We start from the raw sequence: 125,495 nt of genomic DNA on the forward strand, positions 1-125,495 counted from the left end.
CCGGTGTGGGGGGGGCAGGGGCCAAGGGGACAGCAGAACCCCCAGCCCGGCCTGGAGGCCAGGAGAGCCGCGGGGCACACGGTGTTCACCGGGGCCCTCGCCCGAGCGTCCTCCCGCCTGAGGACCCGATCTCGGCCCGGAGTTGCCCCCCTGCCCTGCAGTGCTGGGGGCCGGGGACAGCCTGGACGCCCGAGGCAAGGCGGGGGACGAGGGGACACAAGACACGGGAGGGGCTAGTTGGTTTTTTCTTTTTATGAGTTTTTTTTTCTTTGTTTTTTTTAATATGAAAATTACTTGAAAAGACCAGGGGCCAACCCCACCAGGCAGCTCGGCCGGCCGCTGGCCATGCCGATCCTAACATTCCAGATGTAAGTTACAGAGCTTAAGTTCATCTACAAAAAAAGTAATAAAAATAAAATTTAAAATGGCACCTTCAACAGAACACAACAGAACGGCCGGCCCGCGAGGCCCGCAGCGCGGTGCGGGCTCCGGGCGGCTCCTCGGCTCCGCTCCGGCCAGAAAGTAAACACAAAAGCTAAAAACGACTCCTGGGCCTCCTGGGACTCGGCGCGCCTCTTCCCGACGGCCGGAGGAGCAGTTTCTGTGCGGTGGGGCGGGAGGGGGACGCTACCAAAACCGGGCGGGCGCGGGCGGGCGGCGGGCGGGGGCGCGGGCTGTGGGCGGCGGCGGCGCGGCGCGGGCGCTAGTCCTCGATGACGATGGGCTCGTCGTTGACGGGCGCCGGCGGGGGCGGCCGCAGCGGCAGGGCCTGGCTCTGGCGCAGGGCGATGGGCTTGTAGGGCCGGCGCGCGGCTCGCTTGGTCTCCGAGGACGATAGCAGCTTGCGGATCTTCCTGCGAACAGAGCGGCGCGGGGTGCCGGGGGACCGGGGGGGCCAGGGAGCCGGGGGGCCGGGGGGACCGGGGGGCCAGGGTGCCGGGGGTGCCGGGGAGCCGGGGGGCCCGGGGGGCCAGGGTGCCAGGGGAGCCGGGGGGCCGAGGGTGCCGGGGGGCCAGGGTGTCGGGGGTGCCAGGGGTGCCGGGGAGCCGGGGTGCCGGGGGGGCCGGGGGGCCGGGGGGGCCGGGGAGCCGGGGGGCTGGGGGGGCAGGGGAACCCGGGGAGCCGCCCGCCCGCGCCGCCCGCCCGGGGGAGGCCCCCACCTGGTCTCCTCGGTGGCCATGTAAAACACATCATCGGGGGCGTCGATCCAGTTCATCCTCCGCCGCTTGACGGGGGGCAGGGAGCCCCCCCGAATCAGGCGCACTTTGGTGGGGTAGGACTTCCCGTTGAGCAGGAGGTTCCGGCTTGGTCCCTGCGGCAAGGGGCGGCCTGAGGGGGACGCCCGCACCCCCCACCCCCCGGCCCTGCGCCGCCCCGCGGCCGGCTCGACCTCTTACCATGTGCCTGGTCTGTCCGTGGTTCGCCAGACCTGACAAGAGGGGGAACAGGGCGTGAGGCCTGCAGCTGAGGGCGGGGGCTGCGTCCCCCCCAAGCTGCGGCCTAGCACACGCGCCGGGCGAGCCTGAGGCCACGGGAGCCCCCCCAGCTCCTGGGGCTCCAGGCAGAAGGCAGGCGTCCCGGCGTGACGGCCCGCTCCCTGGCACGCAGACCGCCTGCCGGCTGGGCCGCCACAGACGAGGCCGGGTTTACACGGTAGCCAGGCAACGCCTCGCCCGGCTATCAACACGGTGGTACCAGAACCCCGCGGGGGGCCGCCCCTCCTCGGGCAGCGCTGCGCCTCTTCCCCAGGGACTCCAAGCATCCCTGGCTGACCCCGGGGCTAGCTGCCCCGGAGGAGCACATGGAAGCTTCTAGGAGAGGCCAGGGCACAGGTGCGGCCACCCTACCGGCTCAAGAGGGCACCCTCCCAGGCCGTGGTCCACACGCCCCCAGGCCCCGGCCACGGGCACCCGGGCAGAGAAGCCAGCTGACCCCCGATGACCCCACTGCCCCCCCCCCGGCTCCGCCTGCGCCAGTGAGCGTGCCCGCGAGCACACGGTACGGCCCGTGGGAGCACGAGAGCCTGTCCTGCCAGCGGCCTTCCAGAACTAGCCCTTCCCGAGCACGCTCCTTGGCGGAGGTCTGTCGCCTGCGTGCAGCTGTCCAGCCCTCCCACCGCACACCTCCTAGCCTGGGGCGCCCCTGGGCAGGGCGGAGGGACGGGCCACCGCCGCCGCCGCAGCCCCCAGGCCCGGCGCTACTTACCCAGGTAAGTGCCTATCAGAGCGGCGGGTGCGGAGGGAAGGAAACACACGGTTAGTGTTAGGCAGGGAGCACGTGCACTGCCGCGGCCGGGGAGGGCGGGTGCGGAGCAGATGCGCCTGCAGGGGCTGGGTTAGTGGGTTAAGGCCCCAAGGTGCCAGGGTCCGGGCCGGCCCAGAGCTCAGCTCCTGCCCGCGGGCTCCCGGGGGCGCCTCAGGAGGCCGGCTGCGGCTGCTTGCTGGGCTTGTGGGTGGCGCCAGGGCTCCTGGGGGAGGCGCCCAGCAACGGCGCCCTTGGGACCCTCATGCTTGGACCCGAGGAGATGCGCAAACACGCCAATTTGGACAAACCGATAGAAGCAAATTAACTTTATCCACCTCGCTTGTTAATGGCTTTTTGCAAAAAAAGCCCCAAAGCGCAGCAAAGATACCTGCTAACTAGCACCGGGGCCTGCGGCAGGCCCCGTGGGGGGGCTGACCGTGGGGGGCTGACCATGGGGGGCTGGTGGCCAGGAGGCAGGAGCCCCCACGGAGGGGCTCACGAAGAGAGACAGCCGGGCACCGGGGGCCTAGGGCAGGGCAGGGGGCAGGGCCCAGGGCAAGGCGAGGCCAGATGGCCACTGCCTGCTGCCCCTCGCAGGCCCCCGTGCCTGGACCACCCCTCGGCAGCAGCTCCCCAGCCCCGTGTGAGCAGGGAACTCTGGGCACGTCCGTGCTCGCTGGCCCGCACCATGACCCCGAGCCTCCGTCAGCAGGGCCTCTGACCTGCTTCCCCTGTCCCTGCCTCCCTTCCACACGGATCCCGCCGCGGGCGGACGCTGGGGGGCCAGAGCCTCCGGGGCCCACAGGCCCCTCGCTGCCACCACGGCCACCCCTCTTAGCACCTCACTGTGACGCGGTCTCAGAGCCCGTGGATGCCCCTCGCCCAGCTGAGGGGGCAAAGCAAGGCCCTGAGCCCCTGGGGCAGTGACTGTGCACCGGCCTGGACGATCAGGAGGCCCGCTCCCGAAGCGCCAACCACCTGGGCACTGGGTGGCAGCAGGGTCCCACGGCCCCTGCTCCCCCCCGCCAGCCTCCCCCCTTCCCCTGGGCGTCCGGTCCCACTCGGAGCGTGCTGCCTCCGCTCTGGGACACCTGGCCCTGGCGTGCCTCCCCGTCAGGCCCTGGCCTGGACGTCCCCTTGGGCCTTGCGTGCCTCCCCCAGCCCTGCCGGCCAGGCCCACAGCTCAGTCCTATCTGCCCCCACCAGAGAGGCCGGGGTCCCGAAGCCCCCCCCCACCACAGCAGGGCGCACAGGAGGGTCATAGGCACAGTGCGGGCAGCCGCGGGAGCAGAGGCTGACGGCATGCGGGCGGTCACAGCGCGACGGCAGACAGTACAGGCAGGCGGCGGGGGCACCAGGGCTACACGAGCGAGGACAGTCCACTGACCGGGCACTGGGCCGGGAAGGAGGGGACACCCCACGAGCCAGAGGCCCCGGGGAAGGAGACGGCGTTCGGGTGCGTCCGATGGGGGGGCCCGTGAGGCCGCACTTGGCTCTCTGCCCAGCGACAGGGGAACCGGGGGAGCGCGGGAAAGCAGGGTGCGGCCCGGCCCGCGTGGACTGGCCCCTGGGCGAGCCCTGAGCCGCCCGCCGTGCACCATGCACGCGAGGGTACAGCACATACAGGCAGCGCACGGGGGCTCGCGCAGCAACCCTGCCAGCGGCCGCCGCAGGCCTTACCCCTACTGGGCATCAAGAGGCGCTTCTTCATGTTGCCTGCCAGCGCCCGACGGCGGGAGAGAGAGGGAGAGAGAACACCATCAGCGGGCGCGGGCGAGACTGCGACAGGGCCGGCCGGGCACCCCCAGGCCAGCAGGCCGTGCCGGCCCAGAGAGGAGGCCCCGCCTGGCCGCCCCGCCGGAGACTCACCGTCCACCCCGTTGTGCTGCTCATAGCTCCTCTTGCCCAGGATGGTGGGGGAGCCGTTGTTGATGACGGGGGCCGACTTGGCCGGGGTCAGGCCTCCGAGCACGCCAGACACGCTCTTCACAGGGTCGGGCTTGGGGGGGCGGGGGTGGGTCTCTGTTGGGAGCAACAGCAGGGGCTCACTGTGGCTAGGGAATGGCTCGAGCAGCCCCCGGGGCCCATCCAGATGAGGTCGACCATGGGGCCGGCCGGGGGAGCACACCGCCTGCCCTGCCCATCAGGGTGTCCCAGGAGCGGGGAGAGCGAGGCGGGCCTGGGCCCCACAGATCACTGGGCGACTGCCAGCAGCTTCCAGGCTCCAGACACAGGCCCATAAACAAGCAGCCCATCAGAGGTGTCTAGGTCCGGGCCACCGGAGCTGATGGCAGCGGGCTGGCCGCCGGCCAGGTGATGAATTAACTGCCAGGCTGGCCCAGCCAAGGCCACGCTCCCTTCAGCGCCGGCTGGCCGCAGGCTCAAGCTTGAACCTGCCAAGCAACCCCCGCCCGGGCCCCGGTAGCTCTCAAGATGGGGCAAGGCCCAGCCCCCCTACCCAGAACCTAGACATCTGATGACGCCAAATCCACTTGAGTCCACGTGGAACACGATTAGGTCATGGTTCTGGAATGTCCTTCACAGAAGGTCAGCCACCTCCACGCTGGAGGGACTGACTCACAATCCCGCCCTGAGCCCAGCACAGGGGCCAGCTCCCTCCTGCCCCCAAGCGCCCTGGTGAGCCCCCAGGACAAGCCGCCCATGGCTGGCTGAGCGGTGGGCAAAGCCGAGCCCAGGGGTGCCAGCCGAGGGCCCCCGTGGGCTGCAGACTAGGCGTGTGTGCTGCTCACGCAGCAATGGGCCGTCCGCTTGGGCTGGGGGCAAAGAACCATCCTGCAGGTGTCTGCAGTGGATGCCCGAAGCCCGTCCTGAGTCCGTGTGGCCAAACCCTGGACGCCCCCAGGCCCCCCTAGACGCCCCCAGGCCCCCCTGGTCCCCCCCCCAAGCCCCCACGTGCTGCAGCAATACAAGGGCAGAAGCGTGGGGGGCCGGGGGCCACAGCAGCTCAGGCCCCAAGGGCCCCTCCAGGCCTGGCTCGGTGGCAGCACGGAGGCCGGCCCCCTCCCTTGCAGGCGCCCGCTGCCAGGCCGCCCACGCGGGGCTGGGGCGGGGCAGGCTTACCTAGGTACCGGAGCACAGCTTCCAGGGGCTTCCGCACGGCCTGCTTCAGCACCAGTGGGCTCTGGGAGGCTTCGGGCAGCCGGGCCGTGCCTGTGGGGGCCCGGCACACAGAAGGGAGCCCGGGGTCAGAACCCCCATACCCGCCGGCCGCCCCACGTGCTGTGAGCCCCTCCTCCGAGGACCGAGCCCGGGGCTGGGGGGGCGGCACTCACACTCCGCCTTGATGGCCGCGCTGTTGATGGGCATGTAGGGGTGCCGGGCAGCGTGCCACGGGCGCAGGATCTCTCGGCACAGGCGCCGGGCGATGCGGGTGAGCTTGGTGGTGTGCAGATAGAAGGCCTGTCTCGTCTTCATGGCAAACTTGGGACTCCCGCTGCTCCGGGCTGGGATGCCGTGGGGGCTCTGCGGAAGGGGGCGCGCCGCCCCGACACAGCGCCATGACCGCGGGCCGGGCGCCCGGCCACGCGTGGGGGCGGGGAGGGGTGCCCACTTACCATGTTACTGCGGTTTGGTCCTGGCCTCTCTCCATCTAACCGGGTTGGCATTTTCAAGCCACCATATTTCTTCCAATATGTCCAGCAAGATGCGCAGAGGCGACACTGCATGTTAGGGGGACCCCAAGAATACCACTGGTAAGACTGGGCGGCTACGGACAACAAAGTTGGAAATAGACGGGTCCTTAAGCAGAACCAGTGACGGCAGAGAGCATTACACAGTGTCGCCCGCCCGCCCGCTGAGCCACCCCGCCGCGGGCCCAGGCCCCCCGCACACCCGTGAGGAGGGTTTCCCGGGAGGGGTGGCCCCCGCCCCCCGGCCAGGACCCCGGGACGGAGCAGGGCGCCCAGCGCTGCGGGTGGGCCCCGATGCCGGGCGGCAGGCACTTACTGTAACAGCTCTCGCAGGCTCGGCCAGCCCCAGGGCTCTGGCCTGGCGCCCCTGCGCCATTCACCACGCCTGCCTTGACGTTATTGACGCTGATCTGGTTCGGGTTGGGCTTGTTACTTAGGGCAAGGGAGAGAGGCAGCACGTCACGGGAGCGCCTCGCAGCCACGCCAGGAGGCGCCGGCTTCCTCCCCGCCAGTCCTGGAAGCGGCTGCGGAGAACTTCGAGCCCCCGTCTACACCCCAGCTCTGGCCGCCAGAGCTGTGCTGGGCTCAGAGTGGAACCCTGGGCCAGGTGGGCTCGAGTCCTGGAGCCTGTGCCTCAAGAGCCACTCCCCACCCGCCCGGCGGCCAGAGGTCCGAGGACCCCGGCCCACCCAGCCCACGGTCCCCAGGGGCGGCGAGGACACGCACGACGCACTTACTAGTTGGGAATATACACTTGCTTTAACTTGCTCTCCGCTTCAGCCGCTTTCAAGCGTTTCTGGAAACGTGGAACTGATGTCAAGGACGGTGGGAAGGGTAGGGCTGCCCCTTGGGGTGCCAGAGGGGGAAGGGCTGCCCCTTGGGGTGCGGGAGGGGGAAGGGCCGCCCGTGGGGTGCGGGGTCCCCGTGGGGGCGCTCACCTGTTGCACGTATCTGTCTGTGGTCTTCCACATGTAGTAGTACTCGATGATGCTGGTGAGGGACTTCCAGGGCAGCTGCACGACAGGGGGTGGCACGTGTATGTGGGGTCCTCCCCAGCCAAGCACGCCTCCCTCGCATGCCCGTGACTCAGAAACCCGCCTGGTGGTGTCCCGGATTCAGACCCTGTCTACACCTCGACTGCTCAGCGGTGGCAGAGGGGCCAGAGTGTCTCAGTCGGGGTCCCAGCCCCGTGGCCTCCGCCAGCGTCTGGCTATGCAAGTCGGCCCAAGGGTTCCCAGCAGCCCCATCTTCTGGCTGTCATTTTTTTTTTTAAGATTTTATTTATTCATGAGAGAGGCAGAGACACAGGCGGGAGGAGAAGCAGGCTCCCTGCAGGGAGCCTGACGTGGGACTCGATCCCAGGACCCTGGGGTCATGAGCTGGGCTGAAGGCAGACGCTCAACCGCTGAGCCACCGGGCGCCCTTCGCTGTCGTTCTCGGGGAAGCTCTCAGCGAACTAATCCTACGTCAGACTCTGAGCGAGTCAGACTCTGCTCTCCGCTCTGCCCCTTGGGGGCCTCAGCAGGCTTCTCTATCCTGAACGGGTCCCTTCCGCCTTCCCGAGGCTTATCAAGATTCCCACCTCGGGCGGGGGCCGCTCCTAAGCAGATGCCCGCCGGCCTGCGGGGGCCCCCGACCCCCCCACCTGGGACAGACACGCTCGCCTCTCACGTGACTGCACGTGTTCAGCTGAGCATAGGGGCTGGGGGGTCCCGGAGAGCACAGGCCCTGCCCGCGCTGTGAATCCCAAGGGCTCCCTGGGGGACACTCTCAAGGGACAGGAGACAAGGACGCACAAGGAGAAGCCCTGTGGGTCAACAACCGACAAACTCAAGGCGGCACAGGTGTTGGCGCCAGGAGGACACTGCGGGCCAGCACGGGCCCCCGGCCTGCGGCAGGAGCAGCTCTCCCGGGAGCCGCACACTTGGGGTGCGGGGGGCGCACAGCAGTGCCGGGAGGGGCCCCGAGCCCACCCGGGGACACTCACGAAGTCTTGCTGAATGTCCGTGAAGTCCTTCCCGTACTTCTCCAGAGCCTCCTCGAAAAGGCTGGCCTCGGAGGCCGACCACTCCTCCATCTCGTCCCTGCAGAGCACGGGCCCGCCCTGCGGCACCAGCGCCGAGATGGCCTTGGCGACGTCGTACACGCTCTTGTGCAGTGTGTCCATGGCATGGAACTGGCAGGACACACAGGTGTCACCCAGGCCCACCACCAGAGAGGAGAAACGACAGTCCCAGGGGCAGCTGCAGGCCCGGGAGTACCGGGGCCTCCGAGGGGCTCGCTCCCAGGACGAGCTGCTGGGCTCTCCTGGAGGGCATGGACGGCTCGCCCAGCCTGCCCTGGCTGGCGTGGAGACCCCAGGGGGATACGTGGCCCGGACACAGCAGGCCCCAGCAGGGCCCCAGCAGCACCTGTGTGCAGATCCCCGCACCCGGCCCACTCACCAAGGTGATGTCCCGGGAGGCGGCCGCGGCGCTCATGTGCAGGCTGGGCTGCCGGACGGAGCTGCTACAGTCCAGGGCTCGCGCAAAGGTGCCGACGGAGCTGGCGGCGGTGGGGGCACAGTGACCACTGGAGCCCGACACAGAGGTGCCCCAGCCAAACCCCCAGCACAGCGATACAGGAAGACGCTGCCGGGAGGCCCCAGGGACAGAGCGGGGACACCCGCGGACAGAGCTCTGACTCAGCCGCCGCCCGGGGCTCCCCTTCCACAGGCTCGGGTCCAGCTGAGATCCACGGGCGCCCCGGGCATGTGGCTCCCGCACCCACACAGGGACTCCCCTCCTGCTGGCCCGGGCTCGGGGCTCCACTGGGGGCCTGCCGGAGGGAACGCCGCTCCTCGGAGCACTGCCTCCCTCGTGGCCTGAAGGCCCTGGGTCGTAGGAGCCACGTCCCTTGGCCACCTCCCCACGGTCTGCAGGGCAACATCCCACAGCCCATCCAGAGATGGGAGCATCCCCGTCCAGCCCACAGCCCTGCCTGTGTCCGGCCTGCTCTGGCCCTGCAGGTGGGGGGCCCCGGGTGATGCAGGTGCGCAGGCCCCGCCCCCAAAGCCAGGAGCTGCCCCGCCCCGGTGCCCGGGTCCAGGCGGTACCCTGGCTGCCCCCAGTGCCCAGAACTCACCGAGCCACCACCAGGAACTGGTCGATCTGCTTGTCTATGAGCGGGTTGTGCGCCTCCCACACCTTGGTCTCCAGTCTGGACTGGTCTCGGCCGTCCTCCTCACCTGTAGGAAACACGACACGGTGACGCCAACGTGACCCTGAGGCCCTCCCCCGCTGCTTACGGCCAGGCCTCTTGGAGCGAGGGCTCTGCAGGCCTCCGGGGTCCTGGGGTGGGCCCGAGGGCCACTCGCTGCGCTAAGCGGTGAGCCCAGGGGAGGCGGCAGCAGGCGTGCACGCAGTTCCAGGCACGCTCGGCTCACAGCGGATTTTCACCTCTGCCAACACAGCAGCCCCCTCTTCCCCCCGCCGCGCCGGCCCGCCTGCTGGGGGCTGGCGGAGTCTGATGACCAGCTTGGGGGCCGGGGGAGGCCTGGGACGGCTTGGCCTGCCGTGGGCCCAAGCGGCCAGGTGTGACAACGGGGGTGCCGGAGGCCGGCTCTGGCTTGGATCAGGCTCCTGAGGCAGAGGCAGCCCGGCAGCGGCAGTGCGCTCAGCGACCAGGACATGGGACAATGGCTGCGTCCGGCGTGGGCATCTGCCAGCCAGGGCCCCTTGCAGTGCCAAAGAGGCCACAGTTCAGTTTATCCTCTTCCAGGAGGGCCGCCACCCCCGGCCGCTCTTCAGCCTGCAGACGCCAGAGTCGGGGCTCGTTTGGGGGGCTGTGTCCTGCACGGCTGGGGGCAGAGCTGCACAATCCGGCAGGCACGACGGCTTCTGATGAAGCAAGCTTGCTCCCAGAGGACAGGGCGGCCGGCCAGGGGACACCTGGGGAGAGCCCGCGCCCAGGGCAGCCAGCCAGCGTGTGCAGGACGCCCACGGCCACGCTGGCCAGCCCCCCGGGCCAAGGGCACGTCCTCAGGCAGCCCAGGCCCGCAGGCTGCACAGCCGCAGGAGATCTGCTCAGCTCCTGTGCTGCGGTGACAGCACGCTCCAGGCCAAGGGCGGGGACCCACATGGCGTGTCCCACCGGTCAGTGCCCAGCAGGCCGGCCAGGGAGCCTGTGCAAGCAGGTGGCTTGAGTGGGGCCAGTCGCCAGAGACACGTGTGCTCCCTCGCCTCGGGGGAGGTCGGGCCTCGCGGGCCCACCTGGGGTCACGGCAGGAGGACCCCACACCACAGGGGCGTGACGGTTATCCCTCCCGGTCGCCCCTGGAGGCTGGGCCTGCCGCGTGGCTCAGGCTGACTGCGGTGGGACATTCCTGGTCGTAGCCGGTGTCCCTCCTGGGGGGCCTCTGTCCTGAGGCCCCTCACCAGGCGTCCAACCCCTCCCGGCCTCTGGAGTCTGAGGCCCAGCACCAGCCACCGCCGGCCCGCGGCACGTCTGTCCCACCAGCCCAAGGGAACCTGCAGGCCGCCACGCTGCACCCACTTCAGAGTCCCCAGCGTATGAGTGGTGGGGGCACAGTCCGTTCCCTGGGAGGGTCCCGGGCTCCAGGGGCCACCCTGTGCCCGCCCCGCTGCAGGTTCGCTCGACCAGGCCCGGGCCCCACACCCTGTGGCAGCCCTCTCCCTGGCACCAGGTCACTGCCCGGGAAACCAAGGCCCTCTGACTCTGGGTCCTCCTCTGGCCGTCACCAGACCCGTCACCCTCAGCCACACAGGGAAGGCGGCCTGGCACCCGCCGCGGACCTGCCACTGTCGGATGGGCCAGCCGAGCCCCGAAGGACGCCTGGTCCCTGGCACCAACCACGCCCACAGCAAGGGGATGGGCCTTGCTTGCTCCTCAGAGGCCGCCATGGGGGCCGGCGTGGACAGGCAGGAGGAGCAGGTGCATTTGGGGACCCCGTGGGAGGAGAAGAGCCAGAAGGGGGACGCAGGGCAGAGGGCCAGCGGGCCGGGAGGGCAGCCTCGCCACACGGGACAGAGGGAACCTGCGTGCCTCCGGCGTGGCTCCTGCCCCGTCCTCATCTCCCACCGGCGGGACCACAAAGAGCCAACAAGCCAGCGTGTGAGCACATCAGCATGATGGTGCACACGTGTGTGTGCATGCAGTGGTCACGCGGGCACGGACAGGACAGGGTGGGGGGGGCACACGAGCCGACACCAGACCGGCCTCAGGGAGATGGGGCATCACGCCCAGGGAGACGCGGAGGCCACAGAAAAGGGAACCCGGGCGCTCAGGAACCGTCCTCGGATTAAAGCCGGGACCACAGACATCGGGAGGGAGGCTGGAGCCCGGGGCGCTCGCGGGGCTGGACCACGCGCTCTGTCACCGCGGCCCCGAGGCCCCGGGCTGGGCTGGCGGCCGGGGAGACTCCATGGGAGCAGCTCAACGAGCAAAGACCTCAAGATCACCAGGGCCAGTGGGCCTACGTCGGGGCGATGAGGGCGGTCTCAGCAGCGGGGCGGCAGGGGCGGCACCTGCACGCGGCCACGCCCGGGAGGCCCACAGGCTGCGCAGGGCCACGGGCGCCCCGAGCCATGTTCAGGCTCCAGCTCCCGGGACCCAGCCCCAGGTCCAGCCCTAGCCCCAGCCCCAGCAGGTGGCTCCGGCCGGAGGCAGGACGCACGGCCCCTCCGACCACGGCCACGGCGGCCTGTGCGGGGTGGCCCACAGCACCGCCCGGCGGCGGAAGTTGGCAGCACGGGCAGAGGCTCCTTCAACAAGTTTCTTTGGAGAAAAAGCTCAGCAGGGCGCCCGGAGGCCGCGGGGCCGCCTACCTTCCTTCAGCAGGTCAGTGATGTCCGCCTGGTAGCGGTTTCCCACGCGGATCTCCCCCTTATCGGCCAGCAGGGTCTTCTGCTGGGGGTCGTAGACTAGAGAATAGAAGAAGAAATCCTGAAAGACAGCACAGGACGGCGTCAGCAGGGCGCCCGCGGCCTCACTGAGCCCGCCGCAGGGACCTGGGCCCGGCCAGCCTGACCATGCGGGGGGGGGGGGGGGGGGGGGCGCTCGGCAGCGACAAAAACGCTCCAGCACGGCTCCGAGCGGCTGTCACGGGAGACGCCCACGCGGGGCCGCAGAACGTTCTGGGCTCGATGCCCCGGGCTGCGATGCAGCAGCCACCCCGCGTTTCTCGCCCGGGCCGCCGTCCTGGGGGCACACCCGGCCCTCCTGACCCCGGCCCCGCGCGGAGCTCTTAGAATCTGCGTTGAGCGGGTTGGGCTGTTCTCCCACGGCTGCGGGTCCAGGTCACGAGCGGAGCGTCCCGCTCCCGCCTCGACCCTCCCGCCCCCCAGAGGCGGGCGTCCACAGGAGCCACAGCAGTCGCTGGGTCGGTGGCCTCCCTCACTCGCAAGAACCACGTGCGTCCGAAGCAGGTGTGGACGCAGGCAGGGCCCCCGGGACACACACGTGCGGCCGCTGAAGCCTCACGAGTCACAGCAGACCATCTTGCTCAGTGACGTGTCTCTGCGCCATGTCCTGTGAGGCTCCACCGCCACGGGGTCCCTCGGAAGGCCGGGTGGCACCCCCACCACGCTCCCGCCCGCCCGTCGGCTTCCAGCGCCTCCTCCAAACGCGCCTGGCGACTCCGTCCGCCCTGCGGGATGGACTGTGGGCTCGTCCCCTCCCAGCGGCTGCTCCAGCTCCCGACCCCGCGTCAGGCCATCGCGTGACCGCACCACCGGCTCTCCCCGCGGCCACGCCGCTCGCTTCTGCACCCCGTTCCCCGGCCACAAGCCAGGCTCCGCGCGGTGGGAGGGGACTGTGGCTGAGAACGAGGCCGCCCCTCAGGCCTCCAGCCCCTGCAGGCCCCACCTGGCCCCCAAGGCCCGTGTCCCCGCGTCCCAAGTGCAGGCTCCGCCCGGGCCATGCAGCTCCCCAGGGACACACGCGCTGTCTGGAGACATTTTCGGCTGTCACAACTGGGGGCGGCATCGGTGGGTCGCGTCCTACAAACGCATGAGGTCCCTGCTCCTGTGTGTGGGACGAGAAGGCTGGTTCCACGGCCCTGAGCCCCTGACAACTCGTGTTTTTGGTTTTAGGCTCAGAAACCCTTCCCGCCGCCTGGGCGTCATGGCTCCGGCCCCATACGGTGAGGGTCCGAGGTGCTGGCCTGCAGCGGGCCGCGAGGCTCTGGCCCAGAGAGGGGCAGGGGTGGGGACGGCCCCAGGGACGCCGCGGCTGGCCTCACCTCCCGCTCCAGGTAGGACTTGAGTGACTCCGTCTCGTTGAGCAGGGTGACGCTGCACTTCCCTCTGCAACAGGAGGGCGCAGCGTCAGGGGGGCAGGGCGGACCCCCGGCACCCTCCGGGCCGCTGGGTACCTGATGTGAGTGGCGGGCAGCGACTCCAGCTGCCGGGACAGGAACAGCTCCCGGTGCCGTAGCTGGTGCTTGAGCTTCTCGGGCAGGTCCACCATCTCGGGGTTCTCCATCTCCTCCTCGATCTCCCCTGCAGGGTCCAGGGCTTCCTGTGAGTCGGCTGAGAGGTGCCTGCCCAGCCGCGCCCACTCGCCCCCGGCACTGCCGGGGGAACAGGGGACGGCAGCTCCCGCCAGCCAGCCCAGAGGGTCCTCCGCAGCGAGTGGCGCTTACCTTCCTCGCCGTTGTCGGCCCCTGGTCCAGTTTTATAGCAGACAGACAGGGCTGAACGACAAACAGACAGAGCCCAGACGGCAGGTTAGCGCCGGAGCACCGGCCACCCACCGGCTGCCCGCAGGCTGTGTGTGTGGGGGGGGGGGGCAAGGGGGACATAGGGCCCGAGGGCAGGGAGGGGCCCAGGTCAGGTCAGCAGAGCACTGACCATCCCGAGCACGGACCAGGGGCCTCGGCCACACCTCCAGGGCTAGGACACTGATGCCCGCAGGGAGCGCCCCAGGCTCCTGCGTGAGCACGCACACCTGTCGGGCACCTACCAGGAGGCACAGTGGAGGTCTGGGGGACCTGGGGGGCCTGGGGGCCATGCCAGGCCAGGGCACGCGGAGGCCGGCCACCCCACGAGGCTGCTGCACCTGGGCAGCACCTGGGCAGCACCTGGGGACCCGGGTCTCTATCCCAGGGCCCTCCGCAGCCCTCTGCTGCCCCCCAGTGGTGACAGAGAGGCCAGGGCCTGGGCTGCAGGGGGACGGGGTCCTGTGCCTGCTTCAGGCAGGTGGGCCCAGAGCCTGGGCGTCCACACTGCTGGCCTTGCCACCTCCCTGCCCACTCCTGCAGACCCCACCAGCACGCTGCGGCCCAGCTGGGGACGTCACCAGCGTCCAAACAGCCACCAGCCGGCCCACCTGACGGGCACGCCTGTCGTGTGACGGCTCCCAGGCCAGGGCAGCGTGGTCAGGAGCGGGGCCGGAGAGTCACCAGGCCCCTCCCCAGCAAGACACAAACCCGCAGTGACTCCGAGATCCCCACCCCTCAGCCGCCACGGGCAGTGGTGAGGAGCCCCGAACGGGCCTTCCAGGCACGTGCATGACCCGGGAGCCACACTCGCCAGCAGCCCCAGGAGCTTCCCACAGCCCCGCGCCCCCCACCCCAGCCTCCAAGCGTCCTGCAGGCCTGGTGGACCCGAGTGTGTGTGGTGCTCGGGCTGCAGGAAGTCAGCGAGTGGTGGCTGGGGGAGGCCGTCTCTGGCACAGAAAACCCTGCCTCCGGGACCCGTGCGTCCTGGTCCTGGGCCCGGTCTGGGGCTCACCCCCCAAGGCACAGGCAGGACCCGTGCTCCCACCCCAGCCAGCTCTGACACGCACCCCGGGAACCCCCGCAGCCTGCTCTGGGGGCGTCTGGGGGGGGTGTCTCCTGCACCTGCCGCTCCCCAGGACAGGGTCCTGCTCAGACCGGCCGTGTTGCACGTGTGTGTGCAGGCCCAGGGCAGCAGGCTGTGGCCGTGTCTGCTGTGGCTTGAGGGAGCTGTTCTGGTTCCCTACAAGGGGTCGGGGCTGAGCAGAGCGTGGCTGGAAGATGCCTGGAGGACCTCCCTGCTGCGGGGACACCCACGTGGCCTGGGTGCGTCTGGCCCATGCTGGGAGCTGGAAGCCTGGCAGCGGGCTCCCTGGCTTCCCCGTGCGCCAGAAGGGGCCCCACAGGTCTTCACACCTGCCCTGACACCGGGCTTGGGCCTGGGCCAAAGGGTGGACTGGTGTCACCCTGGCCACACCCGCCAAGGTGGCCCCATAGAATGAGGTTCCTGCCCCAGATGGCCACGCCAGCGGCTTTGGCGGACCTTGTCACCCACCTCGCTGCGGTGCCCTGGGGAGCCTCGGGGGCACTGGCCATCCCATCAGCCCCAGCGTGGTCCTTCCGGCCACACAGCCCCCACCCCCCAGCTCCCCTCACGTGATTCCAGCCAAGCTCCCACCTGGCCCCTCCTGGCCACCAGCTCACTGACCTCCACGGTGCCCGACAGCGGGAGAGCCCGGCCCCAGGGCCACCGTGTACCACCGTGCGGCAGGGGGGTAAGGACTGCGGTCCCGCTGGGCCAGGCAGGGGACCCAGGGCAGGCGGCCCGTAAGCATCAGCACCCAGGTCAACAGTGACCCCTGTGGGACATCCTGGTTCCCGCTGCGGCTGGGGGGCAGCTTCAGCACCCACGACCAGACACAGCCACGTGCAGCACGAGCGCAGCGGCCGATGCAACCAGAGTGGCACAGAACGCCACAGCCCAGGCCCCAGCCACCCACCCACCCGGGAGGCCGGACCGGGCCAGCCAAGGACCAGCGGCTGCTGCCCTCCCCCGCCCAGTGTAGGGGCCGTCCTGGGGCACCCGCTCAGCCGGGGCCCTAACGCACCTGGCTGCTCCCCTCCCTCATCCCCGGGGCCTGGGAAGACCCAGTCCCGGACCACCCCCGACCCCTCCAGGACCCAGGGAGGAGGCCGGTCTGCCCGGGCGTCCAGCCCCTCACACCACCGTGCTGGGGGCTCCCCCGGGTCCCCCCAGAGGCCCACAGGTGGGGCCCGTGCCCACCCAAGGAGGACGCCTGATGAGCTGATGGACCCATGAGAACGGCGCGTGTCCCCAGGCTGGATGGCCGTGCAGAAGGCAGCTGGGGCCCAGGGGCAGCCCCCACGGAGGCCAGAACCTCAGCCCGGGCGCAGGCAGGTCCCACCCTGAGGACGGGGGCTCTGGAGCGGCCCGGGCCCTGGAGCACACGCCCCCACCTGTGGAAGCAGGTCCAGGCCAGTCCCTGGGGCGGCGCCGCTGGCCGCTGACCAGGAGCAACATCCCGGGGCTCGAGCTACGCCGCCGCGAGTCCCTCCGGCCCCAGGCTTCCCAGACTCAGGACAAACTACAAACAGGGACTTTGCTTCTGAAAACGCTACACCCGACGTCAGGAAACCTTCGGAGCCGCAGAGGCCTCGCCCCTGCCCCCCCCAGGGAAAAGCCGAGACTCACTGGCGTGCTTGTCGGCCAGGGCGATGAGGGTGCTGGAGATGTCCCGCCTCCGGTAGAAGCACACCACCTTGGCCTCCACGTTGCCGTTGGCCGTCTGCAAGAGCGAGGCAGGGTCTGAGCAGCGCACCGGGGGCCGGCAGGTCGCGGGAGGAGCCAAGCCCAGGGAGCCTCGACGCCGAGTGGGCCAGGGCATGTCTGACCGGGGAGGGGCGCTCGGCGGACCTGAGCGAGCCCAGTCTGCGCCCCCGCCCTCCAGCGGTGCACCCTCCTCCCGGCCCGCCAGCCGGGTCCCCCTGTTGACCTGCGTCCCTCCCCCAGGCCTTGCTCGCTCAGGACCAGAACCTGGCGGACGTCTGGACGCTGCAAAGGCCAGAGCCCCTGGGCCCCCTCCTTCCAGCACCCCCGGGGTGGATCAAGGCCTCCACTCCCCATCAGAACTGGAAGCAGCCACGGGGGCACCTGGTCAGGCGGCCGCCTCTCGATTTCAGCCCAGGTCGTGACCTCAGGGTCACGGGGCCGCGCCCCACGGGCTCCCTTCTCAGTGAGGGGTCTGCGCGGGGCTCCCCGCTGGCGCCCTCCTTGGCACTCAGGGCCTGGAGCAAGCAGTCGGCGCCCCTGCCCTGCCGGCCCCTGGGGAGGCCGCCAGCGCCCAGACGCCTTCCAGGACCTCCGAAGAGCTCGGCAGACGCGAGACGGGGTGGGGGGGGGGGCGCGGGTGACCAGCCGGGGGCTCAGGGGCCACGGCCAGCTGCTGCCCCCGCCCTGCGCCAGAGCCGCGCCCAGACGAGCCCTGGACTTCCCGGGACTTGACCCTCGGGGCCGTTTCTCCTGTGCCCAAGGGGCCCTGGGGGCCGGGGGACTCCGGGCAGGGTGGCCCCAGCAGGGGAGGGCCCACAAACCGAGCTCCCAGCGGCCCCAGCTGGGACCAAGACCCGGGTCCCCGGGCAGCAGGGGGGGTCCCCGGGCAGCAGGGGAGGCGGGCTGCGGGGGCCAGAGGGTCCCTCCCGCCCCACCCCGGTACTGAAGGGGCCGCAGGCTCACACGCAGACGCCCACCGACCCCACCCCGAGCACTCCGACGGCGGGCTGTGGCCGCTGCCGTGCAGGCCCGTCACCCGCTGGCTGCCACAGGCGGCGCCACCTGCCCTCTCCACGTCACGACCAAAGCGAGGGGCAGGGGCTGTGCTGGCCCCACCCGAGACCCACCACCCGCGGCCAGCCCAGCAGTGGGCCCCCGGCTCCCCCGGCCACACTCCCCACCGCTCACTGCAGTCGCGGGCCCGTCCCCATGTGTCCCCGAGCCAATGCCCACCCCGTGCCCTGCTGGCCCTGCTGCTCGGGCGGGCCTTGGGCAGCTTCCCCCAGCAAGCGCCCGCGGGAGGTGGCCCCACAGCGTCCTGGCCACTGCCCCGGCCCTGCCGCGTCCAGAACCAGCCCAGCCTCCCAGGAGCTGCCAGGCTGCTCGGACCAGCCCCACACGCTGTGTGCAGCGGAGGCCTGGGGGTACCCCCCCCCCGGGGCAGATGCTGCGCAGAAGTCTCGGGAACAGGGGCACTGGGGTTGGGGCTCGGCTGCCACCAGTCTGCTCCGTGGAGCACCAGCACCCCGACCTCCACCACCAGCCCGCGGGTCCCAAGGATGCCCAGCCACGCTGCCGTGCTCGGGGTCCAGGAGAGCAGCCCTTGAGCGCTGGCCTCACAGAGCACAGCCAGTCGGGGACAACAGGTGCTCCGGGGCCAGGGACTCCGCGGCCGCGGGGACACTCCTGCCTCTCCCCAGTGCTGCCGGGGGCACCTCGGAGCGGGAGGCCGGCAGGAGGGGGGGCGGCTGCGATGGCCCAGAGCAGGGCGGCAGGGACCTGAGTGAGCCGGGAAGAGGCAGAGGCAGCAGGTGGGCGGGGAGCCCCCGGCCAGGGGGACCCCACAGGGCACCCCTGTCCCACAGAGCACACCGGCCACAGGGACCCCACGGAGAGCTCTCCAAGGAGAAGGACCCAGGTGTAGGTGTGCGGCCCGGGAACAAAGCCACCGAAGGGTCTGGGGCCAGCCCTGAAGCCCCGGGCCGCACCCCAGCCCCCCCGCCCCCCCCCCCACACACGTACCTTGTTGAGCTCCTCGATCCTGCGAATCAGGTACGGGTTGCTGGAGGAGTTCTCAAAATAGACGTAGTCTGCAAACAGGAACAGAGTGCGTCACCCCACAGCACTGAGCCTGGGGACCAGGGGAGCCCCGACCCCCCTCACGCCCGCACCCAGTTCTAGGGGCCAGGAACAGGAGGGAACAAAGGACACGGTGCCCCCGCCACCTCGGTGGGGAGACAGGTACCCAGACATGTTAGTGGGTGCCGGGCACAGGTCCTAGAGGACGGAGGGGGCTGCCCTGGGCAGAGGGTCCACCCCCCACCCCCCACCCCCTGCACAGACGCTGTGGGAGCCGGACTGCAGCTTCCCCCGGGACAGCTTCCGAGGGGCTGCCGGGCGCCTGCACCTCACCCCCCCACGCGCCCCGGGCAGGGAACGGAGGAGGCCGGGGCTCCCTGGGCAGAGGGAGGGCTCTCGGGGGTGCGGACGGGGTCAGGTGCCAGAGGAACACGGTCCCACCGCCGCCTGCCAGGTCCCCAGCACACCATGTGGGCACCAGCTCGCCTCCGGCTCTGCAGCGGCCCGGGCTCGGTCCCCAGGAGGCTGGCAGGCACACGGGATTTCCCAAGAGGCCCACGGGGGCGGCTGGCCGGCTCCCACAGAGCCCAGGCCAGCCGGGAGGCCACCCAGCTGCCAGCCTGGCCGCCTGGCCGACGCCGTGATGTAGCAGGTAACTCGGGGCAGCTGCGGGTGACTCGGTGCCAGGACGAGGCCAGGCTGCAGTCCCCAGCAGGGGTGCCCCGCGCTGTCCCCCGTGCCCCAGGGAAGGCCTGCAGGAGGCCCGTGTCAGCCGGGACACAGCCAAAGGGCCACTCGGAGCACACATGCTACCCCAGGACCCAGGCCAGCTCCGTCCCCACAAGAGGTCCTACCGCTCCACCGTGTGGAGAGGCCCCAGCATCTGGCACCTGCTGTTGCTGTGTACCTGCTGCAGGCACCTGAGGGGGCTCACCTGTGCTGCAGAGGAGAGCTCACCTATGCTGTGGGGAGAGGGGGGCGCTCACCTATGCTGCTGCGGGAGGCTCACCTGTGCTGCAGGAGGGGCTCACTATGCTGGGGGGGGGCTCACCTATACTGTAGGAGGGAGCGCACCTGTGCTGCTGGGGGGGGGGGCTCACCTGTGCTGCCCGAGGCCACAGCCAGATGGGACGCGGCCAAGGGCACCCACAGAGCTCCACGGAACGAAAGGGCAACAGCCCAGAGGGAACAGGGCTGCCGGGCTCAGAGGGCCACGCTCGCGGGCTGGGGGGGAAGAGAGGTCTACGGGAGGGGACCATGGACGGGCTCGAGGTCGGCCTGACGGCGGTGGAAACTCTGAACACAGGCCGCGGCAACGCCCTCCGCCTCGTGAACAGGTCAATTCCATCACACGTGGATTGTCGCTCAAAAGAGCAGTTTTAACACAAAGTCCTAGCACTCTTAAAGCTTTCATCCAAAAAACTGAAAAAGCAATTAAATCAAAGCCGTTGGGGATCCCCGGGTGGCCCAGTGGTTTAGCGCCGCCTTTGGCCCCGGGAGTGGTCCTGGAGTCCGGGGATCGAGTCCTGCATCGGGCTCCCTGCGTGGAGCCTGCTTCTCCCTCTGTGTCTCCGTCCCTCTCTGTGTCTCTCATGAATAAATAAATGAAAATCTATTTAAAAAAAAATAAGTAAATAAACCAAAGCTGTTATTCACGTGCAGTCTACACAGGACACGACCCAGGAGGAGCACCACCGGCCCCACATGCGGCTCTGAGGATCCCTGCTCAGGTGGCGGGCAGGGGGCTGGGGGGCACGGGGCTGCGTCCCAGCCGCCAGTCGCACCCCTGCGTGTGCTCCCCACAATTCAGACCTGCACGCCTGAGACGGTGGGTTACGCTTTGGTAGATGGGAAAACACGCAAAGCAAAAAGATGGTAGATGATGAGCAAAAACCAGCATAATGAGGGAAAACGAGCTCGTGTGAACAGCCAGTAAGGGGGTCAACCTCAGGCCAGGCTGACAAAGGAAAGACCCGGAGGGTGAGCGAGCGAGAGCTGGGCGGGAGGGGGCTCCCGGCGCCGCTGCCTGAGGCTCAGGTGACTTGGGGCCCGCGCTGGGCGGACGCAGACCCCCGAGCTCCCCGCGGACAAAGAGGCAACCCTGCGCCCTAAAGAAATCAGGCTCGGGCAGCCCGGGGGGGCTCAGCGGCTTGGCGCCGCCTTCAGCCCAGGGCGTGATCCTGGAGTCCCGGGATCGAGTCCCACGTGGGGCTCCCTGCATGGAGCCTGCTTCTCTCTCTGCCTGTGTCTCTGCCTCTTTCTCTGTCTCTCATGAATAAATAAATAAAATCTTAAAAAAAAAAAAAAAAAAAAAACAGGCTCAGGGGCACGGTGGTGGGCTGAGAGTCTGCCTTTGGCTCAGGTCACGATCCCGGGGCCCCGGGGTCAAGCCCCACGTCAGGGTCCACGCTCAGCCTGGAGCCTGCTTCTGCTTCTCTCTCCCTTTCCCTCTCCCTGTGTCCTCTCTCTCTTTAAAGTAAATAAGATTCAAAAAATAAAAAATAAAAAAGAAAGAAAAGAAAACCCTTTCAATTGCAAGCAAGAAAATAAAAATCAACAAAGGAAAGAAAGAGGCAACCCTCCAGACCCAGACGGGCCCTGCTGAACCCAGCCAACACCCAGGGGGGACCTGACGCCAGCCCACGCCGTTCACCCTGAGAGCGGACGCGGGGACCAGGCGGGAACCCCACAGACGCGAGGGAAGCGGTGAGACGCCGCAGCCGCTGGGACCCGAGGACACAAGGTCGGCTCGACGGGGAGGATCGCAGCGGCGGAGCGAAGGCAGGCCAGGCCGTGGCCGTCGGAGCAGAAGCAGGAGGGCCACGCCGTCCCGACAGTCTCCGGCAAGCCGGGAGCGCGTCCGCCCTGCAGCAGGTGCTCGTGGAACCCACCGCCCACGGCAGGACGACGGCCTCTCCCCGCCGCGCTCACAGCCGGGGCCCACCAGGGAGATCATCAGCCACACGGGGCCCGGCCTATGCGCCCGGGAGATGCCACAGTCGACGGGGAAGTGACGAGCGAGCGAGCATCACACAAGCGCCGCGGACAGGAGCTCCGAGGACCGTCACGTACCCAAGGGTCCCTTTAGTAAAAGACCCACAGACGCTTAAAGGTGCAAAGTCCAGTGCGGGAGCCGAGGGCAGAGCTGCACACGCGGGTCGGGACGCGGGTCAGGACCCAGGAGCCTCCGCCCAGGGCACCACGCGGCCCGAGCGGACGTCCCCACTCGCCTGTCGTCGACGGCTCAACTGGCCGAGGAGCACGGGACGCCAGCTCCACCGCGACCGTCTGCCCAGGAGCACTGAGCGGCTTCCGGGCAAGACCTCTGGCTCCGCCGGGGTCCACGGTCAGGGCCGCGCCATCCAGAGCGACCGCGACGCCCGTCCGCGGGGACTGTGGGGCAGCCTGCGCGTCTCGCCCTGTCCGACGGGGAACCACAGGGCGCGTGGAGGGCATCACGACCGCGTGGCTGCCTCGGGCGAGCAGCCTCGGGTCCGCGTGGCGGCCGGAGAACCCGTGGTCCCCGGGAGAGGCCGTGAGCCTGGGCGCCGCCCGGGTGCCCTCGACATCACTGCCCTGGCTGCAGCGCTCTTGTGACCAGCCACCGCGAGGCGTGAGGGCCTCGCGCGTCCTGGGCCCGCAGTGCAGGGGGACCGAGAGCCCAGGGCCTCCCGACGCACGGGGCCCCCCAGCCCTCGATGGGGCCCACATCCTGCCAATGCGACCGGGGCCGAGCTCTGCCTCCCGCTGTCGCCGTGACGCTTGGACACCACACGGGGCCGTCTGAGCCGCCCACCACCTCCGCTGTCCCCAACACGGCTTCCCCAGGTGGGACAGTGGCCGGGGGCAGGGCTGCAGTTTGCCGCGGCCTCAGAAGCACCGTTGCCGGGGATGCGGCGCCACGTGTCTCCACAGGCACGCGGGGAAGCAGCGGGCGGCCGTGGGCCTCCTGCCCCAGCGTCCGCCTCTGCCCGGAATGTAAGAAACCGCAGTAACGTTTAACCCCTGCGGCGCCGCGGGGCTGCTGCACGGCAGGGTGAGGGCAGCGGGACGCTCGGCCTCCACCGAGGACAGTGGAGTCCCCGGGGTCAGGGAAGGTCGTGCTGACCCACGGCTGCACCAGGTGACAGAGACTCAAACATCCTGCACGAAGGCACCGGCCAGCAGGACAGCGGCCCCGGGCAGTCGCGCTCCGTCCCCTCCGTCGCCGTCCCACGTGCCGCCTGCGCCAGCTGAGCCCCCAGGTGTCCCCTCTGCCCAAGGACGAGGGTCTCCGGCTGTGGCCCAGGAACACGGTCCGAGCGGGCTGGCCGCCCCGAGCCGCAGGCCCCACGTCCGCCTGCACTGGGCCGTCTCCTGCCGACTCGTCCCAAACCACGCTGGGTTGCAGGTGTCCCCGCTCACCCCTCGGAGCCCACGCCCAGGGGACGCCGCCCTGCCCCGGAGGCCAGCTGCCCCCTGCAAACACCGTTGGGGCGCGTCACCATCTGTCGGCGGCCTCCCGATGGCTGACGGATGAGGTGCCGGGACGCGGGGACTGCGGCACCTCACTCGGCTCCGTGGACACGCTCAGCTGTGACGAGATGCTCTGGTTCACGTCTTCCACCTTTTGCGACAGTGACCAGCTCACGAGCTGTGAGACGGGGTGATGCCCACACGCCCTGTGCTGCCCTAGCGGCCGCGCCACCTGAGCCAAGGACGCAGGGACGCCCACGCCGCTGGGTTCACAGTACACGCCTTCCTGCGATGCGATGTCACAGCAGGGACGCCACGTGGCGCTTGAGCACGGCCGAGATGGGACGGTGTCCACGGGAGCAGCGAGGGGACCCCCGCCACGGCGCTCAGGCCACTGCTGCGGCTCACAAGTCGCCGGAGGGGACGCGGGAATGCACCTGCAGGGCTGCATCTGGGGAGAATTTGCTGCAGCGCTGAGGCGGGGGAACCTTCCAGAATTTTGGCGTCCGGGACACGACGGCAGGTGCAGGTGTCTCCCCCGCACGGACCTTCCCGCCAGCCCGACACCACCCCAGCGGGGCCCCACCGCTCTTCTGCGGACCAGCCAAGCTCCGCGTCACCGGGGTCCAGGCCGTGGCCGCGGGCCAGACAGGGGGGGCACAGCACCCGCCCGACAGCCTGCGCCCCGACCTCAGGGCTTCCCAGGAGGCGTGGACACTGCGCCCGAGCACCGGGGACAGGAACCCGACCCGTGGCGAGACGTGACAGAGGGGCCGGCAGGACCGGTGAGCGAGGACGGTGCGACTGCAGCCAGTGGTGATGGAGCCGGAGGAGGTTTGTGAACAGACGCACGGGTGAGAGCCCAGGGCCCCGGGGGCGCAGCGGTGGAGCCGCCTTCCGCCCAGGGCGTGAGCTGTCCCGGATCGAGTCCCACCTGGGGCTCCCTGCAGGGAGCCTGCTTCTGTCTCTGCCTCTCTCTCGTGAATAAATACAATATTTAGAAAAAAAAAAGCAAAACCGAGAGCCTCCGAGTGCACCCCACACGAGGGGGAACCCAACAGCAAACCCCTGGGGCGCCTGGGTGGGCCGGTCGGATCTCAGCTCCGGTCGTGACCCCGGGCCTGGGACCCAGGGCGCCCGGTCCATCGCACCGTGTCCATCGGGTTAGGGCGGCACCCACGGGAGCCTGCCCCGCCCCCGCCCGCGCATGCGCTCTCCCCCCCACAAATAAAGAATCTACAAAAAAAAAAAAGTAAAGCCCCAAACTACAAAAATTCCACAAGAAAACAGAAAGAAATCTGTGAGCTTAGATGAGGCGGGTTTCGTAAGCGTGGAAGAGCTGCGGGGCCCGTGCGTGAAGGCCGGGAGGACACGCGCTCCCACAGCCCGGCGGGGGGACGGCGACCCCGCGGGTGGGGGCCTGGGCCGCACCATCCTCACCGCCATCCTCACCCGAGAAGGCCCTGCCCAGGGTTCAGCGCCGCCGTCCGCCGTCCACCCCGGCTCCACGTGCAACTCCGCGCCGACCCAGGTCACGGCCCAGGACACGCACGAGCGGCGGCACCGGCGGGCGAGGCCACTGCGCAAGGCGCCTCCACACTCCCTGCACGCGTCACGCGGCGCCTGCAGCCCTGGTCCCCACTGAGCCCGCTGGCCCCCGCCGGACGGCCGACGCCTGACCCGGTGCCACCCCACCCAGGGTGCTCGGCGTGCGCCCAGCCTCCCTCACCCGCAGTCCGCACCCCACGCAGCTGGTAGGGGGCCGAGCGCGAGCGTTGGTTCCGGTCGTGGTCCCGGCCGGGATCCAGCCCCGCCTCGGGCGCCCTGCTCCTCCCGCACCCTCGGCCCGTCCCGTCCCCGCTTGTGCTCGCGCACGGGCTCGCTCTCCAGTAAGTAAATAAAATCTCCAAAAAAGGAATAAAATAAACAGAAGGTGAAAGACAAAAATGTGGAAAACGCATCACGGGACAGGCCCAGGGAGGACCCCTGCCCCCGCCCACGGGGTGGAATGAAACCAGGAGGCAGGACGTGGGCTCCATGGGCCCGGGCTGGGGGCCTGCTCCTGGGGGCCGCGGTCTCAGGGCTCTCGGGCTCTGCGCAGCGGCCACAGCACGACCCGGGTCACAGGTCAGGTGGGCGCAGGTGGAGGCAGGGGTGTGGGACCCGCGGGAGCACCGGGGATGGTGCCCGGGGATGGTGCCGGCGAGGAGATGCCACAGGAGGTGCCACAAGAACCGGGGAGCTGGGCCGCCCCACACCACCCAGCACACCGCGGGCGGCCCTGGTGCCCACCGCCCACCCGCGTGTCAGAACCCGCCCACCAGCTCCGCGGGGGCCGGGAACCCTCCAGCCCCAGGCTCCCTCCTTGCTCCTGCAGCGCGGGGACACCTGCAAGCCCCGCATTCTTCTTTTCAAATCTGGGGACGGAATCGAGAGAAACCCAAGCAGTGGCCAGGACCTCAGGCTGACCACGGGCAGAGCCAGGGCTCGGCACACAGCCCTCGAGCACGGGACACGGAGGGAAACCTGACTCATGCCTCTACAGGACTATCCCCCAAATACCGCACGGGGGTCCCCATGCCTCCACCACCCAGACCGGGGCCGTCCTGTGAGCGGAGGGCCTCGCCACCCACACACCCACGGGGCTGGGGCCCAGGGCACCCCAGAGGGCCCCTGAGAACCCAGCGACGGCCCTAAGGGCAGCCAGCAGCGTGGGGCCATGTCACCGTCCCCACTGAAGTCTGGGGACCAGAGGCTGACGTCTACTTCGGGCAGGTGCTCCGAGGGTCAAGGGCTCCAGACACTGGGCCTGAGTGGGGCCGGGTCTCCCATGCTCTCGGGACACGTGCTGGGGCAGGGTCTCAAGTGTCGCCACCCTCCTCTGCCGCCGGAGGGAAGGGTGAGTGGAGGCAGACGCAGGGCTGCAGAGGGCGGGGGCCCAGCAGGGGGGGCCTGTGGCCGGGGTGACGGGACGGTCGCTGCGCGGGGGACCCCCGCTCCTCGGAAGCCGCTAAGCAGTCTTAAGCGGCGAGAGAGAAGCTTAGCAGGATCATCTCCTACGGCAGGTCCCAGACCTGGAGCAGGGCCAGCCTGGGGGCCACCAGGCAACTGAGGGCCCGGGAGGGGCCATGGGGCCCCAAGAACCTGCACCCTGGGTGGGGGGCACCCTCACAGCCTGGCGCAGGCCTCCGGGGCTAGCTGTGCAGAGCCCTCGGGAGCCCCAGGAAAGCTGCACCCCAGGTCTGTTAACAGGCGGGTGGGGGGTCAGAGAGAGAAGCCGTAGCCCCGGGCAACCCGCACATCAAATTCTGGGGAGCCCGCGGGCAGGGGCAGGAAAGATGCTCCCCCGGGGGCAGAGGCCGCGGCCGAGCCAAGGGCAGCCCCGCATCCTCGCCCCGCCGCCGAGGTCCTGCTGCGAGCCAGCAGCCACCCCGTGGGCTCCCGGAGGGACGCGTCCGCCTCTTAGGACCGTCTACTCCATCCTCGGGTTGTTTCTTATTAATCCAGGGGTTACTGGCCGAATTCTTCTCTCGAAAGGGACAAGGGGAGCCAAAGCCACGTGGGCAGGCCGCTGCGGGCCCCCCGAGGGACAGGACGAGGGCCGCAGACGCAGCCGGGGGCCCCTGGGCGCCCCACCCCTGCCCCCGGCACCGGCCTTGACAAGTTTGGGATTTTCACGTGTGTGACCTTGTCACCTGGTCAAAAGTTTAAATGACACAAAAGGCAACAGGATGGTGTGGCAGCAAGACAGGGCGTGAGGGCACAGAAGCCGCGCGGCCCAGGTGAACCCCGGCCAGCGGCCAGGAGCCTTGGGGTGCTCCCGTCACCTTTCTAAAGCACGTTTTCGAGAAGCAAACTACCACCCCAAAGAACGGGGGTTAACTTATAGCAAGGAAAGGAGAAAGGGGGAACCACGGTGGCTGGTTAGAGGCTGTCGCTTAAAAAGAGACACCCCAGTCGGCGGCCGCGCTGTCAGGGGGCTCGCGGGCTCCGGAGCCCTCAACGGCCCCGCAGGACACGTGCAGAGGGAAGAGCCACCCCGCGGCGCCCGCCGGGCCCAGAAGCTGGCCCAGCCTCGGGGAGACGGACCCCAGAGGGGCAGAGTCACGAACCCCGAGCCCGCACCCGCAGCCGGGCCCCGCCTTGCCACGCTCAGAGCCGCCAACAGAAGGCCTCTGTCGGCAGCCAGGTCACTTCCCTGGGAAGAACCGGGCCGCGTCCCCTCCCAGGCTGACCCACTCCACCCAGCTGGTCAGCTGGCACAAAGCCGCCTCCGGCCTCCGCCCCGCCCAGACATCCTGGCAGCGCCCCGGAGCAGCCTGCCAGGTAAAATGCAGGACACCCAGATAACTCCGGGTCCCTGCGAAGGATTTTCTCGCGTGACTACGTCCTCTGCAGTATCGGGGACATGGTTATGCTCACAAACTGCTTCTGTGACGTTCACGTCTAGCCGGTGGCCTCCACTTTCCTCGCTGAACCTGGCACCTTTGCAAAAGGCTCTTTTCTGAGGGTCCTGAGCGGAGATGAGAAGGGGGGGGGTCCCCTTCTCAGAATGGCCCCGCGGCCCTGCCCCAGACCGCACTGCCCGGGTGGGGCCACCCCCGGCCACCATCGGCTCAGAGAGGGCACCCATGCGCGAGGCGCCCCTTCGCTAAGCGAGTACTGGGGGACACAGTGCCAGCAGCCTGGCCAGGACCCGGGGCGGCACCGCAGGGTCCCCCTCCACAAAGCACGAGCCAACCCCGCTTCGTCTACAGGGACCCTGTGGTCACACCTGCGGAGCTCAGAGGGGACCAACAGATGTGGGGCGGCCAGGCCTGTCCTGGAGGATGAGCCGAAACCGAGCCCCTGGTCCACTGTGTGCAGCTGAGGCCGGGAAGGCGGGGGGCGGGGGGTCAGGGTCCCACCACGTTCACGGTCCGACCTCAAAGCCCAGCAGCTCGGCCCACACGGCCAGGGGGCCTGAGGCCTGGGGGGGGGGGTTCTGTAAAGCCCACGAGCCCTCGGAGCAGCCGCTGGCGGAGGGCCGCCGGCCGGGGTGGATGCGCCCAGGGCCCACGGCCTCCCTGCCACCGCCTTGTCCCCTCTCTGTCTCCGGCCGGGAGCCGGTGCCGCGGTTCTCGCCATCAGGCCTTCGTTTGTTCAACGGACCTGCTGGCCCAGACAGCACGTGGGAGCCACGGGGCCTCACACCTGGAAGGGGGTGTCTGCGCTGCTGCGGAGAGGTGGTCCCCAACGGGGTGGTGGGGGCGGGGCGGGCAAGCCAGGGAGATGGGGGGAGCCCTGAGCTGCAGCCGGGGGCACAGCTGAGGAGGGGCTGGGGACGGGGACAGGGGGCGATGAACAGTGCCTGGTGGCACCTACGTCCGCCAGGAGCCTGCGGCCAGGTGGGCTGTGGGCCTCCCTCTGCGGGCGGCCCCTGCGCCAGGGCGGGTGGGGGCCTGCTGGCCAGGCCGGGCCTGGGGACCCGCACACGGGGAGGCCGAGCCCAAGGTCACAGGCCGGCCTGGCCGGCTGGAGCCCGAGTCCCAGGCCCTCGGCGGGCAGCCGGGGACACCCCGACACAGTCGGCCCGGGGAGGCCCGGGGAGGCCCGGGGAGGCCGTAGGCGCCGAGGAGGGGGCGAGGGGCCGGCCCAGGACGCGGCGGAGGACCCAGGCCCGGCCCGGCCCCCCTCCCGGCCCCCCGCCCCCTCCCGGCCGCGCTCGCGGCTCCCGGTCCCCACGGCCGGGCCGGCCCGAGCTCCCCGCGGGGGCAGCCGGCGGCCCCGGGCCATGTGCTCGGCGGCGGGGGCGGCGCTCAGGCCGGGCCCAGGGATGCTCCGGGTCCGCGGCCCCAACAGGTGGGCGCCCCCCGCGGGCCGGGCCCAGGGGCCGTCGGGGCTGCGGCCGCGCGCAGGGCCGGGGCGGCGGCGGCGGCGGCGGCGGCGGCGGCGGAGGAGGAGGAGGAGGAGGAGGAGGAGGAGGAGGAGGAGGAGCCGGAGCCGGAGCCGGGCAGGAGCAGGCCGCGCGGCGGGGATGGAGGCGCGGGCGGGGGCGCGGGCGGGGGCGCGGGAGGGTCGCGCTGGGCGGGCCCGCGGGGAGGGGGAGGGGAGGGGAGGGGGGAGGGGCGCAGAGGTGCAGCGGGGGGAGCGGGGAGCCGGCGCGGGGGAGGGGCGGGTGGGGGAGGGGCGGGCGGCGGCCCGGGGCGGGGGCGGGGGCGGGGGCGGGGGGGCGGGGGGGGGGGGGGGCGGGGGGCCCGGGCGCATAAAGGCGGCGGCGGCGGGCGCGGCGGGCGCGGCGGGAGCGGGCGCGGGCGGCCTTACCTCCGACCCTGTACATGTTGGCGGCCATGTCCGGGCGGGCGCGGGGCCGGGCGCGGGGCCGGGGCGCGGGGCGCGGGCGGAGGCGGGGGCCGGGCGCGGGGCGCGGGGCGCGGGCGGGGGGCGGGCGGTTTAAAGGGGCCGCCGCCGCCGCCGCCGCCGAGGCCGCCGAGGCCGCGCAGGGACCGAGGGCCGCGGCGCGGGCGGGAGAGGAAGAGGAGGAGCGGCCGCGGGCAGGGGAGGGGCCTCGGGCGCCGCCGCCCACCGCGCGGCCGTTACCCGCCGGCCCTCCCCGCGCCGCCGCGCGCCCCGTGCGCCCCGACCCCCGCGCCCCCCCGCGCGCCCCCCGCGCGCCCCCCGTGCGCCCCTCCGCATGCGGCGCCCCCCGTGAGCCCTTCCCCGCGCCCCCGCGCGTCCCTCCCCACGCGCCCCCCCGGGCCCCCTCCCCCCCGCGCCCTTCCCCGCGCCGCCCCCCCCCCCCCGCCCCCGGGCACCCTTCCCCGTGCGCCCCCGCGGGCTGCCTCCCCAGGCCCCGCACCTCCCTGCAGACTCAGCGCGTCCGCCTGCCCCCCCGGGTCCCTGCCCCCCCGGGTCCCTGCGCCCACCGGGTCCCTGCCCTGGGTCCCTGCCCCCGCCGTCCACGCTGCCGCCGCCCGACCCGGCCCTACCGAAGGACCCGAAGGTCGGGAGGTGGCCTCGCAGCCGACGCTCTGTAGGCCCAGTCTGACACCCATGAGGTTGGGGAGGACGCAGGTGACCCACCCCACAAGCGGGTGCTGGCAGGGCTACCTGGCGGCACAGCACCCGCCTGTCCTCCCCCCGGGGCGGTCAGGGCCCATGACCGTGTGCACCCACTTGAGGTCCCGCTCCTGGACAATCCGGTGACCACATGGCACACACAAGACTGCAGGCCCCAGGCAGGAAGAGCCGGAGGGGCCCAGAAGCAGGTGTCCCAGCCAAAGTTTGCAGCCAGGGTGGACGTTGTGCTGGGAGCAATATAAAGGGAGTGTCCTGGCTCCCAGGTTGCTGGTCTGAGCAGTGCGGTGGGTCCCTGCCCGTCACAACGAGGGGACAGGCCTGTGGCTGGAGGGGCTGATGTCTAGTTGAGGAGCATCCCTGTGGGGCCTGGAGGGACGCTCCACAGAGGCCCCCGGCTGAGCATAGGATCCAGGGTGGTGGGGGAGGGACAGAGCACACACGAACCCCCCACAGGGGACAAGGCAGGTGGCGGGAGCCCCAGGCAGGGGCTGGGGTAGAAGGCAGGCAGAGTTCCAAGAAGGGCCGTGGGCCGCACACCACAGGCTGTCCAGCAGCCCAGAAATCCCGAAAAGGAAATGCCCATAGCAGGCCACCAACTCTGAGGAGGGGCAGCCGCGGGCCGGGGGATTGGTGGTAACTCGAAGGGGAGGCAGTGGAGGAGTCTGGGCACAGGACGAGGGACAGACGTGTCCAGGAGGTTCCCCAGAGGGCAGTGGGGAGGCAGTGGTGCACCCATGTCTCTCCCGCCCCATAGGCCCCTTTGCTAATGCCCGGGCTGAGCCTCCTCATCTGGGCAGTGAAGCTGCATCATAAAATTTTCCAATACTGAACAAATTGACCAAAGAGTTACAGCTACCAAGAAGGGACAGCTGGGTGGCTCGTTGGTTGCGCATCTGCCTTTGGCTCTGGGCATGATCCTGGAGCCCCAGATCTTGTCCCACATCGGGCTCCCTGCATGGAGCCTCCTTCTCCCTCTGCCTCTCTCTGCGCCTCTCATGAATAAATAAACTCTTAAAAAAAAAAAAAACTACCAAGAAATGCCCAGGCGGCTGTTGGGCCTGGAGCGAGCCCAAACCTCCGCGCCTTGTGAGGTGCCTCGTCTGCCTCCATCCCAGGAGCGGGGTGGGCTTCATCCTGAGCAGTGCGGCACCGGCCCAGCCGGGGCGGGACACCGACCGCGAGGGGAGGGGGAGGCTGACTTCCTCCCTGCCGTGTGGACACAGGAGGAGCACCCCCGCCAGCCGGCGTGTGGGCAGCAAGGGCGTGGGCCCCAGCGTCTCAGTGGAGACATCCAGACCCCGAGCTTCCCCTCGAAGGGCAAAGGATGCGCCCGTCACAAAGCAGAGTGACATTTAAGGAGCCCTGGGTCACCGCAGCGCCCTGCTTCCCCCGGCTTTCCCCTTCCCAACCAACAAGAGAGGGGACGGTGCCTGCGGTGCCCTGTCCTGCTCCAAGCCAGTCAACAGATCTGGGGGGGGGCGCTGAGTAGCCGTAGGAGTCCATTCGTCGGCGGTGCAGGTGCATGTTCAGGAGATGCTCCTCGGCTGGCACCCAGCGTCCGAGAAACTGGGGGGGCGGGGCGCCGGGGGAAGCCCCAAGGGAACACTCGGGAGGCCGGGAAGCCGAGCCCTCAGGAGCACCCCGGGGCGTGAGGAGAAGGGGGGCGGATGAGGATGAGGGGACAGCACGCCCCCCCCCCCCCCCCCCGCCGTTGCCCGTTGCATCAGCGAGGAGCCGCAAGGGGTCATTTGGGGGCGAGACAAAGCAATTAAAGCGATAATTTATTCATTCAGCTATGACTTAAGCACCTAATTCACGCTGCTGTTTAGACGAGGTGGCGGGGGGGGGGGGGGGGGGGGGGGAGGTGTGAGGAGACCACCGGGTCCCTGCCCCCCGGAGAGGCCGGCTGGGGGGGAGGAGGGCGCAGGTAAGGAATCCTCTACGGTGATGGCACAGGACGAGAGTAAGGGGACGGAGGGTCACAGCGAGGGCCACGGCTGACACTGGTGAAGGAGGGAGCACGGCCCCGTACAGGTGCGGCGCCCCGTGGGGCCCGTGGGGCTGTGGCTCTGCCACTGGAGGGCCCCGAGCCACCTCAGTGGCTCTGCGGGGTGCCAGAGGCCAAGCGCTAGAGCTTTCGGAGATCCTCTTGCAGGAAAGTCGGGGTGACGGCCCCCCGGGTCGCGGCCGGGCGTCTGGAGCCCAGAAGAGCCCAGAAGGAACCCAAGTTCCTCAACCGCAGAGGAGCCGACCTTCCAGCGAGGCCGGAATCACAACAAAGGCTGAGCGGCCACGTGGGGGTGGCGAGTGGGCCACGCGGGCGGGGCGGGGGTGTCGCCTGAGCGCGGTGCCAGCGCCGCCGGGAGGGACGGTGGCGGGGGTGGGCGGGGGCCCAGCGCCAGCTCCTCAGCGGCTGAGGCCGGACGTCAGCCAACGCTGTCTGGGGGGAGCGCGCTGCCAGAGCCACGTGACACCGTCTCTTGATTTTTGCAATTTCTAAAAATAATCTTGGAGGCTTTGAAACTTGGGGTGAAGACGCATTCATCTAATCCAGCGATCGTGTTTGCCCTTAAATTTTTGGAAATTTGCAGGGAGCAGCTCCGTGCTTTCACTCTGCGTCTCCACGCGCTCTGCCCCGCCTCGGCTCTGGACACACCCGGGTGACCCTCACCGGAGCCCACAGCCTTATGTCGGTGAACTTGGGGGCGAGATTTCTAAGACTTCGTCGTTGGATTGCTGGACAGCGAGCGCGTTCCTGCAAAGCCGGCGAGGCTGGGTTTTTTCAGCTGGGGCAGTGCTGGCCCTGGGAGGACACGAAGGACACGTCCCTTGCTACTTGGGGTGTCTCAGCAGCGTCGCTCCCTGCTCCCAGCCGGCCTGGCTCGGAGCTCGAGGGACAGTGTGCGGCCAGCCCCGGCGAGCCTGCCTGTGAGGCACCGTCCCCCCAAATGGCCCAGCATCCCCACCGGGGAGGCCCCCCCGGGAGCTTGGAGAGACACCCCCACCCGGCTGAAAGGAAGGGAACGGGCAGTTAAGAGTGGACGCTGGGGGCAGCCCCGGTGGCTCAGCGGTTTAGCGCCGCCTTCAGCCCAGGGCCTGATCCTGGGGTCCCGGGATCGAGTCCTGTGTCGGGCTCCCTGCAGGGAGCTGCTTCTGCCTCTGCCTCTCTCGTCTCTCATAAATAAATAAATAAAATCTTAAAAAAAAAAAAAAAAGTGGACACTGGGGTTAAGCATCTGACTCTTGATTTCAGCTCAGGTTGTGGGGTCGGGCTCTGGGCTCAGCAGGGAGTCTGCTTGGAACTCTCTCCCCCTCTGCCCTGGCCCCTGCTAGCGCACATAGGGTGGGGGCAGCGCAGTGGCCGCGGTCACGGGTGGCCCCAGGAGACGTCCTCACCAGGCAGGTGCTGCCCCATGACTCTCCCTGCTTGTCCTACCGATGCCCGCTCTGCTGGGCAGACCCCGTTCTCTCAGGGACTCCCAGCCGGGGTGCTGTTCACATTTGGGGCCCGATCACTCTCCGTGTTAGGGGCAGTCCTGTGTTCTGTGGGATGTGAAGCAGCACCCCCAGTTCTACCTGTTCCACACCAGGAGCCCCTGTGCAAGGCACGGTGCCCCCCCCCAAAGATGTCCATGCCTTCAGCGCAAACCCGCAAATGTGCTGGTCCGCACAGCGGGGCCTAGCAGCAGCCCGCGCCACCCGGGGGCCCACGGAAGAGGCAGGCGGGTGCCACGTGCTGGCTTTGGAGGCCGCGGAAGGGGCCTCGCGCCAAGAGGTGCCGACCGCTTCTAGAGGCTGCAGCAGCCAGGAACACACTCTCCCCAAGAGCCTCCAGGAGGGAGGGAGCCCGCCCACACCCTGATCTTGGCCTCGTGAGACCCGTCTTGGACGCCTCAGCAAAGTGCTTGGGGACGTGAGGTCTGGGGTGGTGAGCTCTTGGGGCAGCAGGTCCGTCTCCAGGTGGTGGGTGAGCGACCTGTCCTGGCTCCACGCTCGACTGGAGAAGGCCACAGGCTCTGTGCTGTCCCCAACCCGCCCACGCGGGGCCGGCCCTGCGGCCTCCCTAACCATGGTGACCGTGAAGTGGCACAGGGTGCTGCACCTCTGGAGGCCCCTCCGCTCTGCCCACTGTGGTGGGTGCTGGGGGCTGGTCCACCCGGCAGCCGGCTCCCAGCCCGGGAGAGACCCCGAGACCCCGGGAAAGGCAGAGGACTGGTCATCAGCGTCCCGGACTCCCCGCCGTCTGCAGCCTCTCGACACGCCCCCGGTGACACCAGGACCGGTAGGGTCAGCCCACTGGACCCCCAGATCTCTAGGACACCATGCAGTCCTGTAAAGCCATTCGGTGACGAAGACCTCCGAGGCACCTGTCCCCGCTGCCCTGTTGACGCTGTAGCTCCCACCTGGCCCGTGAGCGCCCACAGCAGGTTCTGGCCCCACATCCTCAGAGGAGGGGGAGGCGCCCTGAGGGCCGCAGGCCCTGCCCCAACCTCACCCCCCACCAGGACACCTCCCCTCGCCTGGCCCCACCCACAGCCCCACCTGCTGAGGGGACGGGTGGAGCGAGGCAGGAGCCCGCCGGTGCCGGGTGCTGCACAGGCCTGGGGCTGACGGCCTCGCCCTGCCCCAAGTCCCGTCCCCCGAGCTGCCCCCCCACAGCCCCCGTCAGCCCCCCGCCGCCTTCCCACTTGCGGGCCTCTCCACCGTGATCTCCCCCGATGCAGCCCTGCCCCGTGACCCGCCTCAGAACCTTCCGCCTACCCTCAACCTCAAAGGCGGACACCGCGGGGGGCCCGGGCCAGCCCCTCACAGCCCCCCTCCCTGCCCTGCCACCCCAGGACTACATGTGCCCTCGGGGCCTCCCGCAGGCAGGGCCCACCAGGAGACCTGGGCCCGCACGCTGGGTGGACCTGGGTGCCCAGCAGGTCCTGGAGCCCACACTCCACCCTGCCCCCCTCCAGCCCTCGGGTGGGGCACCCGCTGGAGCCCAGGAAGGTGCCGCGGCCTCTCTAGGCAGCAGAGGGCGATCCTGGAAGGCCCCGCCGCCCTGCCCCCCAGCGCCCCTAGGGCCTCCCCGCGCCCCCAGCGCCCACGGCCTCCCGGAGGCTGGGCTGGGCCAGGGCCCCCTCCCCAAGGTGCCCTCCAGGGCCCGGGGCTGGTGAGGAAGGCGCAGCTCCCCCCGGACCTGGGACCTGTTTCCTCGTCCCTGGGCTCCCAGGCCCCGCGGGAGGTCAGGAGGCCTCAGCCGCCGACCCCAGGACCCCCAGGAAAGCGCTGGAAGCCAGACACAGGCTGAGTGGCTCTTAGGAGGGCGGGGACCTCGAGACCTGCGCGGCCCAGGTCACCCTCTGCCAGAAAGGCGCGCTCCGGGCCAGGAAGGCGTGGAAGGCGAGGGCGGCCTCGGAGGACCTCAGCGGGTGGGGGAGGAGCACGTCCCTGTCCACGTCCTCGGACACCAGCCGGGCCACGAGCTGCCTGATGTCCTGAGGGCGACCGCGGGGTCAGGGCCGGGAGGGGGGGCGGGCGCTGGGAAGGGGGGGTCTCTGCCTGAGGCTGCCCCCCCCCCCCCCCCCCGCCCCAGGCACACCCTGCAGGGGAGGGGCCGGCCTCTCCGCAGCCCCTCCCCTGGCCCTCATCCCCCCCCCCCCCGCCCCTGCCACCACCCCCCTGCAGTGGGTGGGGGTCCCCACAGTGCCCACCCCTCCCCCCGGCCGCCCCATCCCCCCACACACACACCCGTCTGTGGGTGGGGGTCCCCGCGGTGCCGGGCTCCTCCCAGCCGCCCTGCACGGCCAGCTGCCTGCGCTCCTCGATGCTGAGGCTCCAGTGGCGGGTCGGGCGCTTGCTCTCCGGAGGCTCGCACACCTGCGGGGACAGGGAGTCTTGGCCGTGGCCACCTGCGCGCCTGCCTCCTGCGCCCACCGACCCACTGCGCCCTGCACGCAAGGGGAGGCGCGGGGGCTTTCCGAGGCGCCCTCCACTCGCTCCTCCCCAGATCCAGCTCGCCCCCAGGCCTTTGCACGGCTCTGTGCCGGATGCTGCGGCTGCACCACCTGCCCACTTTCCTGTGCCGAGTGGGCCCTTGACGGGGGAGTCCTGGCCGCGGTGGCCCTGCCCTTCCCACCCGGGGTCGGGGTCAGGAGGTGGCCTGCGAGAGCCTCAGAAGGCGGAGACCCAGAGGTGGGCCAACGCCCCCCAGGGCTCCTTACGGACATAAGGAGGCGTGAAAGGGAAAGAAGCCGCAGGAACCGGGAGGACATGAAGAGGTGGCAAGGGGCCCGTGGGGGAGGGTGGCCAGCACGGGCAGGAGGCTGCAGGGAGGCCACCGTGGGAGAGGCCGGAAGCAGCCGCCGTCCCACCAGCTCCCGCGGGCTCCCGGCCCCCAGATGGAACCTCCCAGGGGGCTGCATGGGAAAGACCCTCAGAGCGCGCCCAGGCCCCCTGCTACCGCCTGGGGGTACGGCAGCCGGTCACTGTCCCCGGGAGGCGTGTCCAAAATACACAGTGAAGACAAACGCAGATTAACCTCCGCAAATTCCTCCAGAAATTAAAAATAGAAGTCCCGCCGGGCTAGCAGTCCCGCTTCTGGGGCTTTACGCAGGGAACTGAAAGCAGGTCTCAAAGAGATGCCGCACGCCCGGGTCATGGCAGCGTGACTCGCAACACACTCGAGAGGCGGAAACACCCGACCGTCCATCGCTGGGCGGCTACATAAGCCCAGTGGGAGGATCCCCTCCGTGGAATATTATTCAGCCCTAAGAAGGAACAAACACCGATGGACCTTGAGGACACGGTGCCAAGTGACATAAGCCCATCACCAAAGGACAGGCCATGGGTGCTTCCACTCACAGGAGGTCCCTGGGAGAGTCAGGTTCACGGGGACAGGAAGCCGACGGGCCACGGGCTGGGCGGGTGAGCGTTAAATGACGACGGCGTCAATTTTGCAAAACATAAAAGTTCCGGAGATCCATCGCCCAAAGACGTATCGGGGCATCTGGGGGGCTCAGCGTCTTGGGCTCAGGGTGAGATTCCAGGGTCCTGGGATCGAGTCCCTCATCGGGCTCCCTGCAGGGAGCCTCTCTGTGTGTCTCTCGGGAATAAATAAATAAAATCTTAAAAAAAAAAAAAAAGACGTGAGTCTCCTTAACGCTGCTGGACCATCCGTGTGAAGGTAACGAGCAACAGCAGGACCAGAGACGCACACAGAAGGACGGGGTGTGAGGGGCACGGAGGGAACGGGGCCGTCTACAAGCCAGGGAGGAAGGGGACACATCCTGGCCACGCGGCCTGGAAAAGGAAGCGGCCCCGTGACACTCGGATTTGGAGCTTCCAGCCTCGACTCCGAGCAGCACGTTTCTGTGGCGTAAGCCCCCCGCCCCCCACAGAGAAGTCCCCAGCCCCTCTGCTCACTCTGCCACTCTGCACAAGAGCCGTGGGGCTGGCTGCGCTCCCCCTCCTCCCAGGGGGAAGGGGTCCTTTCTGGGGGAAGCGACCAGCCCCGACCCCCGAGGGTGGGGCGCCCAGCGCAGAGCCACCAGCAACCTGCCCCCCGCCCGCGCCTGCAGCGAGCATCTGAGCGCTGGCACGGCAGCACCGTGCAACTCTTTTTTTTTTTTAAATTTTATCTATTCATTAATGAGAGAGAGAGGGAGAGGCAGGCTCCATGCAAGGAGCCCAACGCGGGACTCGATCCCGGGACCCTGGGGTCACGCCCTGAGCCGAAGCCCGCGCTAAACTGCTGAGCCACCCGGGCTGCCCCGCCCCCCCGCGCCCACTCTTCAGCACCGACCAAGAGCCGGTGCCGGAACCCGATCCCCGTGTCCTAGGCACATGCGCCCCTGACCGGGAAGAGGGCGGTTCGGGAAGGGCCAGTGGGGCCGCAAGCCGGAGCTCTGGAGACGCGCGGTGGCGTCAGCGTGGAAGGCTGGGTGCTGGCGGTCCCTCCGTCGGGGTTCCCCGTCAGCAGCGGGCTCCCAGAGCACCCGCTCTAGCAGGCCCGTGTGCCCCACGCCCGCCTCTCAGGTCTCCCCGCCCGCCGTGGGTGCGGCGTCCCCGGGGGGACCTCTGCAGAGGACACGCAGATCCTGCTGGCCCCAGGCCCCTGAGCAGAGCGCAAAGCGCGTGGTTGTGCATCAAGGAAATCGCTAGAGCATCGTTACAGTGAATGCTCCCTGACCGTGCGAGGACTGGAGAAGCACCGACGACGAGGATACGGTGAACGGGTAACAATTCAGAGAAAACTGGAAAATCAGGGACGCCTGGGTGGCTGAGCGGCTGGGTGTCTGCCTTCAGCCCAGGGCGTGATCCTGGGGTCCTGGGATCGAGTCCTTAGTTGGGCTCCCTGCGTGGAGCCTGCTTCTCCCTCTGCCTGTGTCTCTGCCCCTCTCTCTGGGTCTCATGAATAAATAAATAAAATCTTTAAAACAACCAAACCAAGATCCTTTCATAGTAAGGAAAATCTCCAAGTAAATTTTCCAAAAAAATCTTTATTCCTTCAAACAACTTCCTTACGATGCAGGCACACAGGCCTGCTTTTGAACCCTGGATAAAGGAAGCCACAGTACACACACGTCGTGCCGCTGGCTTCCTGCACCCACGCGCACGTCCACCGGGTCGCCTGCTGCAGCGTGGAGGGGCACCCACGCACTCCAACTCCAGACCCAAAGCGTGGCAGGAACGGCGGGGAGGCTGTTCGAGGGAGGTCTCCGTCCCACGCGTTGGGCCAGTCCCATGTTCGCCCCATGCACACGTGCGTATCGACGGACTGGGTGGGTTTGAACCCGCGCTGCCGGGGGCTGCGTCGTAAGCGGGGCGCCGGGTCTGTGCATCTGCTGACGCGACTGCCATCGGGGTCACGCCTGCTGCGGGATCTTGGGCTCCGTCTTGCTGGGTCCACGCCTCTTTCTTGGACCCGTCCTCTCTTCCCCTCCGCTTGTTCAAGGTGCCTCTCTCTCCCCGGTCTCCTGGCGTAATCACCGCGTGTGCCAACGACTCACCAAAGTCTGTTAACAACTGTGCCACGGCCTTCGTGCCACCGGAGGGGATGGTGAACACTTAGCTCCGCGTCCAGAGCCCGTCCCGACACTCGCGCCCCCGTGGGTGTGCGTGTTGGTCCACGTGCATTCGTTTCCATTTGCCCACACTCTTCCTGCTGTGGCCCCTCCTGTCTGCGAGCACCTTCCGGGGTGAGCTCCGTCTTCACGACGAGGGGGAGGTCCTGCTGGGGCAAAGCTTCGTTCTGTTTTGTTGTGGTGCATCGTTTTCTTGACTTTTCCCTCTTCTTTTGGAAGATTATTTATTTATTTGAGAGGCCGAGCACGAGCGGCAGGGGGGCAGGGGGGCAGAGGGAGAGGGAGATGCAGGCTCCATCCCAGGACCCCGGGATCATGCCCCGAGCCCGAGGCCGAGGCCTCACAGACGGAGGAGCCACCCCACCGGGCGCCCCTATATTTCCGTCTCCTTAAAAGATTGTTTTTGCTGGGTGTGGAAGTCCAGGGGGACGGTTGTGCCGCCGCATGGGGGTCCTGTCGTAGTCAGGCTCTCTGCCGCTCCTCTCAGGCCTCGGTCTTCCCTCTTGGCCTCTGCTGTCCTGCAGCGTCGCTGGGATGGTTCTGGGGACACGTTCCTCCCGCTGCTCCGGCTCTGGGCCTGCCGGGCCTGCGGCTGCGGGGACATCCAGGGACTCGTGCCTCCTGGTGCCCTCCCCTCCCACGTCACAAGCGCTGACCCTCGGAACTAACGGGGAGGTGCGGGAATGAGGGAGTGGGAGGGAGTCCAAGGCTGTCCTCGGACACTGCGGCCCCCTCCTGCCGCGTCCCCGAGCGCTGGCTCGGGGGGAAGTCAGCGGCAGGACCGGAGGACTCCCAGCCCCGCGGGGGGAGCGAGGCCCCTGCCCACGCCCGGCACCGACATGCCAGCCATGCGAGTGCGCCGCAGGGAACGCGGGTTCTCCGGCCCCGTTGGCCTCGCCGAGGACTGCGGCTCTGACGTCGGGACTGTAACCCCGCAGACCCTGAGCCACAGCCACGCAGCTAAGCAGCTCCCACATTCCTGACCTACAGACGCCGGGACAAGCATATTTATCATTGTTTTAAGCTGCTAAGTCTCGGGGACATGTGTCACGTGGCGACAGATATGCCAGCGGAGACGTTACGTACATTTAGGATAAAATTTTCAACGTTAATGAAAAATTTAAAATAAATTGGTGTTGCACTGATTAAGATACTTTGGGGGGAAATCTGGCCGGTTTAAAACATTAAATCTTCCCATCAAATATGATATAGCTTCGGGCGCCGGGGGGCTCAGAAGGTGAAGCGTCTGCCTTCGGCTCAGGTTGTGACCCAGGGCCCTGGGATCGAGCCCCACGTGGGCTCCCTGCTCCGCGGGGAGTCTGCTCCTCCTCCCTCTCCCCTCCCGCCCGTGCGTGCTCTCTCTCTCTCTCAAATAAATAAACTTAAAAAAAAAAAAAAGAAAGATGGTGTAGCTTTCCATTAGGTGTCGTCTGTGGTCCCCGGTCGCATGTCACAGTGCTCTTCACAGGGACACTCATTCTTAAGGACTTTGCAGTTTCCGGTGTCAAAGGGAATAGATCCCAAAAAGGAAAGAATAAATAAAAATAAAGGAAACCAGACCCTTTCCTCCCACTACGTTTTCCGATTGGTTTCCAGTGTATGGAGAAACTATTTAGTTTTGTTTTATTTCATTTTATTTATTTTTTGTTTTTTTGTTTTTTGTTTTGTTTTTATTCAGAGAGAGAGAGGCAGTGTTTTATTTCATTTTAAAGATTTTATTTATTCATTCAGGAGAGACACAGAGAGAGGCAGAGACGCGGGCAGAGGGAGAAGCAGGCTCGACGCAGGACTCGATCCCAGGACCCAGGGTCACACCCTGAGCAGAAGGCAGGTGCTCAATCGCTGAGCTGCCCGGGCGCCCCCCGACTATTAGTGTTAAAGGGAGGTCATCAGCCGCAGCCTTCCTCTGGACCAGCGGTCCTCTTCCTCACCTGGCCCGCGTGGGGTTTCCAGGCAGACAATGGGTTAGCTGCAAATAGTGACCGTTTCAGGCCTTCTTTGCAGGTATTTATAGCTCATTTCATCCTCCCCGACGACCGCAGGGCCTCGGTGTCCGGTGCTCATCGTCATGGCGACATGTGACCTGCCAGCAGCTCCCGCGGAGGCCCGGAGGCCCGGTGTGGCTCTGGGTCCTCCCTTGACCGGGTCACAGAAACGCCCATCACTCCCCGCCTTACTCAGAATCAACGGGTTTCCACTGGGTTAATTCTGCTTCAAGTAAAAAAAAAAAAAGAAAAATAATCCATAGGCTTTTGTGTTTAAGGAAGGACACCAGAATTTATTAACGGTATTTTTCAATATCTGTGGAGATAATCACGTGGTCTTCCTCCTTTGTTAACACAGAGAATTTTATTAAATGGATTTCTTTTTAATTTTTTATATATTTTTTGGATTTCTAAATTCCTTTGTCCTTGGGGTACGGTTTTTCTCACATACACGCACTTCCTCACCCCCGTATCTTCACCGCGCCCCCGACGTGCCAGGCACCGCCGCCGACCCTGGGAGCGGAGCTGAGGAGGGCTGGAGTCCCTGCCCTCCGGGGTCCCGGGGACAGTCTAGCCGTACGCACTGCTCACGCCCTCGGGAACCCGCAGTCTGTGCCACACTTGGCCTGGCACAGCGCTTCCCCCTCCTCCTGTCCCGGCACCGCTGTCAGGGCGAACTGGAGGACTCGGGTCCTCATCGCTGGGCAGTGCCCGCCCCAAGTTCTTCACTTGCGGGCTTCTGGGACCACTGAGGAGAAGTTTCCGTCCTTGTCATCCATGTCTTCAGGTTTTTAAGTTAATTTGGGGGGTGGCTGCTGGCTCAGTCAAGTGGCCCTCTGACCCTTGTTGTGACCTCAGGGTCATGAGCCGGAGCCCCGGTCGGCTCGGGGCCGGGCGTGGCGCCTGCTTGGGGTGCTCTCTCCCTCGCCCTCTGCCCCTCCCACAGTTTCTTTCTTTCTCTCTCTACAATAAAATGAAATCTTCTTTATTTCTTTTTAAAACATTTTATTTATTCACGAGAGACACACAGAGAGAGACAGAGACCCAGGCAGAGGGAAAGGCAGGCTCCATGCAGGGAGCCCGGCGCGGGACTCGATCCCGGGACCCCAGGATCGTGCCCTGGGCCGAAGGTGGCGCTAAACCGCTGAGCCCCCCAGGGATCCCCACGAAATCTTCTTAAAAAAAATAATTCTAGTGATACAGATTCAGACGGTCGCCGTTCACCCGCTTAGTGAGCCCGTGACATCTCACGGCTGCCGCTGCCCGGGCCCCGCGGGCCTCCGCACAGCTCGTTTCCGTCTCTTCTCCCGCTTCCCCCCCTTTCTCTTCCATTTCTCCGGCGGTTCCGCAGCTGCAGACTCGAGCCCTCCTACCGGGCGTCGCGATCCTGCCCCGACCGTTAACAGCTCTTCGTGATTCTCTGAACGTTTCCGTGTACAAACCAGAATCCTTCCCAAGTGACGGGGAGGCACGTGTTCCCCCATTTCCTGGGGTTTGCGGTGATGCTCCGGAGGCCTCCTGCTCCCCGCGCCCGCCCTCCGAGTCCCTGCTCCGTTCCGCGGGGTGCCAGGGTGCCAGCCGTTGCTCCAGCGCCAGCTCCCGGGCGGGGCAGGCCTGCTGGAGGCGGTGTCAGCGGAGGGGCGGCTGCGACCGTCACCACCGGCCCCTGCTGTCCCCCGCTTTCCTCCTGGGCTGCTCCCGCCTCTCTGGGGCTCGGTCCCAGGGCGTCTGCGTCTCAGATCCTGCTCTTGCCAAGTTCCGGGGCTTCGGGAGCCACGATGGAAAGAAAAGGCGATTCTCCGCTCGCTGCGCTCAACGTTCGGGGCCCGTAAGTCAGACGTGTTAACTGTGCTCCTCAAACCCGCTATTTTTCTTCTTCACTTTGTCACTTGGTTGTTTTCTTCTGAGAAAAGCACGTAAACGCTCCGGGATCGGGCGTCTGGTTCACATGGCATCACGGGGACTTTGCGCCTCAGGTATCTGCATCGTCGCCGCGGCCCCGGGCCTCCAGGCTCCGCGTCCGGGGGTGTCCCTGCAGCCCGTGCCGCGGGGCCGCCAGTGGCAGGAGGGCCCCCAGCCTTCCGGCTCCGCGGGGGTGAGCGGTTCCACAGGGTGTGCGGCGGTCCTGCACTTGCTTCTCACGCGCACACTTCCCAGCGGGTCCAGGTGCTCCAGCAGGGGTCACGCTGTCGCTGCCCTGCCACCAGCAGCCACCGCCGGGGGCGCCGGCCAAGCTTCATGTCACGGACACCGCGGGCACCAAACTCTGCATGGCCAGCTGAGCTCCCCGACGACCGTGGCTTCGCCGGTGTGTCCCCGCACGACCCCCCGCGGCTCTCTGCCCCCATCGCTGGTGCCTGTCAGGTGCTGGGTGTCAAGGCAGGGAGAGGCTGGCTGGGGACAGCTCACGGTGCCCTCCGTTGTCAGTGCGACCGGCTGGCCTGCGAGCCCAGGGGGTCCAGTTCAGACTGGCCCGAGCCCGGCGGGTCCGCTGCTGGGGCTCCGGGACCTGCAGCCGCTTGGCTGTCTCCCTCCCGAGCTTCCAGAACTTGTAGGAGGCACGTGTCCCCCTCTGTGCCCTGTGCTTGGCGTTCACGCGCGCCTGCTCCGTACGGACATCCCGGAGCTGTGTCCCCAGCTGATCCGTCGCGACCCGACAGCACCTTCTGGGGCAGGCAGCAGCTCCGCCCTGTTCCCCACAGGAATGTCCCCAAGTGAGGTCTCCCCTTCTCTTCTCCTCTCTTTTTTACACTTTCACATGCGCCAAATTGCACATAAATCTCACCATCTTAAGGCGTACGGTTCAGTGCCGTTAAGCACACTGGGCAGCTGCCGGCACCGTCCGTCTCCAGATTGTCCTCGTCTTCCCAAATGGAAACGCTGTCCTCGTTAAACCCCAAGTCCCCACCCCCTCCTCAGCCCCTGCCCCCGTTGTACGTTCTGCCCACGGGAGTCTGAGCACCCTGGGGACCTCGCGTGGGGCGCCTTACAGTGTGCGCCCTTCTGCGACCCGCTGACCTCACTGAGCATCACACACCGAAGGTCCATCCAGTCGTAACCTGTCGGAACTTCCTTTTCTCGGCCTAAGCCCGGCTCTGGCGGGGCACACACCACACTCATCCCTCGCGGGGCCCCGGCTGCTTGCCCTGCGGGCGCTGCGCACAACGCTGCTGCTCACACGGGCGTGCGCCCACCTGCTTGAGCCCCTGCACGAGAGGAGAGCTCGCACGCGCCCAGACGTGGAATCGCCGACCGCCCGGTGATTCCACAGGGTAGTGTTTTCCGCAACTCCGTGCCGTTCCCCACAATCACTGCCCCACGTTGCACGGCCGCCAGCGCTGCACGGGTTCTGATCTCTCCACATCCCCGCCAGTCCTTTTTTTCTTTTTTTTTGTCAGTGGCTACCCCAACGGGGGTAATCCCTTACCAGGTACATGACGTGCAAACGTTGTCTGTCAGTCCGCGGGTTGGCTTTTCACTCTGTGGACTTGGCGAACCCTAATTTACCTATTTCTACTTTTGTCGCTGGGGCTGTTGGGTATCACCCACGAAATCACTGCGAGTCCAGTGACATGAAGCTTTCCATGGGTTTTCTTGCAGGAATTTTGCAGTCTTCTTTTTTTTAATTTATTTATTCATTCATGACACAGGTCGAGAGAGAGAGAGGCAGAGACGCAGGAAGAGGGAGAAGCAGGCTCCATGCAGGGAGCCCGACGTGGGACTCGATCCCGGGTCTCCAGGATCATGCCCTGGGCCGAAGACGGCGCTAAACTGCTGGGCCACCCGGGCTGCCCGTTTGGTCTTTGATCCACTTTGAGTTAACTTATATATGTGGCACTAGGAGTTCAACTTCATCCTTTTGCACGTGCAAACCCAGTGTTCCCAGCAAGCGCAGACGGACGGCGCCCCCACCCGCCCGGAGCGTCTTGGTGCCTGGTCAGCTCTCTCTAACCCTGCGAGTGGTGTGTATTTTGCCTCCCTAAAAGTTTTGTTGGTTTTCCACACGTGGTTGCACGTAACCGTCTCTTCTTTCATGGCTTCTGGACTGAGGCTAGGTCACAAAGGCTGCCCCAGGCATCTGGAGTTCGTCCTGGTGTTCAATGAGCCGCTCGGCTTCCAGACAGCTACACCGCCGCCCAGCACGGTTTACCAGAAACTCCACCTTCCCCACTGGTCTGAGATGCCAGCTGCATCCTACACCCGGTGTCTGTCTGGGTCAACTTCCGGACTGGCTCTTCAGTCCCGATATCCACGCATCACACGCCAGGGCTCCGTCGCTTTGCTCACTGGAGCTCTGTGCCATGAATTCACACCTCTCAGGACTGTACCTATGTTTTTGTTTTGCCAGTTCGCCTCACTGACAGAGAAAAACATTTACCATCTTTTAAAGCTTACTGAATATTTAGCATTTTTATCGTTGATGGCACTGAATCGTGAAACGCTTGAGGAGGACCCTCTGGGCTGGTGTCTCTTCCTGTCCTCAAGTCATATTGTCAAAGCTTCTGTCAAGTAGGTTGCTTGTTTCCTGACAAGCTTACTCCCGTTTCCAAGCTGGTCTTTCTCGTTTCTCTCCTGGAGTCTGTTTACAGTCACGCAGGCCACTGCTTTGCACGCAGTTGTGTGCAGCGTCTTCACCAAAACCCTCCGCTGTGGATGCCTCCTAGAGCTTTCTCCTGCGCGGAGCAGGAGCAATCGCACGTCACCGGTGGTGCTGCTGTCACCCTGTGCACATCCCTGTTGTTTAGCTGCTTGGGACAATTCTTCCAAGATGGCAGAGGTCCCGTGAGGATGGTGACACCCGCAGCTCCGCCTTGTTCTGCCTGGGACTGCTGTGGCTCTGATTCCTTTTGTTTCCCTCGCTGTTTTGCTCTCCTTCATGATAGAGCTTTTCTTCAAAGGTGCGTGTGGCACCCTTAGCTGTAGGCTAGCGTGCAGCGGGGCACCAAGACCACTGGCAACACGCGTGGCTTGGGGCTCGGGGCTCGGGGGCTCAGGGGCTCCAGCGGCTCAGGGCCTCGAGCGGCAACCGGCTCCTGCTGCCTCCCACACGCAGCTGAGAGGGCCCGGCTCTGCCCACTGAAGTCACCCGGTAGAACCGACGGCCAACCCTCCACCCTCCGCTCCGTGGGTTCTTGCCTTCTCCAGAACCTTCCGTGGTCATGGCGGTGAGAGGCCCAGAAGGAGACGCGCACATGCTTGCCCAGCCGCTGGCCGGGGGCTGCGTGTCTGCAGATGCTCCTGGGGGAGGTCTCCTTACACCCTGGCCTCGGCCTGAGGTCGCTGCCCTTGGGTGAGCACCTGTCCCCACTAGGGGTGACGGCCCAAGTGAAGGCTGCTCGTGGACGCAGCTCGAGCGGGCGCGGGATGGGGCTCGGTGACGGGCGGTGGGGGTCACTCGGGCAGGCTGGAGGGTCCCTGGGGGGCGATGCCCGACGGGGCGGCTGTGGGACATGCGCCCCAAGGAGCAGAGGAGGGACAGCAGGCCAGACAGACGGGGGCGGGCCGGGGAGCCCCTCCAGGCCCCCGGGAGCAGGGGCAGGCGCGGGCGAGCACGGCAGGGAGTCGGGGCCCCCCAAACCCCTCCCCGCCCGCCGCCCCGGAAGCTGGGCTGGGGCTCGCCGGCCCGGGGCCCTCCGTGGGCAGCGGGCACCTGCCCCCCTCCCCGGCAGCGGGTCCGCGCCGCCCCGCGCAGCCCCACACGCGCGTGTCTGAGCGCCCGAGGCCGGCCTGCTCCGGCCTTCCCCGCCCTGGCTCCGGGCCTTCCCCGCGGGCGCCACCCGAGTCCTGGGCTCCCGCCTCCCGAGGCACCCCCGGGGCTGTCCGCGCCCTCGCTCCGGGGGCCCGTGGCCGGGGGGGGGGGCGAGCGCAGCCCCGGGGGTGGCCGCGACAGCTCCGCCGCGGGTCCGGGACGTGGCCGAGGGCGAGCTCCCCCCGCCCCGCACGGGCTCCCCCCGCCCCGCCCCGCCCCGCCCGCCGCGGCGCAGGCGCAGGGGAGACCGAGGCGGCCCCTGGGAGGCGCCGGCACGGGGCGGAGGGATGCTCCGGGGCCGCCCAGCCTGAGGCCTCCCGCCCCGCCCCGGCTTACCCAGTCCTGCGTCTGCGGCCGCCGCCCTGCGCTCCGGGCCCGGGACCCCGCGGGGCTCCGACGGCGGCGCTGCCCGGGCTCCCGCCGCGGCGCCGGCTCCTCCCCCGGGGGCGCGTCCGGCCACGGCTCTCGGCCGCCCATGTCCTCCCGGGCCCGGGGCAGCGGGACCCGCCGGCAGCCGGCGCCCCTCCCCCCCCGCCCCCGCCCCGGCTCCAGGCCCCGGGCGCCCCCCGCCCCTGTGACCTCAGCCGCGCCGCGCGGACCACGCCCCACGGGCCTCGCCGCCGCCCCCCGGCCCTCGGGGTCCGCTCGCAGGGATCCGGGGACGGGGCGGAAGGCGGGCGGGGGCAGCCCGGGGGCCGCGGGGCGGGGCGGGGCGGGGCCCACAGCGCTTCGGGAGCCCCAGGGGGCGGGCCCCAGCCCGGCGGAAGTTCCGCCACGGCCCGCCCCGCCCCGCCGCTTCCGCTTCCGGCCCGCTCTGCGCCTGCGCCGCGCGCGGCCCCTCCCCCTCCCGCCGCCCGGGGCGTGGCCTGCGCCCCAGGCCCGCGGGGATTGTGAGCCGGCGCCGCCCTCGGGGCTGCCCTCGCGGGGCCTCGCCGCTCCGGCTCCCGTCTCCCGGGGTGCGGGCTCCGCGCTCTCCTTCGCCTCCCGCCGCCCCCCCGCCGCGCCCCCGCCCTCCCCCCGCCCAGCTGCCCCCCAGCCCCGACGCTGTCCCCGGGAGGCCGCGGGGGCGCGGGGCGGGCGCCCGGAGGAACGACACGGCGGCGGGCGGCGGGCCTGGGCGCGGCCCCGTTTATTAGCGTCGCGCCAGCACCTTGAGCAGGTCCGCGTGGCCACACGTGACATCAGACCCCGCCGACCCCCCCTTCTCCGCCCCCAGGCCGAAGCCCCGACGACACGCGCGTCCCGGAGACTGCAGGACGCGGGAGCGGGGCCGGGGCGTCCCGCGGGGGGAGGGCGCGCAGCACCGCCCCGGAGCCCGGGCCGCGGGTGCCCCCGAGCCGCCCCGACCCCGGCCCCGGCCCCGGCCCCGGCCCCGGCGGGGAGCCTGCCCCGGACACGGGCGGCCGACGGGAGCCCAGTCCTCCCGCCTGGGGCTTGGACGGCGCAGCAGGGCCATCCTGGGCCACGCCCCGAGCTGCGCCCCGAGCTGCCGAGACACTGGCCCCAGGACACTGGCCCCGGGACACCGGCCCGCACACCCCCAGGAGGCCCTGGCCCAGGGGACGACGTGGGAGGCGGCGGGGCCCGGCGCGGTGGTGACGGTGGCACCTGCGAGCCCTAGTGCATCGGGTCCAGGGGTCCAGCGGGCTGGGGACGCTTGCTCCCAGGGGCGGCTTCCCCCAAGGACCCTCAGGCCCCCCCACGTGCTGGTGGCTGGTGGCGGCACCGGCTCAGCCCAGATGGCTTTCACGTCGGCGTCATCTTCCTCGGGGGGACAAAGTGCTTTAACGTGGATCCTCAGAACAGTCCCATGAGGTAGGCAGGGGATGCGTGACTGTCCCTGCTTAGCCATTGGGGAAGCGGAGGCACAGGGGTGAGCGCAGCCCAGGTCTGAGGCCATGTGCACGAGCTCCTGGGCCTGGGACGCTGTGGCGGGTGGGCCCCGTGGCACTTGGGAACAGGACAGACTGCAGCTGGGCTCCGGCGGCCCCGGGGCCAGGTGGAGGTGCTGTGAGTCCCCCCGCAGGTAGGAGGATGTGGCCACGGAAGTGGACCCAGGAGCACGCGGCCCCCGGCAGGTGGACGCAGCTGCTGCCCCCTTGGTCCCTTCCGTAGTCAGTCCTGTGGCTGGAAACCGGACTCAGGAGCCTCCCCTGTCCCTCCTCCCCGCTGAGTATGACTCTTTGGGAAGAAACCCTGAGGAGCAGCAGGGACAGGGCCGGGAGGCTCGGGGTCCCAGGGCCTGCTTCAGAGGGCGGCTGCGGGTGGACACCACACGGGCTCCTGCACGTGGGGCTCAGCCGCCTTGTCCCGACCCCGTCCTTCCAAGCCAGGTTCTGACCCAGCTGCTGTCAGGGGAGGAGTCCAGACCCTCATGGGGAAGGGCCTCTGCCCACCGGCATCCCTGAGGCAGGGCCATACACGAGGTCAGGCCCGGGTCTTCCTGTTCCCCGACCAGCCCAGGGCCACCGGCCAGGACCCTCCGACCCTGAACCACCTTGGGGATGGAAGTAGGCAGGTGGGTCACAGGTGGGTCACAGGTGAGAAAGCAGGTCACCTCTCACTGCCCCGGGGTCAGACCTGTCCTCTGGAAGAACGGGAGCGGCCGCAGCCTGCCCTGCACTGGGCACGGTGCTCTGAGCACAGCCTGGGTGGCCCCCTGGGAGGGCTTCGGGGCCCGGGGCCACACCTGCCAAAGTATGGGAACTTACTGTGGGCTCTTTCTGTGCAGAGTGGGGGCACATGCTTGTGGGGGGAGCAGCAGGACTGGGCTGGACTGTCTCCTGCTGCAAGGCGGGGGTGACGCTGCCACCCAGGGTGGGATCCACACCCAAAGCCTCGCTCTAGGGAGCTTGGGCCCAAGAGGTGAGAGCTCCCTGCCTCTTCAGGGTCCCTCGGCGCCTGGCGCCTGCGGTCGGGCTGCCCAGGCATCAGGTGGACAGCTGAGGCCGAGTGCGCTGGGCCGGCTGCGGGCCGCTGTGCTTGCTAAGTCTGGGGCGGGGACAACTGGCGGAGGAAGCGTAGTGTGGGCTCAGGAGCAGCGGAGGACGGGCGGCACGGGGTGAGGGGGTGGAGGGCCGGGGCGCGGGGGCAGCGCTGGCTGGCTCTCCCCAGCCCCGGGGGGTCGCTGGGACGTCAGAAGAGCAGTGTCTGTTTGGCAGCTACATTATAACATGTATTTAAAAGCATTAAAAATCTCTGCTACTATAAAACCTCCGCTGCCCCGCGAGGCTGGAGTTTATTGGGAACCACGAGTGGGCGGTGCTGGGGCATCTCCCGGCTGGTGGGCGGCTGGGCCCAGCCTGGCTGCCGGACCAGGGCTGCTCGGGGCGCCCCCACCAGGAGGCCGGCCCCCAGCCTCCGGCAGCCCGTGGATCTGTGCGGACCCCGCCTGACCCCAGCTCCCTGAGGACGCAGAGTCCTGGCTTTCAGGAAGGACAGGACGCGAAGGTGAGGACCCTTCTTGCTGGGGGGCTCGGGAGGTCCTGAGAGGCCAAAACACACCTTTCGTGATCCTCAGAGCTCAGCACTGTCCGCCTGACCTCCCACCCCGCCGGCACGTCTGGTTAATGAGCAGAGCAGTTAGCGGGCTCCGAGGGCGGGAGCCTCCCCAGGAGTTTCCAGGTCGCGAGCACATTCATACTTAAGACTGTTTCTCTTTGTTTGTAAGGGTCTCTGGTAAACTGAAATGTTAACAGAAAAGCAGCTGGGCCCTCCTGGCGCTCGCCGTCCAGGGCTTCGGGGCAGGGCTAGCAGGTGGACTTGGAGTGTCCGAAGATGCAGATGGGGAAGTGCTTGACGTGGGAGGACCACTGGGCTGCCAGCTGGAAGAACTTGACGTCGTTCCACTCCACGCCGTCGATGAGGACTGTGAGGACAAGACCGCCTGACCCGCCTGCCCACCAGGCCCCAGCACGGGGCTGGAGGAGCCCAGCACCCCCCGGGGCCCCGGGCTCCTGGGAGACACCCGGTGGCAGTCCACCGGTGCCGGCCGGCTTCTCCTGGCCTCCGGGGACCTGCTCGTCCACAGCCCCTCCACCCCAGCAGGGGCCTGGCGACTGTGTTCAGACACCCTCCACGTAAACCAGAAAAACAACAGAGGAAGGTGGAGCGGTTCTTGACTGCAGAGGTCACCAGGCTCAAACTCACAAAGACAGGTGTTTGGGGCTCCATGTTCTGAATTAATTGGTTGTAAAATATCTTCTATAAAAAAACCTGAGATACACAAATCAATCTTAAAAGAATGGAAAAGAGGGACGCCTGGGTGGCTCAGCGGTTGAACGCCTGCCTTTGGCTTGGTGTGATCCTGGGGTCCCGGGTTCGAGTCCCACATCGGGCTCCCCGCAGAGAGCCTGCTTCTCCCTCTGCCTGTGTCTCTGCCTCTCTCTGTGTGTGTCTCTCATGAATAAATAAAATCTTAAAAAAAAAGAATGAGAAAGACTGAGAAATCATTTCTCAGAAATTAAAAAGCTGTCCCTCTGGTACGAGTGGTTTACCCACACAGGTTCGGAGCTTCGACTACATATGTGCATTTTGTAGCAAAGCAAAAGTGTTCCCAGAGGGGAATTCTGAAAAGCACCCCAGCTTCCTCTGGTTTCCTTTCGTACTCTAGACAGAAGCACCGGGGACAGGTCAGGGACCCAGCTCCCCACGGCCCCCCGCTGAAGGAAGCACATCTGGACAGGTGACCTCCCAGGAGTCCCGGGAGCCCCCCCGAGGTGCTCACCCCTCAGCATGTTCTGCTGGTGCTTGGCTGTGCAGATGAGGCGGCTGATGCCCTCGATGCACTGGCTCTTGGACTCCACGTCCTTGTCCTTGGTTTTCTTGGGCAGAAACATCACTGGGAAGGAAAGGGCTGCAGGGCTCAGCCACGGCCCTCACAGCCCTGCCGTCCTGAGCCCTCCCCCACCGTGACCACGGCCACCAGCCCTCCCGCCGACCCAGGCGGCCTCTGCTCACTGCCCGTGGCCACGCTCAGGAGCGGGGCCCTGACCCGTGGTGACCTCGGGGCCCGTGTGGCCACCGTTCCCGTTACCCCGACAGCCAGCCCACCGCCCCCACCTCACCCTTCTTGTTCTTCTCCTTCGTGACCACTGTCATGGACATGGTGGGCGTGGCCGCGGCCTCGCCACTGCTGGGCAGCCTGCTGACCTGGAGAGACCGGAAGGTGCACTTGAGCGTGTTTTTGGTGGCAGGCAGGTCCTTCTTCTCCACCTCTCTCTTCCTGTCTGCAGGCGGGGCTGCCGTCCAGTAATCCACCTGCAGCCCCATCAGCTCAGCGCCGACGCCCTGGCTGCGAAAGCAGAGGGGGCCTCACTCCTCTGTCCTCGCTCGGGAGCTGGCATGGCGGGAGAAGGTGCCAGCTGGCGCCCGTGCTGCTCAACGCCGGGGAACCGCCTGCGGCAGCTGACCAGCACACGGGAGCCCCGGCCTCCGGGGACAGCCCAGTCTGTGCCTGTGGGTGGGCACGGTCGCGATGCTGAGAGCGCCCGGGACTGCCCCCTGCCTGCTCCCTCAAGCCACCCCTTGGAGCCTGGGGGGCCAAGGTCAACCAGCCCCGTCTGAGGTGTGGTCCCCACGGGACTCAGGGGCAGCCCCATGAGCCCGCGCCCTGCCGACCACCCCACCTCCGGCTCCTGCCGCTTCCCCCTATGCCCCATCTGTGTGCAGAGCACCCCCAGCTTTACTCCTGTGTGGTTTCGTCCCTAGTGCCACCAGGGCCGGGGGGCCGAGGGGGCCACACCCGGCCAGGACCTCACCCTCTCCCAAGTCTCCCAAGCCAGCAGGGCCCATGCCACCCCCACCCAGGGGGCACCTCGTCCCAGCAAGCCCGTGTCTTCCCCAAGGCCATTCTGAGCCCCCTCCGGCCAGGCTCTGGGCTTGCTGGCGTCGGGGAGGTGCGGCTCGCGGCCGTGGACTCTCCGCGTCCTCTAACCCGGGGCCCTGATGCGTCGGGAGGGGGTGGGGCGCCTGCCTTGCGGGGCCACCTTTACCTGGGGGAGGACAGGCCCCCGCTCACTGACGGGGAGGAAGGCGGGGTGGGTGAGGCCTCCTTGGCCGCGGGAGACGTGGACGGTGGGGTGGATGAGAGCATGCTGGAGCCCGACGGGGCCGCGTCGTCAGAGTCACCTTTGGGAGGGAGTTGAGCAGGGCTGAGCTCCGCAGGCCTCTGTCCGCAGAGCAGCCCGGGGGGCTGGGGAGGAGTTGCCAGGGCCCCCCCCCCCCCGAGGGCAGGGAGAACCGGGTTACCTGACGTGGCTGAGGACGGTTCCACTATTCCAACCTTCACCACCTGGAAGGCAACAGGACGCTGGCTGGCAGCGTGGCCCTGGCCAGCGCTGCCCCCGAGTGCCGGGACCCCACAGGCCGGGTGCGGTCCTCCCACCGTGGGCCACCTGGCTCGCCCCACCCTCCCAGGGAGCTCGGGACGCTGCAGCACCGTCCCAGTTCTTCCTGTCGTCGGAGCGGAGCTGAGCCCCCGCTGGCTACCGCCTGCACTGTCGGCCACGGCATGGACCGTGCCACAGGACCTTCCCGCTGCCGTGGCCGTGCTGGTGACCCTGAGGAGCTGCGGCACCCTCCCTGGTCATCCTGCACACCTGGGCCGGGGCGCAAGGCCCACACTCCAGCCCTCAACAAACCATGAGCCCGTGGCTGGCCTGGCCCAGATGTCGGTGGGGTCAGGGCACTGGTGTGAGGGACCCCTGCCCAGTGAGATGCCTGCTGCTCCAGACCCCATGGGGGCTGACCTGCATGGGGACTAGGTGAAATTAAGGCTAATTAAGTGATTGTCAGCCTCAGTCACGTGACAGGGTTTGGGGCCTCTGCATCTAATGGATCAGGACCCTCCCGTCGTTATAGAAGATTCCCCGAGATGGGCTGCCCCGGACTACCTGGTTCCCAGGAGGGCCACTAGCTGCCCTGACGCCTGGCCAGGGTAAACGGCTGCGTGGACGTCCTGCTCTGCCCGCTGGCCCCCTCTGCCAGACTGCCCACGGCTCCGCAGCAGGTGCCGCGGCTGGAGGCCCCGCAGGGAGGGACCCGGCTGTGAACACCTGCGGCCGTGGCCCGGCCCGGCCCGGAGCTGCTGCTGATCCCGGGCAGTGGGAGACACACAAACCTCCCGATTTACAAAGCCCCCTCCCTGCTGAGCAGGCTGGCGGGGTGGAGGGGGTGCGGAGCTCCTCGCGGACAGAAGCAGCCCTCTGTGACCTGTCCTGGGACCCTGCTGGCCCAGGCGCCCACCCACAGCCGAGTCTGGCCCAGGATGAGCTGAGCACGGAGCACCGAGCCCTCGCCTGCAGGGGAGCGGAGCTGGGGGCAGTGACGTCCTCGGGCCCAGCCCTCAACGCGGGAAGGAAATGAGATTTCGGATGGGGGAGATTTAAGGAGTCCTCAGCTCACACTGGTGAAGGAGCTTCTAGGACACATCAGGTTAATGCAAAGCCAGGCAGTATGAGACAGTTTGGCAGGAGCCCCACCCAGGAAGTACTCACCCCTACGAACGGGATGAACTTTTGAGAGGATTCTTCGTCAGGGCTGAGAACAAGAGACAGAGTTACCTCTCCCCGCCCGAGGCAGGCAGCTCCAGGGCCCGCTCTGCCCCTGCCAGGCCCACGCCCGACCCCGCAGTGCCTGGCCCAGGCCTCTGACCCTCGGTCAGCTCTCAGCCCTGCAGGAGCCCAGCTTCTTGGGGGGATCTGCTTCTCCATCCCAAGCGCCTGACGTCTGGGCCCGACTGCCCTTCTGCTAACTCTGCAGGCCCATGCTTCTGCTTGCCACGTGTGCCCCAGGACCCCCCCGGGGACAGTCTGGCCTTCCTCCACCAACTGGGAGCGGCCAAAAGCCAGGGTGTAGAGGCTTTCTCCCAGTCTAGGTAAAGTCCGTGCCAACTAGACAGGGTGGGCAATTCCCGGGGCTCTGGCCTCAGGGATGGGGTGCACACGCCGCGCTCAGACACGGTGCCCTCCCAGAGCAGCCTGGAGCAGAGACCGAGGCTTTGGGGCCGTGCCGCTGTAGGAGGCCAGGCTGCAGTGCAGGTGCTGTCTGGACTTGGCGCCGCACGTCTTCGGGCAGGGCCCCGGCCTCCCCGGGGCCGCTGATCACCACCCATCCACGGTGGGGGCACCCCGGGCAGAGGGCCGTCGGGGAGCGGGGGACGTGGCAGCAGTGGTCCAGGCCAGGGCCAGTCCTGCAGCTCACCTCTGCAGCTGGCTGTACAATGACTGGTCTCCACCTCGGGCCCAGGCTGTGGCCTGAGTGGCTCCCCCGGGGTGGGGTGGGCCCGGGCACCACAGTGTCTCCGGGCCCTGGGAAATTCCCCAGGGCAGGGCCAGTCCTGGGCCTCCTGTGACCTCAGAGAATGGAGGAGGCACCTCCATCCTCCTAGCTCTGCTTCTTCTGTCTCACGCGCCCGAATATCAGAGCTCGGCATCGGAGAGCAAATCTTCCGCAGGTGGCTATGCAACGTGCTGGCTGGAACGGTCCCCCGGGCATGGGCCCTTTGGGGAGAAGCCTCAGCAGCACCCCCGGCCCCGCCCTTGTGGGCACAGAGGCCAGCGCCACCCATGAAGTGTGTGCAGAGGCCAGCCCGGAACGCACACCCAGCCCAAGGCTGGTCCCAGCGGGAGGTGCTGCCCTCGCCCCGCGGCACCACCCATGGCCTCTCCTGGGCACTGCCCATCACACCTCTAAAGACCTGGCGAGTGTCTTTGGATAAAAGAACCTATAGATCTGGGCTGTCCCACTGAACGGGACCACATCCCCAGGCTCTGACCTGAGGGAACAGAGTTTATCCACAGATAACACAGAATTCAAACCCTGTGCCCGGGCCAGCTTTTGCATGCGAGGTCCTCATGGGGTCCCCAGCCCAGCACACAGGAGGCTCCAAGCCCGGGGGTCCCGGGACCCTCCCACGAGCAGCACGCAGAGAGACAGACGAAGGCCTGGAGGGTCGCCAGGACGCGCCATCACACAGGGACGTTGCTGGACTCTGAGAAGCCAAGCTGAGCCTCTGAGCCATGCAGACAGCATTCAGCACTCGACACGCGCCCAGCGTGACAGGGGTGACACCGGCTCGCCACTGAGACCTCTCCACCTGCCCCCGGGACGCAGAGGGAACATGCGTGTTCTGGGCGGGACAGAGGCCGGCACTCCTAGGCTCCAATGCGTGGCTCCGAGGGGGCCCTGGGTCTGGCTCAGGAGACCACGCGGGGGCAGGGACACTGGGAGCGTGGAGCTGAGCAGCGCCGGGGGCGTCGCGCCCCAAGGCTGCTGTCGGGTTGTACACAGCAGGTGGGTCTGAGGTCCCGCCGGGAGCTGGGTGCTCCACGGGGGCAGGAGGCCGTGGGGCCCCGAGGGCCATGTCCACTGCCCACCCTGTCCCGGGTCTCCCAACCCCTCTGTTTTCCGTCACATCAAAGGCTACCCGCTGACCTCCTGGTCCTGGGCTCTAGGGTGGCCAGCACGCTGGGCGTCCATGGGGCTCCACCCAGCGTGTCCGGAGCCCTCACTGCAGGTGCCGGTGTCACCACTGTGATGCAGAGGAAGGGCCAGGGCCCCCTGAAGCCCGGGCCTGAGGCCGAGGAGCCAGCCATGGGAGAGACGAGAGGCCGTGGCCAGGCAGCGAAGCAGGCTGCGGGCTTCTGCAGGTCCCGGGCAGCTCGAGCAGTGGGCGGGCACACCTCGGCTGGTCTTTCTCTAGCTCACAGAGGCTTGTTTAGCAGGACAACAGAGAACTCAGACCCTCCCGCCCGCCCTGTCTGTCCCAGGGTCCAGCAAGGAGGCTGCCCGGGGCCCAGGGACCCTGCCGTGGATGCACTCCCCTGGACGGAGAAGCCCAAGAGCCAGGGTGCCCAGTGGGCAGGACCCAGGATGGGAAAGGGGACCCCGACTGAAGGGGCAGCTCTGGGGGTGCCCCGGACTATGGCTCCCAACACCCAGGCTTTCAGGGGTAAAGCTGCCCTGGGGGTGAAAAGCCCTTCACTGCACGTGGGGGTCTTAGCGGTCTGGCCGTGTGTCCAGTTGAGCCGCAAAGCCGGGAAACCCTCTGTGCCGCTCTGTCCTCTCTGCAGCCCCGGGCGCGAGGCCCGGAGCCAGGCTGTGAGTGTGTGCCATCCGGGCGGGCTCCCCACCCTTCTGCCTACCCACCCCCACGCGTAGAACCAGCACCCACGCTGTCCTTGAGTCGGTCAGCAAATACCACGAGCTGGGACAAAAGCCCACACACGGCCAGGGTGGCATCGGTGGTCAGAGGCGCGTGAGGAGACCCCAAGCGCCTGCTTCTGCTGTAAGAGGTGGTGGTGCCCAGGGCTTTGGAAACAGGCACTCACGGAGAGGCTAACGTGCCACCTGTTCACCTCAACCTCTGGACTGGCACGGACGGAGGACCGCCTGCCCGCTCTGATGTCCAGGCCACGGCGCTTTGCGCTCCTTCCAGCTGGGTGGGGGGCAGAGAGCAAAGTCCTGGCTGGGGGGGGGCCTGCCTGACGGGCGCCACCCCTGCTGAGCCCACGAGGGGCAGGCGGCCCGGAGAGTGATGCACCCCACCTGCCCGCACTGCTAAACAGCCCTAAAGACCAGCCTGGGGACAGGGGCGCAGACCCACGGACAGCGGTACCTGAGGGTAAAGTCAAAATGAAAGTTCTTTTTCCTTTTCAGAAAGCCACCAAAAGAGAAAACACAGACACGTTACTAAGCGCTGAGGAGCAGGACGCAGCTCCAGGCGTGGGATGGGCCGCCACAGCCCTCACTCCGGACAGCCCGACGCGGTGAGCTGGGGCTTCAACCGCACTCCCTGTCTCCCACCCCGGGGCAGCCTCGGAGCGTGCCGCGGGCGGGGGCCGAGACGCGTGGCCTCGTCTGACGGGCTGCAGAGCCGGCCTGTCGCCCCTTGGCCACCCCCCCCACGCCCCCGGGGCCGGCCTGGCAGCCAGACCTCTGCCCGGCCTCGGCTGTCCTGCCCGCGGCGGGGCGCGAGCTTGTCCCCGAGCCGGGAAGCCCAGGTGTTGAAGGAGCCGGGGCCTGCGCTCGCGTGAGCAGGTCACGGCGAGGACGGGGCCGTGTGACAGCTGTTCTTTTGACCTTTATAACGGGGAATCCCGACATACGAGATAGAGGAAACCTGACCAGCTCCTTCTAATTCCTCTTCTGCTAATTCACGAGGACCTGGGGCTGCCGGGCCCGCTCAGGGCGTTCCCCCCAGCCCAGCTTGGGCCCCGTCCCCCGGCCAGCCAGGTCTGTCCCTGACGCCGTCCCGAGGAGCCGCCACCATGCTGCCTGCGTCTGTGCCACGGAGCTGGGGCCCCCTCCTTCCCCCACGCCCTGCTCTGCCCAGCACCCGAGGAGGTACCTCTTCTGCTTGTAGGTCAGCATGGCCTCTGCGATGGGCAGCTGGTGGGCACAGTTGGCACCTGCGATGTACTGTGTGATCCTCGACACGATGTCCGGCGTGTCCTGCACTGCAGGAGAAGGCCGGGCAGGGTCCGTGGGGTGCAAACGCTGCCCCCAGGCCACCCAGTACCCAGCCCAGGAGCAGCGGCACTGCCGGGGGCCCCCTGCCCTCTATCCTCAGGGGGTCCCAGGTACAAGCAGCAAAGCTTCTCCAAATCCCTGGGAGCCCTCGCCCGGGCCCACTGGCCAGCCAGCTCCGAGGCCCATGCGGCCCGAGGGGAGCACCCGGCTGAGGCCCTGCTGCTCCTCGGGGAGGCGTGGCGGCACGGATGCCAGGGCAGCCCCACCCGGCCGGCCGTCCTCAGGCCTCACCGGCGCTCTGGGCCTCCAGCTTGTTGAACAGGTCTCTCCAGGCCAGGTCTTGGAAAAAGTTGTTGTAGCGGTAGTCCACGGAGCCCAGGTACCTGGCCACGGGGTGGGAGCCTGCGAGCCGAGGGGGGCGCGTCAGGTGGCAGGCTCGCCCTGCGCCCCCTCTGAGCCCCTCCCCGCTCCTGGTGGACGAGGGCGCCTCGGGGCCCAGGTGCGTTCTGCAGGCCACAGTCGGAGCCTGGGGGCCGGTGAGCCCCCCGGGGCCTCCGCACTTCCCGAGATGGCCGTTTACCAATTTCATAATAGAACCAATTCTGTAAGCCAACGAACGAAGGGTCGTGTCCCACGGGGCTGGGGAACGCACAGCCACCCCGCTCTGTTCCCGACAGCGGCACCGAGTCAGCCTGACAACGGAGCGCAGGCCGGCGCGTCCTGTCCGAGCCCCTCACCCAGCGGGATGATGAGGAAGCGCATGTAGCCCAGCCAGTCGGGGGTCTTGTGGGACAGCTGTTCCACGAAGAGCCGCAGGACGGCGCTGAGGTAATGCTGAGCTCCCGCCACGGCGATCTTCACGGGGGTCGGGGGCTGGGAGTTGCAGTTGCAGCTGTCCAAGGGCGGACAGAGAGGGACAGGTGCGTCAGGGAGCCGTCCTTGCTGCCAGGACCCCCCGCCAGCCCGAGCAGGCCCTGCGGCCATGGGCACTGTGCTGGGACGAGGCGAGCGCTGTGCCCCCAGCGCCACACTCGGGCAGCAGCTGCTGCAGCCGCTCACGACCCCAAGAGGGCCGCCAACGCCCGGGTCCTCCACCCCAGACAGCGGGAGCCCTGGGGGGCGCCGGGCCTCACCCAGCGAGGCCCCCTCGCTGCAGAAGTCCCGCCACTGCCCAGATCTGGACAGAAGACCGGGCTGTGGGGAGCCTGTCGGCGGGCACAGAGCCGCAGGCAAGGCCGGGGTGTAGGGCCCCGACGGACGCTGTGGGCCGCTGGACTCACTATCTCTGTATCCTCGAGACAATGGTGCTGAAGGCCGCCTGGACGTCAGCTGCGGAGCACGTGCACACCACGGGGAGGGTGTGCCTCTGCAGGACTTCCGACAGGAACTGCGAGCGAGCGAGGGCGCAGCAGCCTCAGGGCTCCACCCAGCCCCGCGAGGCCCGGCGCTCCCCGCTCCCCCCAGCCAGTGCGGAGGATGCCCGCCACCTCCCCGCTGCGGGGGGACACCTGGCCCCTGCCCACCTGCCCCTGCCAGTCGGAGGTGTTGACGAGAATGATGTTTTCAGGGAGCTGGTCGTCAGAGATGAGGATGTGGTTCAGCTGGTCATACACGGTCTTCCTGGGGATCTGCAGACACAGGGCCCATCCACCCTGGAGGGGGGCCTGCCGCAGCCCCTCACCCGCCCGCCGACCCCCCCGCACCCCAGCGGCCGCCCGGGAGCGCTGGCTCGGGAACTCAGCTTTGCTTCAGGCAGTGGTCGCTGGGCTGAAGGCCGAGGGGCCGTCCCAGCCACGAGGCGCCAGGCCCAGCACCGGGCTGGTCCTGGGCCACCGCGGCCTGCGCCCACACACTCTCCTGGGGCGCGCACCTGCAGCTGGCTCCTCGTGTCCGGGCAGCGCTCATTGTCCAGACTGTTGGCCCGCTCGTTCTGCGGCCGCGCTGGCTGCCGCTCCTTCAGGGACGTGCTCCGGCCGCGGCGGCCAGCCTGCTTCCCCTCGGACCTGTGAGGCGCAGGACAGGCTGGGACAGCCGCTCGGGCCCCCTGCCCCACACACGCGGTGGTGGGGCAGGTAGCAGGCAGCGTGGGCGCCTCTGGGGGGCCGAGGGCTGAGCTTGGGTGACGCCCACCCTCGGCGCACGCGCGTATGGCCCGATAAAACACGTGAGGGCCAGCTGCTGGAACCACAGCTCCAGAGAGAGGGCGCGCAGCCGCAGCAGCTCCACTGTCCCTCCGGGGCCCGGCCCCCCTGCAGAAGCCCGACAGGGCTCGGGCAGGAACGGACGTCCTGGCTGCAGTGGCAGCACGTGGCCCACCGTGGCAGGGAGGGGTGGCCCGCACGGCGGCACGGGGCTGCCTGGGAGTGCGGCCAGGTGCCCAAAGGAGGTGAAGAAGAGCCGGCCAGGGAGCAAACCCGGGAGGGGCTCAGGTGACCCCAGACCGAGCAAGACGCAGTGGGGTGGGACAGAGACCCCGCGGATGTCCTCCCTGGGAGGCTGCCTGGGTCACTGCAACTCAGACCCCCACCCCTTGGATGAGCGCGTGGGGGGCAGGGGCCTGGCCCCACAGAGCCCGTGTCGGACCCAGCACCACCGCCTGGGCCCTGCTGCGCTCGACCACACCGGTCCCCGGAGCCACCCCGTGGGCTCCACGAACGGCGACAGGTCCCGGGACGTGTGGGATGACAGCAGCGGCCACACCTCGGCCCTAGAAGGCCTGCTGGCGGCTGGCTACAAACAGGGGTGGGGGTCCCGGGGGACCTCCGGGGTGAGCCCAGAAATCTTCGAGCTTCTAGGTGTTTCTGCTCAGACGGGGCCATGGCCCCCACACTGGCCGACAGCCTCCCCAGGGCATCCTGTCACCTGGTGGATGGGATGACGAGGGACTCCGTCTTGGTGATCCGCCCGCTGGGCGGCAGCTTCTCGGTGAACACATCCAGAGCGGAGGTCTCCACCTCGGGGCTCTCCTCAGGCTGTGCGGGCTGCTCCCCGGGGGCGGGCGTGCTCTGAGAGGCAGAGAAGGGGGCCCGCTGGGGGTGCGCAGCCCGCAGGCTCCTCCCCAGGCCACAGCCCCTGCCCGAGGAGCCCTGGTTTGGGGGTGTTCAGGTGCTGTGGCCGACAGCTCTGCGGGTGGCACCAAGCTGACTCCACCTCCTACCACAGGGCTGCAGGCCTTGCTGCCACGGGAGCCCAGCACCAAACTGCCCCGAATCTCCCCAAAACCTGCCCTGTGGTCCCCACGAGGGCAACAGGAGCCAATCAGTGTTCATAGGGCCGGACAGCAAAGCAGGGGGATGCCCACCATCCTCCCAGAGCTCGGGTGAGCCCAGGGGGGCCCTGACCTTCTCTCAGGGTGGGGATGAGCCCAGGGGGGCCCTGACTGTCCCTCGGGGTGGGGGTGAGCCCAGGGGGGCCCTGACCGTCCCTCGGGGTGGGGGTGAGCCCAGGGGGGCCCTGACCGTCCCTCGGGGTGGGGGTGAGCCCAGGGGGGCCCTGACCGTCCCTCGGGGTGGGGGTGAGCCCAGGGGGGCCCTGATTGTGGTTCTTGCTCAGATCCTGGGAGGTGTGAGCTAAGGACCCACACGTCAAGGCCTGCCCCCCAAGGCACCGTGTAAGTGTGCTCTGTGCTTGAACAAATGAATGTGTGCCTCGTGCTCACGTGGGTCACCGTGTCAGAGACGCTGTCACTTGGCTGCCTGCCTCCCAGGGCCCGAGTCTTCTCGGGCACGTCGGCCTGTGTGGACAAGGCGGGAATCAGGATGTGTTCGGTGGTGGGCAGCTGGCTCACCTGGGGCAGGGGATCTGGGCTTGGGGGCAGCCTGGGAAGATGGGTCGGGCTTTCTCAGACCGGGGGCTCAGGGTCAGCCTGCGACAGCTTTGGACCTGGGTCACGGAGCGTGTGCTCAGCAGCACCTGAGCGACCCAGAGAGACGGGCAGACCACCCCTTGCCTGAGGTTCCAGGGGAGGGCGGCTGCGGGGTCCGGTCTGCTTACCGGACTCGGAGGCTCCTTGTGGCTCCGGACGCTGTGGATGCTCCCAATCTCCGTCTGCGAGCTGGAGTGTGACAGCCCCTCGAAGTAGGGCCTGGGTTGGGGACGGAGAGACGTCACTCTCCAGAGCCTCCCCGCAGCGAAGGCCGGGCCACAGTGCTCGTGGGTGCCGGCGGCCACGCGGAGCTGGGGAGAGGCAGCCCCGGGGGGCCACGAGCACCGAGCAAAAAGCAGCCCTTCTCAGCTCTCAGCTCCAGCCCACTGGAGAGGACCCGTATCCTGAAAGCCACCTGCTCCTGGCCCTCGCCCTGCACAGGGCAGCGGCGGCACAGGGTGGCAGCTCTACCCAGCGGTCCCACAGGAGGACATGTGGTCAGGGAACCTCGGGACCCAAGGCCAGCTCCGGGAACACGGGAGCACACTCAACAGGGCAACAGGGCACATCGGCCGGACCCAGTGAACCCAGGCCAGCCTGGCCGGATGCCCCGTCCCCAGCAGACAACGGGCAGAGGTGGAGGGACGGAGCCTCACAGAGAGGGTGGGCAGGGCTCATGCGGTCTGACAAGGCCACTCAGGGACGTGCGAGGGCAGAAGGACCACGGCCTGAGACAGCCACGCTCACCCGCAGGGCTGTGGGCACCAGCTGGCCAGGAGCCTGCTCTGCAGGTGCGGCCAGCAGCAAGGGCCACACGCGGGAGGTGGCCTGCGACAGCCGTTCGGGGGAAGGCGGCAAAGCCCCATGCGCCTGGACGGCCTCGCTGGCCCTGCCGGTGGCTGACAGCTAGAGCACAGCCCACGGACACCACCCACCTGTCCACCACGGCGGCGGCCCCAACCACCGGTGCGGCTCAGGCTGGAGGCTCAGCAACCACAGAGAGCCCACCTCCCACGTGTGCGTCATCTCGCTGACTTATGTCAGAAAGTTAAAGGGGGCCTGGGTCGCCCAGTGGGTGAAGAATCTGCCTGCAGCTCAGGTCACGATCCCGGGGTCCTGGGACCGAGCCCCATGGGCTCCTCGCTCCACGGGGAGTCGGCTTCTTCCCCTCTCTCTGCCCCTCCCCCTGCTCGTGAGTGCGCTCTCTTTCTCTTTCTCAAATAAGTAAATAACATCTTTAAAAAAAACACATGAAAAACAGAACTAGAACACCAAGGATCTTCTGGACTCCAAATGGCCCCCACTTGGAAACCAGAGGTGGGCCAAGCGTCCCCTCACCCCACCGGGGCTCCCCCAAAACTGGGGCCTCCCGCTTGTCCTGGGCTGGGGTCACATGCGCTCCTGTGCTCTCCTGCCGCTCCTCAGGGACGGGTGCCAGCACTGCACGCACGCTCCTCCCAGTGTGCGACAGGGATGCCCGCGGTTCCCAGCACCCCGTCTCCCCGGGAAGACCCCGGACCACCGTCCCTGGCCGGAGCTCTCGCCCCTCCATCTCGGACACCACGGCCCCTTGCAGGGATGACCCCGATGCCTCCTAACTGGTCTCCTGTCATCATGCTCCCAGTGGATTCCAGAGAGATCTTTCCAGAATGCAGGTGTGACCCTGTCACTTTGCTACATCTCTCCCTCTACAAACACCGCGGACCCGGGCAGCCTGCTAGGATGCGTGCCTCCCTGCCCTCCCTGAGCCAGAGCCCATGTCCCCACAGCAGGCTCCGCTGTGACCCCATGTCCCCAAGTGCACACTCCGCTGTGGCCCCCTGCAACGCGTCGAATGGCCAAGGGCTTGCCTGCTGGGGCCTGGGGCCGGGTGGCAGACGGAGGCGGCAGGTGTGCTTACCTGAGCTTTGGCTTGGGGGTGCTGAGGACACTGTCATCGTCCTCCAAGTCAGGGCCACTGTCGCTGGGGTTCTCCATGTCCAGTGTGTCATACAAAAGGTCCAGATCCTCCTCTGCCTCCGGGACATGCTCTGCAGGGTCCTGCTCTGAATCCAGGACCTATAGTGAGGTCAGACGTGTGAGGACTGCCCTGTTGGGGTCCCCCTGGCAGGACAGACGGGAGGGGCACACGGAGCCCCCAAGCACGTGCCACCAGTCCAGTTCTGCTAGACGCTGGGGTGACCCTGGGGACCTCTGGTCACCAGGCACTGGGCACGGCACGGCCATCCTTCCCCTCGTGGCTTGTGCTTCAACAGAGAAACGCACAGCAGCAGTGCAGGGCAGTGAGCGCCACCTGGGACAGGCCACCACTGCCAGCACGGCTCGAAATGCCTCCCTCTGCAGGGCGTCCCCAGCCCTCTCGCTGTCCCCTCCCACCCACTGCACCGCCTTCCGCCCCCCTGCGCTGGCCGCCTCCAGAACATCACAGAAAGGGAGTCACACAGCGGGCGGCCCTCGGTGAAGGGCTCCTCCCACCGCGACGTGCGGTGTGCCCCAGCACCGTCCCCGCACAGCCCGCTCGGCCGCCCTGAACGTGGCCCAGGCCTTGCCCCTGCCTGGACGGGGGCTTTGGGCCGTGGACGAAGCTCCTGTGCCCGTTTGTCCCTGAGTCTTGGAGCGACACCTTGGACCTTGCCCAGGACTGCTGTAACCGCTGGGCGGGCGCAGTTAACGCTGCGAGGAGCGGCCAGGCCGGCCTCCAAGTTTCCTCCGGCCAACAGCTCGAGCTCTGACCGGCCCCCCCATCGGCGCCCTCCTGCCCTGTGGGGTCACGGCTACGCTTCTGGGTCTCGTGAGCTTGCCCGTATCTTCCAGGGTCTTGGGGCCATCCAGGCTCTTTTTCAGAGAAAATGTCTAGTGAGAGCCTTTGACCAACTGCTGAGCGGGACGACTGATTTCTCATCGGGGTCGTCTCTCTACGGGGTTGTGAGCGTGCCTCCCGTCGTGTGGGCGCTGGTCCCTCACCGGGAGCCACAAGCGCAAACGCCTTCTGCCCGACGGTCACTTCCTCTTCCTGGCTGTGGTTCGGAGCATGGAAGTTTCTATGTTTTCATGTTTCCAGCTCACCGGTTCTCGCTCGGGCCGCCTGTGCTTCCGGTGTCTGATCGAAGCCACACGGAGGGCCGCGTCACCCTCCTGAGAGCCCCATAAGGTAAGCGCTTACGCTGGGGCTTCGATCCACTTGGAGCTGATTCTGGTACAAGGGGCGAGGCAGGGGCCCGCCTGCACCCTGTGGCGTGTGAGGTCTGGCTGTGCCGTCACCGTTCGCCGGAGAGCCTGCCCTCCCCCGGTGCACGGTGCTGACGTCCCTGCTGGTAACGGGCCACGTAGAGGGGTTTCGTTCTGCCCTACGGCCTTACTGACTGGACGTCCTCGAGAGCGCCTGAGCTGGGGAGCGGCGGTCTTTCTACTTCGTTCTTTTTCAAGACCGTTGTGTTTCCTGCAGGTCCCCTGCTTTTCTACGCGGGCTTGAGGACTGGCTGGCGTGCAGGAGGCAGCTGGGGATCTGCCGGGCCCGCGGAACAACCTGCAGACCGAGCTGGGGAAACCGAGGCTCAGACGGGCCTGACGGTGGTGCGGGCGTCCGAGGAGGGCGGCCCACCTGCTGCTGCTCCCGAGAGACAGCCCCGTGCCCGAGGGCATGAGCGTGAGGACGAGTGGCCGCCACAACCGCATGCGGCGGGGACACTCGGACGCTTACACGCCGCCTCTCCCGGGGGGCAGAACCCGCACAGTATTCTCCTCTGCCCGCGTTGGAAGGAAAACCAAGGCATTTTTCTTCAGGTTATAAAAGGTCTGCGGGGCAGCCCGGGTGGCTCGGCGGTTTAGCGCCTGCCTTCAGCCAGGGCGTCATCCTGGGGACCCGGGATCGAGTCCTGCGTCGGGCTCCCTGCATGGGGCCTGCTTCTCTCTCTGCCTGTGTCTCTGCCTCTCTGTCTCTCTCTCTCTGTGTCTCTCATGAATAAATAAGTAAAATCTTTAAAAAAAAAAATAAAAAATATAAAATAAAATAAAAATAAAAGGTCTACAGACCCATCAAAGCAAATCTGGAGGGGAGACAACAGCTCAGGGCAGGAGCCCCCCTGACGCAGGTGCCGACGGCGGAGGCCGTGCGTGGGGCGATGGGCACGCAGAGGCGCCTGTCTGCCAGGAGCCGAACGCTGCCCTACGGGGCCATGGACCGAGAACCCACACGAAACACGGAACTCGTGGTCACACCGCCGAACGACATCCAGCCTCCCCCCCCCCGGTCTGTTGGCGGGGTCGTGATTTGAGAGACACGCAGGTGGCTCCGCTCGGCCCGTGGGGCACCTGGGGACGGCCACCACCCGCCTGCTCTGGCGGACAAGGACAGTGGGGACCGGGGCCGCGGCGGAGCAGCAGAGCCAGGACGCCACCCATATGCCGCCACACCGCGGGCTCAGGGTCACTGCAGGCCTGGGGTCCAGGCGGGGTCACTCACCTCGTCGGACACTTTGAACCTCCGCAGCAACGCCACGACCTTCTGCTTGAAGTTTTGTTGCTGGAGACAAGCAGGACAGAATCAGAACCCCAGGGGGGCGGCTTCCCCAGGAGGTCGCGGCGGTGGACGGGCGGGGGGGGGGGGGGGGCGGGCACGGCATCAGGGCGCGCGTGAGCCCGGCTCTCAGCAGCCGGCAGCGCTGACCTCAACCGGCGCTGGGCTTGGGGACAGGCCCAGGGCGGAGCACAGTCCCAGAGCCAGCCAAGGGGACCCGGGGGGCGGCCGGCCCTTCCCGAGGCACCCCTCACCCCAGCGGGACTCCGGGTGGGCAGGGCGGGGGCGGGGGCGGCAAGGGCTCCGCAGAGAGCCCGAGCTCTGTCCGCGCCCCGTGCCGCCTGGGCCTCCAAGGCTGAGCTCTGGCCCCTGAGGGAGGCAGCCGCCCTCAGCCACCCTCGGCAGGGTGTGTGTGTCCGTGAGACCCCACGGGAGTCCTACGCTCCCCCCCGCAGGCGTCGGGCCCTGGAACCGAGGCTGCCGCAGGCGCTGCCACGTTCCACCTGCTGTATCGGGACCAGGCCTCGGCCTCCCAGCTCTGCCAGGGCAGCTGCCAGGGGTTCCTGGGGCTGGGCTTGTGCCCCACGCCCCCCCCCCACCACGGCGCAGGCCGGGAGCCCAGTGGTGGCCGTCCTGTGACGGGCTAAGGCCTCTGCCTGGAGCTCTCCTGGAGGAGGAACCCGATAGCCCTGCCAAACCCAGGGGCCCGTGCCGGGTGAGCCAGACGCTGACCGGACACGAGGGCCTGGCCTTGCACAGGGCTCGTCTGGCACAGGCGGGAGTGGGACAGCCTGCCCAGCTCTGCGCGTGGAGCTGCCCTCGGGGACGAGCACGGGGACCCCCCAGGGAAGCTCCCACTGACCGTGGCCAGCGCCTCGCAGCCCGCCTGCCTCTGCGCCCCATCTAAGAGGCAGGGCCTCAGGGAAGCCAGCAGAGCCGGGCCCTAGGGGCCCTGGGACGGCTGCCCCATTCCCGACACCTAGTCTTGGGACACCCAGTGCCCGCCCCCCCGGCCCAGGGCCCTGGCCCCCCACCTCCACCCTTCCCCAGTGTTAGTAAAACCAGTTTCCACCGACCCTGGTCATGGACGCCGTTCTTACTATCGATCGCCGCTGCTTCTTGGGCTTCCCCACATCGAAATCCTCCTCGTCCAAGTCCTGGGGAGACAAGCCACAGAAGCTGGCGGACGGCACCCCCAGAGCACCTAGGGCGCACAGCAGGGCCCCGGGGCCGGGAGGAGTCTGCCCACACGCGTTCGGGGGCCGAGCTCCCAGCCCCCACCTCCCCGCCCGGGTACCCCGCTCCTGCCGGCAGCTCAGGAGGGTCCCCGGCCGTCCGCTGGGGGCTGCGCAGCTGCCGGGAGCCCCGAGGGCGGCATCTCCCACCTGGCCGCGCGGTCCTGCGCGCCAGACCCCAGGTTACCTGCCCTTGTACGGCATCATCACTGGCCTCCTGCTCAGAGGAGAAGCTCTCGTACTCCTCCTCGGAGTAGTTATCTATGGAATGAGCAAACGGAAGGGGGAGTACCGCGAGGTTCCGACTGGTGTTCTAGCAACCAGGCAGTGGCCAGAGGACAGGCCCCGGGGCACGCAGGGAGCTGTGCGCAGCCCCGGCAGGCCGAGGTCAGGGCGGCGGCAGGGCTGCGCTTCTGCACTCCCACGGTGCCCGATGGACCCCAGATGCTTCTGCCTGGATCTCACGTCCAACTGGGTCCCCTGCGTGCCCTCCCACACTCCAGGGGGACAGGGGCCCCCCACGTGACGGTGGCAACAGTCATGCCAGGACCTGTGCCCAGACCTTGGAAGGCACTGCAACCGACCCGTGACCTGCTGCCTACGGCTGAGCTCGCACACCCGCAGCCCAGACTCCCAGGGCACGCACGAGGCTGCCTGTGAGCTTGGAGCCCAGAGGGAAACCCGTGAGCCCTCTCAGCCGCTCGCCAGCTCCTCAAACCCAGCAGGATGGGGGCCAGGAGGTAGCGAGAGGCAGCTAAGCAGAGGCCACGAGCAGCGGCACCCACCTGTGGACTTGGCCTTGGGCCCCGCCTGCATGGCGCTGTCCTCGTGGTCTATGGGCTGGCTGGATAGGGAGAAGATCCAGATCTCGGCCACCTTGACCGAGGCCTCCTTGATGCTGCTGCAGAGGCTCAGCACCTGGCCGCCCTCAGAGGGGTGCTGCATCACCTGCGGGCAGGCCTCAGCTCTAGAAGGTGCCCTGGCACGGGACCAGCCCCCAGCAGGGGCACATGGCGGGCGGGAGACCTGGCCGTGGGGCAGGAGGATGACAGGGGGACAAGAGGACAAGACTCTGGGGGTCGGCACCAGGCTCAGCCACCAGGGACTGAAGGTTGTCAAAGACGGGAGGGTCCGAGCCCACCTGTCCAGAGGCTGCGGCAGGAGCACGGTGTGTGAGGCCGTGCCTATGGGCCACCAAACCCTGGGATCCGCATCCAGGGACCTCTGTCCGTGGGGCACCAAGGAGGACTGGCCACCAGCACGGGCTGGGGGTCTCATGTGGCAGAGCCAACACCCACCCGGCCGGCCCCCGCGCACCCCCATGCACCGACGATGTCCCTGCAGGCTGGAGTCTCTGGGCTCATGTGAGCAAGTACAGATGTTGGGATTTCATGGACCAGATTGTTTTTAATTTCAGGTGCCAACTCTTCAATGGAGCACAAAAATAAAATTTTTGAGAAAGCTAGTGACACCCGCTAAGATGGTAATACCCTCTTAGAAGCCAGACAGGGAAGGTGCGCCAGCGTCCAGATGCACCCCTGGGCCCGTGCGTGTGTGGAGGTGGAGGGACGGGGACGCTGCCACGGTCTCCGTCCCAGCACCCTGCACACCTGTGCCACCTTCCTGAGGGGACGCTGGTCCAGGGGCAGGTAGGGTCTGAGGGGAAACAGGAGGCCTGCAGGCTGGAGCAGGTGCTGTGGGCCTGGGGGTCCCGGGAGCAGGGCTGAGAGGCGCGGGGGGCACCCTGGCTCCACATCCGCTGCCCTGCGCCCAGTGAGCACCAGCGTGGCTCCGTGTCCCTGGACGGCCCTGAACCCAGCCCCATGACGGTGAAGCCCCCGAAGCACAAAGCACACCGATGGCCTTGGCCGCCCTTCCGCCCAGGCCCACCCTACGCTCCCAAAGGCCCTGTCAGGGCTCCTCCTCCCCAGCCCCACGCCACCCACACGTCAGGATGCCAGGTCCTCGGCGGTTCCGTCTTCATGAGCTGCCCTCGTCTCCTCACCAGGGAGCGTCCACTCCACCCCCGACCCACGGCTAGCATGTGCTGCCCACCCAGACCACCCCCTTGCCAGGGTCAGCGCCCACGGAAGGGGATGTGGACGTCCCGGAGGGACCAGCCGGGGGCAGAGGCACCTGCAGGACACCCTCCAGACCCACCCCGGGCCAGGGGGCACCATCGCAGAGCCCGGCCACACCGGCCATCGGGCCAGGGTGTGATGGGGGGTCTGCTCACCTCGGCCATGTTGATGGAGCCGGCCGCCAGCGTTTTGTAGCCCAAGATCGTTCGGTTTTTGTACCGCTTCCTCCGCTGCAGCATGATCTGGAGCTTGTTGCCTTCTCTCTTCAAGAAGTGAGGGTACTGCAGAGAAGGGGGGTGACGGCTGCCACCTGTGCCAGTGGCCTCGCCAGCCCAGCCCCAACGAGCCCCAGACGCTCACTCCTCGCTGTGTCACTGTGTGCCTTAGTCTGGGCAGATGTGAGCAGCTGGCCAAGGCCTCCGGGTCATCGGTGGGGGCCGTGGTCAGCCAGCACATCTGCCCACGAGGCGGACTGCAGAGGGTGCGACCCTACGAGTGGCGCTGGTCCACGTGGCCCGCGCAGAGCACGACAGGGGCTCCTGCGAGAGCAGGGCTCGTGTGCACGAAGTGGAGGCTCGCTAATTCACTTCTCCAAGTTCACACACTACACCCCTGCGCATGGCTGCCGAGCCCCGCCGAGCCCCGCACTTACAGAGGGAGCTGCACGTTTTGCAAACGACACTCTGATAAACGGATCCCTCGGAAGAAGACTTCCAAACCCAGCAGCTCCCGTGGTGGCACCAGAGCGGAGTTGTGTGCCCCTGCTCCGGGCACAGCCAGGCCGGCGTGGGAGGAGATGGGAGCTGGCAAAGCTGTCGCAGAGTCCACTAAACCACAGCCCTGCCTCACACACTCACAAGGAGAGACGGTTTTGAACAGGTCTGAGGTGAGCTGACACAAGTAGTGTTCGTGGGACGCCCGGGTGGCTCAGCGGCTGAGCGTCTGCCTCGGGCTCAGGGTGTGATCCCGGGATTCAGGATCGAGTCCCCCATCGGGCTCCTGCGTGGAGCCTGCCTCTCCCTCTGCCTGCGTCTCTGCCTCTCTCTGTGTTTCCCGTGAATACATACATAGAATATTAAAAAAAAAGTTCAGCATTCATCTCTACAGCAGTGCGTCACGCAGACGCAAGCACGCCTGCCGAGTCTAAGCAGCACCTCCTTAAAACTACTGTGCCAAGAGGAGCGGGATGCGTGCCACGCGGGTCAGCGGGGGCTGGTCTGCCCCACCCCCACCCCCACTCCTGGGCTCAGAGGGCCGGGGAGGAAGTCCTGGCCCACGCTGGGAGGGGGGTGCCCAGGGCACTGAGCCCCTGTTCATCGCCAGCATGCCCGGTGTCCTTCCAAGGGGTCTGAACTCAAAACTGAGGTCCCATATATTCCCCCCACCCCCCCACCTTCTAAACACTGGAATGAAATGGTCTTTTTTTTTTAAGTTTATTTAGATTATTTATTTATTTAAGTCATCTCTACACCCAACGTGGGGCTCGAAGTCATGACCCTGGGATCGTGTGTCACATGCTCTGAGCCAGCCAGGTGCCCCCAAATGGCCTCTGGAGAGTGCGTTTGGGGCTCACCACACCCTTCAGCGCGGGACGGTAGGGAAATCTGGAGCTCACAAGGCTGCCCCATCTCTAGCCCTCAGGAGTAAAGCAGGACCCGGGGGGACACCCGCGCAAGGCGGCTGCTGCCCCCGCCCCCCGCGTGCCAGACCCACCTGCAGCGAGAAGGTCAGCGCCAGGTCGGTCTCCACTTGTCCACTGGGGGGCAGCACAATCTCATGCGACCGCAGGATCCGCTTGGAGCCCTGGGACAGAAGGAGACCTTCGGTTCTCAGGGGGGCACCTTGCGGGGAAACCCGCTCCCCTAAAACTCACAGGTGCAGCCGCACATCAGGGGGTGGGAGGAGGAAGCTCACGGATCCCCAAAGGCACCGCTGGGGAGATATGTCAAGAGCCTGAAAATGTCCTCGTCCCGTGACCCTCCAAGTCCTTCCCCTGGATGATCAAGACTGGTCACTGCTACATTTAATGTAACCACCGAATATGCAGCAGTGGGGTGGGGGTCACGGGACAGGGCTGGGGTGGGGGAGCCCTAATGCCTGGAAGAACCGGCATGCGAGACGCCAAGCGTGTCTGAGAATGTGGACGGGTGGAGGCAGCTGCCTCCCCGGGGAGCAAAGGTGGCCAGAGGTGTGATGATGACAGGGTGGCTGCTGAGTCGCGGGCCGGAGACGAGGCCCTAGAAACGCGCCCGAGGACACTCAGATGCATATATGACACACGTGCTGTGGCACGACGAGCCCGCAGGTGCCCAGGAGGGGCGACGCCCTGAGCAGCCCGGGTGCGTGGGTGGCCACCGGGGATAAACGTGCAGCTCCCCACCTCTAATCCTCCACCAAAATAACCCCCAACAGGTCGAAGACGCTCCCCACGGGCCTGTTTCACAGACGCTGTCCCACGTGCCCAGACAGCACGAGGCCCCTTGCGTGGGGGGCGCCGACCTCCATCGGATTCAGAGCAGCTTCCAAGGCGCCGGTGGGGGGCTTCTGCAGGCCTGACCCACATGAGGGAGCAGAGCTGCGGGGCCAGAGCGGGGTGCGGGGCCGGGGGTCGCAGACCCATGCCAACGGCCGGCAGGGTCCCGGGCACAGGGATGGGGCGCCTCCCCTGGGCCTCACGCTGTGGGCTGCTCCCAGCCCGTGTGGCACCACGCAGTGCCCCGTGTGGGGTCCTGGGCTCTCCCAGGCCCTCTGGCCGCGTCCCCCCGACCTCGTCCACACCAGGTCCCGTCGTGGAGTGCTTGCCTCGGAGGACCCGCGGGCAGGCGGCAAAGGTGAGGTGGGACCCCGAGCCTGCGTCCCAGAGATGGCGGGGTCGGGGGCCGTCGAGGATGGGGCCCGAGTGCGGATGGGCCGCTCATGCGTGAGGTCAGGGGCGGCCCAGCTGCACCTGCCCCAGAGCCCGGGGAGGCCCGGGCCCCTCCCTGCCAGGAGGCCCAGAGCCGGCGCGAGCTACAGGTGGCCTCGGGCATGCTGGGTCCCCGTGGGGCGGGTGCCGTGGCCCCGGCACGCAGCCTGCACACCTGGCTTTAAGGAGAAGTTACGACAGCATCTTCCATGAGGAAAAGGATCTTTGGGTCTTTACATGAAAGATGCTGGCGACTGACAGGGTCACTAACAGCGGGGCTCACGCCTCCCTGAGCTCTCCTGGGGGGGGGGGGGAGCCCAGGCCGGCGCAGAGGTCAGGCTGCTCCTGGAGGCCCGCCACAGGCCCTGTGACCCTGCACTCGGGGCCCCGGGCAGCCCCGCAGTCCGGGAACGTGGGCTCCAGAGCCTGGGACTGAGGGCGAGGCAGGAGTCTGTCCTGTGGGGTGGACGGTCTGGGGACCTGAGGCCCGGCCCCTCCTGTGGCTCAGCTGTGGGGGCCACACCAGGGGCAGCCAGCGCCCGTGACGCAGCACTGGGGGAGAGGCCTGCCGACTGCATCCCAAACCTGTGGGGGAGCCCTTGAGCACAGGGCCACAGGCGGCACCCCACGAGCAGCCAAGGGCTGGGAGCCACCTCCTGATGGCGGAGCAGACCTGGATCTGGTGGCCCTGAGAAGGTCGAGGAAGCACACGGCCAGCAGGAGCCCTCCCCACGGTGGCGGGGTGCTGGGCAAAGGCCGTGCGGGGGGCCGGGGCGGCTGTGAGTCAGGTCCCCCCGGACACACTGCTATCTGTGCCGAGGCAGGAACCTGTGAGGACCAGGGAGGGGAGCGGAGCGGGGCTGGGCCGGGCCTGGGTCAGAGGCTGGTGGCAAAGGGCCAGCGTCCAGTCCACTGCATGCACCGGGGGTGGCCGGGCAGGCCCGCGCCTCAGTTCTGCCCCAGGAAGGCCCGTCTGCAGGCGACCTACACACACTCCGTTCCCTCCACGCTCCTGAACACGGGGCTGCCTGCCCTTGACGGGGGCAGGACCGCGCCCTGGGTCTGGGCCAGTCCAGCCCCGCCAGAGCACAGCAGAGGCGGGAGCCCTGGCTCCTTGCACGGTAAGGCTGGCGGCGCAGCTGTGCCCGTGCCCACTCCCACTCCGAGGCAGCACGGGCGCCCGGCATGTCAGCCCCTGGGACGGTGGCAGGGGGACCCTCACCTGCATCTTGACGGCAATCACCACCGAGATGAGCTCCTTCTCCAGCTCCTTGAAGACCACCAGCTTCTTCAGGGTCAGGCTGCACAACCTGCAAAGGGCAAAGGCCTGCTTAGCAGGGACGGCTCCCTCCCACACCTGGAGCCCTAGGAAGGCCCTGCCCTCGGGAGCTCCCGCCTCAGATGTGGCCATCACACCTCCCAGCGACCCTTGGCAAGCACTAGGGCCACGCTGCAGGAGGCGGGTCTACACAGGCCTATGGGCAACAAGAGAAGGGCACACAGACCAGGCGCCCCCAGGGACCAGGCACCCCCGGGACCAAATATCCCGAAGGACCAGGTGCCCCCAGAGATGAGGAGCCCCCAGGGACCAGGAGAACCCAGAAACCAGGAGCATCCAGGGACCAGGAGCCCCCAGGGACCAGGACCACCCAGAGGCCAGGACCACCCAGGGACCAGGAGCACCCAGAGGCCAGGACCACCCAGGGACCAGGAGCACCCAGAGGCCAGGACCCCACAGGGACCAGGAGCACTCAGGGACCAAGAGCACCCAGGGACCAGGACCCCACAGGGACCAGCAGCACCCAGAGACCAAATGCCCTGAGGGACCAGGTGCCAGCCTCGGAGCCTCACCTCAGCTTCCAGAGCACAGGCCTCTGCCAGCCCCGCCCCAGGCCCGACCCACTCACCTCCACCCTGTCCCCACACGGGTGCCTGGGTCTCAGGTCCATGGCCCCCACCTGCCCTGCCCGCCGCCCCGCAGGGCCCCTGGAGACACCACCACCACCTCCCTCAGCCCTGTGCACACCCCTGCCCCCAGCGCCCGAGTTCCCACCCTGGGGAGCTTCCCCTGGGCCCTCACACTGCCGGGTCACCACTCTGAGTGGAGGGTGGAGGCGGGGCGTGTGGGCCCTGCCGGGGGAAGGCCTGGGGACATGCCCACACTGTGTCCCCCGAGCTCCGTGGGGCACCTTCCCCTTCGCTGTGGCTGCAGCGCCTGCCTTGCAAACGCAGCACACAGGACCTCAGCTGCACGAAGGCTCCTTCCTGGGGGCAGCAGAGCCGTGGCAGCCCCCAGAGGAGCCCACCTAGAGCCCAGGCGGGGCAGCTCGGGGCATGTGGGGTGTAACACGGCCCCTGGAAGCCCGGCTCGCTTTCCCACTCCGGTGCCAGCCTGCTGCTCACAGGCCCGGGGCCACGCACCACCCACACGTGCACTGACGCCCGCACAGCTTCAAGTCGCCATACACCTGTCCTGTCTGGGAAACCCAGACTCTCCATGCCCACCTGGGCTGTCAGTCCCCAAAGTATGCATCTGAACCCCAAGCAGCAGGACAGATGCTGACATGGCCAGGACGGGGGTGGCCCATCCACTGACATCAGGACTCCCCACTCGGTCTGCCTCAGAGGAGGCATGGGGTCACGTGCACCAGAAGGAAGGCCCGGGCCCATCACCTCACATGTCTGCATCCAGGCGGCAGGGAGTGACGGGGTGAGGCCAGGGAGCTCAGGTCTCGATACGTCTGGTCAGCTGTATGGCCTTGGAACGTTTCACGGGCTCCCTGAGCACTTGCCAGCCACCCATGGAGCAGAGACACCCGGCACCATCCTACACTTTCTGTGGAGACCCCACCACCATCCTGGGCACGGCACAGAGACCCCACTGCCATTCGGGGCATGACGATGAATGTGTTTTACTAGATTCTGTATTTGTCTATTTGACCTCCATTATTTATAGGGCCAACCGGCAGCCAGGACTGCTTACATCTCCCCTGGATCGGGAGCCCATAGTCTGAAACCCTCATTATCCAACCCTCAACACCAACCTAATATCCCCCTGCCCTACACACCCAGGCCAGGTAGCAGACAAGTAGGGACAGCCCTTGGGACCTCAAGGTCCACCAGAATGATCCCAACCAGCCAACCCTAAGCTGTTTGCCCTATGCTGTGCCTTGCCCGTGGAAACCCCAGGACAGGCTCGGGTTGGGACTCTCCCTGGTGCCTCCCCTTGGCCTTATGGACAGGGGACGGTGAACAACTCTCTGCACCGTCACTCAGTCACCTTTATAAACGAAGACCGGCACAAACCACCCACTCCCATCCTGGGCCCGCGGCCGGCCTGTCACAATGCAGCACTCAGGGCCACTCGGAGGATGATGGTGACAGCATGTGCGCTGGACTGAGCCCGGGGAGCCAGGAGATGGACACGAGGGCTTCCCCAGGCAGCGGGGCACCTGACTCGGGACGTGTCCCTGACAGTCCCTGACACGCGGGCACCGAGGCGAGGCCCAGCTCGCTCTGCCCATCAGGCCACCCCGACTCAGCAGGAAACAAATTGCGAAGGAAAGAGCACGGAGAAGGAGGTGGGGCACAGGGGCGAGCGTCCGTCAGTGCGGGCCACGTCTCAGCCCCAGAGGAGCACCAGCTTCGAACAACTGCAATCGTGGACTCGACCAGAAATCAATACTAGAGGGCACCTGGTGGCTCGGCGGTAAAGCAGGTGACTCCTGATCTCGGGGTCATGAGTTCAAGCCCCACGCTGGGTGTGGAGCCCACTGAGAACAAACAAAAAGGAATCAATAGTAGACAGGTGGCCGGAATGCCAAGCGCTCGGACAGTGAGCGGCACACGGGCCCAGGAGGAAGGCTCAAAGGATCCAGAAATACTTTGTGCCAATCAAGCAGATACGAATTGAGCCCGGGGGAGGCAGCCAAAGCTGTTACTGTGCACGCTCACGCCAGAAGGTAGGAAAGGCCTCGAGTGCACAGTCCGAGCTTTACCTCGAGACGTCAGGAGCACAGCAAACCGAACCCAGCGTCAGTGGAGCGAGGGAGTCACCAAGACAAAAGCAGAAACCATGAAACTGAAGATAGAAAAACAACAAAGAAATAAAAAACGGGCAGCCCCGGTGGCTCAGAGGTTTAGCGTCGCCTTCAGCCCAGGGCGTGATCCTAGAGACCCATGATCGAGTCCCACGTTGGGCTCCCTGCGTGGAGCCTGCTTCTCCCTCTGCCTGTGTCTCTGCCTCTCTCTGTGTCTCTGCCTCTCTCTCTCTGTGTCTCTCATGAATAAATAAATAAAATCTTTTAAAAAAAAGAAATAAAATATAAAGTATTAAAAAACTTGTTCTTTGGGATGAGCAATAAAAGTGATAAGAGCTCTAGTCCAACAGAGAAAAAAAGGAGAGAGAACAAAATCACGAGCATCAGGAAGGGAAGGAGGAAGATCACACAGGTCTCCCAGGGGCGAGACTACAGACAGGTGCAGGGCTTGGACACACCACAACCATATGTACTGACATGTCACAGCGCCCTGAGGCCACAACCTGCCAGGCTCTCCAGGATAAACAGATCATCTCAACAGCCTAATCTACCGAAATAATTGAATTAGTAGTTTAAAACCTGAAAAAGACGGACTCCTGGGTGGCTCAGTGGTGGAGCGTCTGCCTTTGGCTCAGGTCATGATCCGGGGTCCCAGGATCGAGTCCCGCATCGGGCTCCCTGCATGGAGCCTACTTCTCCCTCAGCCTGTGTCTCTGCCTCTCTCTGTGTGTCTCTCATGAATAAATAAAATCTTTAAAAAAAAAAAAAAAACCTGAAAGAGAAAACTCCAGGTGGATTTAACCAGATATTGAAGGATGAAACAACAACGATTCAACACAATATCTTCCAGAAAAACAGAAAAGGAAGGAATATTTCTCAACTCATTTCATGAGATCAGGAATTACCCTGATACCAAAAAAAAAGAAAAAAATATATATATCCTGATACCATCACCAGACAAAAACATACAAAAACAAAAACTACAAACCAATATCCTTCTATGAACATAGACATAAAGACCTTCCACAAAATAACAGCAAACTGAGTTTATCATACATAAAAAGGGATGAGTGATACACTATGACCAAGTGAGGTTTGTTCCAGGAATGGAAAGCTGGTCAACATTTGAAACCAATCAGTGTAATTCATCCCAGCAACAGACTAAATTTAAAAAATCATGAAATCTCCTCAGATGATTAAAACTGGACAAAATTCAATTCCATTTGTGATTAAAACTCTTGGTGAACCAGGGCCAGAAGGGAACGACCTGAATGGCCAACATCACACTGGCGGCAGGATGGAACACCCCCTGCGCCCGGGAGGCAAAGCCACACCCTCACACCCCTTTGCTGGGGCACAGAGCTGAAGGCCTGCCCTATGCAATAAAGCAAGAAAAGGAAATAAAAGGCACAAAGATCGAAAAGGAAAAAACAGAGCTCTTCTTTGCAGACAAAACAACAGTTTAGGCAGACAACCCCAACTAATGTGGAAAAATGTGAAAGCAAATCCCCAGAACTAAGGAATTTATTTTTAGCAAGACCATGTGATACAAATTTAACACGTAAAAAGTAGTCCCGTTCCTACATACGAGCAACAAAAGATTAGAAGTCAGGTTTTTTTAAACGCTGCCATTTATAGGAACTCCAAAACGGAAAGAAAATACCTAAATCTAACAAGACCAGCGCAGGATCTGGAAGCTAATGAAAGGAGCCAGCAAAAGGCTGAGCAGGGGGAGAGGCAAGCCGCTGCATGGGCATCGGTGCTCCCAGACCAGATCGACAGGTTTCACTCCCGTGAAATCCCAGCACATCTCTTTTGTAGAGATCAACAAGCTGGTTTTTAAGTTTATATGGGATGGCAAAGGAACTAGGATAATCAAAAGGACTTTGAAAAGGAGAACCAAGGATGGCGGGGGCCGTCCAGACTTGTGTGGACACGCAGTACTCAGGGCGGTGCTCATGGGGTGAAGGCAGGAGGCAAGGAACAGAAACAGGAAGTCTGCAAACTGGACTTCATTAAAATTTTGTGAAAGAAGGCAGAGAAGCTAAGGCTGGGAGAAACTACCGGCCAACTGAGTATCTGACAAAGAGTTTGATCCAGAATATATAAAGAGCCCTCAAAACTCAACAATAGGATAAGAGGGGACCACTGGGTGGCTCAGTGGTTTAGTGCCACCTTCAGCCCGGGGTATGACCCCGGAGTCCCGGGATCGAGATCCCGGTCATGATCCGGGGTCCCGGGATCGAGTCCCACGTCGGGCTCCCTGTGGGGAGCCTGTTTCTCCCTCTGCCTGTGTCTCTGCCTCTCTCTGTGTGTCTTTCATGAATAAATAAATAAAATCTTTAGAAAGTAATTTTTCAAAAGTTAAAAAAAGCCACAAGACCTAAGGGATGTATCAGCTAATTGCAAACAGGAGGCCTGTCTGGAACCTGCTTCGAATCAACTAATTATGAGGAATACCTGCCCAGCCCTTCCTCGGGATGGTGTCTCTTGCTTCTCAGGCTGCTTCTAGACAAGTCGTTCGGCTGGGCAGGGGCCACTGACCCGCTTACTTCTCCGGAGTCACGTCCCCATATGGCGGGAGAAATACCTACAAGCCATTTGGATTCTCTTCTTTCTTTTTCTTTTTTAATTCTAAGACCTATTCAAGCTGATGCTACTTGTGCAAACAACATTAAAAGCATAAAAAGAATCATTTGCATACAGAAATGGAGCCAAACAGAACACACATTATTTGTTTTTATACAAGACTGGTTCTGAGAGAAAGGCCTGAGGGCTGGAGTATAGATTATAGCCAAAGACGGGATTTATTGCATAATACTTGGCCCTAAAGGAAATCATGAGCAAATACACTAAAAACACCGCACAAACGATGATTCATCACGAAGCCGGGCTGTTACTGTGTAAGACGCCCTGCAATTGTCCTGGACTCAGCAGGAACAAAAAAGGAAGCCAAGCGTATCTTAGACACACTGTCAGGATGAAACAATCCCCCCAATGGGCAAAAAACCCAATATCCTGTCCAAGGGGCACTGGCCCCACGCCGCGTGCTCTCCTTCCTCTCGGAGGATGGTGCTCAAAGGACTGGAAAGCCAACTCCATACCTCACCCTGGAGAAGCACGCGTCCTGGTTTTCTGAGAGAGAAGTATGGGGCCTACGGAAAAGTCTCCGAGACTCCCGCCCCCAAACCCACGAATCCGACAACCAGAAGTAACAAATGCTCTCTGTAGGGGCTTCAGATCTTTTTAAAGAAATGGGGACCAGGGACACTTGGGTGGCTCAGAGGTTGAGCATCTGCCTTCGGCCCAGGGCGTGATCCCGGGGTCCAGGATCGAGTCCCGCATCGGGCTCCCTGCATGGAGCCTGCCATCGCCGCCCCCCTCTCTGTGTATGTCTCATAAATAAAATCTTAAAATCTTAAAAAAAAAAAAAAGAAAAAAAAAGAAATTGGGACCAGAACCGTAGACATTCACCACGTGCCCTCCCCGCCCTCCTTCCCTCCGCAGGAGCCACCGTCTGGAGGAGTCGCCTTCCAGGAGACCACCCGCTGTCCCCAAACTCAGGCCTCCCCTGTGTCACCGGGGGTCTGCTTCCCCGTCAGAGGCCACAGGCTTGCCTGGGCGAGGCCCCCGAGTGGAGGTGATGTGCGGCTCGCCCCTCGCTGGCTCCCTGCTCCAGGCTGGTGGCAGGGCCCGGCAGCCACCTGGGGCCTGCATGTGGCCACCAGGCACTGGCCCCAGCCCACAAACACCTGCACGGTCCCCCAGCCCGGGTGGCTTGGGTCTGGGCTCGCTTAGGGCGCCATCGCCTGTGCCACACGCGGCTGCGCACACTGGCTTTGGGGGGGCACACGGCTCAGGTCGCCTGCCTGTGCATCCAAGACATGTCCCTTCCGTACGAGGTGGGCACGGCCCTGCCAGCCGGTCCTCTTCCACCCTGTGCCGGCGGCCGTTCAGGCTGCTGCCAGCCGTCAGACGCCACGGGACGCTCTGGGCCGCACCTGCCGCGTGGTGGGAGCCGGCGGAGGGGCGGGGGCCCCCGGGGCAGGGGTGCGGGTTCCAGCTCTGCGCGCTCCGAGCCCGCTCCGGGCAGGGTCCCGCCGTGCACCCCACTGGCCCAGAGGAGTGCTGGCTCCCACGCGGTCCCGGCGGTTCCTGGGGCCGCTGCCAGAGGTGGGCCGTGCCCGGCCCTCGCTCTTCAGGGGCCTTCCCTCTGCGCACCCCTGCTGCTTCCTCTTCCTACTAGGACGCGAGTCATACTGCATCAGGACCCACCCTACGGCCTATTCCTCTAAATCTCCTGACGAATGTCTCATCATTTCAACTTGAAGGCCTCTGAAAGCCTCCAGCCCCCAAACACACCTTGGGAGGCCCCTCTGGGGTTAGGAATTCACGTGAACCTGCGGGGGACACAGTGAGCCCAGGACAGTCACCAACACCCTTTGGGTCTGGGGCATCTGGCGTGGTGAGGCTCGCGGCGCCTTCCCTTCGCACCTGCTGCCGGGGCCGCGTGGGGTGGGGGCGGCCCGTCTTCCTCCTGGACTCAGGCCGGCTGTCCAGGACTCCTCAGCGCCGGAGATGTGCGAGGCCGGTGCCACCCCCTGGCTGTCACAAGGAGGCGCTTCTAAGGTGTTTACAGGACACCGTCTTCCGTGATTATGCCTCGGGGTCCTCTATCCTTTAAGCTCCCCCCCCCCAGGGCGCCACCTGTGCTTCTCACAGCACGGCCACTCGCGCACCCGGGGCGCCCTGCGTGTGGAGACACCCACGTGACAGCTGCTCCCTCCGTGGGGGCCCAGCATCCCCAACCCCTTCCTCCGGAGCGCCCCTGTCCTCTCAAGGACGCCGCGGTCACGTGTGCCCATTTCATATGGCTTTAGTTGGTGTGGCTTAAACAAACAGCTGGGGACGCCTGGGTGGCCCAGGGCCTGATCCTGGAGACCCGGGATCGAGTCCCACGTCGGGCTCCCTGCATGGAGCCTGCTTCTCCCTCTGCCTGTGTCTCTGCCTCTCTCTCTCATGAATAAAAAAAATAAAATCTTTTTGAAAAAACCCAGTGATCTGCTAAGGAAGGTTACTCCCTTCAACACAGACACACGTCACTTTTCTTTAAAGCCACTTGCCTGTTCCACATAAACTGCAGCGTCCACTTGCCAGGTCCCTTCCCCGCCTGTGGCCTCGTGCACCTGACCTGGGTTGAGCGGGAGCGGGGTCTCTGCACCCCTCACTCAGCATTCCGCGTCCCGGAACAAGTGCTAGACACCTCCTCGTGGCATCTCTGGTGTCCTGGGTTCACTGGGTCCTCGCTGGCTAGGAAGAGACTGTTTTATTTTCAGATTGGTTACTGCAGGCGACCCCGCAGCCCTCCTGCTCTCACGACCCTACTGCCCTGACAAAGCGCACACCTTCACCCCTACTCTTAGCCTCTCTCCGATCTCTGCAGCACTTCATAGGATATAGGGCTTATTCCTCAAAGATCTGGTAACATTCGGCAATTAAAACCATCTGAGGCTGTTTGGGGAAGAGGAGGTTTTAATGTAACGTGATTGTAGTGTGATTCGCATCTTCTCTTGCACTAAGTCAGTGATTCATAATCTCACAAAATTATCCTGTCAAGTCTCATAGCAACCGAGGACGCTGTGCATCGGGATCTTCGACTTCTCCGCGACCGTCCTCCCTGCAATGTTTGCCGTGCGTCTCTCTTCCTCTTCGCCACCGTCCCCAGTGGCTGCCCGTCACCCTTCCCCAGCAGGGACGTCGGGCTGTTAACAGTCAACACTGTTTCTATTTCATTACGTTTCGCTCTACATTATCTGTTTCTCTCTCTTTTTATACCGTCCTTTGTCGGACCTGCGCTGGATGACGTGCCTGTGACGGAGCACTCACTCGGTCGCCAATACCTGCGCAGACAACGAGGTGTGTCGGTGCTCAGGACGGACGCTGGCTTGGACTCGACGTGCTGGCCCACCTCCTCGCCACCTCGGGGCTTAGGAAGAGCCCCGCCGGCCAGCCCTGGCCCCTCTTCATGCAAGTGGGACCAAGATCTCCCCTGCATTTGTCCAAGCGAGGGTGTGCACCGTCCCGGGGACCTTGTCTGACGGCCTTCCCAAGGCAGCTGGCCTGGCTCTGCAAGGCCACACGGCAGCACCACCTCCCCAGCACCTGATGAAGCTGTCTCGTCACATGTCATCCTTGGTGTCGGGGGGCAGATCACAGGAGACGCCTCTGTCCTGGGAAGGCAGTGCCTGGATCTCCGGGTGCGAGGGGCCTTTGATGCCTGGGCACACATGTCGATCGTCAACGTCTCTGGTTCCCGCTGTGCAGGAAGAGCCGGCCTACACGACCTCCACACACATCAAGGGACGCACAGGGACAGCCACCTGTCCCCAAGACCCTGCAGAGCAGGGGCCAAGGAGTGCCTGATGGGCAGCAGGAGCGCCCACGGCCCAGGACAACGGGATGCCCGGGCCGGGCTGTCGTTGGGCTGAGGAGGAGGCCAAGCCCCTGGCCCTGGTCTCTGTCTGTCCCATGCCAGCTCTGGGTGCTGTGGCTTCCGTGCGTTCTCTGGTCAGTGGTCCTGAGAACAGGATGCCAACAAGATCGAGCTCCTGGCCTGGAGAACCAGGATGCCAACAAGATCGAGCTCCTGGCCTGGTGCCCCGGGCTGCCGCAGAGAGGGCCAGCGTCTGGAGGGTCGGAGGGGACAGCACCGGGGGCAAGGGTGGAAGGAAGGACAGGAAGGAGCTGGCACCATGGCAGCGGGGACTTCCGAGGGCGATCTGTACTGGCAAAGGCAGGGGACCTGGAGGGCAGAGGCCAAGCCAAATGTGAGACTGGGGTGAGGGGTGGGTATGAACTGAGCCCTAGGACCCTGGGACAGCAGGCCAAGGGGGAGGTCGGCGGCAGGGGGGCACCCTGCAAAAGGGAGAGTGGGCCACAGGGGCCGGGACACACAGCTGCAGGGCAGGTGTCCTGGGGAGCCCAGCGGGGAGAAGGCAGCAAAAAGCCATGTGGCTCCCCCAGGGCGGTGACACAAGGGCCGTCGGGAGCAACAGTATCCTGAAGCCCCCCAGTGTTTGTGGTTGCAGAGTAGGTGACGTTTCAGAAAGCTCACAGAAACCTGGTTTTGCACAAATGTCTGCACACAAGGGCTACAAGGCATTTCCATTTCCACCCCAGTGTCTTGTGGGTAAAGCCCTCTAGGGGCTGCGGGCAGGACATCTACCCACCCCTCCCTGCGGCCCGACCTGGGCACCCACAGGCAGGCCCCGTGGCAGGTCCCCCACGGCCCAGTCCTGCCTCCAGAGACCCCGCCAGCACCCGTGCCGTGTCCCAAAACAAAGACCTTGGCCGACCCACCCCTGAAAGCTGCAGTCCATGCTTGGGGAGCAGAACCCCCGAAGGGGAGACAAAGCTAGAAGCAGCACAGGAGAGACTGACCCCCCACATCCCCTCGTACAACAGCAACCAGAGATGGGTACGCACGTGGCAGCCAAGGAAGCAGCTGGGTGTCACAGCAGAGCGGGGGTGGGCACCTCCTTTAAGCCACCAAACCCCCCAGAGTCTAGACAGCAGTGGGTGCTCACATGCAGCGGGGGGGAGGTGGGTCCTGCGAGGGTGGGTCCGGTTGGGGCACTACCAGGGACCCTCAGGCTTCAGGAGGTGGAGGGACAGAAGTCCAGCCCCATCGGGAGGCCTTTAGAGACCATACCTCACCCAGCAGGAGCCCAGCAGACGGCGAGGCTCAGCGCTGCTGAACACCACGGCTCCTGGTTTTAACTCCCCTCGCCTCCCCACGAGTGTTCATCTCCATCGTCTTATTTTGGGACAGTTTGGCCATGCCCAGCTGTTTTTATTGTGGTAAAATACACATAATATAAAATTCACCATTTTTATTTTTTATTAATTTATTTTTTAAAAGATTTTATTTATATATTCATGAGAACAGAGAGAGAGAGAGAGAGGCACAGGCACAGGCAGAGGGAGAAGCAGGCTCCATGCAGGAAGCCTGACATGGGACTCGATCCCGGGTCTCCAGGATCAGGCCCTGGGCCGCAGGCAGGCGCTGAACCGCTGGGCCACCCGGGCTGCCCAAATTCACCATTTTAAGACACACAGCTCAGGGGCACTGAGCACATGGACGGTGTTGCATGCCCTTCGCCACCATCCATCTCTAGAACCTTCTCACCCCGTCAAGCTGAAGCCCCGGCCCCATCCACACTCACTCCCCGGCCCGTCCGCTGCATGGATGAGGCTCCTCAGGTGAGCGCACCACGCGCGCTCGGTCCTGTGATGGGCTGAGGTCACCCAGGGCCCGGTCCTCACGGCTCGCCCCTGTGGGAGCAGGGGTCAGGCCTTCTGCTCTTTTACAGTGGGATGATGCTCCCCTTTAGGGACAGACTTCTGTTTGGCCACGTGCCCTCTAACAGACCCCGGGGCTGCCTCCACGGCCCCTGGGACTTGTGCTGCCACGAGGTAGGAGTGGATGTCGAGACCCCACTGCCAGGCCCTCCGGGACACACACCCAGGAGCGGGGGGGCTCCGCTTGGCAGCCCCAGGCTCCCCACAGCGTTGTCACGCACCCACCAACGGAGCACAGGGCTGTGCCTTCAACCTTCGATCCAAGCCGTTTGCCAGGAGGAGCTGTCCCACAGCCCCAAGAGGAGGGAGGACCGTCTCCCCACCTGCACCCCAGGCCCTGCACGGGGACGCCTCTGCTCATTCCTTCAGAGAACTCTGGGCAGAAGGGTGTGGAGAACGCGCCGCTCCCCTGAACGGAGGAATGGCCACGTCAGTCAGGAGGCGCCCGGGATCCCGCCTTCGGCACAGGCGGCGTCTGTTACCGGGGTGCGGGGGCTCCCGCAGGGGCCCCCGACTCTTATCTCTTCTGTCCGTTTCCTCTCTGTTGCTGCTCCATTCTCCCCTTCTCGGCTGTGTCTGGCCCCATGCAGAGCTTTCCGTCTGCCATCAAGTTCTGGTGCTCACGAAGGAATGTTCTGGAACATTCTTTCACCAGCACCTCCAGTTCCCATTTCACAGATGCAGGGCTGTGGCACTCACTGTTCAGCTCTGCCCCCTGCTCATCTGCTCCCCCTCGCTCTGCTGGCTCTGGATCCAGGTGGCTGTGGAGCCCAGAGGGGGGACACGGAGGTCACCGGGCTCCACCCTCTGCCTCGGGCACCTGTGTCTCGGCTCCTCTCCCTGCTGCTGACCCAACCCAGGGTCCTGGTCCTCCTCCCGGGGGTCCTCCCGGGCTCCAGCCCTTTCTGGCTCAGCCAGGCTTCCGGAGGAGGCACAGGGGCCCGTGCGTGCGCACCACCGCCCGTGCCCACTCTGGTCTTCCGCACGTCCTGCCGTAAGGTGAGAAGTTCCCACGGTGCAGCTTTCCTCCGCTGTGTGGTCAGCGTCTTTGTGGCCACCCCGGGGGGAGCCCCAGGCCCCCCGCCCCAACTGTCTCCATCTCCTAGAAGCCGTCTGTTCTCTCCTGCTGCCCACCGGGCCCTGCATCACCTGCCCTGTGGCTCCTGCAGGCCTGTGCGTGCCGGCAGCTGCTGCGATGCCTCTGTCCAGCCTTGGGCAGGCCCGACGCGCAGCGCCATCTGAGAGCTCCTGCACCACCGGCCCAGGACCCGAGCCAGCCCCCCACCCTCCTTGAGATCCCCCCCAGCTGCAATGTCCCCGCCTCCATCCCTCCGAGCCCAGGGCAGGGCCCGCCACCCGGACTGGCCCGGAGCCGGGAGCCCAGAGCGCCGCCTGGCACAGGTGGGCAGGTTCTGGCTGAGGAAGGGGGCCAGGTACAGCAAGGCGCAGGGAGAGGGCACGAGGCCCCGGCTCAAGAGACCGACTCCTCCTGAGACGGGCAACGCGGACGTTACCGCGAGCAAGTCGGGGACGGACAACAGATGCAGGAAAATAGCGGCTGGCAGACAAAGGACCAATGTCCCGAGCACAAAGCCTCTTACAGAAGCACAACAAAAAGACAAACAATCCAAAGAACGTGGGCGACAGCCACGAAGAGGCGGCCCACAGAAGTGCAGACCCACAGCCCCCCTGACCTCAGGCTCCAGAACCTTCCAGGGCTGCTGCTCCCCAGCCGCCTGGAGCCCCGAGGGTGGAGCAGGCCTCACCCCCTGCACGGCCCTCCCTTCCCACTCTGAAAACCTCTAGGCTACAGAAAAGTCACAGGGGTTCAGGGAGCTCCCCCCTCCGTGCACCCGGGATTTCTGGCCAAACATCCAGGAGTGAGTCAGGGCGCCAAGCCCCAAACCCCCGCGACCACCCCCAGGAGGGCAGCGCGGTCTGCGGGACGTCCGCGTGCCTGCCCGCCTGCCCGCGGGGTGCATCCCCCCAGCGCTCCAGCTCTCCTGCCTGCTGGCCTCAACCTAGAACCAGCCTCGCCCCTTTCGGAAGAGCGTTTCTTGTTTTGGCGGCGTACGGACGACGTAAGACTGGCCACTTCCAAGTGAGTTCACTTAATACGCTCAGCGTTAGGCAACTACCGCGTCTGGTTCCAGAACAATCTCGTCAGCCCGGCCTCCCGCAGCCGCCTGCAGCCACCAGTGTGGCCTCCCTCTGTGGCCTGTCCCCTCCAGGCGCTTCGTGAAAGGGAACCGCGCAGCACGTGGCCGTCCGCGCCCGCCCCTTCACCGAGCTCGTTTCCTCCATCCGTCCATGTCGCAGACCTCGCTCCTTTTCAAAGCTGAATAATAACCCATTCTCCGGACGTTTTGCTCATGCGCCCACCCCCGGATCGGACGTGTGGCTTGTTTACACCTTCTGGCAACTGTGCGTGGCGCCACCGTGAACATGCGTGACGGAGCCTCCCCTCATCTGGGGCCCCGGTGGACACCTGAAGCCTCGGGTCGTCCCGACCCCACGTGTACTGTTTCCCCACACGTCCGCGCCTACGGCAAGATCAATCCAGGGTCACCGCAACGGCTGACGACCAGAGGGCACGCGAGGACACACCCTGCCTGGGCTGACGTGAGATCAGAACCCAGGAGGCGAGGTGGGCGGGGCGAGCGACGAGCATGCACTGCCCTGCGACCGCCGTGGGGGGGGGGGGGGGGCAGCCGCCTCCAGACCCCGCTGGCGCCGGCAAGTTTCTGCCGGAGACCGAGCCTCCACTCTGAAAGAGTGATCGGCTGGGCCACATGGTGACCCTGCCTGACCTCCTGAGGGCTGCACACTGTTGCAGGGCGGCTGGCACAGGGCACCCACGTGGCCAAGGAGGGGCCCCGGGGCCCCGCCAGGCCCAGCCCTGCAGACAGCACCCGGGGCCTACAGGGCCGGAGGAGAACACTTTATGGGTTTCTGCAAAACTGACCAGCACCCAGGCTGGCCCTCAGCAAAACGCTGACTTCTACAGTTTTCCTCTAGGCACAGAGAACAGTGTGCACCGCAGCCACGCGTGGGGCATACCTCTGTGGTCTCAAACACGCTGACTGTGCTTGGTAGGAGAGAAAACTAAGGGGCCTTTTGTCCGTGCGGTCGCGTGTCTGCCCTGGTGGGAGCCGGGCTCCGTGGTGGCCGCTGGCCAGGAGGCCCCACGCAGTCCCCACCTCTCAGGATCAGCGAGCCCGAGAGCAGGCCAGGGTGGAGGCAGAGGGCCGCCCTGCCTGCTCAGGCTCCGTGGGCCGGACGTCCCGGGGCCGGGCTGGGTCGGGGAAGGCCTGGGGACCAGCGTCTGGCCCAACATGCTTCCTGCAAACGCAGCCCAGCCATGGCGAGCCGTGGCCAGACAGCTCCTGAGCCCAAGTTCTGCAGAAGGCCGCGGGCTCCAGCTGCACCCTCACCCCGAGCGCCGGTCACCTGTCTGCGGCAGCCTAGGGCTCAGCTTCTAGGCTCGGCGCAGCTCAGCTTTCTCTGGCGTCCGAGCCTTATCTGGACACAGCTGCTTCCTGCTAATCAGGGGCAAGGTCAGAGGTGTCTTCTCAGTGTCTCTCTGGCCGGCACGGCCTCCGTCACGGAGGCTGGAAGCTCCTGGAAGTGGGGGGAGGAGGAGAAGTGGCCGGGTCACCGGGAGGCCCACCTTCCGGCCCCGGTCCAGCCCGTCTGCCCGTGGTGGGGCCAGCAAGCCAGAGGAGGCGGAGGGGGAGCCTGTCCCCGAGGTGTGGGTGTCAGAGGTCAGCAAGAGCACAGGAGGGAGGGGTCAGGTGCCTGCAGTGACTCCGTGTATGTTGGGGGATGCTCCGGGGACACCTGGGACCCCACAAGCTCCCGCCTGCCAGCTATGACAACGCTCAGCAAGACTGTTGGCTGTTGGCCACGGCCTGGTCCGGGACCAAGCGTCAGGGGACCTCCTCCTGGGGCTGCGGCCTCCACCTGGTGACCCAAACGCCCCAGCGTCAGCTCAGGCATGCAGGTGTACCCCAGCAACCACTGCAGGGGAGCCCACATTGTCTCGGGCAGGTGAGACCCTGGAGGAGGTGTGGGCCTCACTTTAGCAGAGGACGGCGAGGCTGGGCCTGGTGCCCTCCGGAGCACGCCGCAGGCCGGGCTTGAGGGATGCAGTGCCAGGGCTGGGCGGCCCTGCTCCAGGCAGGACACGGATTCAGGTGACGCTCAGCTGGCTGCCAGCCCTAGGGCCTGCCTGGACGGGGTCAAGGGATGGCCCTCGCCTGGCCAAAACTAGCCACTTCCTGCCTCTGACAAGAGGGGTGAGGGCACACTGGGGTGGACTACAAGGGGGGGCCCGGGCCCCCCTTCCAGCTGCTTCAGCACCGGCTCTCAAGGGCTCAGAGAGCCTGCCACGTCCTCACCGCAGCCCAGCTCACCAGGCATGGCCCCAGGCTACCCAGAAGGAGCCAGAACCTTCCCCGGGGGACAGCAGGCTCCCCACTGCGGGCGGGACGCACACCAGGTAGCCCTTCCAAGCAGCCAGCGAGGACCCACGCGCCCCACGGAGGGCCCGGAGGGACCGAGCGCTGGCCTGTGGCACACGCACCTCCGAAGTGCCGCAGAGGCCAGAACCGTGGCCGGGGTCCGCGAGCAGGTCCCCACGCGGCCGGCAGCGGATACGCACGCCAGAAAACAGACGTCCCGGAGGGAGCCCTAGGGGAAAGCCGACCCCGCCCGATGGGCTTCTGAGGAAACGTGACCAAAATGACCAAAACCGGCAAAGGAAAAGCGCATCAGACAGAAGGTGCGGGGATGGGTGCGGCCGGGCGGGCTGCTGACCCCAGGGCTGCATGGGCCTCCCCGGACACAGCAAGGGGCCCGGCCCCGAAGGGGTGCCACGGCCAACACCAGCAGCCTCCAGATCGCCGGCAAGCAGGTCGATCCGGGCAGGGGGCACGACCCCGGCGGTGACCTGGGAAGTACCGGCCCCGCCCCCAGGGCCAGGGTCCACGGGGAGACGCGGCTCGCCAGCCGCGGGGCACGTGCCCGGGGCCTGCGGGAAAGCGCCACAGCACGGCGGGCCCCACGGACGTGGCCTCGGCCGGGAAAGGCCCCGAGAGAGCGCAGGGAGCCCTGTCCCTCTCCCTCTCACAGACACAGCGGGGGGCTTGCTGGCACATCCGCTCCCTGCTGAGGCCACCCAGGGGGCACTTCCACGACGCCTGGGCCGGGTCCTGCCCCAGGAGCCACCACGCGGCCCCCTGCCCGGCGCCCCCTTCCCCCCACTGGTTCCTCTCGCTTCCCCAGCAGCCCCGCACCGGAGATGCTGGACACAGGCACAAACAGGGCCTGGCACCAATGCCCACCCGGGCCCTCAGCAAGGACATCCAGGCGCCCGGCCCGCCTGGGTCTCTGCAGCACTGTCGGGGCCACCGCCTTACCCCCCCCCACCCCTACTCTGACACTTACTCTTCTGAGAAACAGCTGATCCACCCAAAGACCTGCTTCTCCCGCCAGGACGCACACGGCCCCCTGTTCCTCCTGGCATGCACCCCTCGCCCCTTCCCTCCCCATCACAGACACTGCCTGCGAGCCCCCTCCCCTCCGGCTACCACTGCGACCCTGCTGTCCCCGACAGCGCCCATCCCCTCCAGTTCTCTCATGGCCACACCCCTGCAGGCTCAGCCACAACCTGAGAAACTCCCGTGTGGTCCCAACAAGGGGTTCGTGCGCACACACCTCCTCCCAGTAGCAGCCTCCTGGAAACCCACGGGCTCAGGCCCCTGGTGTCCAGGGGTGTTGTCACCCTTCCCACCCCCTGGTCCCGTGGACACCAGGGCGCAGCTCTGGGCCCCTCCGGAAGGGACCACGCTCAGGTAAGCCAAGGCGGTCACCGAGTGAGAGGCGGGAGCACACCGAGGCCAGGACAACGGTCAGCTGCACGGGCCTGCAGCCTCGGCCACTTCCCAGCACCCTCCGTGGGCACAGCAGTCATCGCTCAGGATCGTGTCCACAGCGTGAAAGAGCCCGGAAGGTGCCAGCACAGTGGGTCAGGCGCACCTGTTCGGGTGGGCCCTGCCTCACAGCCCTCCTCTCTGCAGGACCTGTGAGAGCCCGAGAGGTGAGGGCAGAGCTGGGGGCGGGCGGAGGCGGCGCTCGGCGGCTGCGGGTGCAGGCGGGCACTCGCCTCTCCTCCGCCCACTTGCGTCTCCGGTGTGCCGCTGCCCGGCCGCGGAGGTCTCATTCTGTCTGTGACGTGCCTGTTGGGCTCTGCAGCAAAGCGACCCCGCAGTGGAGCCGCCAGTCACCCAGAGCCTCAGGTCTGCGGAGGGCGCCGCGGGCGTGCCCCACCCCTCAGCCAGGGGAGAGGCCCTCCGGGGGCTTACAGCACAGCAATCCCCCCAGAGGGTACCACACTACAGACACGGAACGTGGGAGCCACGCACGCGAGGCTCTCCCAGAGCTCCCGGAGAACCCCGCGTCGTCTCCACAGCCACCAGCCAGTCCAGTGCCCAGGGCCGCGCCTGGTTCTGGGGCTGCCCGTCCAGGCAGGAAAGGCAACAGCTGCCAGGGAGCAAATCTCAGATGACGATGGGAATGCCAGGCTGGGCGCCCGGCGCAGGAGGGCAGGAGGAGGGGGTTGGGACAGCACTGGGGGTGCTGGCGGGCAGCCACAGGCACCCCTCTGGGGGACCCGCCCTGGCTCCACCTCGCCCTACCGTGGGGGTCAGCCCGCACAGGGGGCGCGTGGCGAGATCCCCTACTGTGACTCTGGGTCCCGGGGAGGCTGCCTGCCTCTCTCCTGGGCCAACAGCCACAAAAACAGGGTGCCCGGCCGCACTGCTCAGGAGAAGGGACCTCATCGTCCCCTCCTCTCAGGATAACTGGAAAAATGCCGCCGTGGAGGAACTTCACCAGACGCTCTTCTAAGCAGGCTACGCAGACACGTTTCTGCTCGTTCCAAACACAAACAGCTAAATCGGAAATCCTCCGAACCGTGTCCGGTGCTCCTAGAAGGCAAGGCGGTGGCTGGGGCCTGCCCGAGCTGGGTGTGGCAGGCCCTCCTGCTTTCTCACCCCAGTCCTAAGACCAAGAGGCAGCCCGGGCTATTTCAGGTACAGAGCGCGTGCGGGACATCCCAGCTCTCCAGGGAGCCTGAGGCCAGCGCAGTTTCCTGTGTCCCCGACCGTGGGGCTGGTGACACAGCTGTCCCCTCCCCGGGGGCCTCGGTGTCCTGCTGGCACAGGATGGAATGTCTGCCTGTCCAAACTGCTGAGCCAGAGCAGCCTGCTCTCCTGCCAGCCACACACCCTGGGGTGGGGGGTCGAGGTATCATCACCTTTTCTTGAGGAAACTATTCTCCAAGAAACAAAACAGGCAAGCGGAGAGCAGGTGTGGTCATCCCGTGCTCGGCTCAGAAGGCGGAGGCCAGGACCCTGCAGGGCAGAGGGCACGGGCTGCACCCCCATCCACACCAGCTCCTCCCAGACCTCTGCCACGGCCCCCACGGCCTCTAAGACCTGGGATGGCCATGGGACACCTGGTGGCACAGCGGTTTAGCGCCACCTTCGGCCCAGGGCACGATTCTGGGGTCCCGGGATCGAGTCCCACATCAGGCTCCTGCGTGGAGCCTGCTTCTCCCTCTGCCTGTGTCTCTCCCTCTCTCTGTGTCTCTCATGAATAAATAAATAAGATCTTTAAATAATAATAAAATAAAATATTAAAAAGAATCCACCCAGGAGGTCCTAACTGGCTGTGACACAATCGAAGAGGTAACGTGACAGGATGTGAGCTCAGCAGTGGTCACCCTGGAAAGCAAGCATCAGATTAAATGAAAGATGCAGGTGCCCCAGCTGTCCCCAGTCTGAGGCTCTGATTCACACAGAATCACCCCAGAGGTCACCTGAGGGGCTGCCTAGGGGGGCACCACCACTGTCCCAATATGGATGTGTGCCCTACAAATTGAGCACTCGGGGGCAGAAGGGCCCAGTGCCACATGGAGGCTGGTGACCGTGGTCCGCGTGGGCAGAGCCAGCTGTGCTCAGGGCACAACCACACCCGGGCAGAAGGAAGTGCTTCCAAGGGCCTGGGGCTGGGGGGCCAGACAGGGGCCAACCCCCTGCCAACAGGGCTCCTCCTTCAGCGAGGACAGAGGGTGACATGTGGACAGACCCCTGGGCCCACCTCACTCACCTGGGACTGTGCGATGTGCGTGGGGGACGCGTGCTAGAGCGTGGAATTACCATATGGAAACAGGACACGGAGCCAGCTGACAACCAGCCGTGACACCTCCGAGGCACCTCCCTTTCTGCCGAGGGCAAAACCCAGCGCAGAGGAGTACATGGCTGGGCCTCGCCCCTCCGACGCCCACCCAGCCCACCTGACGACGGGAGCAGAGCCCCATCGTGGGTCGACCTGACCTCCTAAGGCCACTGTGTGTCCCCTGCCCATCTCTCCCACCATCGGGAGACAGGTGCCCTCGGGGCAGGGCCACCAGAGGGCCTCTCCTTATGCCTCGGGATCTGGGCACCACGACAGGGTGCTGCCTGTGGCCCGGCCAGGGGGCAGTGGGGACAGAACAGCCAGTGCAAGCCCAGCCACGAGGAGGGCAAGGGTGCCCGCTCCCTGGTGCCTCCCACCGCCATCTCTGGCCCCTTGGGGTACAGACGGCAGCACTTAGCAGGCGCTCCCACAGAGGTCCCGCCCTGGGCGAACCACAGCAGACCCAGGGCTGCACCTCGCCTCCGTGGGGTGCGAAGTGCCAGGCCGGCAGCGGCCAGGCTCTGCCTGCGGACGGCTGTTGACGGTGGCTCCGTGGGGCGTCTGCGTCGCCACCTGTCAGGTGCCCAGCACAGAACACCGCCTCCCCAGGGGACGGAGCCAGTGCAGGCCGGAGACACTTACCGCAGAGGCTGCGCACACAGCGAGGCGGTCACAGCGCACCGCGGCTCTCGCACAGGCTGCCCGGGCTGAGGGCCTCCAGACAACCTGCCTCCAGGCGGAAGGGAACTGTAAATAGGCACCCGCGCTACCTTCAGGCTGACTCTGCGTCCCCTGCCGCTGCCTAGCAATCCACGGGAGCTGACAAGGCGCAGGCCAGGACACGGCCTGCAGCTCCACGCGCTTGCCGGGCTCGGTGCCAAGTCCGAACTCTGCCCAGCACGGCCGCGGGGACAGAGATGTGCCAGTTCCCAAAAAGCAGCAGCAGCCGGGGGCCGGCTACAAGGCTGGATGAGGCTGGGTTGTGCCTGCGGGGACGATGTGCTCGACTCATGGGGCCTGGGTGCTCGGCGGCATGTTGCTCCCCCTCCTGCCCGCCTGCACCTGAGCACCCAGCTCTGTGTGGATCACTGTGGCCAGGCCCTGTGACACCCGGGCTCCTGGAGAACTCGAGATGTGACCCATCATGAGCCCCAAAACACCCATCATTGACGCCTGGGCGGCTCAGCGGTTGAGCATCTGCCTTCAGCCCAGGGTGTGATCCTGGAGTCCTGGGATCAAGTCCCGCGTCAGGCTCCCTGCATGGAGCCTGCTTCTCCCTTTGCCTGGGTCTCTGCCTCTCTCTCTCTTTCTTTTTCTCTCAGGAATAAATAAATAAAATCTTTTAAAAAGAAAAAAGGAGGGGATCCCTGGGTAGCTCAGCGGTTTGGTGCCTGCCTTCAGCCCAGGGCATGATCCTGGAGTCCCCAGATCGAGTCCCACATTGGGCTCCCTGCATGGAGCCTGCCTGTGTCTCTGCATCTCTCTCTCTCTCTGTTCCTCATGAATGAATAAATAAAATCTTCTAATAAGAAATAATATAAAGAAAAGAAAAGAAAAAAAAAAGAAAAAAAGACCCATCATTTTTCCTGATTGCAGAGCCACTCTCTGGAACAACCTTCCTAGCCCCACTGCCGGCACCCAAGGACACACAGTCTTCCTCATCCACCCACCTGGGTGGGGTGGTGGCATGTTGGGCAGAAGCAGGGGGAAAGCTGCTTTTGGAGTCCAGATCCCAAGAAGGGACGAGTGCACAGCAGGGCAACCCAGTGGTTCCCACCCAGCTCACAGGCCCTTGAGCGTCAGATGAGACCACACATCTGTCCTGGCAAAGCACCCGTCTGAGCCCTTCAAGGCAGCTGCTTCCTTCCTCACCAAAGCCCATCCACGTACGGGTGGGCTGCCGTGAGCTGCAGCAGGGGGCACTGGCTGCCCGAGTCCGCCCCACAGACGCCAACCCACGGGCCTCCTCACTCCCTCCCTGGGAGCAGACTTAGTCCTTCAGACACTGCAAACGCCGGGTCCACTCACCATGCACACGGCCGATAACCCCAACCGCCAGCCAAGTCCACAGCTGGCTGGCCTGCTCGCCCCTACCCCCAGGCCCGCACTGTCCCGGCACACACCTCCAGTGACAGGCGGAACCCACGTTCCTGGGCAGAGCGCTGCCGCTGGGCCGGGAGCGTTCACGCAGCAGCCGCTGCAGGGCCACGCCAAGCGGGGGCAGGCGGGAGACGGCGAGTCCCCTCGTGCAGGCCGCAGGGCAACGGGAGCGGACGGAGGCGGAGGGACGGCTGACAGCGGCCACCATCGCGACATGCAAAACCTGCCCAGCCCACGCCCTCCACGATCACCCGGTGGGAAGGGCTCCTACACCCCCAGATGTTACCCCGAGGGGAGGACGCAGCGCACGCCAGAGCCAGCAACTGCACCCGCGGGGCTGACACTTCCCAGAACTGGGAAACACTGCCGTCCCGCGACGTTGGAAGCCCCAGCCCTGACAGGGTGGCGTCAGGAGGAAACCACACCTGGATACCACAGGGCAAGGCAAAGCCCCCAGGGAGGAGGACCGGCCTTCAAAGGAGTCTTGCTTCACTCACAGCCCACTTCTCAAGAGCAAAACTGAGAGCAAAGTCAGGGAAGGTGCATCCTCCATGGGCAGAGGGGAGACGGCGCCACAGCCCCGCACCTCGTCACCCCCAACACCTGCACGTGCAGAGGGGAGATGCCACCTGCACCCCCACACCCCCCATCACCTGCACGTGCAGAGGGAAGACGCCGCCTGCACCTTGACACCTCATCACCCCCAACACCTGCACGTGCAGAGGGGAGATGCCACCTGCACCCCCACACCCCCCATCACCTGCACGTGCAGAGGGAAGACGCCGCCTGCACCTTGACACCTCATCACCCCCAACACCTGCACGTGCAGAGGGGAGATGCCACCTGCACCCCCACACCCCCCATCACCTGCACGTGCAGAGGGAAGACGCCGCCTGCACCTTGACACCTCATCACCCCCAACACCTGCACGTGCAGAGGGGAGATGCCACCTGCACCCCCACACCCCCCATCACCTGCACGTGCAGAGGGAAGACGCCGCCTGCACCTTGACACCTCATCACCCCCAACACCTGCACGTGCAGAGGGGAGATGCCACCTGCACCCCCACACCCCCCATCACCTGCACGTGCAGAGGGAAGACGCCGCCTGCACCTTGACACCTCATCACCCCCAACACCTGCACGTGCGGAGGGGAGATGCCACCTGCACCCCCACACCCCCCATCACCTTCACGTGCAGAGGGAAGACGCCGCCTGCACCTTGACACCTCATCACCCCCAACACCTGCACGTGCGGAGGGGAGATGCCACCTGCACCCCCACACCCCCCATCACCTGCACGTGCAGAGGGAAGACGCCGCCTGCACCTTGACACCTCATCACCCCCAACACCTGCACGTGCAGAGGGGAGATGCCACCTGCACCCCCACACCCCCCATCACCTGCACGTGCAGGGGGAAGATGCCACCTGCACCTTGACACCTCATCACCCCCAACACCTGCACGTGCGGAGGGGAGATGCCACCTGCACCCCCACACCCCCCATCACCTGCACGTGCAGAGGGAAGATGCCGCCTGCACCTTGACACCTCATCACCCCCAACACCTGCATGTGCCGAGGGGAGATGCCACCTGCACCCCCACACCCCCCATCACCTGCACGTGCAGAGGGAAGATGCCGCCTGCACCTTGACACCTCATCACCCCCATCACCTGCACGTGCGGAGGGGAGATGCCACCTGCACCCCCACACCCCCCAACACCTGCATGTGCAGATGGGAGATGCTACTTGCACCCCCACACCCAACACCTGCATGTGCAGAGGGGAGACACCGCCTGCACCCCAACACACCACCCCACCCAGAACACCTGCACCTGCAGAGGGGAGATGCCGCCTGCACCCCCACGCCCCCACCCCGTGGAACACCCTGCAGAAACCAGGGTAAACGTTTTCAGAACACAGAAAGAGCAGTTAGTTATCAACACACCCTCACCCAAAGAAAATCCTAAAGGTGCATTTTCAGACCTACAGGAGAGGAAAACAATTTCAGGTTCTGAGTTGCCAGAAGAATGAAGAAAAGCAAGTGGTGAGTTTCCAGGTGAATCAAGTAAGTGCAACCAGAATAAAGGAATAACAACCTCTTGTGGTCTTAGTGAGAGGAGACAATTAAAATATGACGAACAGGACCCTATAAGCCTGAAAGAGTTATGTCAAAATAAGTGTTGGAAGATCTATCCTCATGTCCGTCACAAACAGATAAAGATAAATTAATTTTAAAATACAGCCAGTATGGGGGCGCCTGGGCAGCTATGTTGTTTGAGGTCTGACTCTTGGTGCCAGCTCAGGTCACAATCTCAGGGTGCTGAGACTGAGCCCCCCATCAGCTCCGGGCCGGGCGCACTGGGCCGGGAGCCTGCTTAAGACTCCCTCTCTCCCTCTCCCCTCTCTCCCTCTGCCTCTCCCCCCGTAGGAAAACCACTGCCAGTATGCACAGTACAACTTCCACAGTAACCACTAACGATGCAGAAATAGCGCTAAATTTCAAACTAATATATGAAGTGGAAACAGAATAAGGAAAGATATCAGGGCGAAATAAGGTAAGACAAATGAGAAAAACAGACGTAAAAAAACAGTAAATAATAAGCACGAAATACAAAATGGTCGCTACAAACCCAAACATCAATAATTTTGATAAGTGACAACAGACGGGATGGATGTTCTAAGTTAAAAAAACAAGGATTGTCAGATTGAACGAATAGAGATTCTAGATCCATGCCGGAAAACCAAAGACACATGTCACATGTAAGGATACAGAAAAGTCTAAAAAAAAAGAGACGAAACTACCCTGGGCTATCCTGTCACCAAAGTGCAATTCAGATGCAGAGGATCACCAGATAGAGTTGTGTAGCCTCGAAGTTCAAGACACTTGGAAGGTATCCTGGTCCAAATACATACGGCTCGTGATGTAGTCTCACAGTAACAGAAATCCAAGAGAAATAGATCCACCATCAGGCGAGAAGGGCTTTTTTTAAGAAAAGACTTTATTTTTTTGAACGAAAGAGAGAGAGCATGAACAGGAGCGGGGGTGGGGAGCTGCAGAGGGAGAGGGAGAAGCAGGACCCCCCCAAGCAGGGAGCCCGACTCAGGGGCCCCGGGATCACGACGCTTCACCAACTGAGCCACCCAGGCACCCCAAGGTTAGAAGGTCTTAACACATCTCTGCAGCAGACAAAAAGGGGAACAGATCTGAGGACGGCAGGGATGGACAGACATCAAGCACCGCTGGCTGCCAGACACACATTCCTTTTCAGTACACAGACTTTGAAAACTGACCTCACAGTGAGCCATAAGGCAAGCCCCCAAAAATGTTAAGGACCTGGTGTCATACTGCCCACTTTCTCTGACCACAACATGACTAGTTAGAAAAGAACCATGGGAAGAAGAGACATGAACTGGATCATGGGAAAAGAACCAGGAAAAAACCCCAAATGTCTGCATATTAAGAAACTTAGAAATATCCTGGGAGGTTAAAAAAAGAACAATGGGAAATATAAAGAATACTTTTAGTGGGATGATTCTGTATAAAAGCTTGTGAGGTGCAGCCAAGGCAGCCCTTGTTCGGTAGATACAGATGCTGTAGGACAGGACCCAAGGAGGAAAACAAGGAGCCACCCATGGGTCTTGAGAAATAAGAACAAGAACAGCGAAATAAACCCGAGGAGCATACGTGGCAGGAAACAAACCACCAGTGTTCATTTTTAAACACCGATGAGGGACGCCTGGTGGCTCAGAGTGGGATCCGGGGATCCGGGATCGAGTCCCGCATCAGGCTCCCTGTTGGGGGAGCCTGCTTCCCCCTCCACCTGTGTCTCTGCCCAACTCCCCGTGTCTCTCACAAATAAATAAATAAATCTTAAAAAATAATAATAATAAAATAAACACCGATGAGCCTCTGGTGAGACAGATCGGAGTGTGCCTGCCTACCCACAGAGTCAATGGGAGGAACTGAAGGGAACAGCTCTACAGACGCTGCAGCCATTGAAAAAAGAATATCACGAGCAGCTTTGTGCCAACAGACCTGAAAATCTGGATGAAATGGACAAGTTCTCAGAAATACATATTAAAAAAAAAAAAAAAAAAACGAGCTCAGAGGAGGAGAAAGTGTCCTAAACCGCTAAAGACACCGAATCTTGGTTGTGCTACCTACAAAGCAACCCCAAGCTATAGTTACTTTATGGGTGACTTTTCTCAAACATTCAGAGGATGCACAATTCCAGTCTCACATCACCACCACCACAGGACAGCAAAAGAGGACACACTCCGAAGCACATCCCACGAGATATCTTGGTGCCAAAATCTGGTGAGGTCGCAGACTCTACGTATGCATGCTGGAGTCCTAAACAAAATCGTAATCATAAATCCACCAATGAACAAGAAGGGTAATGCTGCATGACCAGGCTGGAATTTTTCTAAGGATGGAAGGTTAGTTTAATACCAGAAAATCCATTTACGTAGAGTAATGTTACGTAACATGACAGCAAGTCAAGGAAAATCACATGATGCTCTTGATTTAAAAAAAACATTTTGTTATATTCAACATCCACTCACATTAAGCACATAATAAACTCTCAGGAGAAGCCGTCACCCAGCTGTCAGAATAGCTGAAAGTCACAAGACGGTGGCATGGAATGTAACACAACGGCCGGTGGCAGCTGCAGATGGTGCCACCACTTCAGAAAACCGGGAGTTCTTCCTGAGACTGGCACGTGCCCCCCCCCCACCCCCGTGGCCAGTTATCACTCAGGAGAAGTGAAAGCATATGACTTTCAAAGTCCTGCACCCAAAGGGTTGTAGCAGCTTTGAACCCAAGAGCCTTAAAGTGGAAACAACCCACCCACCTACCAGAAGGATCAAGTTGACACAAAGCGCGCTTTATTCCTGCAGTGGGGACACTGTACACCAAGTGGAAGGAGCTGAGGACTCTCAGACTCGGCGTGGGTGAGCCCAAGAGCCACATGCTGCCCATGACAGCGCCGAGAAGCCGGACAACAAGGGGACGTGCACTTGCCTGCAGGTGCAGAGCAGCGCCCTCGTCCTGCTGGGGTGTGGCTGACAGGCACACCGCTGCCAGAACTTGCACTGCCAGCTGGACATCCCTCCACTGTGTAAACTAAACCACAACGAGGTCCCTCAAGTGGGCCAAGGATGCAAACAAGGAGTTCGTAGAAGACAGACGTGAGTGAACAATAAGCACGGGGAAGGATGACCAGTCTCGTAAAATTTAAAAATTGATTAATAACCCCCAATAGGAACGAAAAATAGGAAGCTCAACGGTGTAAAGTGACCCAGAACCGGGGGGGGGGGGGGGGGCAGCAGCTGCTCTGGGAACCCAGCAGGGGGCACGGAGGCCCCAGGGGAGGGTCAGCGGGGAAGACTGCCACCAGGTGCAGTGACCCCAAGGTAACCCATGACACCTGCCAGGAGCCCCCGGGAAGAGCAGAGAGCTTGCTGCTGCGACCAGAGGGGAAGAGCAGGAAACAAGAGCAGCCAGGCCAAAGCGGGTGCGCAGGCCTTGCAGAGGCCAAGACATTCACGGGCATGGAAGAAGACGGTCTCAACACCTCTAGCCGGGGAAGGATTCCTGTCCTCTAAAGACAGCGCCGAGACTCAAGGCGGGGTGGGCAATAAAAATAAGAAGAAAGAATAATTGGCAGAGGAAGGGACCTGCAATTCTGCTGACAAGGAAGCACCAAGATCCTGCATTAGTAATCAGAGAAATTCAAATTAAAACCACAAAACCATTTCACACCCACCAGATTGGCAAAAATTAAAAGTCAGGCAAAGCGCTGGCAAGAATGCAGAGTACTGGGGACGCTCATCCTCGCCGCTGGGGGCTGGAGTTGGCACAACCGCACTCCGCGAAGCCGCTCAGTAGCAATACTGAGCACACACCCCCAAACCCTACTACGGCACGTGCTTCCGACAGGCCCGTGCAGAGGACAGGCCCTCAAATCCTGACACCAGCACATAGGAAACTGGCCAAAGGTCCCCTGAAGAGCAGAGACCCACACTGTCATTCTGCAGGGACCGCCTTGCAGCCCTGACCGCCGCTGGCGCAACGTCACTCCAAAACTTAAAGACTGGGCAAGAGCAAGACATGCAGGGGAGCAGAGAGAGTTTGACCCCTTTTACATAAAGTCCCAAGAGCAAATGGGAACAGCCTGTGCAAGGACTCTCCGGTGCAGAGGGTACAAGCAAGGGACCAGCACCACCTCTCAGGGAGGGGCCACGCTCACCAGAACAAGTGGGGGGGCGTCTGCTAAACCCGATGTTCTCTACATTCAAGCCATAAACCGCGCCTGCCTATCCTGACGACTCTGTGGCTTCAGGACACAACCTGCCGTCGTGTCCCCTCACCTGCCATGTCCCACCCATGCTGAGCCACGGAGCCCCCAGCATGGTGCTGCCCAGCCTTCTCATCCCACCCTCCCTGGAGTGGCCTCCCCACACCAACTCCAGGAGGGGCTGACAGGGCCTCTAAATGCAGCTCCGCCCTCCTGGCATCTCCTGCAACCTCTCCCACCACCCCCAGTCTAAATGCAGGGGTCCTTCGGGGAGCCCCAGGAAGCTGCTGAAGACCAGCGGCACGGAGAGGCTGCAGTCTGCACCCTGCCCGGGGGCACCTGGTGTAACAAGGGGGCACTGACAGAGACTTCCCAGACACAGAAGACGCAAGCAGGTGGATCCAGAGTCCTTGGCCCCGAACCCTGGCTAGTGCTGACCCTGAGGTCACACAGGGACACTGCATCCTCCAGGAGGCCCCATGCGAATCTGCCAGATGTGCTGAGGCCCATCCTTTCCAGGTGGCACAGCCAGGGCTCCGACCTGCGGCCCTGCACTCCTGGAGGGCGAACCCCCCGACCAGAAGCGCCCACACCCCGCTCCACGGCTCCTGGAGAACGGCCCCCCTCGGCAGGAGGCCGCCCTTCCCGTGCTGGATGGCAGCCCTGAGGTCCTCGCCAGGAGGCCTCCCCCAGGCGTGGTGTCCACTCCAGAAGGGACCGTGGTGCCAGTCTCCCCCCAGCCTGAGCGCTTCATCGCCAGCGACCAGCGCGTCAGGAAGACACCGAGAGAGCTCCGGGCCGGAGTCCCAGTGGAGTTGACCGCCTGCGGCGGTGGGCTGTGGGGCAGACCTCGGCCAGTCTTCCCGCGGGGACCCACGCGCTTCCCCACGCAGAGAGAGGCGGTCTTTTGCCCTCGCAGACCTGGCAGCCTGATGCAGAGAGCCCGCGTGTGCACGCGAAGGCGTCGCTAAGGAGGGAGCGCAGCGCCAACCGGGACGGCCGCGGGACGGGGCACCAGGCCCCAGCACCGCGGCGAGGTGTGAGCTGCAGGAGCGCGGTGCCCGGGCCGCCCCCGGGCGGCGTGGCGGGCGCAGAAGGGGCTCTGACGGCGGCGGAGCGCAGAGGCGCCCGACCCTCTCGGCCAGCACCGCGGCGGCGGACAGGTGCAGGATGCGGCCGGAGCCGAACCAGGTGGGCGCCGCAGCCTCGCAGCACCGCGCCACTCCCTCCCGGCGCTCCCGGGGCTCGCGGCCCTGCGCGCATCAGGGCTTGCGCCCGCAGAATGCGCAGACCGGCTGGGGGCGCCGCCGCGGCACGGCCCGGGGGGGGTCCCCGGGGGAACCCGGGTGCGAGGTCCCGGCTGCGGGTCCCGGGGGGAGCGTCCGTGCTGCGGGTCCCGGGTGCGGCCCCGCGCGCAGGTCCCCCGGGGCTGCCCGCGCCCCTCCCGAGCTGGAGGTCCCGGGCGGGGTCCCGGGCCGGCACGGACGGGGCCAGGGCCCGGATGCACGGAGCGGGGCGGGGGCCTCCGGCGCCTGCGGGCGGCGGTCCCGGGCGGGGCGGGGCGGGGCGGGGGCGGCGCGGGGCCCGGCGGGCGGCGGTGCGGGCGCAGGTCCCGGGCGCCGGCAGGTGCGCGCGCGAACAAAGCGGCGGGCGGCGGCGTACCTGGGCACGCAGCTGGGGCTGGAGCCGTCCACCTCCCAGGTGGCGAACAGGTTCATGGGCACCGGCGTGTTGAGCGCGGCGGGCGGGCCGGCCAGGCCCAGGCGGCCCCGCTCGGCCATGGCGCCGGCCCCGCCGCTCCCTCGGCGGCCTGGGCTGCGGCCGGGCCGCGGACGCGCGGCGGGCGGGCTGGCGGGCGGCCGGGCGCGCGGAGGGCGGCGGCGCGGTCACATGGCTGCCGGCGGCGGGGACGGCCGGGCGGGCGGCGGACAGGCCCGCGGGCGGCAACCAGGCTGCGGCCGCCCCGCCCCGCCCCGCGCCGCGCCGCGCGCCCCGCCCCGCCCCGCCCCGCGCGCCCCCGCCGCGCGCCCCGCCCCCGCCGGCCGCCGCCGCCGATTGGTTGCGCGCGCGCGCGCTCGCCGCCCGGCACCCAATCGCGGCCCGCGGCCCGCTCGCCGGAAGTGCGGGGACGCGCGCGCTCCCGGCCGCCGCCTCGCCAGGCGGCCCCGCCCTCCGCCCGCGGGAGCGCGCGCCCGCGCCTGCGCACAGGCCCCGCCCCGCCCGCCCCGCCCCCGGGCGCCGCCGAGCGGGGGCTCCACACCGCCCTCCCCTCCCCTGCCCGGCACCCCCGTCCCGCGTCCGCGGCGCCCGCGCGGCACCCTGCGTGCCCCGTGTCCCCGCGCACGGCCGCTGCCCCCGGCGTCCCGGTGCCCCCGCCCTAGCGCCCCGGGGTCCGCCCGCCCTGCCCCCAGGGGCGCTCCCGCCCCGCGACTGCCCGTGCGCCCCCTCGGGTGCCCCGGCCCCGGCGACGCCCCCGCCCCGGGGAGACAGAGACAGGCAGAGGCCGGGCCTGCGAGCTGGGGCGCTGGGCCGCCTCGCCGCGGGGGTCCTGCCCTGGGGGTCCTGCCTGCTGGGAGTCCTGCTCCGGGGGTCCTGCCCTGGGGGATCCTGCCCTGGGGGATCCTGCCCTGGGGGGTCCTGCGCTGGGGGGTCCTGCCCGCGGGAGTCCTGCCCTGGGGGGTCCTGCCCTGGGGGGTCCTGCTCCGGGGGGGTCCTGCCCTGGGGGGTCCTGCTCTGGAGGGTCCTGCCCTGGGGGGTCCTGCCCTGGGGGTCCTGCCGTGGGGGATCCTGCCCTGGGGGTCCTGCCTGCTGGGAGTCCTGCTCCGGGGGTCCTGCCCTGGGGGGTCCTGCCCTGGGGGATCCTGCCCTGGGGGGTCCTGCTCCGGGGGTCCTGCGCTGGGGGGTCCTGCTCTGAAGGGTCCTGCCCTGGGGGTCCTGCTCCGGGGGTCCTGCCCTGGGTGTCCTGCGCTGGGGGGTCCTGCTCTGGAGGGTCCTGCCCTGGGGGGTCCTGCTCTGGGGGGTCCTGCCCGCGGGAGTCCTGCCATGGGGGGTCCTGCCCTGGGGGGTCCTGCGCTGGGGGGTCCTGCTCTGGAGGGTCCTGCCCTGGGGGGTCCTGCCCTGGGGATCCTGCTCTGGAGGGTCCTGCCCTGGGGATCCTGCTCTGGGGCGTCCTGCCTGCAGAGAGTCCTGCTCTGGGGGGTCCTGCGTACTTGGAGGTCCTGCCTGCAGGGGGTCCTGCCTGCCATCAGGGCAGGGCGCTGGCTCTGGGGTGGACCTGATGCCCCCCACCCCCTGCACGGTGCTCTCCCGCCGGAGCCCCTTACCTCTTACTGCCTAGCCATGCCCCAAGTATTCTTTCCCCAAGACCAGGGAGAACGAGTGTGGGGGGCAGGGGGCTCTTGGCCCCGGGGTCACTGCCCTGGTGGACCCAGGCAGGAGGAGACCAAGACCAGAGTGACCCGCTGGGCCCGTGGGCAGGGCAGATGGGGAAAGGCCAGCTAGATTTGGGGGCCCAAGGAGGGGTTCCCTCCCCCATCCTCCGGCGGTAGCTCTTGGGGGGGTCACCAGATGTTGCACTGGGATGTAGGAAAAGCTTTTCTGGCTTGTATTTTTGTATCTTTTCTTCTGTTTTTTTTGTATTTTTTCTTTCCATTCCTTTTTTTTTTTTTTAAGATTTTATTATTTATTTATTCATGAGAGACACACGGAGAGGAAAAGAGAGAGGCAGAGACCCAGGCAGAGGGAGAAGCGGGCTCCCCGCAGGGAGCCCATCAGGACCCCAGGATCATGTCCTGGGCTGAAGGCGGCGCTAAACCGCGGAGCCACCCGGCTGCGCTGTGTTTTGTCTCCAAGTAGTTTTATAGAAACAGGTGCCGTCCAAGAACCTCTCTCTTCCCGGCCCTCCGGCTTTGCCACCGTGGGCCGCTGTCCCCTGCTGAGGACCCCGCCTCCGGCAGCTACAGACGGCCAGGCCACGCTTGGGAGTCAGCGAGGCAAGCTGTGCTTCCCACAGGCGCCTGCCCCTGGGGGGCACCACCCAAAGCCGTGAGGGCCTGTGTGTCCTCCCGCAGCCGACTGGCCGTTGTCAGAGAGCTGGTCCCACCAGGCAGAGCACCTGTGGGCCTTCTACCTACGGGGTGGGGGGGAGGGGGATGTGGCCGTGTCCAGGGAGCACGCAGCAGTCCCCGTGGGGCCAGGCTGCCATTGACCTCAGCATTTGGCACGCTGCGCTGCGGGACAGTGTGGGGTACAGTCGCCGTCAGCTGGATGGGCTGACGCTTCGCATCTGTGTGTGCCAGCACCACACCCAGGCAAGGAGTACGACGGGGGGCCAAGTGAGGAAATGCGGGGTGACCACGCCGTGCACACGGAGGCTTGACACCGACTGCCTGTTACAGCAGAGCTGTGCGCTTCCTGTGTGCCAGCCGGCATGGTGAGCCCTTGGTGGACGTGACAGCCCTGTGCTCCCACTCGACCACTGAGGAAACTGAGGCACAGAGGTTATGCAGCTGCTAAGGGGAGGTGCCCAGGCGTGTGCCCCACAATCTGGCCCAGAGCCACCCCAAGTGGCGACCATGGTGGAGATTCTTAAATACTTCAAGTCTGGGAGGCAGAGACGGAACACAGCCCCCTGTGCACTATACCTGAGACACTGTTCTGGTTTTTTTTTTTTTTTCTTTTTTTAAGATTTTACTTATTTATTCATGAGAGACACAGAGGGAGAGGCAGGCTCCATGCGGGAGCCCGACGTGGGACTCGATCCTAGGACCCCGGATCACGCGTTGGGCTAAAGGCAGACGCTCAACCACCGAGCCACCCAGCTGCCCCTGTTTGTTCTGTTTTTTAAAGTGGTTCTATAGGAACACCAAGGGGTCAGTCGGGGTGAGACTGTGGCCTTTTGTGTTTTCCAAATTTTCTACAATGGACAGATAACATGACGGTGGTCAGAGTTACTTTTTTGGCCAGAACCTGTTATTTGCATTGTTATTCTCTGTATTTGAAAATGAGTCTGTGTCTATCTTCCACTTGTGGAACATCCCAGGGTGAGTGCCTTGAGAGCTGGGAGGACGCTCCTCCAAGTGAGCCTGGCGTTACACGCACGCACACGCACACCAGATGTTGGGAGCGCATCTGCTTTCTGGTGGCGGTTTCTTTAAGACGGGAACTTAGTTCAAGAGGAACTTGTCTGGACAACTGGGGTGTCTGGGTGTGATGGGGGAGGAGTCCCTGAGCTCCATGGGCCCGTGGGCTCCGTGACGACCCCTCCTGAGGACCTGGTGGTGTGCCTCTGGCCTGCCCCTGTTTTGTTGATGGATTAGAGCCTCCGGTTTCCAGCTGGTGCAGTGAACTCCCGCTGTGTTGCAAGGGGGGGGTTAGGCTCAAAGCCCCTTTTATGGGGCCCCACCCACGGTCACTGAGAACCCCCGCAGCCTGCAGGTTGGGCTCTGGCGTTCTCGGTGGGTGGGATGGACCTCCGGCTTGTTGGGAACGCATTCATCTACTCAGCCTGACTTAAGCTGATACAGTCCAGGTGTGGGGACGCGATGAGGCGCCAGCAGGTGTGGTTCCCCTCCGGGTGCGGGTGTGGGGGGTGCTGGGCTCCCCTCGGCCCAGGAGCTGAGCATGCATCGACCCACCAGCACAGCCCCAGGCTCCGGGGCAGAGTTGGCGACAGAGGGCACGCCGGTGCCGAAGCTCCACTGTGCTCACACGGGCGGGCCACGTTCCCGTGCACCGTGTGGGGCAGCTCAGCCTGACGGGGGCACGGTCGGGGGTGGCCTCTGCTCCAGCCTGCAGCTCCGCCGGCCTCCTCTGCCAGGAACCCGTTGGAGCGGGTCCTCGTCTAGCGTGTGCTCCTGGCAGGATAGGCTCGGAAAGCCGTGCCTGTGGCCCGGGTCGCGCCCACTGCCCTGCGTGGAACAGCCGGGTGCCCGACCCCACCGCCGAAGTAGGGACAGAAAGCCTGCACAGAAGGCGCAGCGGGTGTCCGGGCAGCCAGGGGCAGGCCCCCTGCAGGGAGAGGAACAGGGTCACCACGGACCCGGGCGGCGTCCCCACGCAGGGCAGGTGCCCGGGGCAGGTGAGTAGGAAGGCTGGCCGCTGGCCCCCTGAGGGTAGAACAGGTGTGTGGGCCCCTGGTAGCCAGCCGCATAGGGCGTGTGGACTCCCCTAAGGACGCCACCAACCATCAGTTGACAGTCCAACCTCGTTAATCGCTGCCGCTGCCTCACCTCTATGGAAGCCGCCGGTTCCCTCAGAGCCGCCCGCCAGCACCTCCCGGGTGACCCTCACGGGGGTTGAGTCCAAAGGTTCGGGTATTGGCTCCTCCGTTGGCTTAATAAATGATGATCAGGCCAGTTTCGAACCCTGAGAACACGGGAGGGACATCGCAGGACACGGTTCCCGCCGTCATGGAGCTGCCGTTCTCCCAGAGGGAGCACGAAGGGTCAGCATCCACACGGACGCGTGGTGCGTGCGGATAGCGGGGTCTCGCCAGGGCACCGTGGGCCGGAAAGCGCGGTGGGTGCGGCACGGCAGCGGGTTAGAGGCCGCTGAAGGCGGAGTCGGTGACACAGAAGAGAAACCGGGAGAGAGTCCCCAGATCGCAGCACTGACGGAGAGTACGGAGGAGAGGTACATGTGGACGCAGGTGTGAAGACGCCCGATATGGTCTCCCAGAGTCGTGGAACACGAGGAAAGGGACGGGGACCCCTGGGTGGCTCAGTGGTTCAGCGTCTGCCTTCTGCCCAGCACATGATCCCGGAGTCCCGGGATCGAGTCCCGCATCGGGCTCCCTGCGTCGTGGACCCTGCTTCTCCCCCTGCCTGTGTCTCTGCCTCTCTCTCTGGGTCTCTTGTGAATAAATAAATAAAATCTAAAAAAAAAAAAAAAAAAAAGGAAAGGGACAACAGGCTAGATGAGGGAGTTGAGGATGTGAGGTGCAGATGCGGATGGTAGCCACCATGTTGCTGTGGCAGGGGGTGGCTGGGGGGACACTGGGGAGGGGACCGTACCCAATAGGCCAGCGATGACCATCTTCATGGGCCTGTTAGTAATGCAATGTTGATGAAGACCATAGGGTACCTAGAAGAGTCCTTCCAGCAAACACCCCACCTGGGGCAGGTGTAAGGGAGACCCAGACAGGGCAAGGAAGGTCATCGACACCTGTAAGGGGGCTGCAGCATGGACGTACCCAAGCAGCCCGTGGAGGCTGACCCACCCAGCAGCCGGGGGACAGGGAGCCTGTTCCTTCAGAGGCCCGCCTTGGCGGGGAGGGGGGGGCCTCCAGGCACGTCTGTTGACTGTGGGGGGGCCCGTAGAGGAGGTGGTGAGCCAGGACGTGGCACCCCATCACCCCAAACCCAGCAGGTGGAAAACAGCAGTGAAGCGGGGATCCTGTTCAGAATAGAAAAAGAAAAATAATCTACCTGGGAACAAGTTCTGTAAAAGTTGGAAAGGGTTAAAATTCTACTGAGGGGGCATCCCCGGTGGCCCAGCGGTTTAGCGCCTGCCTTCAGCCCAGGGCGTGATCCTGGAGACCCGGGATCGAGTCCCACGTCGGGCTCCCGGTGCATGGAGCCTGCTTCTCCCTCTGCCTATGTCTCTGCCTCTTTCTCTCTGTGTCTCTCATGAGTAAATAAATAAAATCTTTTAAAAAATAAAAAAATAAAACTCTACTGACTCTCATTTGAACCTGAACTGGGATCTATACCAAAATGTGGATTTGGATATAGTCAAATTAATTCTCGGACGTCTGTGCCACACTGAGCGGGAGCACGTGGCCAGGACACTTTTGCAAGAGAAGAGGAAGAGGTGCTGCATGGACCTGAAGAATGGAGTGGAGGGTGTCACGACGGAGGGACAGTAGTGGGGGGTGACTGTGGACCTGTCTCCCACACACCGGAACCCAAGGGGTGCTGACAGCTCCGTGGCAGTTGTCAGGAAAGGATGGGTTACCCAGAAAATGGTATGGGGACAGCAGGCTGCACTTAAAAAAAGAACACCGGGCAGCCCAGTTGGCTCAGCAGTTTAGGGCGGCCTTCGGCCCAGGGCGTGATCCTGGGGTCCCGGGATCGAGTCCCACTTCGGGCTCCCTGCGGGGAGCCTGCTTCTCCCTCTGCCTGTGTCTCTGCCTCTCTCTCTCTCTCTCTCTCTCTCTCTCTGTGTCTCTCATGAATAAATAAACAAAATCTTTAAAAAACCACTTAATTTCTACCTCACTTTTTACACCAAAATAAATTCCAGATGGAGCAAGAATTTAATCATGAAACATGAAACTCTATGGGCTCTGGAAAAAACTGGAAGAAAATAGTTTGTAATCTTGCAGCAAGGAAGGCTGTTACAAGCACACTGCAAAACTCTAGAAGATGAGATTCATAATTTTGTCTACGTTCCTAAAAAAAAGTCAAAGACCACAAATTTGGAAAAAATGCAAAAGATATACCAAAAGACTAATTCTTAAAAATATTTTTTACTTATTCATGAGAAAGAGCATCGAACGCAGTGGCAGATGCTCCACTTGCCTAACAAGAGACAAAGGTCGTGGGCAGCCCTGGGTGGCTCAACGGTTTAGCGCCGCCTTCGGCTCAGGGCGTGATCCTGGAGTCCCGGGATCGAGTCCCACGTCGGGCTCCCTGCATGGGGCCTGCTTCTCCCTCTGCCTGTGTCTCTGCCTCTCTCTCTCTCTCTCTCTCTGTGTCTCTGTGTGTGTGTCTCTCATGAATAAATAAATAAAATATAAAAAAAAGAAAAAAAGAAACAGACAAAGGTCGTGAAACAAAGACCGGAAGCAGGCGGCCGTGGCTCCCGATAGCAGAGAAGAGCTCATCCCTCCTCCTGCTCCGAGCACCCTCCCTGAGTTATCATCGCCCCAACCCCCCACTTCAGGTGCACCTCCCAAGACCCAGGATCCCCACCTTGGGCCCCTCCTCCAGCGCCGACAGAGACATGCTAGGGGCACCCCTGCATTTCACAGAAAAAGGCCTCGGACGACGTCAACCGTGGCCAGGAGTGAGGGACATGGACAGGGCACTCGGGGTGGGGGGTGCACTCTCCCGCCCCAGATTTTACGACCTCAGTGACCACGGCCTCTGTCTAGCAGCAGGGCCACCGCCAGGTCTTCCTAACTTGGGGCCAGCTGGCGGCTCCCACCCCTTCCCGAAGTGACCACCCACCCCGCCAGTGACCACCCATCCCTCCTGTCCTGCAGGGGCAGCTGCAGGGGGTGCAGCCTGCGTGGCTTTCGAGGCTGGGTGGGAACTGGGGCCCCCGCTCAACTGGCCCTGACCCTCTGCCAGCTCCTCCCCTCGCCCGGCCTCTGTGGCCGTCCCTGTGCACGACCTCTCTGCCCTCCTGTGAGCATAGGCCCGGGAGGCGGCCTTCTCTGCGGCCGGGACAGGGTCCTCCCGGAGCCCAGTTGACCTCGGGGTCCTTGACCTCGGGCTTGCAGCCTCCCGAGCTGTGAGGAGTCAACGACCGCGCTCACGGCGCCCGGCCGGGGTGCTTGTGCTGGCAGCTCCAGCAGCTCACCCGGGAGGGCAGCGCCCAGCCCTGGTGCAGACGCAGGAAGGGCCCAGCGTGGTGGGGACCAGCCCAGCCTTCCCACCAGGACTGATCCACCCCGCTGAGCCCCCGTAAATGCCAGTCCTATGACAACATAAATATTGTCCTTCAGGGATTTTTTTTTTTTTAAGTAGACGCCATGCCCAGTGCAGAGCCTGATGTGGGGCTTGAATTCACAACCCGGGGTAAAGACCCGAGCAAGATCAAGAGCCGGATGCCTAACAGACCGAGCCACCCAGGCACCCCTTCTCGGTGGATTTTTGTTTTTTATACCAGCTTTTTTTTAAAATATATTTTTTTTATTTTTCTTTATTTATGATAGTCACACAGGGAGAGAGGGAGAGAGGCAGAGACACAGGCAGAGGGAGAAGCAGGCTCCATGCACCCGGAACCCCACGTGGGATTCGATCCCGGGTCTCCAGGATCGCGCCCTGGGCCAAAGGCAGGCGCCAAACCGCTGCGCCACCCAGGGATCCCAATATACCAGCTTTATTGAGGTAGAATTAGCATATAACAAAATCCACGGGGTGCCCGGGTGGCTTAGTTGGTTCTGTGTCTGACTCTTGATCTCCACTCAGGTCGTGATCCCGGGGTCCTGGGATCAAGTCCCACGTCGGACTCCCTGCATGGAGCCTGCTTCTCCCTCTGCCTGTGTCTCTGCCTCTCTCTCTGTGTCTCATGAATAAATAAATAAAATCTTTAAAAAAAAAAAAAAAAGAACGTACATAAAATCCATCCATTTAGAGCATACAAGTAAATGATTTTAGTGAATGTGTAACGTTGTGCGGCCGTCACCACCAATTTTAAGCCGTTCTCAGCACGCCCAAACTTCCCCTGTGCCCGTTTGCAGCCACCTCGTGTTCTGTCCCCAGCCCCTGGCAACCGCTGTCTGTTTTCTGTATAAGAAATATAATAAAAAATAAATAAATAAATAAAATAATAATAATAAAAAAAGAAATATAATATTTCTTATCTGTAGATTTCCCTTTTTGGACATCTCACATAAGTGGAAATGCACCATATGGGATCTTTCGTGTCTGACCTCTTGCACTTAGCACGGTGTTCCTGAGGTGCTTTCATGCAGATCTGTGAGTACTTTGTTCTTTTTATGGCCAGCCGGGTAATATTCCGTGGTAGAGATATGCTGCCTTTTGTCTATCCATTCACCGCTTGGCGGACGCTGGGCTGCTTCCAGCGGGAGCTGGTAGGACAAATGCCACCATGAACGTTCGTGGACGAGGCTTTGTGTGGACCTGAGCTCTCAATTCTCTTGGGCACATTCCTGGAAGAAGAAACGTGTACTATGGTAGCTCTTGACGAGCGAGACTCTTAAAGAAACTTGTAAAGAGCCTCTTAAGACTCTCTGAAATGTTGGGACGCCTGGGTGGCTAGAGATTGAGCACCTGCCTTCAGACCAGGGCCTGATCCTGGAGACCCGGGGTCAAGTCCCGCGTCGGGCTCCCCACATGGAACTTGCATCTCCCTCTGCCTGTGTCTCTTTCTCTTGTCTGTTTGTCAAGAATAAATAAATAAAATCTTTTTTTAAAAGATTTGAGTAGACATTTCACCAAAGAAGACACACAAATGGCCAAAAAGCACATGAAAAGATGCTCAAATTATCAATCATTAGGGAAGTGCAAATCAAACCGTATATATATGGTCTACACCACCTCTTCTTTACCCATTCATGTGTCGATGGACACTCACGCTGCTTCCGTAGCTTGGCTACTGTAGATAACGCTGTAGTAAACGCAGGGGTGCATGTATCCCTTTGAATTCGTGATTTTGGGGGATCCCTGGGTGGCGCAGTGGTTTAGCGCCTGCCTTTGGCCCAGGGCACGATCCTGGAGACCCGGGATCAAATCCCATATCGGGCTCCCGGTGCATGCAGCCTGCTTCTCCCTCCGCCTGTGTCTCTGCCTCTCTCTGTGACTATCATTAATAAAAAAAAAAATTGAATTCGTGATTTTGTATTCTTTGGGTGAATACCCAGTAGTGTGATTACTGGATCATCGGGTAGGTCTGTTTTTCCAGAGTGACTGCACCAGTTTGCGTTCCCAGCAACAGTGCACAAGGGTTCCCCTTTCCCTGCATCTTCACCAACACTGGTTGTTTCCTGACTTGTTGATTTTAGCCATTCTGACTGGGGTGGCTTCAGGTCCCACATTCAGGTCTTCAAACATTCTGAGTTTATCTTTGTGTCTAGTGCGAGAGAATGGTCCGGTTTCACTCCTCTGCGCGTGGCTGTCCAGTGTTCCCAGCACCATTTATTGAAGACACTGTCCTTTCTCCAGTGGAGAGTCTTTCCTGCTCTGTCGAATATTAGTTGACCATAGAGTTGAGGGTCCACTTCTGGATTCTCTATTCTGTTCCATTGATCTGTGTGTCTGCTTTTGTGCCAGGACCACACTCTCTTGATGATCACAGCTTTGTCGTACAACCTGAAATCTGGCCTTGTGATGCCCCCAGCTTGGGTTTTCTTTTTCAAGATTGCTTTGGCCATTTGGGGTCTTTTCTGGTTTCATGCAAATTTTACGATAGTTTATTCTAATACAGTCAAAAATGCTGTTGGTATTTTCACAGAGATTGCCTTAAATGTGTAGACTGCTTTGGGTAGTAGAGATGTTTCAACAATATTTGTTCTTCTGACCCATGACATGCTGCCATTGCTTTGAGCCACTACATCTTGGGGCAGCTTTTTTTTTTTTTTTAACTGAATAATAGATGACAGAAAAGAACATGCGAAGGAACACAAGTGCGTCTACAGAGAGGCAACACATCACATCACCCAGTGCACTGGAGGCACAGAATAAAGCAAAAGGGGGAAGACAGAAACGTAAGCCCACTGTCCTGAGGGCCCTGCCGGTGGCCCAGGGGCATATCTCTGCAGTTCTGTTCTGTGCATACACACATTTGTTTGTTTGTTTGTTTTTCAAAATCTAGTTTGACGGCAGCCCCCGTGGCGCAGCGGTTTAGCGCCGCCTGCAGCCTGGAGTGTGATCCTGGGGACCCGGGATCGAGTCCCCCGTCGGGCTCCCTGCATGGAGCCTGCTTCTCCCTCTGCGTGTGTCTCTGCCTCTCTCTCTCTCTCTGCCTCTATGAATAAATAAATAAATAATATTTTTAAAAAAACAAAAACTAGTCTGAAGTATACAAACTACATTTTTTTTTCACCTAAGAACACACTGTGAGCATTTTTTATATCCTTGAACATCTTTCTGGAGTGTGGCTTTCCATAGTCTTTTGGTATTCTGTGATGTGGATACACTCTAACCTGTTTACCCAGATGTTCACTGGGGGCATTTAGACCAATGTTGTATACTTGGCAAAACATTACTAGCATCTGATTAAAATGGTCAATTAGTAAGAGCTATGGGAAGGAGGAGCTTATATTGCCAGTATATGTACGTATTTTGTAAAGATTTTTTTAGAAGATTTTATTTATTTATTCATGAGAGACACAGAGAGACAGAGAGGCAGAGACACAGGCAGAGGGAGAAGCAGGCTCCATGCAGGGAGCCCGATGCAGGACTCGATCCTGGGACTCCAGGATCACGTCCTGGGCTGAAGGCAGACACTCAACCGCTGAGCCACCCAGGCGTCCCAAGACGTTATTTATTTATTCATGAGAGATGCAGAGAGAGGCAGAGACATGGGCAGAGGGAGAAGCAGGCTCCCTGTGGGGAGCCCAACATGGGACTTGATCTCAGGACCCCGGGATCATGACCTAAACGAAAGGCGGGTGCTCAACCGCTGAGCCACCCAGGTGGGCCATATTATCAGCATTAATAGAACTTGGTTATATCCTGAGAGAACACAGGAGAAAAGGCTGGGACTGTCCAACGTTATGAGGTATAAAGGGAAGGTCCATCCCCCAAACAGCAAACAATAAAACAAAACACCTCTTGTGGCAGAGAGAGCTGGGTGGCACCAGCATCTGCTCTCTCCTCTCCCCTAGGGACAGAGGCCTCCATTTAGGGCTGGACACAAGACCCCGCAGAAGGGAAACCCCCTTGCTCGGCCTTCCAGCAGAAGCTGGGACTCTGTGCCTGGCTCAGGAAGGAATATTTGAGTGTGTGGACAGCAACACCTTGTTCCTCGGTGAGGGAACTGATGCAGCGTGCATAGACCCAAAGAGGGCGATGGAGGAGGCGGAGGGTCCCCTCCTGTGTCAGCGCGACTGGCTGCAGGCGCCCAGATCACACATTCCTTCTGGGTGTGTGTGGGGGGGGGAGGTGGAGGGTTTACAGAGAGACCGGGTGGGGGCTCGGTGGCGCAGGTGGCCATCCCGTGGGGGGCCCCATCCAGTCCAGGGCCCGGACAGAACTAAGGTGGAGGAAGGACGGATTCGCCCCCTTTCCCCGCCTCACAGCTGAGGCCAGGAGCTTGGTCCCCGTGCTCTCCTCAGACCCGGTCTTGCACCACGGGCTCCCCTGGGCCCTGGCTTGCAGACGGCAGATCGCGGGAGTCCCCTGGGCCCCGCAGTCACAGGAGCCAGGTCCTCAGCATCCAGTCTCGTGTCGAGTCTCCCCGCACGTGTGCTTCCTGCGGGCCCCGTTTCTCTGGAGACCCCGGGCTGCCACAAGAAGCTTGAGAAGCGGGGCCCCTGGGCGGCTCAGCAGTTGAGCGTCTTCTTTGGGCCCAGGGCGTGACCCCAGGGTCCCTCTCTCTCTCTCTGTGTCTCATGAATAAATAAATACATCTTTAAAAAACAAAAGAAGCAGCAGCTTGAGAAGCTGGTGAGAGATCCAGCTGGAAGGATAAATCAGGGTTGTCCCCAAGGAGCCGGCCTTGCCATGCGACCGGCTCACGGGCTGCGACGTGGCGGGGCTGGAAGCGCAACCAGTGAAGTAGAACTTGTTATCACCCCAGAAACCGCACTTCGGAAGCAGGGGGTGATCCCAACCCGCGCGTAGAGGTCCCAGGCGATGGCCATGGCTAAAGCCATGCAGGAATCGAGGGGCGCCCGAGAGCACGGCCTCTCTCGCCGCCACCTGCAAGGACCCCGAGTTTCAGCCTTCCCCCCTACAAAACACCAACAGGAAGCCCGGGAGGACGGAACAGCGAGGCGGGAGGGGCATCGAGTACAGCAAAGCCACGCTGAGACGCAGGGGACATTGCCGGCTGAGAGCCTGGAGCTGTCAGGTGTGTCCACTGCCGAAGCCCCCCGCAGCAACGGCGGAGGGTGAGCAGGGGAGACGTGTCTGTGAGGCGCAGCAGGCCCAGGGGCGGCATCCCCAGCCAGCACAGCCTCCCGCGGACGGGTAGGGGCAGGGCAAGGGCCGGGAAGGGCGCACCGGCAGATGGCGTGGACCAGCTGGGCAGGGCCCCCCGCGGGGACGCTCACGGTCCTCTCCAGGCTTCGGGGGGGTCAAATGCCAGGGTCCCTGTGCCACGCCGGCCGGAGCTGCATGCCAGTGCACTGGAGGGGCTACCTCGGGCCCCCCGAGGGAGCGCAGGCGGGTAGGTCAGGAGAGGACCCTGCGGGTGGCAGCACCGCGTAGCGACACTTGCTGGTGCCTCCGAGGTCACCCTCAGACTACTGGGGAGCATGTGTGCCTGGGGACCCGGCCAGCGGGGCCTCTGAGAGTGACCCTCGGGTCCCAGGGCAGGGCAGGGAGCGCTTGGGTCGCGTGGCATAGCCTCCCCAGCAAACGCACGACAGCCGCGAGAAACGGCAGCTTTACAGACACTAAAAATAGAGGATATACTACGGTCCCATCTGGCTACCTAACGCGTGTGAGCGCCTGGACGTGTGAAATACATATTTCCGTGTAGGTGACGATACCTGGCGGAGACCTTTTTCCAAGTTAGAAACAAACCCAACGTGTTAAGCAATAGTGGGAATGCACCCGATTTAGTTTCCCCTTTCTGCTTGTCTGTGTTTCCTATTTTCTCTGCAACGGACACGTATTAATTGTGCGCTAAAAATAGAGGAAAATAATACAAGCTCTGTAGTCAGAACCCAGCAGGCCCAGCCGGCTGCTGGCCGGGCGGCGGGTGCCATCTGGCTGGGGCTTCTCCTGGGCCTGGAAAAGCCAAAGGAACAAAGCCCCCCCCGCGCGGCAAGCAAGGCCTTCGTCGGACGAGTACTGTCCCGGGCTCCAGCCCTGGTATCAAGGGGAACCACGCAAATCTACGAGGCGGTGAAAAGGTCCCAGTGCAGATAGATCAGAAAGGATGTGAGACGGAGACTCTTGTTGGCACCAGCAGCAGAGTCGCAAGTTAAAACACGATGCGCGCTTCGCCGTCTCCTGGGTACAGACTAACGTAGACCAGACGGGACCTCAGGCCGCCAGGACACCGAGGTCCACCCACTCCTCATTCCCCTGCAGGCAGGGCTCGGCTGGCCTCTGGGCCGAGGCAGCAGCCCTGGCCGGTGGCTCCGTGGCTCGGTGGCTCAGGGCCTGGCACAGAGTCTAGCGGCCTCTTCAGGTGGGACGGGACGTGTCAGCCGGGATATGGGAACAGGTGCGTGCGACATTTCAAAGAGCAAAACTCGGAGACAGGGAAGTCTAACAGCAGAGAAGTGTCAGAATCAGGGGTGGATGGGACGCCTGGTGGCCCAGCACTTGGGCACCTGCCTTTGGCTCAGGTTGTGATCCAGGGATCCAGGATCGAGTCCCACGTCGGGCTCCCTGCATGGAGCCTGCTTCTCCCTCTGCCTGTGTCTCTGCCTCTCTCTGTGTGTTGCTCATGAATAAATAAATAAAATATTTTGTTTTAAAGATTTATTTATTTATTCATGACAGACATAGAGAAAGAGAGAGAGAGAGACAGAGAGAGACAGAGAGAGGCAGAGACACAGGCAGAGGGAGAAGCAGGCTCCATGCAGGGAGCCCAACATGGGACTGGATCTGGGGTCTCCAGGATCACACCCTGGGCCAAAGGCAGGTGCTAAACCACTGAGCCACCCAGGGATTCCAATAAAATCCTTAAAAAAAAAGAGAGAATGATCTTGGTGATCTGAAGGCAATTATTTCTTTTTTTAAAAAATTTATTTTATTTACCAGGCATCCTAGTAACTATTTTGGGGGGTGCCTGGGGGGCTTACGCAATTAGGTTCAGGTCATGTTGGTGACCTTAACAAGGAAGGGACAGGAGGGATGAATCAGAGGCACCCAGAGTGGCAGGGTCACCCCGACGGCTACCTGCACAGGGCGGACGGACAGCTGTGAACTTCGTGTGACAGAGCTGGCCTCGGGGACGGCAGGAGTGGCGTCGCCCTAGCCTGAGGAGGAGATCCTGCCCATATCATGCGTCTGTACATAATTTTAGACTTTGCAATAGGGCAGCCCGGGTGGCTCAGCAGTTTAGCACCTGCCTTCGGCCCAGAGTGTGACCCTGGAGACCCGGGATCGGGTCCCACGTCAGGCTCCCTGCCTGGAGCCTGCTTCTCCCTCTGCCTGTGTCTCTGCCTCTCTCTCTCTCTCTCTCTCTCTCTCTCTGGGTCTCTCATGAATAAATAAATAAAATCTTAAAAAAAAAACCTTTGCAATAGACTGGGAGTTTGCAAATGATAGGTCCAGCTGTTCTACTAATGCTGCACACTCATCTGTGTAATCCAGAACGACCCGGGTTCAGGGGCTGTGTCACAGGCCCTGCGTCCTTCCTTTCCTGGGACATGTGCTGGCTCATTACGTTCAGCCGAGGCTTGGAGACATCAGGACATCCCGAAAACCCTGGTTCTTGATCTGAGTTGCAGAGGTGGGTGGCTGTGCAGGGCCGGGAGGTGGGAATGAGTGCCCTGGCCCTCAGCTTCTGTGGAGCAGGACGGACTGAGCCCCCCCACGCCTCGCAGTGAGGGCAGGACCAACAGATGGCTATGGGGAGTTGTGTTCTGAGCTGTCTGCAAACAAAACTGTTCGTGGGACGTTGGTGGTTTCCCACGACGCTAGGGTGGAGGTGCCATCACCCCTAGTGTGCAGACAGGAGATGGGAACTGGGAGAACTTGCGCATGGCCGTGTCCCGGTGGGAAGGCGAGATGCTGACGGGCTCGGGGGAGAGGCCTTATAGCAGGCCTGGGGCTTGTACATCACGTGTGGTAAGGTGACAGACCTGGGGACGACTGTCTTTGAAGGAGGGGTTTATCGCTGACGGTTCCACAAGGAGGGGTGGCCTCTGGTGGTCTGGAAGTTGGCCCCGGGTCATCCAGGGCAGGGGGATCGTGTCCTGACCGCAGCAGTAGGCTTGGAGCAGGCGCACAGGGTCTGTCCTCAGCGTTGGTTGGTTAGTGCATCAAAGCAGAGCTCAGGCCAGCTGTTTGCTCTTTGGAGGACTTACGTGACCGTGGGTCTGTGCAGCCCCAGGACATCAAAGCATCATAAAATATACAAAGTTAAAAAAAAAAAAAAAACCAACATGATGAATACAGAAAATAGGAGGAGCAGGCGGTTTGTGGTGCCTCCTGGTCCCCTTGGTCCAGGAACCCGCTGGCCGGGCTGTGTTTCTCAGGCACTGACCTAAGGAAACCCTTTCTGCTTTGTCTCCTGGGCACATCCAGCTCAGATTAAAGCTGGTGTCTTGGGCCCCCCGGGTGGCTCAGCGGTTGAGCATCTCCCTTTGACTCAGGTCATGATCCTGGAGACCCGATATCAAGTCCCCCATCGGGCTCCCTGCAGGGAGCCTGCTTCTCCCTCTGCCTGTGTCTCTGCCTCACTCTCTCTCTGGGTGTCTCTCATGAGTAAAAAAATGAAATGTTTTAAAAAAATAAAAATAAATTAAAAAATAAAGCTGGTATCTTTCCAGTCCCGTGGTCACGCTGCTTTCTGGGGTCCCCTCTAAGAAACAGCCATGCAGTGAGCCCCCAGCCTATCTGCTCTTCTGTTCCTGGAGTCAGAGAGAGCAGGGGAAAACCTAGGGCCCCTTCCACGGTTGACTGGAGTGCATGGCTCATCCCTCCTGGGCTGACTCCCTTTCCCTAGCCTGGGCACGCCAGGTGCCCTTGTGGGTGCTGGGGGTTGGCACAGGGCCCCCCATGTCTCCCTCCATGTCTGGAGCTTGTCGGTACAGGCTCCGGCCTGGTGGTGCATCCTGTGCTTATCGAGCCTCTTCCATGTGCGAGCTGCTGGGGTCCCAGGGGAGCCTGCCGGGCGTCCTAGGGAGGCAGCTTCCCTACAGCCTCCCTCCACACCGGCTGCATTCTTTGTACGCTCACCCGGCCATCGGGGGGCTCACTCCCCTCTGTGGTCCATCTGAGCAAAGGCTTCTTGGCCCTGACAGCACCCACTTCTCCCTATCGCCCAAACCAGCCACGCTCTTCACACCTCTTCCTCTGTGGCTGCTGTCATCCCCACCCCTGCCCCTTTGTTCAGTGAAACCCCAGGCCTGGCCCTCCTGATGCGGATGTGGCCCCTGGGCGGCCCCCGGGAGCCTCCCCGGGAGTCCCCCTGGTTTCTGCAGCCACGGGGATCCAGGCTGGATTCCAACTCGGTCCCCTGTTGACTGTGTGCAATTCTCAGGGGTTGCACTATGCAGGGGGCATGAGAGCATCTGCAGCCTCGTGTTGCCACGATCACTGAGGGCGGCCGTGCACGGGCGGAGCAGTGTGCCTGGGAAGCAGTAAGAGATACTGGGGAGACACCCCCCCCAGATGCCCCTCCCAGCTGAACAATGGGCTTCCAAATAACCCTTGGATCCAAGGAGAAATCGAAAGGGGAATTAGAATTCTAGATTGAATGAAATGAAAACCGAACCCATCGAAATTTTTGGGATTAGAGGCAGGTGTCCAGGCCGCAACACCTACGTCACGGAGGACGGAAACTGCACCGAGGAGCTCATCTCCTCCCTACAAAACAGGGTGAGAAAGAACTAATTAAACCCCACTTGAGCAGAAGGGAGGACAAAATAAATTCAGAGTAGAAATCAATGAAACAGAGCCCTGAAAAACAATCAAGAAGATCGATAAACCAGGTGTGCTTGTCTGAGGAGGTCGGTCACGTTGACAAACCTCCGGATTGATCTGGACGCCAGACACCGAAGACAGAGATGGTCAGTTCCAGGGTCTTGGATGTGAGACGGACGGGGGCATCATTCTGCTCATCGTGTTGACTCTGGGGATGCTCTCGTGGGTGTCGGCACTTATCAAATGTACCAAGTAACCGTTGGGCTAAAGAAGAAGCCAGAAGGGAAACTTATCAAGTCACACACATTAATATGTGTGGTTATCACATCCCTGTGAGAGCTCGAGGAAGCTGCAAACGAAACCCAAAAGCATTTTTTGGGAGAAATTTGGAAAGACCTCAATAAAGGAGTCTCAGAGAAGATGGAGGTGGACGCTCGGCCACAGGCCCCAGGTCCCTGGTGACTCCTCAGACTCTAGCTTCGGCCCTTAACAGTCAATGCCTGCAAATGAGAACAGAGCACCCTCACAGAGCCTGAAATAAAGCTTGGAGTCCCATCAATGCCTGATTGTATCGAGGAGTGGGCCCCTACCGTATTTGACCGACAGAATAAAAAATGAATTCTCTCTGAATAAGAAAGACACCTCCCAGAGCCTCGAGGTTTTCCATCAGGATGGTCATCATTTATCCCAAAATGACCAGGTGTGCCAAGAAACAGGATCCCACAAGCCAAGAATAAATGGTGGACACGGACAGACGGGTCACCATATCAGAAAATCACTGCAGTGAACCTTAAAATGTGATTAATATGGGCAAGACAATGAATGGAAAAAGCGGAGAATTTCATCAGGGAATTGACGTCTAAAGAGAAAAATACCAGATGGATGTTTGAGAAGTGAAATCTAAAATAACCAAAATCAACAATTGAATAGATGGTTTTAACAGCGGATTATGGAGAGCAGAAGAGGGGATTTGAGAAGTGGAAACTGGGTGAGCAGAGAATACCCAGGGGGAAGAGTAACGATGCAGAGCAGAGTGCCAGATGCTGGAGCACATGGGGCCTGGGGGTCACTGCTGTCCCAGAGGCAGGGGGCTGACCGCGGAGGGCGAAGAAGCAATATGTGAACGATATTGGCCAAGGATTAAAAAAAAAAAAACATGAAAGACCAAAACTATAGATTTAAGACACTCAATGAATTTTAATTAGCATAAATACAAAGAAAATACACTTACCGACATCCTAGTAAAACTGCAGAAAGTCAAAATTTAAAAGCATCCAGGAGAAACTGATACATTATCCTTAGAGTGCAACGGAAAGAGACAAAGCAGAATTTTTCAACAGAAATGAAAGCAGGAAGACAATGGGATGGTGTCCTGACGTGCTGACTGGCAAGGACGCCAACTTTCAATTCCGTATGGGGGGCCGGTTACTGCTGCGGGGCCCCTCTCTCTGGCTGCCACCCAGCGGCTCCCCCACACTGCGGGGACGCTCCCCGTGCCCTCTCATGGTCCCCCACCTCGGGGCTGTGCATCCTGGGCCTGTGATGTCTGCAGCCAGGCCCCGGAGGGCAGGCTCCCCTCCAGATGCACCCCCTGCACAAGGCCCAGCAGGGACGACACCCACCCCTCTCCCTGCTCCCAAAAGCTCCCCACAGGAGGCCCGGGCAGCTGCAGAGGCCTCTCAGGGTCAGCCGGGGTCCCCCTCTCTGGAGGCCCGGCTCCCGCTCCGGGGTTCCCGCCCACCTGGGGAGTCCCACTCCCTGCCTGGGGCAGTCTCCCCTTGTCTCCACGGGCTTGCAGGACGGGTAGCTGGAGAGAAGGAAGCTCTGGATGCTTCCCTGGCTCCGCAGCTGCGGCCTTGGTCTTGCCCTGGTGCTCTGTCCCCTTAGCTTAGCGTCTGTGTGTCCTTGCTGGGGTGAGGATTTCCCTCCCGCCCCCAGGGCCAAGTGAGTCTCGTCCACACTAGCAGCAGCTGGGGCCTGGAACCGGCCCTCCCCTCCCAGGAGCCTGCAGTGGTTCGGGTCTGAGCACCCTGCATGGCCAAGTTGGAGTGACTGGAACCCCAAGGGAGACCCCGAGCCACAACCACCCTGCTAGGCTCTCCTGGATCCCTGACCCCGAGACACAGCAGGTGACAGATGTTTGTCATTTCAAGCCGTCAAGCTCAGTGGTAATTTGTCCAGCGGCAGCTAATAATTAATACACGATGTTGGGGGTGTGCATGCCGTGCACTCCCGGCTACTCCCCTGGGGTCCCCTGGGGTCGTAGTGGACAACGCCCGCCCACAAATAGAAGGCTCAGCCCTGCAACGACCTCCTTTTCCTAAGCAAGAGGTTGATCCAAAGTCCCCTCTTTGGTTTTCACCATCTCCACGCAGCAGTGGACAAGAATGTCCCAGGGCTGAGGAGAGGAGGGAGCTGTAGGCTAGACATGGGGCGACCTATGCACGTTTTACAAACATTCAAAACCGCTGCTTACCGGGAGTAAATCTTCCTATTTTCTGCTAGTTTTTTGGTCATGTTTGAAACTTTTTTTTATGAGGAAAAGCCACTAATTTAGGCTTTTCAAAGCGGGTGAATTCTTCTGGCTTCAGCCTCCTGGGGGGCTCCGCTTGTCGCCGTGACTCAGCCAGGCAGTGTTTTCAGGCTGCGTGGCTTTGCTGGCCCTGCGTGGAGGTGAGGGCGGTGGGCCAGGTGTGGGCAGGTGCTGGAGCGCGGGGAGAGCGCTCAGAAGGGGTTCGGCCGCCCTCAGCCCGCCGCCAGCATGGGGCCCGGGGACCAGCACGTCCTCCTGTTCTGGACTCCAGTAAAGCTTGCTCTGGCTTTGCCACGGTGATGCTGCTTGGAGTTTATGTTTAGATCCGCACTGAGGTGAGGGCTCAGTTTACTGACTTCATCCTCCAGGTGGAGAGAGCACAATGCCAGGGAGAGTCTGTGTTTTCCTTAATGAGGTGAGGCCCCTGAATCTCAGTGTGCAGTTGGGTCTGTTCGTGCTGGTTTCATCGCCCTCGTCCTTTTGTCTGTCTCTGTGCAAATATCATGTGGTTTTCCTGCCTGAAATTCCGTATGATATTTTGATATTCAAAAGGGCAATTTTCCTCTCCTTCAATTTTGTTTAATTTTAAAGCCATCTTGACTGTGCTTGTGAATGATCTCTTCCAGGAGACTCTGGGATCAGCTTTCAACTTATCTGAAAGTCTTGTTGGCATTTTGATTGGGATGAAATCGGCTTTAGAAATTGAGTCAGGAGCGGCTCACGCCTTTAACAACTGCTCCCAGGGGGAAAGGGCGTTTCCTGCTGGAGTCTGAGCCTCGGTGCGCCCTACGGGGGAACTTGGGAGCGTTCACCCCCGGTGGCCCTGCACATGGGACGCCCTGGGTGTCACCAGGAGTGTTCACGGCACCTGCACATACCCGGGAGCGCGTGTGTCGGGGACACGGCGGGGGCGGGGGGACATCAGGGGGCAGCCCCGGGTCAGGGCGAGCCGCGAGGGGGGTCCGCGAGAACCAGGAAGGGGCGGGCGGCCCGGCCCGGGGGTCTCCACGCTCCACCCGGGTCCCGGGGCTGCGAGCTCCGCTGCCTGCACCTGCCAGGCCCCGCCCACCACTTCCAGTCGGGTCCCAGGGGGCGCTCCCCACCAGATCCCAGGCTCCAGCCTCGGCCAGTTCAAGACTCCCGAAAGCTCAGAGCGATGCTTGAACCGAGTTGGTTTCTTGCTTTTTTTTTTTTTTTTTTTTTCTTTCTCCAGCTTTGCTAATCCCTGGCGTAGTTTCACAGTTTGTGAGAACACTGACAGTTGTACTAGTGCTTTTCTCTTTCTGGTTTAAATTGTTCATTTCCCTAAAGCTGTTTTTAAGTTTTATTTGTATCTTTTTTTTTTTTTTTCTTTTAAAAAAGAAAAAAAAAAAAAAAAAAAAAAAAAAGACTCCCGAGTCCGGTCCTTTGGGGGCCACTACAGAAGCCCCGCCCATCGCCCTAGCCCCGCCCACGATTCCTGATCCTGCCCCAGACGGCGCCCCCCACCACAGCCCCGCCCCCAGCCCTGGCCCCGCCCCTCGTCCGTCCCTAGCGGCCCGTTTCCCCAAGCCCCGCCCCCCGCCCTGGCTCCGCCCCCGCCCCCGCCTCGGCCGTCCCTGGCGGCCCTTCTCCCCAAGCCCCGCCCCCAGCCCT

The 125,495-nt window shown here is 64.3% G+C and overlaps 3 protein-coding genes across 12 annotated transcripts; all 3 read right to left on the bottom strand.

The window, feature by feature from the left end:
• Positions 1-237: 237 nt before the first annotated feature.
• Positions 238-29,373, bottom strand: MTA1 (metastasis associated 1). 5 transcript variants are annotated; one of them, XM_041758613.1, is made up of 22 exons: positions 29,240-29,373; positions 18,425-18,492; positions 16,325-16,418; positions 13,537-13,587; positions 13,267-13,393; positions 13,135-13,198; positions 11,720-11,837; positions 9,018-9,120; positions 8,339-8,438; positions 7,882-8,070; positions 6,833-6,907; positions 6,632-6,690; positions 6,211-6,326; positions 5,820-5,971; positions 5,538-5,727; positions 5,326-5,415; positions 4,114-4,266; positions 3,925-3,960; positions 2,206-2,217; positions 1,398-1,429; positions 1,161-1,312; positions 238-854 (listed from the first exon to the last, which is right to left on the bottom strand). In XM_041758613.1, the coding sequence occupies exons 1-22, from the start codon at positions 29,265-29,267 to the stop codon at positions 704-706; spliced, it is 2,160 nt and encodes a 719-aa protein (XP_041614547.1). In that variant the 5' UTR covers positions 29,268-29,373; the 3' UTR covers positions 238-703. The 5 variants fall into 5 exon arrangements, with proteins under 5 accessions (XP_041614547.1, XP_041614550.1, XP_041614546.1 ...); XM_041758616.1 differs by lacking the exon at positions 2,206-2,217; XM_041758612.1 differs by lacking the exons at positions 18,425-18,492; positions 29,240-29,373 and having other exon boundaries at positions 16,325-16,947.
• Positions 29,374-33,209: 3,836 nt separating this feature from the next.
• TEX22 (testis expressed 22) lies at positions 33,210-47,985 on the bottom strand. The gene is made up of 3 exons (XM_041760200.1): positions 47,137-47,985; positions 35,732-35,860; positions 33,210-35,478 (listed from the first exon to the last, which is right to left on the bottom strand). Exons 1-3 carry the CDS (start codon positions 47,980-47,982, stop codon positions 35,299-35,301), a joined length of 1,155 nt encoding a protein of 384 aa, XP_041616134.1. The 5' UTR covers positions 47,983-47,985; the 3' UTR covers positions 33,210-35,298.
• Positions 47,986-49,953: 1,968 nt separating this feature from the next.
• Positions 49,954-103,770, bottom strand: PACS2 (phosphofurin acidic cluster sorting protein 2). 6 transcript variants are annotated; one of them, XM_041760195.1, is made up of 25 exons: positions 103,584-103,769; positions 74,097-74,184; positions 71,683-71,772; positions 70,125-70,250; positions 68,674-68,836; positions 68,076-68,149; positions 67,754-67,810; positions 66,600-66,659; positions 64,038-64,195; positions 62,266-62,356; positions 61,931-62,005; positions 61,135-61,277; positions 60,143-60,275; positions 59,796-59,900; positions 59,553-59,659; positions 59,010-59,164; positions 58,564-58,674; positions 58,151-58,259; positions 57,419-57,451; positions 54,297-54,339; positions 53,050-53,092; positions 52,794-52,929; positions 51,867-52,093; positions 51,527-51,640; positions 49,954-50,668 (listed from the first exon to the last, which is right to left on the bottom strand). In XM_041760195.1, the coding sequence occupies exons 1-25, from the start codon at positions 103,700-103,702 to the stop codon at positions 50,550-50,552; spliced, it is 2,679 nt and encodes an 892-aa protein (XP_041616129.1). In that variant the 5' UTR covers positions 103,703-103,769; the 3' UTR covers positions 49,954-50,549. The 6 variants fall into 6 exon arrangements, with proteins under 6 accessions (XP_041616129.1, XP_041616128.1, XP_041616132.1 ...); XM_041760194.1 differs by having other exon boundaries at positions 67,730-67,810; XM_041760198.1 differs by lacking the exon at positions 103,584-103,769 and adding an exon at positions 88,726-88,893 and having other exon boundaries at positions 67,730-67,810.
• Positions 103,771-125,495: the final 21,725 nt, after the last annotated feature.

The sequence above is a fragment of the Vulpes lagopus genome, chromosome 6 (assembly GCF_018345385.1).
Source record: "Vulpes lagopus strain Blue_001 chromosome 6, ASM1834538v1, whole genome shotgun sequence".
Lineage (NCBI taxonomy): Eukaryota > Metazoa > Chordata > Mammalia > Carnivora > Canidae > Vulpes > Vulpes lagopus.

Excerpts from the sequence above, each read along its gene's own strand:
- MTA1 (XM_041758612.1), bottom strand. The coding sequence starts at position 16,517 with ATGCCCTGGCCCACTCGGCGTCGAGGCTCCCTGGGCTTGGCTCCTCCC. Across the intron at positions 13,588-16,324 it reads CCTGGCCGACAAGCACGCCA|CCCTGTCTGTCTGCTATAAA; the intron begins GTGAGTCTCGGC and ends TTTGTCGTTCAG. Across the intron at positions 11,838-13,134 it reads AGTCCTACCTGGAGCGGGAG|GATTTCTTCTTCTATTCTCT; the intron begins GTGAGGCCAGCC and ends GCTGTCTTTCAG.
- PACS2 (XM_041760194.1), bottom strand. The coding sequence starts at position 103,702 with ATGGCCGAGCGGGGCCGCCTGGGCCTGGCCGGCCCGCCCGCCGCGCTC. Across the intron at positions 68,837-70,124 it reads GCTCCATCAACATGGCCGAG|GTGATGCAGCACCCCTCTGA; the intron begins GTGAGCAGACCC and ends GCCTGCCCGCAG. Across the intron at positions 52,094-52,793 it reads GGGGGCCTGTCCTCCCCCAG|CCAGGGCGTCGGCGCTGAGC; the intron begins GTAAAGGTGGCC and ends CTGCTTTCGCAG.
- TEX22 (XM_041760200.1), bottom strand. The coding sequence starts at position 47,982 with ATGTCACGTGTGGCCACGCGGACCTGCTCAAGGTGCTGGCGCGACGCT. Across the intron at positions 35,861-47,136 it reads GGCCGCAGACGCAGGACTGG|GTGTGCGAGCCTCCGGAGAG; the intron begins GTAAGCCGGGGC and ends CTGTCCCCGCAG. Across the intron at positions 35,479-35,731 it reads GGACCCCCACCCACAGACGG|GACATCAGGCAGCTCGTGGC; the intron begins GTGTGTGTGTGG and ends GGTCGCCCTCAG.